Genomic DNA, 144179 nt, shown 5'->3' with positions numbered 1-144179 from the left:
AATAATTTTAAACTTTTGAATATTTATGAACCTTATAATTTCATATAATTTGATCGGGATAAAAAATTATAATAGGAACAATATATTATTCGATTTAATCTCAGGGGAAAAAAATTTTTTTAAATTATTTTCAAAAGGTCTTTTTTGGGTATAAAATTTTTTTTAAAAATTCTTAAGGGGCTCGAGCCACCCACCCCTCCCCTTCCCACCCTTAGTGACGGTAGTGGTTTTAAGTATAATATAAAAAATTATAATTCATTATGTTAAATTTCATTTGTTTGAATTTTTTTAAATAATATATACTGCTAGATGGTTAACGGTGCATATATGCACCAGTCAACTTTATGTGGTTACCTACTAAAATATTAATTATTTAAAAATTCAAAAATGATTGATAAATATTGATATATCTATAAAGAATATATACACACTAGTTTTCATCGAAATAATTTTATAATATGCTCGTGAGATCACTTAGAAAATTTTGCATTTTAGACCTCATAAATTCGCAAAGTTTGAGGGTTTCTTAGGGGCATAAAAAAATATTTTTTTCATATTTTTCTTTTCCAGTTTTGAAGTACAATGTCTGAACTATATAAAAATCTTTTTTATTATTTTTAAAAAAAAAACTACTATGTTAAAATAAGGTATATAGGAGGTGGTGCATATATGCACCGTTAACCAGTAACGGGTAATTTTAGGGGAGGTATTGGGGAGAATTATAGGGGAGGTATCGGGGGGAACTATAGGGGAGGTATCGGGGGGAACTATAAGGGAGGTTTTGGGGGGAACTATAGGGGAGGTATTGGGGAGAATTTTAGGGGAGGTATTGGAGAGAATTTTAGGAGTTGTCGCGACTTTGGGAGAAAGGAAGAAAGAAATGATACTGAAGAACAGAAAGAAATTCATGATCAAGGAAAGTTTGAAGCGGAGCTGGAGAGATTGGCAGATGGGAAAATAATGTTGCCAGAAGAAGAGACTAGAGAAGATGATGATTTGGAACAAGGAAATACTAAGGGAACATAGCCAACAAATGGAAATGGATGGAAAGGAAACGAGACGACGGGAAGAGAGGGAATTGCGGGATAGAGAGATAGAATTTGGTATGATCAAAGTACAAGAGGGAGTGAGAAACTTGATGAAAAATTACAAGGAGATTTTTGATGAGAAGTTGGGTTGTCTCCGAGATTATGAAGTGGATATCAAATTAAAGGAGGGATATGTGCCCAAGTTTTGTGCATTACGTCGGATACCGTTCGAATGGCGAAATGAAGTAGACAAGGAATTGGAGCAGTGGGTGCAGAAGGGCATTGTTTGTCCAGTGGAATATAGCGAATGGGCAACACCGTTAGTACCCGTGAAGAAGGCCAATGGAAAGCTTCGTTTATGCGCTGATTTTCGGGTCACGCTAAACCCGTGGGTTGTGGAGATAAAATATCCGTTACCTCGGATTGAAGAAATATTAGCTAATTTAAAGGGTAGCATATATTTTTCAAAGGTGGACTTTTCGAACGCTTACTTACAATTGAAGGTGAAACCCGAGGTACAAAAGCTATTAACGATCACGACTCCGAAGGGATTGTATGCCTTCTGTAGATTGCCGTTTGGACTTAGCGTGTCGGCTCCAATTTTTCAACGAACGATGGCGGCAGTTTTTCAAGGACTAGAGGGAGTATTTTACTACATGGATGACGTATTAGTGATGGGAAAGACTCCCGAGCAACACGAACGAAGATTGGAGGAGGTGTTCAAAAGGATCAAGGATAAAGGATTGCGGGCAAGCGTTGAAAAAAGTGTGTTGGGAGTATCAGAAATCGTATATTTGGGGCATAAAATCAATGGGAAAGAGGTCAGACCTTTAGACAAAAATATGGCAAATATAACAAGCATGTTGAAGCCTAATAATAAAGTGGAAGTACAAGCTTTCTTAGGAATGGTGAATTATTATCACCGTTTTGTGGAAGGCTTCGCGCAGATAGCGGCGCCGTTGTATAAATTGTTAAAGAAAGGAGAAAGATTTGAATGGAAGATTGAACAGGAGGAGGCTTTTGAGGAGTTGAAATTGAGGATTGGAAGGGAACCAGTACTAGTATGTTTTGATAACGATGTGCCAGTGATATTGGCCGTTGATGCTTCAAATAGGGGTGTGGGTGGAGCGCTATTACATTGTATAGACGAATTGGAGAGACCTATTTTATTTTTCTCAAGAATCTTTAGAGAGGCTGAGACAAGATATTCAGTGATCGAGCAAGAAGCGCTAGCGGTTATATTTGGATTGACTAAATGTCGGGAATACTTGATCGGACGTCGATTTGTCATATTTACGGATCACAAGCCCTTGGTTCATCTTTTCAGGAAGGACAACAAGGAGCTCATGTTGTCGCCTAGGTTGCAGCGATGGCTATTGCTGGTAGGCAGTTTCGACGTGCAAGTGAAATACCGACGAGGAAGAGAAAATTACTTACCGGATATTCTTTCTAGATGTGGAGCGGGAGAGGATTGCGAAACGAGTAGGTCGAAAGATATGGATGAAGAGGATGAGCACGGGTTGATTAGAGCGATAGTCGGAATATCTAAAGGAGGACCAGTTGCATGGGAACAACTCAAAAATGCTACTTTAAAAGATCGCGAGTTGACGAGAATCAAAGCGTGCATATTGGGTCGGAAGCAATGGCGAGATGGGGACAAGAAGTTCAAGCAAGTGGAGAAAGAGCTAACGATAGTGGACGAGTGTGTGGTACGAGGAAGTCGGGGAGTGGTGCCGTCCAGATTGCGGGAGGCAGTAAAGGCAATGATCCATGCTGGACATCAGGGTATGGAACGAATGAAACAATGGGGGCGGGAATACGTATGGTGGCCTGGCATGAATAAAGAAATCGAGAATATGGTGAGAAGTTGTGAAATGTGTAATTCATGGGCAAGTATGCCTCGAAAGGACAAGAAAGGTATTTGGCCTAGGGCTACTCAACCATGGGAAAGAGTACACTTAGACTTTTTCGACTTCGAAAATAAAATATATCTCCTCGTAGTGGACGCTTACTCAAAATGGGTAGAGTATCAAGAAGTAAAGGGGTTAACAACGCAAGTAGTAATTAAGACGTTAAAAGATCTTTGGGCAAAGTTTGGGGTAGCGGAAATAGTCGTGTCGGATGGAGGACCCGCTTTTATAAGTAAACAATTTAAGGTTTTTTGTACTGAAACTGGGGCGAGACACATTTTGGCACCTCCTTACCACCCAAGCTCGAATGGGCAGGCGGAAAGGATGGTGGCGGTGGTAAAGAGTTGGTTGAGGAAGTCGAAATATGGGGGTGGAGAGATTTGGATAGCGATTGCGTATTATAACAATAGTCGAAAGGGAGAGGAATTGTCCCCAGCAGAAAAGTTTTTGGGCCGTAGAACTCGTATTCAGTTGGATTTCTTAAGACCCAAACCGGCGCAGGAGGAAAATTCAATGGATAATCAGTGTGAATTTGTGAATGGTCAGACCGTATGGGCGAGAATTTTTGGAGGTACCCGAAAATGGGAGTCAGGAATAATTATACAGAACATGGGGCATAAAATGGTGAGAGTAAAATTCGTGGACGGAAAGGAAGGAGTTAGACACGTAGAACAGATACGGAAGAGAGTAGAGTCTGAAAGATTGAAATCTAGCCATGATGCGGCGAGGAGAGAGGGATAGATATCTTAGCAATTCTCGAGTTAAAGCACATAGAAAATAATAATACTAATAATGATAATTAACCCAAGATGATAATACCTCCGCAGTTCCGAGATTAAATCAAATTTAATAAAAAAAAAAAATCGATAATAATAATTAACCCAAGATGATAATACCTCAGCAATTCCGAGATTAAATCAAATTTAATAAAAAAAAAGAAAATCGATAATAATAATTAACCCAAGATGATAATACCTCAGCAATTCCGAGATTAAATCAAATTTAAAAAAAAAAGGGGGATCAATAATAATAATGGTAACCGGTGCTAATAATGTTGGAGGTTAAGGGGCTATATATATATATATATATATATATATATATAAAACTTTCGTGATTCTCGAGTTAAAGCACATAGAAAATAATAATACTAATAATTAACCCAAGATGATAATACCTCCGCAGTTCCGAGATTAAATCAAATTTAATTTAAAAAAAAAAAAATCGATAATGATAATTAACCCGAGATATTAATACCTCCACAATTACGGGATTACATCACATTTAATAGAAAATAAAATAAATATCAATGATATCAGTTAGTCAATGATTTCGTGATTCGGGGAATAAAGCGAGTATTTTTTTTAAAAAAAAAGGGGGAACTTAATTAGAGTGCCAATAAATGATGCACAAAAAGTTAAAAATGTTGGATATGTTAACCAAAGTAATAAATTAAAGTAAGGGATAATTTTGAGAGATGTCGGGATCGTAAATCAAAAGTTGGAAATAGAACTTGTATATAATTGGAGAATAGAATAAAAAGGAGTGACAATTGGACTAGGAAACAAATAAAAAGTGGTTCCAAGTTGGACTGAAACACGGAAAAAATTTCGGCAATGACAGTTGGAAGCGAGACACAAACAAGGAAGGTTCCAATAATTGGGCGTTAAAAGGGGAATTTTACAAATGCAAAATTAAAATTTTTTTTTGTATAATTGTTAATTTTGTTAAAGAAAATTTTCCTGTATTTATTCATTTTGACCCAAAAGAAAAGTGAGTGAAAACTGTTATTAATTTTTTTTTATATATTATACCTTTTCCTTAAAAAAGAATGTCGGGGAGGCATCGGTGCATATATTGGGAGAATTTAACCGTTAGGATAAGTATTTATCGAGGATATGTTAATGAGGATGGGCGACCGATCTCGCCTTTGAATTACCGAAGCATAATAGACCATTCGCCTCCAATACGCCGAAACAGTAGATCGCCCCCGGTCCAAAGGGGAGTGTCCGGAATAATAACGAACAATTTAGATCACTCCGAATTACCGGAGCCCCGGCACCTCAGCATGCGCTCGAGGAGGAGACGTTCTTGTTACTTGTGTGGTTCGCCTAGTCATTTGCGAATGCGGTGCCCCCGTGGGCCAAATCGTAGGCAAGACTTAAATGATAATAGGGAAACGACGAGCTACAGAAGCCGAAGCCCGGGAAGGAGCGACGCACGCCCAGTTAGGACCATTTTGCCGCCTTTGACGATAGAGGCAATGCCGCAACAAGATCCATCCATAACTGCGATAGGGCGACCGGTGGGGATTATTGAGCCGTTTCGAGAAGAAGCGCCGGAGGCGAGTCCCAGGGCCTATTAAGCTGAAGAGTGGCCGATGGTTGATTTGTCGGCCTCTGAGATTCAGGAATTGTTGGAGGATGTAATGGGACCAGAATAAATTTTACAAATTTTGTAATAATAAAACAATTGTTTTTTAAAATATCATTTTCCTTAATAGATTTTCGGGAAAAATACGATAAGATATTTTACATCATATATTTTTTTTTATTTATGTTAACATATGTAGAGAATAATAAATAATTACATTTTGATTTTATGTACAAAACCCCTTGTTTATCTTTGTTAAACAACAATTTTAAATTTTTTTGTATGTTCAAGGGTTTTCATTTAATGGGGGCGTGTTATAAATAGTTTTATTATTCTTTTTGTATGAGTCATGAAATATTTTTTTTTGTTTGAAATTTTATTTTTAATATTTTTTTTTTGTTTCGCGCAGTCATCTTGGACGTCATTATATAAATATTTTTTTGTTTGAAATTTTATTTTAATATTTTTTTTTTGTTTCGCGCAGTCATCTTGAACGTCATTATATAAATATTTTTAATATTTATTATGTAAAAAAAAAATAAATAATAATTTAATATTTATAAAAAAAATAATAATAATCTTATATAAACTAAAAAAAAAGTGGAAATTCATTATTATTATCAATTATATTTTTTTTTATATTTATTGTTTTAAAGAAAAATAAAACCAATTTATTCAAAAAAAAGGGGGTAAAAAAAAAATAAATATACTGTTAAGTTAAACATTTCTGTACGGTGAAATTTTGAAATGTTTATGATAAAATTACAAATCTTTTACCAATCAAATATTCACGGCATTTTGTCAAACCGAAAATCACGGCCAAGGCCTCCTGTTCAATCACAGAATATCTCGTTTCTACATCCCGAAAAACTCGCGAGAAAAACAGGATGGGTCTTTTCATACCATCAATTAAATGTAATAATGCTCCTCCAACACCCTTGTTAGATGCATCAACCGCTAATACGATTTCCAAATCATTGTTGATACATACTAAAATTGGCTCTTCCCCAATCTTTCCCTTTAAAATTTCAAATGCCTCTTGCTGTTCCAATTTCCACTCAAAATGAATACCCTTTTTTAATAACTCATACAACGGGGCAGCTACCTTCACAAATTCCTAAATAAAACGATGGTAGTAATTTACCATACCCAAAAAGGACTGCACCTCAGCCTTACTATTAGGCTGCTTCAAACTTAATATATTCTTCAAATTTTTTTGTAATGGCTTCACCTCAATCCCATTTATTTGATGGCCTAAATATTCTACCTCCATTACGCCCAAAATGCTTTTCTCCTTACTGGCTCTCAAGCCTTTATTATGAATTCTCTTAAAAACCTCCTCCAACCGTTGGTTATGCTGTTCAGGTGTCATCCCTGTAATTAGCACATCATCCATATAATAAAATAGGCCCTCTAGTCCTTGGAACACGGACGCCATGGTACGCTGAAAAATAGGGGCCGAAACACTCAACATAAATGGTAATCTACAAAAAGCGAATAACCCTTTAGGAGTCGTTATCGTCAATAATTTACGAATTTCCTCACTCAATTGCAGATAAGCCGACAAAAAATCAACCTTTGAAAAATATTTCGCCCCTTTTAAATGAGCCAAAATTTTCTCAATTCGAGGCAATGGATATTTAACCTCTTCTACCCACCTATTTAATGTTACTCTGAAATCAGCACAGAGCCTCAATTTACCATTTGATTTCTTAACCGGTACCAACGGGGTTGACCATACACCATATTCCACTGGAACAATAATACCATCCTTAACCCATTGATCCAACTCTTCGTCAATTTCCTTTTTCCATTCAAAAGGAACTCGTCGACACGCTAGGAAAATAGGTAAAAATCCCTCCTTTAATTTTACATCCACTTGATAATCATTAAGACAACCTAATTCTTCTTCAAAAATTATTTCATATTTCTTCATTAAAAGTACATCTTCCTGCATTTTATGTAATTCATTACACTCAATAGTAACCATTGGGTTCCCATTAATGCTAATATTGTCCTCAACCATTAATTCCGTGGAATTTACATACCTCTCAGAATTAAGGGCTAAATTCCCTTCTTCTACAGTTAAATCTGTCCCTTCCATTTCATAAACTTCTTCCCGAGTATTATTAGCAATATCTTTGTTTTTAGTCTCATTTAAGGCTGAACCATTAGGTATGGCAAAAATATTCCTATAATTATTGAAAGAACCTAACTTAACAATCCAATCCCACCCCATGATGGTTTCCACCTCTTTCTTCACTACCCACAAATCTAAGAAATGTGGTATCATGGAGAATTATTTCCAACTTAGTTTTTCCCAAAACTAAAATTTCAGACCCATCAAATTGTCTGACACACATAGATTCCTTTTCAAGTTTACCACCAGGCCAGTACTTATAATAATCTTTTCTAGACATTATTGAAATGCTAGACCCTGTGTCAAACAACATGTCAATGTCCCTCGAGTCAACTCTTACCGTAACTCTCGGACAAGGACAAGGTTCGAATGATCGCTCAGTCATTAAAATCTCATATGTTTTAATTGACTGATCAATATCTATCTCATTTGAAACATCAGTTTCATGAGAATTCACATTTGAACATAAATTCAACTCGAAATTTAGCGGTTCCTTAACAATATCACGGGGATATCTTTCCCATTCGAAAGTATTAACATCCTTCTTATCGGAATATTTAACAATACCCTTAGGATATTTCTCCCATCTAAAATTATTAGAGTCTTCATTATTTCTATTTTTATCATCAGGATGAAAAAAATTTCTGTTACCATCACGGCTTTTATGAGAATCATATCTCATTTCAGTATAGTTATTTAATTTATTACTATTTCTACCTCCCGATCTCCTACCTACTATATGATTACACTTGCAATCATATAGTCAATTTTGGGTACAATTTATGGCTACATGTCCCGGTTTGTTACACTTAAAACACAAACGGGATCTACCATAATTCGATTGTAGAACCTCAAATTTATTCGGGTTGATACCAGAAACTTTTCTAACATTAGAATTTTCTAATGTCGATTTCCTTAACGGAAAACCCTCATGAAAATTTTGTTCTTTGACCACACAGGTCTCTACCTTATGGCCCCTATACCCACAGTGGGTACATTTCAAATTCTCAAAGATTTTTCTACTCCCGGAAAAACCATTCTTTCCATCGGAGTTGTTTTTCCCATTTGACCCCGTCGGACAATATATTTGGCCTTTATTATCATTACTATTCGAAATAACCAACTTATTTATATCTTGATATATAATCTTAATTACTTCTTTTATTTCTTTCAATTCTCGGAGGATAAATACAGATCTCTCCACAATATCCAAACTATCATCGTTATTACATTCCAAAGTTTCTACCATTTCTGGTCTGCCGTTCTTGATTTCATTTAAAACCACATTTAAATTATTTTCCAAGACTGAAATTTTTTTCCAACAATCAGCCGACACTGGAGTGTCTCTTTTCCAATTACCATATACTTTGGTCACAACCAAAGTACATTTTCCAAATAAAAATTTCAAAATAATATAAATTAAATATATAATTACTATTAATCCTAATGTAATTAAATGATGGCCTATATCCAATTCATTAATGTTCTGATACAAGATTTTATAACCCATATTCTTAAAGATGGCAACTTTATTAATATAAGTAGGCTCAGAATACTTATCGAAATACACCACCATCGCATATTACAAATTTTTACTCTAAAATTACGTTATTACAGAAAATTATATTATTTTACAAAAATTGCGCGTTAATCGAACTAATCTAAAAAAATCTTTTTAAAACTATTTTTTTTTCTTAAAACCATTAATTAATTAAATTTCTAAAAAAATTTTAAACAACAAAACTGTGATTGCGTTGTGTCATGAGGAGAGATACAAAATGTAAAATAAAATATTGATTTTACCTTATAATAACGAATAACCCTGGTATCAAGAATATCCTGGTCACGGTCAACAACTGAAAAAATATTATCTACGAGAAAAAACAAAACCTTACTTGAAATCCACTGAAAAAAATTATCTACGAGAAAAAATAAAACTTTACTTGAAATCCCTTACTATACTCAAATTACAATTTAAGGGAATTAACTCAAGACGGTTATTTTGTAACAACACGATATTTTTATTCTAATATTTTATTAACATGATTTTTTAAATAATCAATTATTTATAATAAACGAATTATTTCAGACAATAATTTGAAAAATAAAAAAATTTCCATCAGTTTTTTACAAAAGAAATAATAATCCTTGGTAAAAAAAAATATTTTCAAAAGCCAAGTTGAAATGATTGACATTTCAAATATATAAAAAAATATATATATAATTTACGACAATATCATATCAGTAAATATTCAAATAAAGTAACCCATGATTGGAAAAAAAATATATAAATAATAATTTAAAGAACCAAAAAATCTTGCTATTGTTACAAATTTTAAATAACAATGTGAGAGAGAGACGGGGGAAAGATTGGTCATTTATTTTCTAAAATAATTTAAAAAATGTACAAAAAAACCAGGAAAAAAATTCCCATTCAAATAAAGGAAAATCGTTAATTTTAAAAAATTTTTTCTTGTCAAATTTTCTTAAATTTTTTTCTCATTTTTCTTCCCATTTTTCCTTTAAGTCATTTTAATCTTTATTTTTCTGATCTTTTCTCAATTTTTTTCTTCTCATTTTAATTTAATTTTTTTAGTATACCTAGTAATAATTAATTTTGATGAATAAATTTATAAGTGAGTGCTCATGGCATATTATATTGATATGGGTAGAAATTTTATGTCCCCAAAAAATTTTCTGCAATTATATATCAGTACTCCAAAAAAAAACACAAAATTTTACGAAAAAATATTCGAAATAATATGTCTAAATGTCAAGAGGATTTATTTGCTGATCCATTATATATATACATGCATTTCGAAAAGTTTGCTATGAGCGCGGTTAAAACTGTCATTGGTGATCAATATGTTAAATTATTTTATTTATTTTTTCAATTATGGGATCACATCATAATCAGAGGATGCTTTACCAATTGTGTGATAGTACCCATAGAAAAATACAAAAGATAGGTCTGGAAAGCCAATACAGAATCGATGAAGCCCTAAGCTTCTTTTGTGGCATGATGGACGGCTTAGCATTTGTTCATTTATGTGATATGGGCAATGCAATGGCATTCCTGAGATCGGTTACTCTTACCAATGGTAAAGAACTTCTTAAATATTTCGATAAAAATTACATCAATGGAGTCAAGGGAGGTCACAAGTAGCAATTCTCGTTCCTAGACACTTCGAATTGGGCCTCGACTTCCTCCAGAAACTTGGAACGTGAATGAGAGCACCCTATCCGATGAAGAACCCACAAATAATCAATGCGAAGGTTGGAATCATCGTTTTCATATCTGGTTGGGAATAAACGCCCATCAATATTGATTAAAAAAATGAAATGCGAGGGGCTGCCGATGAAACCAAACTTGAACGATGGCATGTAAGTAGTTGGATACCAAAACAAAATCGCAGATTTACAATACCCAGATTCGGTTAAAGAAATTTTGCGAGGAATACCGTGATGGGGTGCAACCAAATTAGATTTTATGAGAGCGATTTCCTCCTTTATTTGATGTCAACCATATAATTATTATTCTAAATTATTAAATTTGTATATATAATGATTTTTCAATAAAATAAACAGATCTTATTGCAAATTTTGTCAAATTAGTAACTTAATATAGTAATTAAGGATGGATATTGTATTAATACTATAGCAAATAATTTTTACGAAAATTAGTAATACATGGGTTATATTACTGGGGTATTTTTTTGTCCCAGTACTAATTTGAACATCAGCATTTTTTATGGAGGGTATACGAGTAATCTTTAAGTAATGAATTGGGGCCTAAAAAAATTTATTATTAAATTATATTTCTATAATATTTTTTTCTAAAATACTAATTTGCCTATACTTTATTAAATCTAAATAAAAATATACCGATATTATTAGGTCTTAAGTAAATTCGAAAAATAAATTTCGGGGTTTTTTTCCGGGGGTTTTTATTCCGGGGTTTTATTACCAAGGGTTTTTTTCCGGGATTCGATATTTTATTATATGAAATAAAAATAATATTGACATTATATGGGTACTGTGCCATGGCTATGTTTTTGCTTTTTAAAATTATTAAAAGAGGAAAAGATTTGTTTTTACTTTTAAAGAAAACGTGGTACGTCTGTTTAATTGCGAGAAAAATATTTTTTGAGGTAGAATTATGAAAATCGATTTTGAGAAAAAGGTTTAGTTAATCTCCCCCCCCCCCACTATTTATTCTTAAATACTTTATATAAATAATTACAAATTCAGTATCGTTTTGTAATATTTTTAAAAAGAAAATATACATGTTCTCATTTCTTAGGCGTGGCGATTAAGTGTGTGAACCCCGGGTCATTTCCCGAGGCTCGTGATCAGAGCTGGTTTAGTCAATTTTTAGACCTAAACCACTGGTCTGGGGGTTATACAATTAACCCATTAACAAAACTTAATCTTTTTTTTATTTAAATAGTTTTCAAATCAAGAAATTTATTTATACATGTAGATTTACAAATCAATCTCCTTACTTTCAAATTTAAATGGTTATGTAATTAAAAAGTGTGCTCTCCTCCTTGCCTAATAGGATAAACGGGCATAGGCTAAAAGTCAGCTTGTTTCAACAAAAAAGTTCAAAAATAACGATTATGACAATTGTCACTTTTCTAGGTACATCTTCATTGAAATTTTATTTTAACATCTTTACAATATATATATTTACCTATTTTCTATGAAATAAATTCAAAAAGGTTAAAAGATAACAATTATGACAATTGTCACTTTTCTATGGTACATCTTCACTGAAATTTTAACTTAACATGTTTATAATATATATTTATACCTATTTTCTTAGAAAAAATTCAAAAAAGTTCACAAATAACGATTATGACAATTGTCACCAATGTTGTTAAACGCTACTTTTAAAAGTAGCGCGCTATCGCTACCGCTATCGCTACCGCTATCGTTTTCAAATGAGTAGCGCTATTAGCTACTTTTACTACTTTTTATGCTATTTTGATTTTTTTTTAAAATATTTTTTACATAACTTTATTTCTACTAATAAAATATTGGTATAAAAACATGGCTATAATTTGTTACATATATATATATAAATTTATTTAATATTGCACTTTATAATAATAACATTTCAGTACTATCATCCCCAAATCTAGAGCGATGATCAGAAAGTATAAGCTTTGCCATACTAAATAATCGTTCAGCACTAGCACTTGAGCGCAACGCAGTATTAAATTTAATAAACACACTTTTTATATGAAAAAAATCATAAAAATATTTAAATGAGTATTTTTAGATTTAAAAAAAGCATCTAGAGATTCAATAATATTATTATTATTTATTTCAAAAAAATCGTCTATGGAAGGCCGCGGTTTCGATCTTGCTATAGTATTAGTATCGTGGTTAGGCATGACATTTTTTAGCGTTACCATCAGCCTATCAAGTTTCCCTTTAGATTCAGTCAAATTAATGTATGGCCAATTTAATTTGAAACTAGGATGAACGATAGCAGCTATTACATTTTCATCATCATACAGATCTGAAAATCTAATTTATATAAAGTATTAATTATAAAATAAGAAGAATACCTTTTTAATTTTCAAAATTTAAATTTATCTGAGATTTAGATTCATTTATAAAATAATAATAAAATAGCATTAAATTATGGTAAATAAAGATTTTAAAAATATAATTATTATACACAAGGTAATTAATAATATATTAATTTTGAATTTTATATTAATACTATATATTAATATAATAGATTTTGTTGTCTAAATTATGGCTAATCAAGCAATAAATCATTCATTTTATATAATTGTATAATAGAAAATAAAAATAAAGTTTTGACCTTTTCTCAATGTCTTTTAGCATAGACTATACCAGTGGTTGGCAAAATTTTCTTGCATCGAAACCGATATCCAGTAGTAATTTTTTCTTCAAGATTAAAGTATTTTTTGAATTTTGGGAAAGGAAATCTATATTTTTCTTATTTTCCAAAGAAATTTCGCTATCTACAACAATCTCACACATTTTTAATAACTAGATTTAGAATGCTAACTAGATTTATAATGTATATTTTTAAATATAAATTTCAAAATTAAATTAAATAAAAAGATTATAATTTTAGATTTAATGAAAAATATATTTTAATAATTTTTATATGTATTTATTATGTAAAATTGAAACTACTTTCTAAATTAGTAGCGAGCTACCGCTATCGCTATTTTCTAAAAAAAGTAGCCAGCTAAAGTTACCGTTACTACTTGTAGCGCGCTATTTTAACAATACTGCTTTTCTATGGTATATCTTCACTGAAATTTTAACCTAACATGTTTACAATATATATTTTTACCTATTTAATTTAAAAAAGTTCAAAAATAACGATTATAACAATTGTCACTTTTCTATAGTACATCTTCACTGAAATTTAAATTTAACATGGTTACAAAATATTTTTACCTATTTACTTTAAAATAACTCAAAAAACTTTAAAAATAACGATTATGAGTATGACAATTGTCACTTTTCTGATACATCCTAATTTAAATTTTATTAACATATATATTTTGCCCATTTGATTCCAAGAAATTAAGAAAAACAAAAATTCTTAAAAATAACGAATATGAGATTTGTGATTTTTCTATGGTTTATCTTCTCTGATATCTCAAGTAGTCGGAAGAACTAGACTAACTCCGACTATACAGTGATCAGGTTCGGTTAGGCTCAAAAAATTTATTTAGTCGACTAAATTAATCGATAAGCATGTAGACTAAATGGGTCGACTATGCTTAAATAGATCAACTTAGTCGACTAAATTAGTTGTTTTAGTCGACTATATTAGTCGTTTTAGTCGACTAAATTAGTTGTTTAGTCGTTTTAATCGACTAAATTAGTCGGTTTAGTCGACTACTAGACTAATTTAGTCGCTAAATTTTTAGTCGATTTTCATGACTACGTCTATTAGTCGTAGTCGAAAGAACTCGACTAATTAACAACAGCGCAGACAATTATTATATAAAAGCTTCAATCATATTTGGAAAGTTCGATATTAATTTGATCACTTTTAGAATAAAATTTATCATATATCGCTTCGTTGAGCGCGTTATTTATTTGTTTTATTTCGTATATAAATTTCTCTTAGATAGAATTAACAGTGTCTTTTATTTTTTTAAGAAGTTCATCGATCTTGAACTTTGAACTCTTATTTTTTATTTTATTTTAATAAAAATAAACTCAAGTTCATTGACCTTGTACTTTGGAAAAAAAAAATATTTATTTTATATATTTTTTTTTAAAATAAATTTAAGTTCATCGGCCTTGTATTTTGAACTGTTTTATTATGGTCTTTAAAGATTAAGAAGATGTTTATTTCGTTAAATTTTATTATATTTTTTATTTATATTTATTTGTATTATATATTATTTTCTTTTTAACAATGACCTGTGTGACGATTTATAAAAAAAATATCCTGGTGGCCATGACATTGCCTTAAATATTAACTAACTTGATAAACTAAATTAATGACTAAAAGAATGATAATAAGAATATCATTAAAATAATAAATATATGTTTTATATATTTTTCTGATTTATTGAATTTAATTTTCCTTTTTTTAAGAAGTTAATTTAAATTTAATATTCTACATCTTTCTTTAAATTTATTATTTGGTTCCTAATTATAAGTAGTGTCGGATCTAGCTGCCACCATGCTAATATGATGGTAAAAATTAGAAAACGTTAAATAAAAATTTCTTTACTTTAAATTTACTTTTATAAAATATACTAACTAAAAATAACTAAAAAATTAAATATAAAAATATTGCAACCTATTTAATCTATAGAGACATGCTTAGTATCGCGAGAATCTAAGAAAGATCCTACCCTGGATGACCCAAAAAAATTTACCATTCAATTTAGATATGTTAATATGCTCTTCATGCTGATAAAAATTAGCAAACATTCCTTATACTTCAATTGACAATGTAGATATTGATTCTTCCCCTCATATAATTAATCAAGAGGCTATTGATAACATTAATATATCCCTACAATCAATAGGGAAATCTCTCATTAAAAGAAAACGCTTATATGAAAAGAAATATTCGAAGAAAAAAATATCTAGAGTAAAATAAAGTTTTAACAACTAAGATTATATCATTATCTTCATCAAATGATGAAAAATTTGATGAAATTCTAGATACCTTAAAAATTAAAAAAATTATATGTATATTTATTAGTGGAAATTTGTTACATTATTAAGTGTCTAATGGGCATTTTCCCATTCTGCCCCTTAGTTTAATTAGTAAATTTAATAGAAATTCAAATTTTTTTGTATAAAAAGTGAAAATAACGGCTCAAATTGGCGCCAATATTTATTGTATTTTAATAGCTCTTTAGAGATTTTTTTACCTAATAATATTTGTTTTACTATTTATAGTTTTTGAGATATAAGCATTTTAAATATTTTGCAGATTCCAAAGTGGCTCTTTTTTGCACCTTTGAGCCCCTATATCTCGGGAATTAGGTGTGCTAGCGAGCTAAAATAAACGACTTTCTCATTTTCTTAACTATCTAAATAATTCCAAAAATTTTTAACTTAAAAGGGGTCGGCCGAATCGTGATCAATTTGAAGTGGAATGGCCCGATATCTTCTCCTGGGATGACTTTACAGTCTATTACATCTTTTAATCTTCTGCTAGAGATTAGCATGTAATCACTTCATCATTTCTTTCTCCATATCCAAAACAACCTTGATGCCTTTTGTAGCTGAGTCTTGAGTTTCCCACATGCGCATTTAAGTCACCACCTATTAGGGCTAGGTCATCCTTAGGGATTTCCATTATAGAGCTTCATCAAGGATAGCTCTAAAGTCATCTTTTTGCTCTTCTTTGCAACCCGTTTGAGGAGCATATACTGAAAGAATGTGTAGTATTGATTGACCAATGCAGAGTTTTATCTTCATTAGTCTATTAGAGATCCTGTTGACTTCTTCTATTGAGGAGGTTAGATCTAGACTGAGGATAATGCCGACACCGTTTCTATTGCTAAGAATTCCATTATAGTACAATTTATACCCATCTCCAATTATTAAAGTCTTCTGACCTTTCCATTTCGTCTCTTACATGCACGCTATATCAACTTTTCTCTTATTCAACATTGATGCAAATTCTCTCGTCTTACCTTTTAGTGTCCCATTTTTAAACTTGCTAACCTTGTCTTATTTGCTTTGACCTATATTTTACTTTTCACAGGATGGAGGTCTTCACCCTGCGCGTCGCTTGGAGGGAACGCCCTAGCTTTCATACTATTTTTGTTTTTTCCTTCATTTGTTTATTGGACAAGTATCCTTAGCAGCCGGCTGTCCAGGCCTGTCGGTGACCGGGGTGTCATCTTTAAGCTCTGAAATTTATCTTACCATATGTCTTTACACATCAGTCATCGAAGAAAACCCTGAAAATTTTTATGTTCCTTACCAGGATTGAACCTGGGACCTTCTGTTTCCAAGCCTACATCCTAACCCACTAGGCCAGCCCAGCGATTGAAGTCATTAATATGTAAAAATTATTCAATCAATTTACCAGTCCTAACCAAGTGTTATAAGCTATTAGACTGCCTTCATCGAATTTTGAATGGTGATTCAAAAATAAATTACACCTAAGCGAAATAAGGGATTTCTCTATTTCAAAATATTTTGAATCTTGTGATTTTACGATCTTTAGATATTTTTTTATCTTTTAAGTAAAATATTATTTCAAAATTTAATAGGATATCTAATATTGAGACACAGTGCCAAACGTTTCATACATTAATTCTATTGTATAAGCCAATATGTAATGTTTAACTTAGGTTAGTGCTACAGCATATATAATTATTTTTCCCTTAATTACTCAGAATTAAAACTACTTATAGTAATTTTTACCGAATTCCCAAAAGATAATTATGCTAAGTAAAAATTTTAACTTTCTCAGAATTGAATTTCTTAGAAAATATAATATATTGCTGAGAAATATTTACTATTTTTTTATTTAAGTGTATAAGCATGTTTATTTGTGTTTTCAAATTAATCATTATTCTGTGTCTTAATAATAAGATAATTCTGAGAAAATTTAAAAAAAATTACTTAGCAAAATCTTCTATGATTTATAAAAATAAGAGAAAATCAGCAAATATTCTTAGCTTTTACTATTTTTTACCATGAGTGGAAAAATTTCTAAGCATTTCAATCAAACTTACTTTTAGTGACATAAAGCACATTTTTAAAATTTATGTTGGAGGGGGGGTGTAAATTTATTGGGGTAAAAACCTTAACCAAATATCCCCTCCATATTTACAACAGACCCCAGAAAGATAATGGTTAATTTATTTTTTATCATATCTGATAAAGGTTATATGCTTATTTAATAGACAATACATAACAACATAACAAAAGGTCCATAAAACATTTCGCATTTATGATTTAAAGAACTTTTGTGAGTAAATTAATATTCAAGTTGTTTTCCTTTAAATAAATGCATTCGCGATATATTTATTGTTTCGCAGTAATGCGCTTGCAATAATGACTTCGCGCAAAATATTTGCGGTAAAAAATCGATGTAAATTCGCGATAAAGGTTTTGCTTTGCTATAATGGGTTCGCTATAAAAGTTTGGCTAAAATAATGCGCTCAATTCGCGATTAAGGTTTCGCGGAAATAAATTTCGATAATGGTTTGGTGATATCAATGACATATAATACCTATACTGACAATTCATTCATAAAAAGCATGTATAAATTGAAATCAGCTGGAGACGCCATTAACGCCATGTTGATTACCACGATGATAATTTGTCTTACAACCAAATATTAATATTCTTAATATAAGTAATGCTATGGTTATATTTATAATAATTGTTTTCCCATAGTAATAAACTGGGCCAGGCTGGACAAGTAATACATAAAAAATTTTGGGTATGGCTGGCCAATTATATAAAAATATATGAGATGGGTCAGACAGAGGGATAAAAAATTTGGAACAAGTTTTCATAATATTTATATAAGCATTTTATAATTATATTGGATTTCTTTATAATAAAAAAAAAATAGTAGTATAAAATTATTATTCAATTTAAACAGATTATTTGAAAATTTCACTTCTAACCCCTCTACCTTATTTTATTAGAATATATCTAAAAAGTTAAAAATATATTTATTTATTTTATATTTATACTTATTTTCTTATAAAATAAATGTTAAATAAAAAAATAAATATATAAATAGCTTATTATTATATGATATGATGAATGAAGTTTGGAATTATAATTATCAATAAAAGTAAGATTTTATTCTATATTTTTATATAATTTCATATAATTTTATTCCCTATTTTATATAAAATTATAAACTTGGATGACAATTTGATAAAGGCCATTCCACTTCAAGTCGATCAAAAAATGCACTTCGGCAGATCCCTTTTAAAATTGTTAAAATTCTCTGGAATTATTTAGATAGGTAAATAAATATTTTAGCTCGTAGCATACCTGGTTCTCGAGATATAGAGGTCAAAGGTGCAAAAAAGAGGCACTATGTAATCTGTAAAATTTCTAAAATGCAAAAACTATTTATGGTAAAAATAAATATAATATATCATATTGTAGGTAAAATAAATCTCTAAAGGGCTATCCAAAAATAAATTGGCACCAATTTGAGTCTTTAATTTCCGGTTTTTTTTTGCTTTTTATTTAGACACCTTTTATAAATATAAATACGATGTCAAAACCTTGGCGACGCTATCGACTCTTCAGAAATATACATTTTTACCAAAATTGAAGAAAAAGATAGATGGCACTAATGGTTGAAAAATATTATTCTTAAGGAAAATGAAAATATTGACACTTTTATAAAAAATGTGATATAATTTTCCAGTTCTGCACCCCTCCCCCTTTGATACTATAGCGAATGACTTATTAGCTTGATAATGTATAACAGCTACAGTAAAAACTAAAATTTTATTGAGCATATTATCGAATATATTTTACTAGTATATTATTTTACAAAATAAACTGTTTAAAACGATCTCTCTTTCTGCGTAATATTTTTAACTTCTCCGTTCAATTCAACCCGTCTACAGCTTATTACCAATAACATTCGAGATTTGGAGAGTGATAAAACATATATTATAGGTGCAGATCAATTAAAATTTTATTCTATATCACAAATGGACGTACCAAATATTAAAATGTTGCAACCCATTTAATCTACAAAGACATGCTTATTATCGCAAGAATCTAAGAAAGATTCTACCATGGATGATCCAAAAAATTTACCATTCAATTTATATATGTTAATATGCTCTTCATGCTGACAAAAATTAGCAAGCATTCCTTATATTTCAGACAATGTAGATATTAATTCTCCCCTCATATAATTAATCAAGAGGCTATTGATAACATTAATATATCCCTACAATCAATAGGGGAATATCCCATTTAGTGTTGCGTAATCGGCTAAAAACTATGCCTAAGCCTAATAAGGCTAAGCCTAAAAATCGGCTAAAACTGAAAATCGGCTAAGCCTAATTAGGTTAAGCCTAAAAATCGGCTAAGCCTATATAAATCTGCTAAAATTAAATTAGTCAAAATTCTGCATCGATGCTTAGTATTAATTATTATTTATTTATTTTAGTAAAATAATTTATTTTATTTATATTTAATGTAAATATTTTATTATTATCAACAAATAAACATGATATGATTTAATATTTTTTATTTATATTATTATATTTTGAAATGAAAATAAATTTATTTATTTGATGTTATTTTAATAAAAAAAATAATATGCTGCTATATTGTAAAATTGTAATATTCTTTTTAATATAATTTATTAGTGATTTTCACAATCTTCTTTATAAATACATCTTTTATTGAGGAATTATATTGTAAATTTTATTAGATAAATAAACAATCTTTTAGGTGAAATCTTTTATAATTTTTTTATCATTTTTTTAAAATTACCTATTTTTTATTAAATGGTGGATTTAATGAAACTTTTTTGATGATTTTATATGATCTTTTTAAGGATAATATTTTAATGTGACAATTGTCATAATCGTTATTTTATAAGTTTTTTGAATTTTTTTGAAGAAAATAGGTTAAAATAAGTATTAATAACATGTGTAAATATAAATTTAGTGAAGATGTACCAATGAAAAGTGACATTTGTCATAATCGTTATTTTTAAAGTTATATGAATTTTTTTGAAGAAAATATGTTAAAATAAGTATTGATAACATGTTTAAATAAAATTTAGTGAAGATGTACCATAGAAAATTGACATTGTCATAATGGTTATTTTTAAAGTTTTTTGAATTTTTTGACGAAAATATGTTAAAATAAGTATTAATAACATATGTAAACATAAATTTAGTGAAGACAATGAAAAGTGACAATTGTCATAATCGTTATTTTATAAGTTTTTTGAATTTTTTTGAAGAAAATAGGTTAAAATAAGTATTAAAAACATGTTTAAATAAAAATTTAGTGAAGATGTACCATAGAAAAGTGACAATTGTCATAATCGTTATTTTATAAGTTTTTTGAATTTTTTTGAAGAAAATATGTTAAAATAAGTATTGATAACATGTTTAAATAAAATTTAGTGAAGATGTACCATAGAAAATTGACATTGTCATAATGGTTATTTTTAAAGTTTTTTGAATTTTTTGACGAAAATATGTTAAAATAATATTAATAACATATGTAAACATAAATTTAGTGAAGACAATGAAAAGTGACAATTGTCATAATCGTTATTTTTAAAATTTTTTTGACGAAAATATGTTAAAATAAGTATTAATAACATGTGTAAATATAAATTTAGTGAAGATGTACCAATGAAAAGTGACAATTGTCATAATCGTTATTCTTAAAGTTTTTTGAATTTTTTTGACGAAAATATTTTAAAATAAGTATATATAACATGTTTAAATAAAAATTTAGTGAAGATGATAAGCGACAATTGTCATAATCATTATTTTTTAAGTTTTTTTATTTTTGTTGACGAAAATATATTAAATGAGTAATAATAACATTTTTAAATAAAAATTTAGTGAAGATGTACTATAGAAAAGTGACAATTGTCATAATCGTTATTTTTAAAATTTCTTTGATATAAATGGGTAAAAATATAGATTGTAAAATTAAAATTGCCTGAGTATATGCCATAGAAAAACATATGGTAATAATAGATTCTTCCCCAAAAACAGGAGCAAATTGGCATTTTATTACATTTGTTCATCGTGTCAGAAATTAATATGCAAAATTTATATCATAATATCTAATCCTAAGTTAGAAATTATTATTTTTTTACCAATTTTCACCAGACAATCTTGTTTAAAATTTGGGTAAACTTTTTTTCTATTTTAAAATCAATATCGATGCAAGTTAACTATTTTCGTCAAAAAAAATCAAAAAACTTTAAAAATAACGATTATGACAATTGTCGCTTATCTAGAGTACATCTTCACTAAATTTTTATTTAAACATGTTATCAATACTTATTTTAAAATATCTTTGTCTGTAAAATTCAAAAAACTTTAAAAATAACGATTATGACAATTGTCACTTTTCATTGGTACATCTTCACTAAATTTATATTTACACATGTTATTAATACTTATTTTAACAAATTTTCGTCAAAAAAATTCAAAAAACTTTAAAATTAACTATTATGACAATTGTCACTTTTCTTTGGTACATCTTCACTAAATTTATATTTACACATGTTATTAATACTTATTTTAACAAATTTTCGTCAAAAAAATTCAAAAAACTTTAAAATTAATCATTATGACAATTGTCACTTTTCATTGGTACATCTTCACTAAATTTATATTTACACATGTTATTAATACTTATTTTAACATATTTTCGTCAAAAAAATTCAAAAAACTTTAAAAATAACGATTATGACAATTGTCACTTTTCTATGGTACATCTTTACTAAATTTATATTTACACATGTTATTAATACTTATTTTAACAAATTTTCGTCAAAAAAATTCAACTTATAAAAGAACGATTATGACAATTGTCACATTAAAATATTATCCTTAAAAAGATCATCTAAAATAACATCAAAAAAGTTTCATAAAATCCACCTCATTTGATAATAAATAGATAATTTTAAAAAAATGATAAAAGATTTCACCTAAAAGATTGTTTATTTATCTAATAAAATTTACAATATAATTCCTCAATAAAAGATGTATTTACAAAGAAGATTGTGAAAATCACTAATAAATTATATTATAAAGAATATTACATTTTTACAATATAGCAGCATATTATTTTTTTTATTAAAAAAACATCAAATAAATAAATTTATTTTCATTTCAAAATATAATAATATAAATAAAAAATATTAAATCATATCATGTTTATTTGTTGATAATAATAAAATATTTACATTAAATATAAATAAAATAAATTATTTTACTAAAATAAATAAATAATAATTAATGCTAAGCATCGATGCAGAATTTTGACTAATTTATTTTAGCCAATTTTTAGGCTTAGCCCATTTTCAGGCTTAGCCAATTTTTAGGCTTAGCCAATTTTTAGGCTTAACCGATTTTTAGGCTTAGCCTAATTAGGTTTAGCCGATCCGATTTTTAGGCTATACCTAATTAGGCTTAGCCGATTTTTCCACCTAAAATATCGGCTAAGCCGTTTTTAGTCGGCTAAAATTAGCCGACTACGCAACACTAATCCCATTAAAAGAAAACTTACGTGAAAAGAAATATTCAACGAAAAAAATATCTAGAGTAAAAAAAGTTTTAAGGCCTAAAATTATACCATTATCTTCATCAAATCAAGAAAAATTAGTTGAAATTCTAGATAACTTAAAAATCAATGCTGTCGACAAATAAATATAGATTATTAACATTTTACCATTAAATTTGGACAGTAAGAAAAATTGCAAAAGAATTTAATATTTCATATCATAGCGTTAAAATCAAAAGGTTTAGAAAAGGGTTTTTTTTTAACACCGAATCCTAAACACGGCAAGACAATAAATGCCGCCACCTTTGCTGTTGTCAAAACTTTTTATAGCAATGATGAATATAGTCAATCGATGCCTGGGAAAAGGGATTTTGTTTCTATAATAAAACATGATGAAAAGATTCAAGTCCTAAAATGATTAATTTATTAATTTACGAGAGCCATATCTTAAATTAAAATATATTCATTCAAATATTAAAATTGGACTAACTAAATTTTGTTTCAAATATATTTTAAATTATATAATATGATTTTATCTATATTTCTATATATTAATTAAAATGAATATTAAAATAATTATATTAAAGATATTTCTTATTGGAAATTTGTTACATTATTAAGTGTCTAGTGAGCATCTGCCCACACTGCCCCTCAGTTTAATTAGTATATTTAATATAAAAAAAATTTTTAGTATAAAAAGTGGAAATATCCGGTTATAGGTAAGTTAGCAGCAAAATTTTAACAACAATCCGTAATTTCATAAAGAGCCGGAGTCGATAGAGTCGCTAAGGTTTTGACATCGTATATATATTTATAAAAGGTGTCTAAATAAAAAGCAAAAAAAAAAATTCGAAAACAAACTCCCTTTTTTGCTTAAAAATACAGGTAAAGCAATATAGGTAAACCGGGTAAAGACTCAAATTGGTGCCAATATTTTTTTTTTGACAGCCCTTTAGAGATTTTTTTTTACCTACAATGATATATTAAATACTTTTTTACCATAAATAGTTTTGGATTGGAGATATAAGCATTTTAAATATTTTATAGATTCCAAAGTGGCTCTATTTTGCACCTTTGAGCCTCTATATCTCGGGAACGAGGTGTGCTAGCAAGCTAAAATAAATGGCTTTCTCATTTATTTACCTATCTAAATAATCCCAGAAATTTTTAACAATTTTAAAAGGGGTCGGCCGAATCGTGATCGATTTGACGTGGAATGGCCTTAAAATTTTTATGGCAGCCAAGAAATTTTTTGATATTTTAAAATTTAGAGTTAATATTCTGATTTAGTATAAATATTATAATAAGTGATTTATTTCTATTTTAAGAGCTATTTAACTAATACTAAATTTATAACTAATATAATTAATTATCAATAATTGGGTCTGACTTATTATATTTGGGCCAGGCCTTTGGCAAAAATTGTTCTTGCAATATTTTTTAGAAAATTTTGGGTTGGGCCAAGAATTAAATAAATCTGATGATGACACATTTTTTTAGTTCCATATTTCATAAGTAAATAAAACTCTTAATTTTTTAAGTTTTTATAAAGTTAAATGTAATTTATATGGAACCCAAATAATTGTGCCAGTTGTCTGATTTGTTTGGATATTCTTATATGGAATCTTCAGTTTAGATATATCATTGCATAAAGTAAATAATTAGATTGCCAATAAACTTGAATAAAAATTGCTGATATTGCTTACCTGCATATTATAAGCAAAGAGCTTAAACTTATTTTAGAAGTTATAACTATATTATTATAATTAATGTAAATATTAATAATTTAGAAAATAAAAATAAATGCTTTCGATAAAATAAAATGTTTGATTAATAAAATTGTATCAGTAGCAAATTAAATATAAAATAACAATTAATAATGGACTCATGATATTAAGAATTAACCAATGATATATTCATTGGAATTAACTATGGGAAAACAATTATTATAAATATAACCATATATTTGGTAGTAAGACAAATTATCATCGTGGTAATCAACATGGTGTTAATGGCGTCTCCAGCTGATTTTAATTGATAATGAAATTGGCAGTCTAGAGTCTAGGTATATTGGGTGATATTGTCTTCGCTTAAATGTTTCGCGGAGGTTTCACTTACACTATAAAATTCTTCGCGGCAAACGACATTCGCGATAAAGTTTTCTGAATTGACCTGATACGATTCTATATGCCTATGCATATAGTTGAATTAAGAAAACATTTTTTAAACCAAAATAATTCAAAAGATTATACAGCTCATTTATCAAAAGTACATTCTGTAGCTTGGAATTGCCGGGGAGACAAATTAGCCTCTGGATCATTAGATAAAACAGCTTGTGTTTATGCATTAGATAAAGATAAGCTAGTAAATTACTCAAGATTTAAAAATATATAACTATGGTAAAAGATCAAAGAACTTTCTCTCAAAGGTCATGCGGATACTGTCGATCAGTTATGTTGGCACCCAATTAATCCTTACCAGTTAGTTACTGCAAGTGGTGATAAAACAGTTAGATTATGGGATATAAAATCGTCAAAAAGCTATGCAAATATTCCAACAAAAGGTCTGACCTTACGTATATAATAAATATTTAATTTAATTAAAGGTGAAAATATTAATGTTTGCTGGTCACCAGATGGTAATACAATTGCTGTAGGTAGCAAAGATGATTTAGTAACATTTATAGATGTTAAAAAACAGTCAATTATTGCAGAGGAACAATTTAAATTTGAAGTCAATGAAATTTCCTGGAATAATGAGAATGACTTATTTTTCCTTACGACTGGTCAAGGAAACATTTCAATTTTGAAGTAATAATTATGTTGAATAAAAGTAAATTTTAATTAGTTATCCAGATCTTAAAATTCAACAAGTGATATATGCACACCCATCAAATTGTATTTGTATAAAATTTGACCCTACTGGAAGATATTTTGCCATTGGAAGCACAGATGCCTTGATAAGCATATGGCACTCTCAAGAACTCATATGCTTAAATGTGATAGCCAGGTAAAAAAAAATATGCTATTTGTAGTTATGAATAGAATATTATAAATTATATTTATGATTAATGGTAAAAATGATATAACCTTCTTTTGAATATATATATATATTGAGATACAATAGTTTCACTGCTAATGATGATTCCCCTATTATTTTAGTTTAATATTAAAATAAATAAAAATTATAGGCATGACTAAAATACGTGCCACCCTATCAAAGAAGCTTAATTTAAATTATATTAATGTAGAATCATATTTAGCTTCATAAGATGAGTTAGAAAATGTTTTTTTGATTTAAAAAAAATGGCAACATAGTAAAATTTTTAAAAAAATTTAGTCAAAAAAGAAGAAATTAAGTGTTTTTCCAAAATCTCAATAAGTTATAAATAATTTATAAACTTAGTATTAACATTTTTTTGATTCCTTTTAATAATTTATATTAGATTCTGCATTCATTTTTTATATATTAACCTTCTTTGATAGGGGGCACATAGTTTAGTCATGTAAAAAAATAATTTTTAAAAAATTTTACTATGTTGCCATTTTTTTTAAATAAAAAAAAACATTTTCTAACTCATCTTATGAAGCTAAATACGATTCTGTAATAATATAATTTAAATTAAGCTTCTTTGATAGGGGGCATATTTTAGTCATGCCCAAAATTATTTATTTCTTTTATATTTTATTTTACAAATTTATTTTCTTAATTCAATGGAAATTGATTTATATTACACATAACTAACTCTAAAATATACACACAGGACTGTCCTAATCCACAAATTTTATACCTATATATATATATATCTAAAAACATATCTTATATTTATATTGATTTTTTTAAATATTTTCAAAAAAACCAACTAACTTTTACAAATAATTAAGTTTATATTGTTATTTTTATTCTCCAAAAAATCTCATTTAAAATATTTATAATGTTTATGGGTGAATGTAGTGCAGAATTTTAAAAACATACTTATGGATTTTGATACAGATACATTGTCTAAAAATGGATCTAGATAATATAGATACAATTTTTATTATATTTAAGTAATGCATAATGCTTAATTTAGTATTCTATTGTTAAAATTCAAATTTCAAAGTGAGCTAAAAAATTTATTGAGCTGATATCACATCTATATACAAATATATAATTATGATTATAAATAATTGTTACATTTTAATAACAATTCCAAATTTTTATCATTAAGGCATCAGGACATTCCATGACAAACCGATCAAAAAAGGGTCATTTTCATAGACATCTTTTCAAATAGAATTAAACTTTGCATGATAATTATTTGATTTTTTTAAGCTCTAACTCAATGAGTTCCGAAGATATGGAGGGCTAAAGCTATGTCCTTCCTAATCTGGAAAAATTGTTTAAAATAAATATTATTCAAATTGATAAAGACCTATATTTGGTATCAATTAGGTATATCTTGAATCCCTTTCTTAAAAATAATTACTTTTTTTAAAAAAAATCTGAAGTTTTTTTTATTTCCAGAAAAGGTAAAGGAATTTTTTATGTACCTGAGCATCACATTTTCTAAAAATTGGTGTATATATATATATATATTTATTAAATCATTATAAATTTATATTGAAAAAATTAGGTTGGAATAACCATTATTTTTTGTTATTTAATTTTTTATTGATAAAAAAGGAAGTCCTTATGTGCTAAAATAATATATATTATTTTTTAAAATATGATTAAATTATTTAATTTTTAAAGAATATCATTATTTAAACATTGATTTCAACATTTGTTGTGGTTTTTAAAACGTCTGTGGATGCAAGTATATAAGTAGGCCTTATTGACAGAAGAATATAATAGTGGTCTGCATTGGGTGGGTTTTTGGACCATAAGCCCGCCCACCCAATGTTTTAACAAAATTTAACCCACCCAGCCTGCCCATAGTTTTCAAAAAAATATACCCGCTCACCTGCACATTAGTCTAAAATTTTATTATGGTCATTCTTTCAATTTTTTAAGCATCTAATAAAAAAAATTAACATTACACTTCTACAAGTTTTTAAGAAATTACTATAAGCATAAAATATTCAATTATATAATATAAATATAAAATTTTTATTATATGGAATTAATAATGCAAAAAAAAATAATGAATCGACATTTTCCAGATTCAAACATGTTCCTCTTTGTTCTGAAAACCTTCCAGCAATGCAAAATCCTCGTTCAGAAGAAGCACTAGTTGCAGGAATTGCCAATATTTTTCTTGCTATCTTGATAGCTTTGGCAAATTTCTTTTTTGTTTCCACCAAAGTAGGTTTAAATATACAAAAAAGTTTATTTATTTTAGGCTGCATCCAAAATCTTAAAAATATAAATAAATAATTTTTGAAGAAAAAAATAACGTAAAAATAAAATAGTGTCCAATTTCATTTTTCGATATTAATAAAAATGAATTCGAATAAAAATTTATATTTGTGAAATTTTTATAAAAAATAGGTAAGTACAATTTTTAATGCTGTTAATTTTTATAAATTTACTAACCCAAACGATTATAGCCATTTATATTAATATAATTTTATGGAAGGCATAAGAGTGCATAGGAACCTCTGGTGCAAAAATGACCTAAAATTTAGAGATTCTATAGAAAATTTGGGAATAGGAAGAACATATAACTTAATTTATGATCAAGTGATAAATAAATTTTTAGCTGTAAAGGCTAAATTTAATAAATTATATTCTCTCACCCAACAAATATCTGTTAAATAAGAAATTATTTGCTGGGGTGGCCTAGTCGGTTTATGATGTATGGAGCAGAAGGTCCCAGGTTTAATCCTGGTAAGGAACATAAAAAGTTTCAGTTTTTCTTTGATGACAGATGTGTGAGGACATATGCTAGGATAAATTTCTGAGCTGGGAAATCCACCCCGGTCACCGACAGGCTTGAACAGCTGGGTGCTAGGATAAATCCAACAAACCAAAAATGAAAGATGACCAGCTGACCTTGCGGGCCATTTAAGGATGATAGATGGAACCGATAAGAATACTCCAGTAGGATATCTCTCAATAGAATACTCCAGGGATATCTGTCGGTATTGATACTTCGGTGTGAGATCAAGTTACAGTGATGGCGATACTCTGGCAGAAGATCCAAATGAAATATAGATAAGGAACTCCACTGGGAGATATCAGAGATAAAAAGAGATAGATAGCATGAATAATAAAGTAGAGAGAATATTGAAAGGACTTACCACCAGAAAAAGGTGAAAACTTAAGAGAAAAAAAAATGTTATAATTTATTTAAAAGGTGCTAGAAAATAAGGATGTACTATATGTTGAACACTATATATATATGTTTAAAAGAAAATATTGATGATATTACCAAATATTCTGAGTCAAGTTTTAAATTGATACAAACAAATGTAAAATATCAAGACAAAAATATAAAATAGTTTTTTATTTTAGGAATCTGAAAATTGACATTTGGGAACAGTATTATTTTATATTTATATATGAAATTAATATATTTTGATAGGCTGCATCATATCTTAATGAAATTGCTAACCCACTTAATGATATAAATATTTAGCAAAATATATCTATTGATTCTTTTGATGATACTATAATTTCTGTACATTATATTACTATTATTTGATATTTATTATTGAATAATAGCTAGATCAAGATAATGCCAACAAAGAAAATGAAAACTCTATTCTTATTCCTACATTTAAAAGATATTATATTATTTCTATTACATTATTATATAACTATATAATAATTTATATATATTTTATGGAAAAATTATCCTTTAAAATAAAAGTTATTATTGGTTTTCTAACTGTTTATATTAAATATTGATGCAATTATTTACAACATATGTATTTATTAAATATATAAATAAAATTTAAATATAACCATTATCAAATAATAGGTTCATAAAAAGTTTAATAAAAAATTTATATATAAAATTAATTACTGCCTTGCCCTCAAGTGCTAGTGTTGAGAGATTATTTAGTAAGGCAAAACTTATACTTTCTGATCGTAGCTCTAGACATGGGGATGATAGTATAGAAATGATTTTATTATTAAAATGCAAAAAAAAAAAATGAATATTACCATAAATAGTTATTTTTATTACATTAATTATAGTCTTTTTACATAAATTTTTTTATAATCAAAACTAACTATATTTAAATATTTATAAATGATGATTTTATGTATCTATGCAATTACATTATTAGCAAAAATTAAAATAAATTTATTTCTAAGTTTTTTTATAAAAGTAGCCAAAACTACTATTAAAAAATAGTAGCTAATAGCGCGCTTTGATGGATAGCGGTAGCTAGCTACTTTTTTGACAAATAGCGATTGCAGTAGCACGCTACTTTTTTGACAGATAGCGGTAGCGCGCTACTTTTAAAAGTAGTGTTTAACAATTCTGATTATAACCCCTTAGTTAGATTATATATCTTATTTTTTTTATTCATAACTGTTAACTAGCAATATATCTAACAAATAAAATATTAATATAATTGACATAGCCACGTAGAGATTTTTAGCTGCTCAAGGCAAAAATAATTTGACAGCTTTTAAAAACCCCCACGCTTTAAAAAAATTCAAAAAACGAACTTCGGCATTTTCAGAATGAATAAATATGAAATAGGTAATACTTATAACCTGTGCGTCAAGCTCTCAATCGGCGACGGCATTTTTTTAATTTTTTTATCGGCGAACCGAATAGCCGCTATCTAATAAATTGGCAGCGGTATCGGGGGCTCTCATATTTTAATTTTTTAAAAATAAATTTAATTTATAATTTAATATATTACATTTTTTTATAATTTATTTGGACACTCTTAATTTTAACATTGTTAATATAGTAATCTTACACTATTTCCTTTCCCACCTTTATAAAAATTTATGTATTTAATTCTTAGGCTGTGTCCTAGGTCTGTTTATTACTTAATAGCCGGAGTAACGGCTAAATATCCAAAAAAGTAAGAAAATAAAATTTTGATCATTCCACTCATTTAATTTTCTAAATAACGATTGTGCATATGAGTCTAATTTATATTTGTATGAGCAAACATGCAAATATACCTTAGAGGAATAGCCAGTCTTTCTTGATTGCATATTGTATAGTTGCATAAATGATGCAATCGTATAGAATATAATTAAAGATTGTATTCATCCTCATATCTTTATAGAATTGTGTCATCATTTAATAATTCCTTAAATGAATTTTGAAACCATTCCTTATCATGGCGATTGAAATATATTTCATTTATTTGAAATCTTGTAAATCAGCAGAGGCTGCTAGAGCATAGTTATATAGCGGTAACTGTTCCATTAAAATTATTTCTTCTATTTTAAGTTATAAAAAATGCACACTAAAGTTAGAGAAATTGAGAGTATTCTTTATTATTATAAATATATATTGAATTACAGATAAAGCAGACGATAAAATTACATATAGTAATTTTTTTATAAAATTATATCTCTAACAAATTAGCAGCATTACAAGATATTATTATTTAAATATATATTGCTTACTCATGTATTCGCGTAAAATATATTTATTTTTAAAAATATTTTGTTTAATATTTGTCATATTTATAAATAGTCGCCTGATTTTATATATCACGTGTGGAACTCGTGATTTCTTGCCCCAAAAAAGTATAAAAGGGGCGAGATTTTATAATTATATTAACTTTTTGTTTTTTATGGTATTTTTATAGATGTATATTTTGTTGGCTAATAAAATTTGCACTTGAAAATTCATTACTTTTAGTTTTATAAAACAGCTTTGTACTGTGTTTCTAGCACTCCATGGAAATGATATGATTCGCTATCATTTCTTACAACTTCCACTATACCCAGAAATGCTAAACAATATCAGATAATAATGAGAATATAAGACCTGTAAAAAGGGTTAGGGTAAAAAGATCCTTTGGAAAAATATATAAAATGTTGGAGATCGAAAATTTTTTTTTATGATGTTGTATTTGCAGCATTGAAATTTTATTTATCAAGCAAGTAAAAAGATTCAGCAGATGCTGAGAATCTTTTGCAGGCTATTAAGCCACAATTCTTAAATCAATTCAATATGATTATTTTTTATTTAATTGTACATATGATTTTAGCAAAATGCTACAAAAAATATTTCGATTTAAGAGAGGTTATGAATAGGGCAATGGATATTCTTGAAATATTAACAAATATCAGAGAATGTGAATGAAAAATTTTATGAAATGTATGAGAAAGTAAAGGTGATAGCTAATATGTTTGGGATTGAAATTTTTAAACTTAGAATAGTTTCTCAATCGCTCAAATATTTATGCATCTACGATTGTTATTTATTAAATAAACATTTTTATTCCCCTTTATTGATACATTTTTATTCCAAAGGAAAGATTTATTAGTCATCATTTTATTTTAAAAGCTTTTATTTTCTTTTACCGGTTGATTAAACTGTTGATTACACTTGAAACACGAGAGGATATTAAGAAAATCTCATAGTTTTACGTTGATGATAAGTTACTTTGTGATGTCGGATTTTGGTATAAAAATCTTGACGGAATAGAGTATTCTTTGTAACTAAAAAAATGCTCTGCAGGCCCTTTTGTGTAATTGCACTTTAGATTCCTTGCTTAAAATCAAAACATTATTATTTTAGCTACTTTACTAATTAGTACCACTAATGAAAAGTCTTTTTAAACTTTAAAAAGGAGCGTTTTTCATGTTCAGTTATAATAATACCTAGTGCTGTTGCACAACGGGTCTCTTTAGCTGCTTTAGCTAAACTAGATAAATTTTATCATTATATATATTGACAATGATTGATCCGCTATTTAAAATATCAACATCAAGACACTTAAGATACTTTCACCCTCATTATTTAAATCTAACAGAAGAATATAATATATAAAATAAATAATGATTATAATTTAGATGAACATTAAAATGAAACGCAAAATAAATCCAAGAGTGATTTTTTTTTGAGAAAATAACTTAGAAATAAGCAGGCATATTGACGAAGGCAACATTTCTAAGGATACAAATTTACTACACTGGTGAAAATTACATAAAAAGAAATATACCAATATTATCGAAAATTGCCAGATTATCTCACAACTCCAGCTTTATCAACTAGCTCGGAAAGAATGTTTACAGAAAAGATATTATGTTATAACGGATCAACGTTCATTGGCGTACGCAGCTGGGGGGGGGGATCAGGGGGACAAATCCCTCCCCCCCCTCAAAGCCAAAAAATGCAGATGCCGGATTATATTTTTCAAAAATATTATTGTTAATATTAATTTATATTTGTTATTTATTCCTATCTCATATATATATATAATTACATTTATTTATCACATTCATCTACTAAGTTATTTTATCAATTAATTTCGATTTCAAGTTTTCCTTGACGTAATTTACCTATTATTTTCCAATTTTAGTGGCGTAATATTTATCTAAATTTCTAGTCAAATAATAATTATCTCTGAAACTCCTTGTCCAACATGGAGAAATAAATTGCAAGCTTGCCCAACTAGATCGAGTCTCCGCCATCAAGATAATATATTTTATGGAGTTAGAAGAGCCGATTATTAATGTTATTACTGAAATATCACAAGGGCTTGAAAGAAATATTTCCTCAGAAACAAGAAAATTATTGGATTCAATACTTATTCCAAATTTTTTTTCTCATTAGAATGTATTATTTAATTATACAACTATTTTATGTAATACTTTTCAAAAACATAACATTGACTTGATTAAGAAGATGAGAATAGTAGAGAGCATTTTATTAGAACTCAAGGAAATTAGAGCTAATGTTGATGAAGAATTTCATATTTTATATGTTATTGTTGAGTCAAAAGCAGAGCTATACGTGTTTAATATTTGCCCCCCTCGACTTGCAGCAAGCAAGCTCATCGTCAAAACATTAATATAGGATCAGTAGAAGAGTATTATAAAACAAATGTCCCCTTTACCAACCTTTTTCATATGGTGATAGAAAAAAATATAAATATTTGTTAGATTTTTATCATGAAGATGTTAAAATATCTTATGATGCCTTATTAGGTGAATAACTAGGATTAAAAGATTAACTATGGTTGAAACAGTCCCAAAAAATGCTATGGATGCTTTGCATTATTTCAAACACATTTTAGATTATACTCCTAATATTAAAATGGTTATATATATTAGCAGCTCTTTAGTAAACTAATGAAAGAATATTCTCTTTTTTAAGAAGAATAACAGAGCCTTGCAGACCATTTGCAAAACACGGTCCAGATTTTTTTTTTAAATTTTTTCCGATCCGGGTTTTTTTTTAAAAAAATTTAGGCCCGGCCCGGCTTTTTTTCAGGCCAGGCCCTAATTTTTTAAACTATATGTATTTTTTATTTTTATAGCAAATAATGGCGATTTCAAATATTTGGTTATAAAATATACAGCTCGGCCCGGATATTTTTTCTAAAAAAATTTTCAAGCCGCCAGGGTGTTTTTTTTTAAAAAAATTACGGGCCCGGCCCGGGTATATTTAGAAAAATTAAAAAACGATCCGGCTCGGAGGCCAGGCCTGCAAGTCTGTGAAAAACATACTTATGAAATACAATATCTGAAAGATTGAATGATTTGGATCTTTTGAATATTCATAGGCATTTAACGCCAAGCAAGGATAGATAATTGAAAAATTAGCTCAAAACATACAAAATACAATTATTCCTAAGAAACATTTTGTGTATTATTTAAATTTTTTATACCTTATATATTTTAAAAGCTTTAAAAATTCAAATTTCAATTTTTAGTCATTTAAGTGATTCATATCGTGGGTTATATTCACTTTATATTTTATAATTCACATTTATTTTATAGTTTTTCAATGCCGGTTTATATATATAATTTTTTTAATTCACATTAGTTTAAAATTGTGTATTAGAAAAGTTATTAGTCCCAATAAATTTATGCTTAGTATTTTTAATTAACAATAATATTTCTTAAAAAATTTTATTATCCCCCCCCCAAACCAAATTCCTGCGTACGCGCCTGTCAACGTTGATCACTAGATGAATATACTATCCAAGTTTGCCTATGTCTAAAAAGTTTGGATCTGCATTACGGTTCTTAAATAACTATAATAATTTTTCCTTTATTAAAGTTCTGTCAATCTTTTGCAAGTAGACAGTGTGATAAGTTTAGTATTAGAGCCTAGAATAAAAGAGATAGAAAATTAAACCATAATATAAATTCTAATTCCTTTATTAAACTCTATTAATTATAAATTAACATAAGAGGAAAAAGTAAAATAATATAGAAACAGATTAAAAAAATTAATAAATTTATAAGCGAAATATAAAAAGTCAATAACTCTAATTGTTAAACTTTTAAAGTATGAAATATCTACAATTATCACGTGTTTTCATCTTATTTGCATAGTCTGAGACTTAAATAATTAAGTAATCATTTTAATAAAACATTATTTTTGTTTGAATATTATCACAATTTGAATAATAAATATTTTTGTAACCCTTCCACTTAAGTTAGACCCACCATTATGCTAATGTTCTTTGGATTTCGACTTTACTGATCTTTTTTTCTTCTAAATCTATTATTAATCTTTAATGTCTTCTAATTTCTATCTACGACTGTCCCTTGTCTATATTTTCAGTTTCTAACGACCGTTCTTGAAATCTTGAATAATATATTCTGTTGCTTGTCAACCCCTGGTAAACGATTAGCTCTTTATCTCTGTAGGCGACTGATGAACTCAATTAACGCATGCTTTCAACGATTCACTATGGCTAGTTACCAATTATTGATACTAGTCTTTCTTTACAATCTTTGTTTCTACTAAAGCCCATTTTAAATCCTCTTGATAAATTATTCTAGCCTTTGCTTGTTTCTAACCTTCTCTTAATAACTCTATATCGCGGTAATTGACTATAACAGGTAATGTATTACGATTACTTGTAAACTTTATCTATGAATTCTATTCTCTTTTTCAATTATAGTCCGCCTTAAATTCTTTTGATAAATTATCCTAATCTTTACTTGTTTCTAACGGTTTCTGATAACTAATGATTAGCACATTATCTGGTAAACGATTGACGATAATTTATCTGCGATAAGATTGTTTCCACGAATTCTTGTCCCGATGATCGTCAACTTCCGTATCTTAGACTAAAGTTTCAGTAAACAATTGGCGATATTGGTAAGCGATTAACGATTGCAGGACGAACGTCTCTAACATTTGTTCTATCTAGTCTCTTGTTTCCAACGTTTTCTTGTTGATTAGTTCATTTCATCTAATTCCTGTAACCGTATAGAGATCTTTTAGACTTTCGGGTCTTCTACGACAGTTTGCATCTGCCGATATATCGACTTTGTCTTAAGGTCTCTTTATTCTCACTTGATCTTTGTCTCAGGTAATCGCATCTAATCTACTTCTACCTAAAATAATCTATTTAACCCTTTATCACTTTTTCTTACATTTATTCTCAAATTTATAATACACTGTCCAATATACCAATAAAATATATAATAAGTCCATTTCGTCTTAATGTATAAGGTTCGCCTCTAATCTTTCTTCCTTACATAATCTATTAAATTGCCTAACTTCTCTCTTAATTCCTTAAATATTTACTCACTTTTTCTCTAAATTAAATCTTAAAATTATAACACATAATAAAAAATATTCTAAATAATCTATATAATTATATCAAATTCTATCAGCCCTTTACCCTCAATGAAGCCCACACCCATCTCTTCATTGAGCCACATGCAGGTAGTTGTCCTTTATCTATCAATCCACATCCTTTGTCAACCATTTCTAATGCTGAATTTAAATCTAAAATTCTCATGAATATCTAGAATCTAAAAAAAATATTAGTTCTAAATTTTTACCCACAAAATTTTGTCTTCTTGTGGTATTACGCATTTATTTCGTATTACTTAATAAATCTTTGTACATGCCTGTTCTTTAAAGAAAAATAAAATATCTATTTCTTTTCTTGTCCATTATGCGGTTCACGCCCATTATTCGAAAACTGGAATAAATATCTTTTTTTATTCTTCTTTTTCGTTCACTCTCTTTGAAAACCAATTAACTTTTATATTCTCATACGTCTCGCACCCATTGTTAAAAACAACTCATTCACGTTTATCCTCAATTCTCAACACCCAACAATTATGATTCTTATAACTACAGACTTGTTAAAAAACAAATCAATTATGTTTATCATTAATTTTCAGCATACCAATTTATGATTCTCATAACTTTCTCAGACTTTTTAAAAAACAAATCAATTATGTCGATCATTAACACTTAAAATTATGATTCCATAATTATCACTTGTTCATCAACAAATCGATTATGTTTACCATCAATTAAAATAATTTATCAATTATATTTCTAACGCACTTTTTATTTCACAATTATATATCACTATTTTACACTCAATTCTTCTCTTTTAAAACTTCTTAAATTCTCCTACTTTTTTTTCCATTTTACACTCATAGTCTTATTCTATAAATATCAAAAAAAAAAAAATTTTTCTTTTCCGAGTATTTCTTATCCATATTATCATTATCCAACAAAAAATAATTTCTTCATTCTGAACGATATTTTCTTATATCCAAAACCCCATTAAAACAATTAAAAATAGACTTCATCATTTCTTCTTTAGTATTTCCTTAATTTCCTCTTGTTTTTATTTTTACTATTATTAGAATAACGTTGCTTATTGACCTCAAATCTTATTAATGATTTAAAATAAAAATTCGATCTCTAATTGAGCTCTGCGGCATAAATATTCTAATGATGAAAGCCATTGAAGATTTTTGGTTAATCAACAACCTATTACTAAATATATCAACTTATGCGTATCTTATTCACATATCAGATCCTTGAAGCTGTTTTATCTCTCGCAGCCCTTAAAATAAAATTTAAACGTAAATCTTCAATAAGGATTTAATTACAACATTCGTCATACTCTCTAATCTTATTCACCGAATTTTTTAAGTTATCATATATTTTAAGCAAACTATTTGTTTAATTTTAATCTTAACATATTTTCAATTATAAAATATTTTTACAAATAAATTTATTTAATCGCAATTTATGTTCCCTTTTCTTTGACATAGTTATCTATAGTGATCAATTATTTAATAACTTATAATATAAAATCTAAAACATCTTATTAATTATATTCAGTTAAATTCAATTGGTTTCTAGTTTACCAGTAACTTCTAAATATAAAATTCATAAATTATCACCTTAAATATAACACAAACTTCTTTATATCTTATCTACTATGAATGCTACCTTTATAATTCTTAGTTTTTCATTTTAGATCATTATATTCCTACACAATTTTGTATCATAATCTTATCAATATTTACAAAAATTAGTTCGAAATTTAAATGAACTACCGTAAAATATTATTTTTTTCAACCTACTTTTTAAAAATACTTCTAAATCTCTTTCGTATCCAAATTTAATTTTAAACGATAAATTTTCTTTTTGTTTTTCCAATATTTTAAATTTTAATTTAATTCTTGAAATGTTTTTATTACAAACTATTTTTCTTACTTCTTTATTTTTTCGAATTTTTGCCTTAGAATGCAGTTTGACAACAATTCTTGTTCCCATGTAACCATTGCCTGGAATTAGACTGAATGTTAAGTTGCCCAAAACACATTCACACTCCAGCACTACTGTGTTGGGGTATTAGAGCCTAGAATAAAATAGAAAGAAGATTAAACCATAATATAAATTCTAATTCCTTTATTAAACTCTATTAATTATAAATTAACATAAGAGGAAAAAGTAAAATAATATAGAAAAAGATTAAAAAAATTAATAAATTTATAAGCGAAATATAAAAAGTCAATAACTCTAATTGTTAAACTTTTAAAGTATGAAATATCTCCAATTATCACTCGTTTTCATCTTATTTGCATAGTCTAAGACTTAAATAATAGAGTAATAATTTTAATTAATGGTGTACCGATACCACTTTTTGGAGACCGATCCGATATCAGATCTAATTTTGTATTCTGTAAAGATACCAATGGTTTTAATTTGTAATATACTTTTTATTAGTATTACATCTATAATTTAATTATACCATAACTTATGTCTATTATAATGTTCAGTATCATTTCTATTGCAATTCTAAAAGTATATAAAATATTTTTATTGTTAAATCACTTTTACATAATAAGTAATCTAATAACATTAATCTATATACATAATAAGTAATAAACAAATATATTATGAAATTTGAAATAAATATTTAAAATAATATTTAACATTAATATATCGAAGATTTCTTTTTAGAAATGCCAAAATTTCCAATTTATCAGAGGTCAGCCTGCGGCGATTGTTACTGTCAATATCACCAGCTTCATTGTAGATTCTGAAGAGATTATCGCACACTTTTATAAATATATTAGCGCAAAAAAATAACAATATGGGAGGATGTTTATTAATTATTATTATTATTAAAAAAATAAACATAAAAATGTATTTCGATTTTAGATATAACTTTTTTTTAAAAGTTATAACATTTTATTTTTGTTAAAAACGCCATTTTATATCGGATCTGAAAATTTTATACTAATGGCCGATAACCGATATTTTAAAATGGATTAAATATCGGCCCGATCTGGTAAAAAAATATCGGTACATCCCTTATTTTAATAAAACATTATTTTTGTTTGAATATTATCACAATTTGAACAATAAATTTTTTTGTAACTGAATATTACAATAGACAGTTATATATTTTTATAGTCTTTATTTTGCTATATTTTTATGTTATTAAAAAATTTTAAATTAATATTTGTGTTTAAAATTTTTTAATTATTTTTTAATTAAATCAAAATTCATCTTCACTTCATATCACCTTTTCAGAATTTTGAATCCTAGTTTAAGAAAAGAATCGGTAGTTGTTAAAAATCGAAGCCCTGTTAAAGTAATGTTTCGTCGTATTCTTATGTTTAATAAATACAATATGGACTGTTCCCCTGAAGTACATCGGATTATATTTTTTGTTTATAATTACAAATTTAGTGATCTATGAGTAGATCTTATATTACTGAATCTCAGTACCGTATCTTATTTTTCCTATTTTTTTAGGTTAGAATGGCCAATTAGAAGTGTTAGTTTTAGTTATGATGGAAAAATTTTAGCTAGCGCTTCGGAAGATCTTATTATTGATTTGGCCAATGTTCCCACAGGTATATTTAATCATAATTTTAATATTTTTATAATATTATTAAGGTGAAAAACTTGGGGAAGTAAAATGCCGAGCCTCTACCTTTACTATAGCATGGCACCCTTCAAAATATATATTGGCATATGCATGTGATGACAAGGATAAATCAGATAAAGATGCTGGTACTGTAAAATTATATGGGGTGCCAAATGAAATTGTTGATACATTACCTAATTAACTATGTATTTTTTTGTTCGATAATTGAGGGAAAACATATTATGTAAATTATATAGTAAAAAATTGAAGATGTTTTTAAGGAAAAAATATTTTTAAAAAAATGTAAATATGCCTTTATTATTACGTATAATGCTTGTATTATTACGTAATGCTTATATTATTACGTAGAATGGTTAATTATATAATAAATATAAATTTTTATTATAAACAATATAAATTTTAAATAGTATTTTTAAAAATCGCGAGGATTTATTTTTTATTTATTAAATAGTAAACTTATATTATCGTCAGTAGGTTACCCAGGCTAATGAATTTGGGTAAAGCCACCTTTATGGGGAGAGTAAAAGCGCATTTAATTGGAGTTCATAATGGGTAAGGTTGTTATGAGTGAAACGGTTAAAATGCTCCGTTTGATTAAAGCTGTAAAAGGATAATTTTTAAATATTCATATAAAAAGATATTTTTGGGCAAAAAGGAACATTACTAAATAGTTTATTTGGAATAAAATTTTAAAAATTGTGAAGGGGAAGAATAATTAAAATTAACGATTTCCTAAAATGAGCACACTCAAAATGTGTTACTTTTGATAAAAAAAATTTACATTCCCATATTGTATTGTTTAGTTTATACTTAAAAATGATGAATGAATGTCAAAATTGCGACATTTTGCTCGACGTTATGCTCAATTTTATTTTAACCATTTTAGCCTGAGGCATTTTACCTTAAGAATGGAATAAAATGGCACTAATAAATTATAGATAGAACGCTTTTTTTTATTATGTCTATGAAATTTTGTTTGGTTTTTGTTTCAAAATTTGATAGTAAAAATGTAAAATAAAAAACTTTGTCTCTCCTAATTGTATTTATAAACTAATTTCTAATATGAAATAAGAGATAAGAGATAGATTTATTATGAAATACCAGGGATCTAAACCGAAACGAATATCGGTTCAGGTTCGGATAAAAATAACGGTTCAAGGTTCAGGTTCGGTTTTTAAATAATAAAAATATCGGTTCGGTTCGAACTTCTAAAAACCGGTTTGAACACTTTTGTATTTAAACCTACATTCAAATTATGTATAGGGAAGAATATATTTATTTATTTAATAATTAAAATAAAAAACACATACATAAAACCTTTTATTAATTGCACATTAAAAAATAATATTTAATTTATAAATATAACAAATAAATATAAATGATTAATTTTAATATGAACAGTTACTTAAAAATTTTTTATTAAGCCGCACAATTAATATATTTTCAAAATTATGACCGACACTTATCAATCAAATGTGATTGATGATAATCTTTAAAACAATTCGAATATTAAAATTTTTGCAATATACTACTAATAACTTACACATTATTTTATAAGCATAAAATTATGAGACTCGAACCGGTTCAGAGGCATTTTAACGGTTCGGTTCAGGTTCGGCTAGAAATTTTTTTAGCGGTTTAGATTCGATAAAATACCGGTTTTTAGCGGTTTAATGGTTCGGTTTAGATCCCTGTGAAATGTCTATGTTAAGTTCTAGGATAGTTTTGATGCAAAAATTAGATACCTAAACATCATTTAAAATAATATTATAATAGATATACAGCTTATTTTATGTTCAAAATGGAGAAAAAAAATATGATTGCAATGGCTATCCTTATGCAATATAAATAGACTAAGAAAATTTATGATGAAATGCCCCACTAAAATAAGTACTTTTAAATTATATTAAGTTAATAAAATAATTTTCTTAATGTAAGTAGAGCCCCTGCAAAGTGATCTTTTCCCGGCCCCAGCCCATATTTTAATAAATTTAGTGCCCAAGCACAAATTTTAATAAATTTAGTGCCCAAGCACAAATTTTTTGTTCCAGCTCGACCCGAGCCCGACTAATAAAAATGAAATTTTTTACTCTGTTTATTATATAAGTTGGAATTTTTTCCATGCTTCAGATTTTTCATTTGTAATTTCTTTGATATGAAATAGAGTTCCAATTTTTTAAGAAATTATTTTAAAATTTGGATCCATTCTTTAAATAATATTATAAATATAAAAAATTGAATAAATCTATGATAAAACAAAAATTATCAAATGAAAATATTTCATAACTGTTATAACAGATTTATTCTAAATTTTATGTTGCCTAAGAATATATATATTTTATTTAACCCGATAGAATATGCTGCATCTAAGTCTAAGTAATACGTTTATATAAAAATCCAGGAAATTGTTAATTTAGGAAATAATTATGCAAATTAATAATTGAAATGTCAGATGAAATTCTAATATTTAATCCTCGGGTTAGGGTTAGCTCTAAATGTAAGTTATCCAAAAAATAATATAATAAATTTAAAGTTTGGGGTATGTTTAAAAGGAAGGGAAAAATTATCTGCTGATCGTAGGTTTTCACCTTGAAACATCGAAAACAATCAGTTGCATTTTTTGACTATCGCACTCTGATCTAATATCCACAGTATGAAGAAATTTAAATTCTTGTCAACCCTGTGAATAAATTTAAAGTCAATATGCAATTATATTTTTGATAACTTGTCGATCGCATCACATCTTCTAGTTTGTAGAAAGTTAATCATGGTTTTACATCGACAACAAATCTCCATCATAGACGAGGAGCCGAACCCAATTTTTTCATAAAATAAAAACTTGGTTAATACAAATTAAATAATTTCATCTTTATATTTGTTTACAATTAAATTAAAAATATTATAAATTACTTATTTATAGAAATGGTCATTAAATCATTGCATTATAAAATATATAAAACTTTTCCTTTTATAACAATTTTAAATCATCATTTGAATAATATAATAACAAAATAAAATTAAGAGTTAAAAAATTAACATAGTTGTTAAAAGATACTTTTCAATGGATCTAGATACGATATAGATGTATCGTCTAAAAATGTATACAGGTATAATTCTTTATATACTAATATGCAGGGTTCGAACGGATAATCTTATTATGAGAGCACAAAATTAGTGTTGTTAAAAAGTCGAGTTCTTACGACTTGCGAGTCGTAGTCGTAAGAAACGGCTCCGACTCAAGCCGAATGAGCCGACTCACTTAGTCGGCTCGCTTATTCGGCTCGTTGGGTCTGCTCAATTTTTTTGTTTTTTTTATAAAATCTGGTAAATTGCTAAATTTTGGGAAAATGATTAATGTGAACAAAATTATAATAAGAATATGTTGTTTAAGTTTTTCGTATTTTTTTGGCATAAATGGGTTAAAATAAGTATTGCTAAGGCTAACATGTTTAAATAAAATTTTAGTGAAGATGTACCATATATAAGTGACAATTGTCATAATCGTTGTTTTTAAAGTATTTCAAATTTTTTTGACGTAAATGGACTAAAATAAGCATTGCTAACATGTTTAAATAAAATTTAAGTGAAGATGACCCTAGATAAGTGACAATTGTACGTCATAATAAGCTCAATTGCCCTTTATCGCTATATGAAACAGCAGAGCTACGCTTGGACTCCCATCTAATTGGGTTAAGAAATTTGGGGGTAGCCTATGAAATGAGCCCATCCACAATTTTTTGGCAGGCTGCAGTTACCTGTGCGCGCAAGAGGCGAAACCACTTGCTTGAACGCCTACGGGAGATAAGAAGAGAGAGAAAAGCCCGTACCCGATTAAGTAAAATGTATATTATAGGGAGATGTATTGGTAAATTTTAAGTTTATGGTCTATATTGAATTTGTTTATTAACTCAACTTTGCTTTTTGTAAAATATTGAGATATAATGTTCATAGAATCTGTAAATAAATATGATTAAAATAAAATAATATTTACCGTTCTTCCATTTCAAATTTTCCACCGGATGAACCAAACCCAAAAATCTAAAGTGACAATCATAATCGTTGTTTTTAAAGTTTTCCGAATTTTTTTGACGTAAATAAGCTAAAATAAGCATTATTAACATGTTTAAATAAAATTTTAGTGAAGATGTACCACAGATAAGTGACAATTGTCATAATCGTTGTTTTTAAAGTTTTTCGAATTTTTTTGACGTAAATAGGCTAAAATAAGCATTGCTAACATGTTTAAATAAAATTTTAGTGAAGAAGTACCACAGATAAGTGACAATTGTCATTATCGTTGTTTTTAAAGTTTTTCGATTTTTATTGACGTAAATGGGCTAAAATAAGCATTGCTAACATGTTTAAATAAAATTTTAGTGAAGATGTACCACAGATAAGTGACAATTGTCACAATCGTTTTTAAAGTTTTTCGATTTTTTTTGACGTAAATGGGCTAAAATAAGCATTGCTAACATGTTTAAATAAAATTTTAGTGAAGATGTACTCTAGATACGGTGTTTTTTAAATATCTATTTAATGTATAATATAAATTTGAAATCTAATGGGGCGAAAACAAGGAATCGAACCCGAACCTTGAGGAAAAAACCCGCTAACCAAACCTGGGTAAAAATTTTGCCGGGTTCGCATCCCTGGGCGATAATGTTTTTGCCGCAAAGATTTAATGTCATTTGATTCTATAAACAATAAAGGAATAACTGATTTTCTAAAGTTTTAAAATTTAAATAAAATGATTATTAAAAAATTAATTGTCTAAGAAATATAAGATAATTATTTCTCGTCAGAATAGAAAATACATAAATGTAAATTGGAGACAGGAAATAGTTGAAAAAATGAATTAAACCATATAAACAATGTGTTAGAAAAGAGCGCCCAAAAAGATCATAAAAAAATGTAATTCATTGTTTTATAAATTAAATTCATTAAAAATTTCGTGTCACCGTCGCCGACAATTTAGTAGGCGGTGGCAAAATCCACACGCAGCAGAACGCCGATGAAAAAATTATAAATCGCCGAGGTAGATGCGACATCGGCGCACAGGTCTAGATATTATATTAGAAGTAGATTCATCTAATGAAGGTATAGATAGGAAAAGCCGTTTAAATTAAAATTAGTTATTTTAATCAGTTGTTAAAGTAGCGGGCTATCTTTTTAGTAGTGGTAGGTATTAGCATAAAAAATACTACCACTGATAATTTATATTAAAATAAAGGATATTAATATAATAGAAAATCCTACTTTTATGTATATTATATTATGCAATTTCATTATAAGCAAAAAATAAAACAAATTTATTTCTAAATTTTTTATATAAAAAGTAACCTAAAATAAAAAAAATTAATTTTATTTAGTCTGTCTTCCCTATTGTTTTAAATAATTAAAATTTTCTAATGCGTTTTAAAAATAAGAATTTAAAAATGATTATATTTTATTAATTTAAATATCGTTTGGTATTACAGTTAAGGTAAACCAAACGATTAATTTATAATTTAGCTATTGCAATTATATTGTCTGCCAAAAACATTAAATATAATTTTAAAAAATAATTATCAAAAATGAGAAGAAAAAATAGATAAATGCTCAAAAAAAAAAGATTAAAAATGACGAGATTGAAAAGGTTAAAAATGTATGTAAAAGATTAAAATGAATAAATCATAAAAAGAATATTGTATCTCTATGTATGATGAAAAAAAACGTAAATTGTTAAAAGACCTAAATTTATTAGTGTTGTTAAACGGCTTGTTTTGAGCCGATTTTTAAAAACGGCTAATTCTATATTTCATGCAGAAAAATATTACGCAAGCCTGAAGATTTTGCTCATAGAAGGAACATAGGTCTAGGCATATATTATCGAAATCTTGAGACTTAGACAATATTTTTCTAGCTAAAATATTGAGTTAGCCGTTTTAAAAAAATCAACTCAAAATGAGCCGTTTATCAACACTAAAATTTATTAATTGAAGAAAAATAAATTTAGAGAAGATATAGTAAGAAAAATAAAAGTAAAGAAAATCGCAAAAAGTTAGAAATAAATTGAGAAAAGATACAGTAAGAAAAAAAACGAAAAGAAATAGCAAAAATTTAGAAATAAATTAAAAAGGAATAACTAAAATAAATAAAAGAAAAATTGATAAAAAATTACGATTTTCTTTTTTGAACGGGAAACCCTGTATCTAGAGTATATCTTCACTAAAATTTTATTTAAACATGTTAGCTATGCTTATTTTAAACCATTTAGGTCAAAAAAATTCGAAAAACTTTAAAAAACAACGATTATGACAATTGTCATTTATCTAGGGTACATCTTCACTTAAATTTTATTTAAACATGTTAGCAATGCTTATTTTAGCTCATTTACGTCAAAAAAAATCGAAAAACTTTAAAAACAACGATTATGACAATTGTCACTTATCTGTGGTATTCACTAAAATTTTATTAAACATGTTAGCAATGCTTATTTTAGCCCATTTACGTCAAAAAAATTCGAAAAACTTTAAAAACAACGATTATGATAATTGTCACTTATCTAGGGTACATCTTCACTTAAATTTTATTTAAACATGTTAGCAATGCTTATTTTAGCCCATTTACGTCAAAAAAATTTGAAAAACTTTAAAAACAACGATTATGACAATTGTCACTTATCTGTGGTATTCACTAAAATTTTATTTAAACATGTTAGCAATGCTTATTTTAGCCCATTTACGTCAAAAATTTGAAAAACTTTAAAAACAACGATTATGACAATTGTCACTTATCTAGGGGGTGCATCTTCACTTAAATTTTATTTAAACATGTTAGCAATGCTTATTTTAGCCCATTTACGTCAAAAAAAATTGAAAAACTTTAAAAACAACGATTATGACAATTGTCACTTATCTGTGGTATTCACTAAAATTTTATTTAAACATGTTAGCAATGCTTATTTTAGCCCATTTACGTCAAAAAAATTCGAAAAACTTCAAAAACAACAATTATGACAATTGTCACTTATCTAGGGTACATCTTCACTTAAATTTTATTTAAACATGTTAGCAATGCTTATTTTAGCCCATTTACATCAAAAAAAATCGAAAAACTTTAAAAACAACGATTATGACAATTGTCACTTATCTGTGGTATTCACTAAAATTTTATTAAACATGTTAGCAATGCTTATTTTAGCCCATTTACGTCAAAAAAATTCGAAAAACTTTAAAAACAACGATTATGACAATTGTTACTTTTCTAGGGTACATCTTCACTGAAGTTTTATTTAGACATGTTAGCAGTACTTATTTTAGCCTATTTAAGTCAAAAAAATTTAAAAAACTTTAAAAATAACTATTATGACAATTGTCATTTATCTAGGGTACATCTACATTAAATTTTACCTGTTAAAGAAACATATTTTTGCCCATTAGCGTCACAAAAAAATCTTATATGTTCAAAAATACCTACCTATTATGATAATTATCATTTTTCGGGAACATCTTCATTGATTATAATATAATATCTTTACAATATAAATTATATTATAACCCTTTTGTGTCCAAAAATTTCAAAAATATTAAAAAATAACGCATATGACAATTGTCGCATTAAAAAAAAGTTTGACATAAATATTAATAAAAAAATAATTTAGAAAAACCACCTCTTTTAATATACTTAAAATATAGATATATTTATAAAAAAAATTATTTAGAAAAAGAAAAACCAGCTCTTTTATATATTTTTAAAATATAGATATATTTATAAAAAAATTATTTAGAAAAACCACCTCTTATAATAAAATAAACTTAAAATATAGATATATTTATAAAAATAATATAAAAAAACTATAGAAGATTTGACCTAAAAGATTATTTATTTATGATAAAATTAACAAAAGTATTTCTTAAAAAAGATTTAAAAATTTATAAAAAAATCAACAAAATATGTTTCAAAAATATTTTTGTATTTCAAAAATTATTTTTTGCTTAAAATTTTTAGCTCGAAAATATGAATTTTTTTTTATTTAAAAAAATCAAATAAATAAATCCATTTTTATTATAAGATCAAAACATATTTGAAATAAAATTTAAAAAAATTTTTTGTTTGATAATAATAAAATATTAACATTAAATATAAATAAAATAAATTATTTCACTAAAAATAAATAAATAAAATTCTACAGTATTATTTAAAATATCTCAATAACATAAAAATAAATTTTGGCTCTAAATTTAAATTAAACTCAAGCTAACCTCTGAGTCAACGAAGTGAGCCGACTAAGCGAGCCGACTAAGTGAGCCGACTAAGTGAGCCGACTAAGCAAGCCGACTATGCGAGCCGACTAAGCGAGTCGTTTTATCGACTAGAAACTAGGCTCGAGTCGTAGCTAAGTCGACTCGGCTTAGCCGTTTAACAACACTACACAAAATACGCAAACATTTTTATATTTTGTTTTAATTAAATTCGAACATAAAAAAATAGTTTAAAATAATGTCAATATTCTATTTTTATTGTTCTTTCAAACAAATTCTCATAAAATAAGCGTTTATTTATTAAAAAAATTTTTTACATAATTTATAATCCATTAAAAGTCAGTGGAACTATAAAATATTTTAAATAAATTTGTTTACATAAAATAATTTTGATTGGTATTGCTTTTAATAATTAATGGGCGTCATGGCTAAGCAAGGATTTATATATTCCTTTACATAATATAAATATCCTTATTTGAACTGATTTCTATAGATTTAAAAGAAAAATAAATAAAATATTTAATGAATATATATATTTATTATAAGTTTGAATAGTTTATATTTTAATATTTTTTTAATATATATATTTATTTAAATTATATGCTAATGATATAAAAAAAATGAATTTTGCATAATTATATATAAAATAAAAAATGATTAAATAAAAGTATATCAAAATATATCTTATAAAGTATCTAAGATTATATACGGATACCTTTAAAATAGTATCTATACTGATACCGATACTTTCCATAAAGGTATATATAAATACCGATACCACATTTTTTTATCTAGATACTTAAACAGCCCTGATAAACAAAAAATTCGGTAAGGTTAAAAAGGTATCTTTTTTATAAATATTCTTTTGTAATTTATTTAGATTTTATATATACAATATGTCTTATTCTCGGTGCAATTTGATGATGTAATTGTTAATTGTAGTATTATACATAATTTACAGAGTTGCTAAGTAGCGGTGCTACAGGAGTTAGCTCCTGGAACGCCGCTACACTTTTTCAAAAACACCTAGAGCGGGCGCAAGTCCCTTTTAGGGCTGGAGTGGAGGAACGCCGCTCAACCGCTCTTATAAATTAAATTATTTTTTAAATATTAATAAATCTTTATTTGTTAATTAATATGAAATTTTATTTAAATTTATGTAATATTAAATTGAACCGAGCTCTATATGGTTTTTCATCTATCAGTTAAAATATTATAAATCAAGTTTTTCTTTCTTTTATTTTGAAAATTTCTTGAAAAATCTTGTAAATCATATTAATATTCATTTTATATGATAAAAAATAGTTTTTGAAATTATGGATCCAGACATCATAGAAGAAGAAATTTAACTAAAAAATAGATTATTTCTTTAAATAACGATATTGCAGATTTTCACATGTTTATAATGATAAAATATCATTTCGGCTATATCCAACCTCCATTCAAATTAAATTGAGGTATGGATAAAAAATGCCCAAAATGTGAAACTAAAATACAAATTAATAAACTTTAAAAAAAAAAAATTCCTGATGCAAAAAATACCTACTAGTTCACGGGAACCCTGAAATGATTAGAAAGATTTTTTGTTTCCATAAAATTGATGATCAGGAACATAATATATTGGACAAATATTTTTTAAATATGATATCAAAATTACTATTTTTGATAAATTTCCTGAATTAAAAAATATTTTTATAAAACAATATCCCACTTCCCTCTAGTGCGCCTGTTTGAGTTCCTGTTAGTATTGCTAAACAGGTTTTAGGAGAGAGTCGTGGATGTTTCTTATAGATTCAAATTTAGAAAAATTTATTACTTTTAAACGCTAATAAAAGATTATAAATATTTTGATATATCATTTAATATAAATAAAACTTTTTAATAAAAAATATGATTTTGTTTCGTGTACTTTCTAAAAAAATGAAAATCAAAGGAGCGACTATGGAGTGGCACTCCATTACTTGGAACGAGAGCTAACTTTTTTTAAAATAATTTGGTAACGGGAGCTAGCTCCAGCTACTTTTAAAAAAGAGCGTTAATGACAATTTATAATACACGAAAATTTGTGAATCTTCATCTATAAAGCACCATTGGCTTTGCTTTAGTGGCCACTGATCCTATCGACTTGTGCACATCTTTACTCGCGTTTCGTTTTATGTCATTAATTTTTGATGTGATCATCCCTATTTATATTGGAGAGGACAAAATAATCATTTCATAAGAAACCCCATGTTAGGAATTCACCCCTCTTCCCAAAGGAACATGATAGAACCATCAGATCGTTTACCATCGGAATTGTAGGGACGTGGACTCGAGAGTTGACTAGATGCCAGCAGATTTCAAAGCCCTGGATATAGTATTGCATTTTGAATGTCTTAATGAACATACTTCTACAACGCTTGCAATGCAAAGAGTGATGGCCTTTGGAGTTGACCGATGATTCACAGAGAATACAATGTATCACCAGAGTTGGGTAGTACCGTGAATACTTGTATCTAAGATACAAGATCCTTTTGTATCTTTTACTTAGTATCTTTTTGATATTTTTAATAAGATTCTAGTATCTGTATCTAAGATCCTTTATTCTGAATAAAATCTTTTTCACTTTTTTGACAAAAGATGCAGATTCAGATTCTTTTTAATATTTATGTTTAAAATTTTACATATTACAGCATATATCATATTTTCTTGGGAAAATTTTGATTAATTTCCTATTTTTTTTTCACCATATTTTAAATATATTGACAACCAAAATTAGCTGGAAAATTTACAACTCATATTAAGATAAAAAGATATAAAATAACAACACCAAAGCGATATAAGCTTAGATTATATTTTATATATAAACTAGTAGATATCCCCTTAAAAATGACAGGGAATGAGAATTTTATTCGTTCTTTTATGATAGATGTTACCTTTTATTTAAAAATTATATACAATTTATATTCTTTTTATCCCAAAAAACACGTGAATTCGTAATAAGATAAACTGGGAAAGCTCGGACAAACTACTTATTAGAGAATCATGACAAAATCTGGTCTGTGCTAATATTTTTATAAGAAATAACAAATCTTACCATGTTTTAATGGAGATAACCCCAAAAATTAAGTTATGGATTAAAATTGCGTCCACTGCAACAATTCTAACAAAATTGATTTTTTATAATGCTGAATGATTAATGTTTGCATCATTATTTGTTATCCCTGAGTAAAAATAAATATTTCTTATACTTTTTTGTACTATGATCAATTAAAATTATATCTAGAAAATAAATTGTTGTGTATTATATTGGTTTATTTTTTTTTTCAAATTAGTGTATGTCTTGCCTTCCGAAATTATTTATCAAAGAATTTGAAAAGGGCTATAAAGTAACAAAAAATTCTATATATTAAAATTACAAAAATGTCATTCAATATTAATGAAACTTAATTGCAATTTATTTATATATTTTTTAAGAAAATTATTTTTCTCGTCAATCCATATAAATTTAAGCTAATTTTTTTTAAAATGATGAGGATTAATTATTATTTTGTATATTTGTTAAAATCTAGAGCAAATCCTTTTAGACATTTTAATTTTTAATGAAAAAGCGACAAATTAAATCTGGGCGGTCGTCTGAAGTCTGATGAGGAAATAATTCATGCATAATTTCACCCCGTTTAGAGTTAGGTGAATGTAGTTATCTAAAAAAGAATCATTTAATAAATAATAATGCATTGAACCTTAAGAGGAGTCAATATTAGGTTAAACTTTCTAAAAATAGTGGGAATATCATCAGTAGCTAAAATAGATGTAATCTAAAATATAAAAAAGTATAAAAATATATAGATTACTAACTTTATTTTGCATTGTTATTAGATTTTGTTGGGCTTCACAATCCCTGGAACCAGTGGCGTAGCTACGGGGGGGGGGGGGGGGGGGGGGTTCGGGTTTGGACTCCTCCTAGAGCAAATTTTTTTTCGATTATACGTTCAAAAGACTTAAAAGTGACTTTATATCAAATAACTACCATTAATATTTATATTTTTCTGGTTTTGATGTTTGTGGAAGGATATTATATTACTATTGAAATTATTCTGGGTAGTATTATTATAAAGTCATTGAAAATAATTTACTAAATTATAATAACATATTATTCATGCATTTATTTATTATATATTGTCGAAGATGTGGTTATGATTTTTAAGATAAACCCGGCCGAAGGCAGGGCAAAGGGCCGAAGGCCCGTTAAAGGGGGTCTGGGGGCGAAGTCCCCAGGATTTTATATGTATGGACCCCCTCTAAGAATAATTCCTTGCTACGCCACTACCTGGAACGTTTACTTTATGACGGATAAATCAGCATCTGTACAATCATTAAGAAAGGTTAAGACAGGGCTTGTTATCTAAAATAAAAACAAAAGAATAATTTAAAAAATATTAATGCATTGAACCTGAGGAAGTCATTAGGTTAGTTGGAATATCATCAGAAACTAAAATAGATGTATTCTAAAATGTACGAAAGTATAGGCATTTTTAGTATATAGGTGACTAACTTTAGTTTATATTGTTGGTAGATTTTGTTGGGTATCACGTCATATGACCTATTAGAATTGAATTTACTTGACTATGAGTTGAATTTAGAATGAATAATTTGAAGAAAATATTTATTTTTTCAGACCAGCCTTCGGCCGGAGGCACTGTGGCCTGAGGAAGGAAAATAAAAGAGAAAATTAGGGAAATTAAAAGGTAAAGAGAAAGAAAAGGGAAGAGGGGAAAGGGAAATGAAATGATGAGAAAGGGGAAGATAAGAAGAGAAATTAAAAGGGAAAGGAAAGAAATGACAAAGAAAAAGGAATATGGAAAAAAAAGGGAAGTGGAAAGGGAAAGAAAAGGGGAAAAGAAAACGGTTTAAAAAAGGGGATAGGAAAAGAAAAGAAAGAGGGAAATGGAAAGAAAAGAGGAAAACGAAAGGATAAGAAAAAGAAAAGAGGGATAAGAAAAAGGGAAAGGAGAAACGTAAAGATAAAGGGAAAGAAATATGTAGAGGAAAAGTGGAAAGGGAAAGTAAAAAAGGAAAGTAATAAGAGTGTATTTAAGAGAGGAAAAGATTTTAAAAAAAAGGAATATAGAAAAGAAATTTAAAAAGGGAAGAGGGGAAAGGGAATAGGGTAAAAAAGAAAATGGTAAAGATAGGGGGGGGGGGAGAAAAAGAGAAAAGAATAAAGAATAAAGAGAAAGGAGAAGGAAAAGAAAAAGGGAAAGAACAGGGAATAGAAAAAGGTAGATGGGAGAAAAAATGCAGAGAAAGGTAAAATAAAAGGAATATATAGAAAAGAAAAGAAAAGAAAAGAAAAGAAAAGAAAAGAAAAGAAAAGAAAAGAAAAGAAAAGAAAAGAAAAGAAAAGAAAAGAAAAGAAAAGAAAAGAAAAGAAAAGAAAAGAAAAGAAAAGAAAAGAAAAGAAAAGAAAAGAAAAGAAAAGAAAAGAAAAGAAAAGAAAAGAAAAGAAAAGAAAAGAAAAGAAAAGAAAAGAAAAGAAAAGAAAAGAAAAGAAAAGAAAAGAAAAGAAAAGAAAAGAAAAGAAAAGAAAAGAAAAGAAAAGAAAAGAAAAGAAAAGAAAAGAAAAGAAAAGAAAAGAAAAGAAAAGAAAAGAAAAGAAAAGAAAAGAAAAGAAAAGAAAAGAAAAGAAAAGAAAAGAAAAGAAAAGAAAAGAAAAGAAAAGAAAAGAAAAGAAAAGAAAAGAAAAGAAAAGAAAAGAAAAGAAAAGAAAAGAAAAGAAAAGAAAAGAAAAGAAAAGAAAAGAAAAAGAAAAGAAAAGAAAAGAAAAGAAAAGAAAAGAAAAGAAAAGAAAAGAAAAGAAAAGAAAAGAAAAGAAAAGGGAAAGAAAAGAGATAGTAAAAAAAAGGTAAAAGGAAAGAAAAAGGTAGAAGAGCAAAAAGGGAAAGGTGAAGGAAAAGCAAAAGAAAGGAATGAAAAGCGAAGAAAATCGAAGAAAAAGGGAAAGAAAATGGGTGAGAAGAGATAAAAGGAAATGGGGTGAGATAAAAGGAAAGGAAACGGGATAATGGAAAGTGAAATAAAAAATAGAGAAAAAGGGAAAGTGAGATTTAAAAAAAGGAAAAGGGAAAGGAAAATGGGTAAGGAGAAAAGAAAGAGCAAGGAAAAGAAAGAGGGAGAGGGAAAAAAATAGAAAGAAATAGATAAAGGATAAGAAAGGGAAGGGAAAATGGGAAAGGAGAAAGGAAAGAAAATCTGGAAAAGAGAAGGGAAAGAAAAGGATAAAGAGAAAAAAAAATGGGAAATGAGAAAGAAAAAAAATCTGGAAAGGAGCAGTGAGAGGAAAAGGGGAAAGCAAAAGGTTAAGGAAAAGAACAGGGGAATAATGAAAAGAAAGGGGGGGGGGGTCAGGTAGAATTGTTAAAAAGTATGATTTGGGTCGATTTACAAAAATGACCCTATCAAGATTTTAGCCAAAATAATATATAAGACTGAAGATTTTGCTCGTATATGGCAGAAATGTTTGGACCTATATTTTTCCAAATCTCGAGGCTTATATAATAATATTTAGGCTTATATAATATTATTTTGTATAAAATTTTAATAGGGTCATTTTTCTAAATCGAGCCAAATCAGCATCTTAACCCTATAAGATTTGTAAGGTTAAGAAAAAGGGGAGAAAAATAAAAGTGAAAGGGAAAAGAAATAAAAAAACCAAAAGGAAAGAATAAATAGAATTTATTTTTATTAAAATAAAACCTATAGAGGAGTCAATAAGTGCATTTCTATAGTAATAGAGGTGCTAGTCTTAATACCTTTTAGAGAGCATATCCATAGTCTGGTATAACTATCATGAGATCGAGGTCATAATAAATGATATGTTTAAATAAATATATAAATTAAAATATATTATCAATAAAATATAAATATTAGTAACATAAATAAATGCTAATTCATTATTTATTTTATATAAAATATTTTTATTATACATATCTTGATTATTAATTAAAAAATAAATATTATTCTTGTATTTACCTTATTCTATCATCTATATATATATTTTTTAACTATATTTAAAAGAGGGGCTGAGTTTTAAATAATCATAAGTAATTATGAGTAGCAGGTATTAAAACTGATATCCTTTTATTTTAGATTTCTTTTCCATGATATAAAATGTTTTTAAGATAAATCTAAAATAGTGATAATTATTTTCTATAAAATCTAAGAAAAATCATTTACCTTTTTATCGAAATTTCATATTTTTTATCAACGGAAGGTAACAGGCTAAAAAATATACTAAAAAATAAATAAATACGTACCGATAACATGACGCGATGACATGACGTTACGAATGACATAGAGAGGATATCGGAAAATTATAATATAGATGTAACTCGATAGAATATAATTACCAATTATAAATATTTTTTAATTTGTGGGATGATTAACACTCATAATAGTTAATAAGAAGGTAGTGAAATTTAATTTATGGAAATAAGTTCCTCTGAATCCCCAATCTTAAAATTTTAGTTGGAAATTTTTTTAAAATAAAAGTTAAAAAAATACAACTAAAGTATTTTTAGAATATTTGATGTAATGATACGAGTTTTATTTTTATAAAAATCGTTTATTTATTTTAAATAAATAATTTAATTTTATACAATATATTAAAATTTTACATTTTTTTAAACTAAAAAAATCTGCTTTATATAACAAAATATATCAAAATTTATATAAAAAAAATCAATCTATCAATTTATAAAAAAATCAATCTATCAATTTATAAAAAAATCAATTTATATCAACATAAAAAAAAACAATTTAAAGGTTAGTAATCGGTCATATTGACATTCCACCCTTTAAAAAAATGATCTCCACTCAGGTTTTTCTTACATGTGAATCTTATCGTCACTTCAGTCATGTTTCTCAATTGCTCCATTAGTCATTTGTTCGTATATCTTTAGATAGTTTGTTTGACCATCTGATTATCGTTTGTTGAATCGATTATCGAACATCATGAAACATCGTTGGTTGAACATCATTGTTGAAACGTCGTTAGTTGAATGTTGATTTGCTGTTTGTATTGATCATCCCATTTCTCTTTCAAAATTTTATATATATTTTTTTACAAAATTTTATTTATTCATAACAATCATTTTCTATGTCGTATGTCATATTCTAGCTTTTGAACTTGACTTTGAATTTTCGAATCTTGAACTTGTTCACTTCTTCCACCTCTAAAATTTTTTTCTCCTTTGTAGAATTTTCATTTGATATTTTGTTGTTGTTTAGCCTCAGTCATATCTTTTCATTAATTTTTGCTTGTTATCCTTATCATCTAATCATTCGTTTGAACATCATCTTCACACTAGCTTGTTCATCTCGTTATTTATTATCATTTTTATCAGTGTTTGTAAATATATATTATGATCAATATATCTCAAATAAAATAATTTTGGAATAATTGAAATGATAATGGAATAAATAATTTATCAGAATCATTCATAAGAATAAGAATCATAATAGAATATTTGGAATTGTTATTTTATATAATAATAAATTTATTTATTTATTATTTAATTATTTTTATTTTTAAATTTTACTCCTTTATTTTTCAATTTAAACACTTTTTTTACGGTATGACTAAATACTGAATTGCTAAATTGCTAAAATGAATTGCTAAAAAGCAATTAATCATAATCAATCAAAATTTTATTATGTATATTTTATTTAATGAAGATTTTTAAAACTTTTTTTAAAATATACTTAAATTATTTTTTTATTAAATGAATACTAATTAAATATCATATATTATATAATTTTATTTTGAGTTAATATTATTATAAAAGAAATATTTTCATAGCTTATTAAAACATAAATAAATTTTTTTCAATTTTAAAAATTAACAAATATATATCCGTAAGTGGGCGTTATATGCGTAAATATGTAAATATCATTTTAGAAAACCGGAATGATGATTGGATAGCGCTTTTTTTATATTTGGGTATATATACATATGAAAAACCTAAAAATAAAAAAAAAAATTTAGGTTTCTTTGATGTTTAATCTATGAGTAGGTTTAGAATAGTAAAATAATGGAAATTTTCTAAGGTAAATATTGCTGGCGTTATTTATCAAAATCTCTTAATTTTTGTTTTATATGTGTATATTTACGTGCTAAGCATTATCCTAAAAAATTTTTTGAAAATAATTTGATTTGACCGATTGCCGAGCTTAAAACCGACCATTTACTAAATATTCGATTGACCAAATTTACTAGTAATACAATTTGAAAAAGTTGATTTTCGTTTTATATATCTATAAATACGTGTAAAACATAATCCCAAAAAATATTTTTAAAATATCGCTATTTGGCGGATAACCGACTCGTAGCCCACCCAATGACTAAATAATGAATTGCTGGCGTTTTAAATCAAAATATCTTAATTTTTGTTTTATATGTGTATATTTACGTGCTAAGCATTATCCTAAAAAATTTTTTGAAAATAATTTGATTTGACCGATTGCCGAGCTTAAAACCGACCATTTACTAAATATTCGATTCACCAAATTTACTAGTAATACAATTTGAAAAAGTTGATTTTCGTTTTATATATCTATAAATACGTGTAAAACATAATCCCAAAAAATATTTTTAAAATATCGCTATTTGGCGGATAACCGACTCGTAGCCCACCCAATGACTAAATAATGAATTGCTGGCGTTTTAAATCAAAATATCTTAATTTTTGTTTTATATGTGTATATTTACGTGCTAAGCATTATCCTAAAAAATTTTTTGAAAATAATTTGATTTGACCGATTGCCGAGCTTAAAACCGACCATTTACTAAATATTCGATTGACCAAATTTACTAGTAATACAATTTGAAAAATGTTGATTTTCGTTTTATGTATCTATAAATACGTATAAAACATAATCCCAAAAAATATTTTTAAAATATCGCTATTTGGCGGATAACCGACTCGTAGCACACCCAATGACTAAATAATGAATTGCTGGCTTTTAAATCAAAATATCTTAATTTTTGTTTTATATGTGTATATTTACGTGCTAAGCATTATCCTAAAAAATTTTTTGAAAATAATTTGATTTGACCGATTGCCGAGCTTAAAACCGACCATTTACTAAATATTCGATTGACCAAATTTACTAGTAATACAATTTGAAAAATGTTGATTTTCGTTTTATATATCTATAAATACGTGTAAAACATAATCCCAAAAAATATTTTTAAAATATCGCTATTTGGCGGATAACCGACTCGTAGCCCACCCAATGACTAAATAATGAATTGCTGGCGTTTTAAATCAAAATATCTTAATTTTTGTTTTATATGTGTATATTTACGTGCTAAGCATTATCCTAAAAAATTTTTTGAAAATAATTTGATTTGACCGATTGCCGAGCTTAAAACCGACCATTTACTAAATATTCGATTGACCAAATTTACTAGTAATACAATTTGAAAAATGTTGATTTTCGTTTTATGTATCTATAAATACGTATAAAACATAATCCCAAAAAATATTTTTAAAATATCGCTATTTGGCGGATAACCGACTCGTAGCCCACCCAATGACTAAATAATGAATTGCTGGCGTTTTAAATCAAAATATCTTAATTTTTGTTTTATATGTGTATATTTACGTGCTAAGCATTATCCTAAAAAATTTTTGAAAATAATTTGATTTGACCGATTGCCGAGCTTAAAACCGACCATTTACTAAATATTCGATTGACCAAATTTACTAGTAATACAATTTGAAAAATGTTGATTTTCGTTTTATATATCTATAAATACGTGTAAAACATAATCCCAAAAAATATTTTTAAAATATCGCTATTTGGCGGATAACCGACTCGTAGCCCACCCAATGACTAAATAATGAATTGCTGGCGTTTTAAATCAAAATATCTTAATTTTTGTTTTATATGTGTATATTTACGTGCTAAGCATTATCCTAAAAAATTTTTTGAAAATAATTTGATTTGACCGATTGCCGAGCTTAAAACCGACCATTTACTAAATATTCGATTGACCAAATTTACTAGTAATACAATTTGAAAAATGTTGATTTTCGTTTTATGTATCTATAAATACGTATAAAACATAATCCCAAAAAATATTTTTAAAATATCGCTATTTGGCGGATAACCGACTCGTAGCCCACCCAATGACTAAATAATGAATTGCTAGCGTTTTAAATCAAAATATCTTAATTTTTGTTTTATATGTGTATATTTACGTGCTAAGCATTATCCTAAAAAATTTTTTGAAAATAATTTGATTTGACCGATTGCCGAGCTTAAAACCGACCATTTACTAAATATTCGATTGACCAAATTTACTAGTAATACAATTTGAAAAATGTTGATTTTCGTTTTATGTATCTATAAATACGTATAAAACATAATCCCAAAAAATATTTTTAAAATATCGCTATTTGGCGGATAACCGACTCGTAGCACACCCAATGACTAAATAATGAATTGCTGGCTTTTAAATCAAAATATCTTAATTTTTGTTTTATATGTGTATATTTACGTGCTAAGCATTATCCTAAAAAATTTTTTGAAAATAATTTGATTTGACCGATTGCCGAGCTTAAAACCGACCATTTACTAAATATTCGATTGACCAAATTTACTAGTAATACAATTTGAAAAATGTTGATTTTCGTTTTATATATCTATAAATACGTGTAAAACATAATCCCAAAAAATATTTTTAAAATATCGCTATTTGGCGGATAACCGACTCGTAGCCCACCCAATGACTAAATAATGAATTGCTGGCGTTTTAAATCAAAATATCTTAATTTTTGTTTTATATGTGTATATTTACGTGCTAAGCATTATCCTAAAAATTTTTTGAAAATAATTTGATTTGACCGATTGCCGAGCTTAAAACCGACCATTTACTAAATATTCGATTGACCAAATTTACTAGTAATACAATTTGAAAAATGTTGATTTTCGTTTTATGTATCTATAAATACGTATAAAACATAATCCCAAAAAATATTTTTAAAATATCGCTATTTGGCGGATAACCGACTCGTAGCCCACCCAATGACTAAATAATGAATTGCTGGCGTTTTAAATCAAAATATCTTAATTTTTGTTTTATATGTGTATATTTACGTGCTAAGCATTATCCTAAAAAATTTTTGAAAATAATTTGATTTGACCGATTGCCGAGCTTAAAACCGACCATTTACTAAATATTCGATTGACCAAATTTACTAATAATACAATTTGAAAAATGTTGATTTTCGTTTTATGTATCTATAAATACGTATAAAACATAATCCCAAAAAATATTTTTAAAATATCGCTATTTGGCGGGTCGTACTCTTTTTCATATATATATCAAATAAATCTTTTAATTTTACAATAAATTTTTGTATCAGACAGACTGCTTCATCCTAATCATTAAATACTCCATCATATAATCAACTTTATCAATCCCCTTTTTTTTTGATTTTATCCAAAAAATTATGTTTACTGATATTTTTTTTATTCGCATCGCGCATAGGTATTAAATTTGTTTTTGATTTTTATTCATATCGTATACATTACAATATTATATTTAATTTCTTATTCATAATTTCTATTTTGTTAATTTTTTTTGAATTATATGAGGAAATGATGATATCAAATATAGATTAAGATAGTAGAAAATATCTGATCCTCATTTAATTATATATATTTATGCGCCTTTGTTTTTATTACAATTAATGAATCAAATGTATTTTAGTTTAACAATAATTTAATAAAATTATCTTTTATTTTTTGAATGCTTTTGATGATATAGAATAGAGAAAAATTAAAATATTTTCATTTTTCATCCTTTTAAGAATTTCGAGAGCCATATCATGCTTTTCCTTTAACCTATAATAAAATTTTAAAATATATTATTAAATATATATTTTACCAAAATAAAAACTTTGAGAACTGATCAGACATTTTAATAACAAAAATATGATTTATAATTATAAAACAATTTTAAATTTTAACGGCTATTATTTAAAAGTATTTATTTATTTGTTTATTATTTTTTATATACTTCTCTCAAATTTTTTTATTTTCAAAATAATGCCAAATATTTTTAAAATATTCTGGAAAATATAATAATTTCGAATATAAATAATAAAGGAAAATAAAAAAATATTAGAAAGAATATAATCATGGGGAGGGGGTTTAAACGCCCCTTTTTTGAATCTCAATTGCTTATCTCTTAGATAATTAAAATTATCTGAAATATTTGCACATACACAATTTTAGAGAGTATTATAGATTTTATTTATTATATAAAAATAAAAATACTTTAGCATATAGTATTGCATAAATTTTAAGTGTTAATACAAAAATTATATAAATGTTATAACTAAGAATTTATAGTAAATTTGGTCAATCGAATATTTAGTAAATGGTCGGTTTTAAGCTCGGCAATCGGTCAAATCAAATTATTTTCAAAAAATTTTTTAGGATAATGCTTATCACGTAAATATACACATATAAAACAAAAATTAAGATATTTTGATTTAAAACGGCAGCAATTCATTATTTAGTCATTGGGTGGGCTACGAGTCGGTTATCCGCCAAATAACGATATTTTAAAAATATTTTTTGGGATTATGTTTTACACGTATTTATAGATATATAAAACGAAAATCAACATTTTTCAAATTGTATTACTAGTAAATTTGGTCAATCGAATATTTAGTAAATTGTCGGTTTTAAGCTCGGCAATCGGTCAAATCAAAATATTTTCAAAAAATTTTTTAGGATAATGCTTAGCACGTAAATATACACATATAAAACAAAAATTAAGAAATTTTGATTTAAAACGCCAGCAATTCATTATTTAGTCATTGGGTGGGCTACGAGTCGGTTATCCGCCAAATAGCGATATTTTAAAAATATTTTTTGGGATTATGTTTTATACGTATTTATAGATACATAAAACGAAAATCAACATTTTTCAAATTGTATTACTAGTAAATTTGGTCAATCGAATATTTAGTAAATGGTCGGTTTTAAGCTCGGCAATCGGTCAAATCAAATTATTTTCAAAAAATTTTTTAGGATAATGCTTAGCACGTAAATATACACATATAAAATAAAAATTAAGATATTTTGATTTAAAACGCCAGCAATTCATTATTTAGTCATTGGGTGGGCTACGAGTCGGTTATCCGCCAAATAGCGATATTTTAAAAATATTTTTTGGGATTATGTTTTACACGTATTTATAGATATATAAAACGAAAATCAACATTTTTCAAATTGTATTACTAGTAAATTTGGTCAATCGAATATTTAGTGAATGGTCGGTTTTAAGCTCGGCAATCGGTCAAATCAAATTATTTTCAAAAAATTTTTTAGGATAATGCTTAGCACGTAAATATACACATATAAAACAAAAATTAAGAGATTTTGATAAATAACGCCAGCAATATTTACCTTAGAAAATTCCCATTATTTTTTAGGTTTTTCATATGTATATATACCCAAATATAAAAAAAGCGCTATCCAATCATCATTCCGGTTTCCTAAAATGATACTTACATATTTACGCATATAACGCCCACTTACGGATATATATTTGTTAATTTTTAAAATTGAAAAAAATTTATTTATGTTTTAATTAGCTATGAAAATATTTCTTTTATAATAATATTAACTCAAAATAAAATTATATATTATATGATATTTAATTAGTATCCTTCATTTAATAAAAAAAAATTTAAGTATATTTTCAAAAAAGTTTTAAAAATTATTATTAAATATAATATACATAATAAAATTTTGATTGATTATGATTAATTGCTTTTTAGCAATTCATTTTAGTAATTCAGTATTTAGTCATACCCCTTTTTTTATATCATAATTTCTTTTTAACTTGTTCTTTATAACAAAATTTCTCTTTCTCCTTCCATTTTCAACATACGATCTCCATATCGTACTCCTAATCTCTTTTTCAACATATTTAATCACCTTTGTTTTAATTTTCTTTTCCAAAGTTTTTTTAAATTTTTTAATAATTATAAAATTTTTTATTTTATTATTTTCTTCAATTTTTATTTCATTATTGTTTTTAATAACTCTCTTCTATATTTACAGTGTTTACTTTATTTGTATATCGTGATTGATTATTGTCGTTGTTATGATATTTACAATTGCATACTTGATTTGTTCCTCGATTTCCAATATTATGATTATCGTTATATCTTTGAATGCATCTTGAATCGTTATAATGTCTGTTATATCTGTAATTATAATCATTATTAAATCTATTATTATTATAGTCATTTTTATTATAACTAGCTCTATTATCAAATCTCGAAGAATTATTGTACGATCCTGGATAGTTTGCTCTGACGTTGTTGTAATAATTCGCGTTATAATTCTGATATCTAGGGTTGTAATTATTTCCTTGATATCTGGGGTTATAACTATTTCCTTGATAAATATTTCTTTGAAATTCATGGCCTCTTGTTGTCCATCGTTGTCTGTTATCATAATTAGATTGTAAATTTTGTCGTTCCTGGTCTCCATATCTCATCAATTGTTTATTTTCTTCTGTTTTCCTGCCTCTTTGCCTTTCTACATGTTTCACGGTTGTATCATCTTCTGTTTTTTCGTTTAAATAAATATATTCAACTTTAGCAATTATATTTTCTTTCAATTCTAACTCTTCAAAATCATCTCTTAAAGTAAGAACTTCTTCTAATGTAATATTTTCTTTTAACGTAATTTTCTGCCTAATATTTTTGCTGATTGACGAAATTTTTACTTTTTCAATAACTCTACTATCACTTAGCAAACATTCATTTTTTAAAATGCATAATCTACTTACCCAATCGATGTAACTTTCGTTTTTACCTTGTACAGCTGCGTTGGGTGTAATAACCTGAATTTTTCAATCAATATCGATGGATTGATGAAGTCGGTAGGTGAACATATCGATTTAAGCTTGATATATACCTCATCTGGTAGTCTTCTTGTAAAGAAACCTGCTTTTTCGATGTCCGTGATCTGAGTGTCCTTGAAGATATCTTCGAATCTACTCAAAAAAAGATCGCCATTGCCTGCGTATATTGGAAATTCAATATTTATATTAACATTATTATTGGGAATCTGTTTCATATTTATTATTTATTTACGATTTCCTCGAATATGTAGCGGAGCTGCTACCATAAAGTATTTTTAGAATATTTATTGTAATGATACGAGTTTTATTTTTATAAAAATCGTTTATTTATTTTAAATAAATAATTTAATTTTATACAATATATTTTAAAATTTTACATTTTTTTAAACTAAAAAAATCAGCTTTATATAACAAAATATATAAAAATTTATATAAAAAAAATCAATCTATCAATTTATAAAAAAATCAATTTATAGCAATCTAAAAAAAAACAATTTAAAGGTTAGTATTAATCGTCATATTAAAAACAACGTACAGGATGAATGTAAGACTTGTATAAACAAAAAAATGACAGTGTTAAACATATAAAGTATATTATTTATATGTGGTAAAGGGACATAGGTTATCTTAAAAATTTTACAATATTGTTTACCTTTATTAAAAGCTGCCCAAGTTGGTATAAGCAAAAGATTTTAAGAAAATATTTTCCAATGATATAAATATAATGAGGCTTTTCTGACATCAATATAAAATCCATATTTTAAGAACTTATGGTTTGAGTCGTATGACAAAAAAAAATACCTTCAAACTATATTATTAATAGAAATTTTAAATGTAGTACAAAGAGTTTATAATCAAGCTTAAACTATTTAGGTTGGCAAGGAGAAGAACAAAATTAAGAAAGTGTTTTAAAATTTTTATTTAAAAAATTATTTCACATGCAATATATTTTCATGCTTATATAGTTTTTAAAAATCAATTTAAATAAAAATCTATTTAATAATTTATATAATCAAACTATTGAGTCAATATTATAAAATGAGTCCGTAAGGTTAATATAAAGAATAAAAAAATCCGTAAGGTTAATATTCAATCAGGATATCTCAATATTCTACCCTTTAAGAAATAAACTCCGCTTAAGTTCTTCTTGGACGTGAATCTTTTATGTTCAAAATATAATCTTGATATCGTGCGGGTAATGTTCTATTTGGACTAGGCCTCGTAACGTCGGCTGTACAATCTTTTTCTTGGTCAATAACATTTCTGCTTTTGTAAAATGTAACCGTTGATGAAGTGTTTGGTTCATGCATGAAATTTTGTCAGTGGTATAACTTTTTTTAAGTTGGTCAAAGTGCCTCCTTAATACACCATTTTTCGTGTGAATTTGATATAGCATGTTACTTTTTTTAATTATAACGCCTTCATCCCATTTATTTACTCCAAAACATTTATACCATATTTTACTCCAATATGCCATAGTTCTATTTTTTGGTAAAACTGTGAGCAAACTGTTGTCGTTATCTTTTTTATATTTTAACTTGGTGGGATACCAGTCGTACTGTTAGGCGTGTTTCTGTAGTTGAGCAAAAAGTTTTCAAGAGCCATATCTATATCTATATGGTTTTGCTCCATACACTTATTCATGTGTGTTTTGAAAGTTCTCACCATCCTTTCAACTTGCCCATTTGACTGTTAATGGTGGTCTGAAGTCTGAAAGTGGTCTCTACATAATTTTTTGAATAGTTGACTTGTAAAGTTTAGGCCATTATCAGAAACTATTTGTTCTGGAATACCATCAATTCTTTTATTGTGAATTCCTCGATTATTGATTTCACCGGCGTGATTATAGAAAACTTACTTTACGCATCTACTATAAGCAACCAGTATTTGTTAAAAAATGGCCCAGCATAGTCAAGGTGTATTCTTTCGAATGGCTTCGTCGTTAACATCCAAATATGCTGTGTGTTGATGGGATTATCGGCCCAAATGTTACATGATTTGAATTCCTTTATTTCGTTATTAATATCATTGTTAATTCCAGGCCTCCAAAAGTATTCTTTAGCTAATATGGTTTTGCTTCTAGCTAACTTGGCTATCAAATCGTTAATTCTAGGTATGGGGTATTTGAAATCTTCAAGCGCTGGGTTAACTGTGTCTTTAAGACTCCCTTTTTTTTAAAAAACTGGTGGGAGTGGACTTGTCTACCTGACGTCTTTTATCGGCTCGATGATCTTGTTTTCCAGCCAGGTATTTAATTTTTTAGTTATAATATCTATTCTAGAATAAGGTACCCTTCTCTGTGGTATAATTTTTGACTTAACATTTGACTTTAGTCATAATCTAACTTGAGTTTTAATGACAGGTTTATTATTTAATTTTGACTTGCAATTGGATATCAACTCCGCCAAATCGTCTTTATGATCCATATCAATCATACCTATGGATCTTTCAAATTATTAAAATGTTTTAACCATGTTCCTAGTAAAGGCATCTTGCTGCTGTTTACGACTAATGCATATAAAATTTGAGAATTCCCTTCGTATTCTACATTCACTTGCGTGCCTAGTATCGTCTTGCCGTACCTGATAACTGTATGTTGGACTTCGTAATGTTTTTTATGCCTATTTTCTCAATCATATACTAGGTAGAATTGTAAATCTCATGCCCGTATCTACTTGTAGTGAAGTTAAAACGTTATCAATTTTGATTTTCACCATATATGCATCATCTTTAATATTTTGAACTTCGTTTTCTACGTTATTTATATTATTTAATAAATTATAATCTTTATTATCGTTTGATATGATTTTGTCGTCTTCGATATCCTCTATATTAACTGTACTGATTTTATTTAAATAAGGCGCTTGATGTCTAGGATTAGGAGACATATAATTTTTTTTATCACGATCGTAAAATTGTTGATGCACGTTGGATCCATTATAACCTCTAAAATTTTAAAACGATTGTCTGTTGTGTCAAATCCGTTGTGGTTTTTGAAATCATTAAAAGGCTTGTAATTATTATTATATCCATAATTGTAATTATTAAATCTATTATTGTTATCTCTTGTGTCGTGATTATTGAAAGGAATATAAGGAGTTTCCCATCTATTTTGATCATGAAATCTATAATAGTTTCGTCTTGGAAAATGATAGTTATTTTGGTTGTTAAATCTTTGGTTGCCATATAATGGTCGAGTCTGCCATGGTTGTCTAAACTGATGTTTGTAATTATTATCATAAACTCAGTTGCTCTCAGTATATGGCATCATCTGGGTATTGTCATATCATATATTAGTTGGTTTTTGTCCGTAAACTTTCTTATCTTGTCTTACTCCCTCCAAATGTTTTAGATCAGAACAATCTTATGTAGTTTCAATCTCAGTTTCGTCTAACTCTTTGCCTATCTTTATAATGTCATCTAAAATGAGTAAATCTTTAATTCTGTATTTAATTTCCTTTATTTTTTCTAAAACCCTGTCGTATCCGATAAAGTTGCAATCCATATTGAGCTGACAAATAGGGGTAAGCCAATCTAAAAAACTTTCGCTCTCTTTTGAACCCTTGCATTGAATTCAATATTTTTATTGTTTCGAATCTTGGCAGGCTGTAATCTAAATTTGTTGATAAGTGTCGACGATTTCTTGAGATCGGATACAATGCATATTGATAGTAGTTTAAAATCTGGTAAATTATGTAGTAAGCTCGTGGCGTTTTCGTTATCTGTGCTTTTATTATTTTTAAAAATAAGTTCAATTTTAGTTAAATATGTATCAATGTTTCCTATATATTTAGGAAATTCGCATTTATATAATATAATATCATTAGAAACAGTGGGTTTTTTATCGTCCACCATATTTAATTAATTGTAAAAAAAAAAATTTCTTCTTGTTTTTTTTTAATATAATTTATTTATTTTATTTTTAGAAATGTGAAATAGTTAATATGAAATTCATCTTTATATTTTAATAAAATTTTAATTTATTAGAAATTTACAAAAATAGCCGCTGTTGTTTGGAAAATGGAAATGGTGGAAATCCACCTAATAATGAACGGAGTTTTTGGGTTGGGTCTACATGGACATTTTTACCATAAAGAAATCAATATTATCTGAGCCATTTTGCTTCTAATTTACCCAACCTTAATTTATACAGTGAAGCTTTGAAAACAGAAATCTAAGATATTATTGAATTTTGGTTGAAATATGATGTTGATGGTTTTCTCTTTCCTAATGCTGATATATGGTTTAAATATATCCCAACAACAACTTTAAATATATCATCAATGCCTAAAAATATTACCCTTGGACAATATAAAACCAATGGCTTGATTTCATTTATCAAAGATGTTATTGAAAAGGCTAACAAAAAGAAGAATTATGTTAGTTGAATCATACTTAGAAGACAGCACAATGATCTATGGCTTTAAAGCTGATGTAGTTGTTAACGAAGCCCTGACACAGATCAAGGGAAATTGTGATGCAATGTGTTGCTGATTATGTACAAAATGTCAGGAAACAAGTACCAGATAAGAAAGGGGCTTGGATGTTGGGAAATAAAGATGTCAGCAGAATAACATCCAAGATGTGGGAAGCCAAACTTATGTAAATGCACTGAATGCCTTACTTTTATTATTACCTGGTACATCCTTACCTTATTATGGAGATGAAATAGGTCTTGCTGACAACCCTCTATCATCCCTTCAACAATCCTATTACCCTTTATGCAAAATTCCTTTCAAAGGGGAATGTAGAGATATGTTTAGATCGCCCATGCTATGGAAACCTCATAATAATGCAGGCTTTTCCAATGTTTCCTCTCAATCTTGGACACCTGTCAGCCAAAATTTTGAAAGCAATAATGTTAAGACTTTAGAACAAACCAACAAATACATTCCAGTATTTTCCCAACTGATGGCGCTCAAAAACGGATCCATTCTGTGGTGGTCATTTTAAAATCATCTCTCAGAATCCTAATATTTTTGCTTTTGTGCGCAAATGCCATGATTACCCTAATTACATTACCCTCATCAATCTTGGAAAAGAGACAGCAACTTTTGTAAAAATCGAAATGTCACACAATTATCTGATAAAGCAGAAATTGTATTGGATTCCTTGAAATCGAAAACCTCTCTAACCCCACCAAAGGTTGTGAATTTATTGCAGCCCATGACACTTATGCCTGAACAGGTTATTGTGCTCAAACTTGAAGAATAAATAATATCCCAGCGCTGCCACCATGCTAAGGTTGGGGGAGAAGAAAAAAATTAAGAAAGTGTTTTAAAATTTTTATTTTATTTATTTAAAAAATTATTTCACTATAAATGCAATATATTTTCATGCTTATATAGATTTTAAAAATCAATTTATATAAAAAATCTATTTAATAATTTATATAATCAAACTATTAAGTTAATAATATAAAATGAGTCCGAAGGTTAATATAAAGAATAAAAAAAATCAATCCTAAAGGTTAATATTGAGTTAATAGATAGCGAAAAAAATATTTAATAAAATCAATCAGGACATATCAACATAAACTATAACACCAATAGATTTAACATCTAATAAAGAAAATGATGAGAATTTTTCTATTGGGGAAACAAATGTTGCTGAGTTTACAATTAATATTGAACTAGAGGTTTTAAATTATATTAAAAAAAGTCGAAATACATTATAAATGCTTAATTAATATCCTACCATTAATGTAATGTTTTTAAAATATAATCTGCAATACATTCATCTCCATTTAAAAGGTTATTTAGTTTTGGCACTGAATTCATTGGCTATAGTTTTTTTTTTAAATAAAGTTTTTTTAAAAATTTCAATAGTTTATAAAAAAAAATTGTATAAGATCAGGCGATATTAGGGAATTTGAATGAGAAAATTACAATTTTTGTAGAAAAATCAGACGTGTAATTATTGATGTTTTATTATGAATATGTAAGGAGAAAATTATATTTTTGTAAAAAGTCAGACATGTAAATTAATTGTTATTTATGATAATAATGGTTGAATTATTATATAACAATAAGAAATTATATTAATACACATTTTTTGTAATAATTTTAATTTTTTAAAAATTTTAAAGAAACAATTCTATATATTTAATATTTTATATAATTAAATTAATTTCTTAATTTAAATAATTTCTAAATTTAAATAATTTCTAAATTTAATTAATTTCTCAATTTGACGCCACGAATTATAAAAGTGGTGCCTAATTGGTGAAATTATTTAAAAAAAGGAAACCTTAAATTTTCAGTCTAATGTAGGATAATCGGTTCTATTTAAAAAAAAAAAGGTAAAAAAGCAATTTATTCATGATATATTTATATACTAGTGATAGTTTTCGTAATTTTTTTACATTCATTAGATTTTATTAGAATATTTAAACTATTTTTAATTAAATCTTTGTTAAGCACGTTATGAATAGAATTTAAAAATGATAAAATTTTAAAAACTATTATATCTCATTAATTTAGAACTTTAGCGTAAATAAAGAAATATTTTTAGTTAAATTTGCATCAACAATTTACTAAGGATATCAATAAAATGCCTACAAATTATTGTATCTCATATTTTCCCCAAGCCTATTTTAAATTTACTAAACGTTCTTTCACAATTAAATTGCGTAAATTATAAAGTTAAAAAATATTCATAAAAATAATCGAGATTATTATAATCAGTTGTGTGTAGATTTTGGGAAAAAAGTTTAAAATATCGTAAATTACATACCTTAATAATTTTGTTATTTTCCCATTTTTTAAATCTAACGAAGAGCTTCTGTTGGCAATACATTGTGTGCCACTTAACATAATCCTTATTTTCTTTACTTTTGAAAGGAAATTTCCATGATTAAAATTTTTATTTTCAAATTTAATAGTGTTTTATTGTGGTCTGATCTTGTGTTGCATAATTGGCGAAAAACTATGCTAATTAAGCTTAGCAGCTAAAATAATTAAGCATTGGCTACTTTAAGGATTTCGGCTAATTATCCGTCAGCATTAGACAATTTATCTTTATATTTATTAAAATATTTATATTTATAATATAACCTTGAGGGTGATTAGCAGAAATCCTTATCCGATGTCTAATTTTTTTATTAATTAGTTTTGGCCGTGATTATTTTATCTATAAACTTGGCTGATTAGTTAAACAACTTTGACTTATTAAAACAAAAATTTTTATTATTCAAAGATTCTATTTTCTAAATGTGACTACTTGGAATTTTTATTTCCATCCATTTCTTATAGAGATTGTGACCTAAGATCAACTTATTACCTGCAATGTCTATAACATACCTCTCAAAGCATCTAATTGGAATTTTTGTCCATATTTGTTTTAAATATTGCCTTTACATTTAATGGAAAAATATTTCATCTTTAGGTTAACATATATTTTAATGATTTTAAATTATTTAATATTTCAATAACTGATTTATTTTTTTTAATGAAACTTATAAATCAAGGAATGGGAAAACCACAGATATGCATTTTTTAAATCATTTCAAAAAATTTCTGATAATTGGTGGATTGTTAATTGAAAGTACGATTTTAGGGCTTCATACATTTTAAAAAATGACATATGGAAATAAAAAATTCATCATATTTTTATAAGTTGTTTATAATCAAGCTCAATGAATTAAGAAAAAAGTACATGATAGAGATACATAGAAAAAAATATTAAGAATTTTTTTTAAGAGGATAAATTAAAGTAAAATTAAAATAGGTACAGTACATGTTTTTATGGATTTATCGTTATTTTTAAAAAATTTTATCCATTTCTTCAATGCTTTTAGACTATTTATTTTGGAGTATAGAATAAAAAAAAATATGGAGTATAATTATCTCCTCAAAGATATCAATATCGTTTCCCAATCTTTCTTTTGGAAACTATTTTTGTCGTACTTTTCCTGACATCATATATGTTTGTAAAATTCATAAATTTTTGTAAAAATAACAAATTACGATAATTCAAAATTTGCTAAAATTATTTGTCTTACAAACATTTTCCAAATTTGATATAAAAAATTTGTAATAGTTAAATATTTCAAAATATTTTTAGCAAAAAGATGGATGATTTAAGATCATTTTAGGAAATTAATATATACAAGTGACTTAAATTTTAAAATGGAATGACTGATCAACTTCCCCAGTTCTATCTTTTCCACTATCAATCCCCTAAAAAGTTTCAAATGGTATACCACTCATTTCTAATACCAAAAAATTTAAACTAAGTTCAAGTTAAAAAAAAAATATTAATAATAATTTATTCTAGAAACTAGGGCCTTGGAACATTTTTCTAATATCAAAAATATTTTATTAGGCACAAAACAAAGTTCGCAAAATTTTTCAAATTTTTAATTATCTCGTGGATTAAAATAGAATGATAGCGACAACTTATTATTAGACCCAAACTTACTATTGGGCTCAAAACATAAATATATATATTTTTTAATATTTCTAAATTTTAACGCAAGAATTATAAATAATAATGTCAATGGGAATCTCTATAAAATCAAAGGTTCTACTAAAAAAAATTTATAGTATAAATAACTTTTAACTAGTCTCATAACAACGTTATTAAAAATATTTATATTTTAATCTTCCTGGTGGATGAATCAGAATAGCAGTGTGGATTTAATACTATATGAACCTTACTCAAAACATAAATATATAATTTTATTTTTATATTTTACGCAGGAGTTAAATAATATTAGCACTAGAAATTTCGTGAATTCAAATGTTTTAGAACATCTTTATAGTACAAAAACATTTAACTAGGCTTAAAATAACTTTTTTAAAAAATTAAATAATTTATTTTTTCGTGAAAATTTATGAAAATTTATTTTTTCGCGTGAAAATTGATTTTTTCTCGTGGGGTAAAATATAATGGCAGTGTCAATTTATTACTTGAACCAAAGGTTTTTGAACATTTTTTAGTATCAAAAACCTTTAACTAAGCTTAAAACATAATTTTAAAAAATTTTCATAATTAATTTTTCCTCGTGTTGTAAAATAAAATGCTAGTGCCAATTTATTACTAGACCCAGAAGTTTTGAACATCTTACTGTAAAATTCTTAACTAGGCTTAAAACAAAATTTAAAAAAGATTTCATAATTTTTTTCTCGTTGGGTAAAATAAAATGGCAGTGCCAATTTATTACTAGAACCAAAAGTTCTTGAACATTTTTATATAGTATCATATACTTAAATCTAAGTTTAAGATAAACATTTTAAAAAAATTTATAAGATAAACATTTTAAAAAAATATATAATTTAGTTCCTCGTAGAGTAAAATATAGTGGAAGTGCCAATTAATTACTAGACCCAAAGGTTTTGGAACATCTTTCTAATATCACAATCATTTATAAAGGTTTAACAACGTCTTAAAAAAAATAAATTTTTTTCCTCGTGGGTAAAATATAACAGCAGTGCTAATTTATTACAAGTTCCAAAGGTTTAAGAACATCTTTCTAGTATCAAAAATCTTTAACTAGGTATTAAGATAAATTTTTAAAAAATTTTCACAATTTATTTTTTCCTAGTGGAGCAAAATATAATGGCAGTGCAAATTTATTACTAGATCCAAAAGTTTTGGAACATCTTCCTATTATCATAAACATTTAACTAAATTTAAAACAACGTCTTAAAAAAAATTCGAAAATTTTTTTCCTCGTGGAGTAAAGTATAACTACAGTGCCAATTTATTACAAGACCTAAAGGGAACATCTTTCTAGTATCTAAAACTTTTAACTAGGCTTAAGATATGTTTTTAAAAGATTTTCACAATCTATTTTTTTCTGGAGTAAAATATAATAGCAGTGCCAATTAATTACAAGACCCAAAGGTTTAAGAACATTTTTCTAGTATTAAAACCTTTTAACTAATCCTAAGGTAAATTTTTAAAAAAAATTCGCATTTATTGTTTCCTCGTGGAGTAAAATATAATAGCAATGCCAATTAATTACTAGACCCAAATGTTTTAAAAATCTTCTAATATCATAAATATTTAACTAGGTTTTAAAAAAAGTGTTTAAAAAATTTATATTTTTTTCCTCGTCGAGTTGAATATAATAGCAGTGCTAATTTATTATAGGACCCAAAGGTTTAAGAACATCTTTCTAGTATCAAAAACTTTTAACTAGGCTTAAGATAAATTTTAAAAAATTTAACAATTTATTTTTTCCTTGTGGACTAAAATATTAATTGCTAGATCCAAATGTTTTAAAACATCTTTCTAATATCACAAACATTTAACTAGGTTTATAACAACGTCTTAAATAAAATTCGTAATTTTTTTCCTCGTGGAGTAAAATATAACAGCAGTGCTAATTTATTACAAGACCCAAAGGTTTAAGAACATCGTTCTAGTATCAAAAACTTTTAACTAGGCTTAAGATAAATTTTTAAAAATTTTCACAATTTATTTTTTCCTTGTGGAGCAAAATAAAATGGCAGTGTCAATTAATTGCTAGACCTAAACGTTTTAGAACATCCTCCTAATATCATAAACATTTAACTAGGCTTAAAACAATTCCTCGTGGAGTAAAATATAACAGCAGTGCCAATTTATTACAAGACCAGGTTTAGGAACATCTTTCTAGTATCTAAAACTTTTAACTAGGTTTAAGATATATTTTTTAAAAAATTTCACAATTATTTTTTCCTCGTGGAGTAAAATATAATAGCAATGCCAATTTATTACTAGAACCAAAGATTTTTGAACATCTTTCTAATATCAAAAACATTGAACCTGGATTAATTCAAACTAGTTTAATTTTCTTTGTCGACCGAGTTAGCTAACCCAGTAGGTTGACCCAGCAAGCCAACCCAGCAGACTGACCTAGCATGCCAACCTAGCAGGCCAAAACATCAAGCCGACCCACCGAGGCGACCCGATAAGTCGGTTCGGGTCTGATCTATGGCCAAATAGGTCGGTTTTCGTTTAGGGTTGTTTCTTTCGGCTAAAACTCTGCTGGGTTTTGCACCAAACCGACCCGACCTAGCAATTTAACAACACTAACCCTCATTTCTCTTAAATTAAATGTACCCTAGAGGTCTGCATTGGTCGGGTTTCCTGCCCGCCCTCCCACGCCCGCCCATCTAAGTGGGCGGGCGGGTTAAAAAAATTAAAAATTTTTATTTTAATTAATAAAAAATTGTTCTTACGAACTTAAAAAATAAAAAGCCTTTTTCTGATATAACTTTTTATAAAATAAATCAACTTTTTTCTTCAATTAAAAAAGCTTTTCTACAAATAAAAACAAACTTTTTTCTATAAACAAATTAAAATCTCCTTTTATGGTAATGAAATAAAACTTTTTTCTTAGAATATATAATTTTTTAGATATTGAAAATTAAAATTTCCTTTTTTGGGAATAATGAAATTACTCCATTGTGTTATTTTATTTTAGTAATGATTGTTTATCTTTATATTGCCCTTTTTATTTTCATTTTTATTTTCTTATATAATATATAAATTTTATTTTTTAAACATAATTTTAACAAAATAATATTTTTTAATTTAATTTTAAAATATGAATAAAGAATTGATTGCTAAGAAAATAAAAAATAATATTTATAAATTAAAAAACAATGAAGTTAATAATAATAAACTTAAATCCTCTATATGGAAACAATTTAAAATTATTTTTGATGAAAATGACAAAAAGCTAGATTGGATTCGCTGCAATGATTGCGAGTCCATCTTTAAATATAATAGCAAAAGTGGCACCTCCTTCATCCTTCGGCATCAATGTTCATCTGCAAATTATGAAGATTTGATAGATAATAAAAAAATAACTGGATATTTTGAAAAAGACAATTCTCAATTAAACAAAACGATAAAATCTGGTCTAATAGCGAATTTTGTAGAATATTGCGCTAGAGACATTAGGTATTTTAATTTAATAAATTATTCTTTTATCTTTTTTAGGCCATTTCAAGCAGTTCAAGGACCTGGATTTATAAATATTTTACAAAGATTTGCCGACTTAGGGGCAACATATGGTAAATTGGATGTTAATAAGATCACCCCTTGTGCTACAACAGTTAGCCGCAACGTATCCAAAGTTACTGAGGATCTTAAGGAAATATTATTTCCTAAAATTGTAGAAATGATAAAAAAATTCCATTTGCTCATGTACGACTGATATGTGGTGTGAAGAATTTACCAAAACCGATTACATATCTTTATCAATCCATTATATACAAAATTCGAAATTAGAAAAAAAATTTCTTTTTATTTCAAAATTTCAAGATGAAAAAAAGACGGGAGAAAATATTCTTAAAGAATTATTAAAAAAATTTTTTTAAATTGGTGTTCCCCGAGAAAATTTTTCCAAGCTCATCTTTGTTACGGATCAAGGAGCAAATATTAAAAAAGCTTTGGAAGGGTTAATTTTTTATTAAATAAAATTTATTTATTAGGTAGATATTATAATAATTTCTGAGAGATTTTGTAAACACCTAAAGAAAAAACATTCATATTTAAAGAACTATATTTTCCTTTTATTTTTTCAAATATTAGCTTTAGTAGACTAAACTGTTCAGCACATATGCTGAACATAATACTTCGTAATACCTTCCAGTCAACTTTTATTTTAGAAAATGCTCCCGAGATTAATAATATTTTGGTAACTGCAAAATCCTTGACGACTTATTTCAAACAAAGTGGCAACGTAAAATATCTAAGCAAAACGTTACTACAAAATATTGATATAAGATGGAACACAAAGCATAATATGCTACAAAGCATTTATATAATGTATGATGAGATTTTTTTATTCTTACAATCTCGTGATATAACTGAAAAAATGGGATCTATGGGAAAGGAAGATTTAAAAACACTGATAGGTTATTTGGAACCATATAAAGATGCAATTAATGCTCTTGAGGGTGATTGCAGGCCTACACTACAGAACGTTCTTATATGGTATGGAAATTTATATTTTGGGATTTCTGCCCATTTTTTCTTTATTTATAAAAAAATTAGGTATAATCTTCTACATGAGCATAATGAAATAAATATGAATATAATGGAGAGAAAAACAAAATGCGAAAAAGAAATAGATATAATAAAGAAAAGAGCTAAAAATTTTATAATTGAAAAATTTTAAATTCATATGCTCCATAAAGTTTCAACATTTTTAATACCAAAGTTCCGACAAATGAGGATGTTGTCGTCGGAAGAAATTAATGAAGTAAAAAAAACATATTGAAAACTTGTTAGATTTGATTTGCATAGAAGAATTTAACATCGATGTAGATGAAGATTTGATTTTACCCATTTGCCCAAAAGCAAAGAGAATCCAATTAAAAGGTATTAATAAATTATAAATTCGTTTAGCTACTTATCAAATGTAATATTTGAAATAAATAGCATCCACATCAAAATTAAACGCCAACAGATGGGAGGATGAGGTTGTTACTGAGGATAGTACCGTACATAATGACATAACAAAATATTTAAATCTTAAAGTAACCATTTTTGATAAGTATAATTTAGCATAATTTTAAGATTCATATATTACAATTAATATAAATTTAAATTACTTTTATAAATTTATTATTATTGGTTCACTTTTATTTAAAGATTTCAATTGAGGAAGAGGATATACTTCAAAAGGTTGTCCTACTTTGGTGGAAACGACAAGAAAAAAATTTGCCAAAGCTATCAAGAATAGCAAAAAAAATATTAGCAATTCCTGCAACTAGTGCTACTTCTGAAAGAGGATTTAGCATTGCCGGAAGGTTTTTAGAACAAAGAAGAACGTGAATCCCGAAAATGTGGATTCATTATTATTTTTGCATTATAATTACTTATAATATTTATATTTTATAAATATTTTATTTGATAAAATAAATTATCCATAATTTAAATTGAAGATTTTTTAAGCTTAATATAGTAATTTCCTAAATTATAAAACTTATAGAGATGTAATGTTGAAACTATTTTCATTAGATGCTTAAAATAGCGGACTTGCGTAAAAAATTTTTTTATAAATAATGGGCGGGCGGGTAAAAACTTTCTGACTAATGGGTGGGCGGGCAAGAAATTTTAGACTAATAGGCGGGCGGGCGGGTAAAAATTTTTAGATTAATGAACGGGCGGGCGGGTATATTTTTTTTGAAAACTATGGGCGGGCGGGTTAAAATTTCTTTAAACATTGAATGGGCGGGCATATTATCCAAAAACCCGCCCAATGCAGACCTCTAATGTACCCTGCCCTGAAAGTAGGGTAAATTTCTGCCAAACAGTGGACGCATATCCACTGCACAGAAGATGCTCTATATATGGCTGTGGAGTTCCCACTTAATTTTGGGATGTCTCCTCAGTGTACGATACGATACGGTTTTGGTCCGCAATTAAGTAAGACTACTTCTTTTTTTTTACCGTAATATGGTTTATTTGAAAATAAAGAGCTGCAATTTAATGATATAATAATTGTAGATTATTGAATTATAAAGTAAAGCTACATTTCATTTTTTTTACTGTGGCTTAATTGAAAATAAAGAGCTGCAACATAATATTTATAAAAGCTTATAAATTGAAATAAACTTAAGATATTTGAGAATATAAACTTTAAGCTTGATGTTGAACCAATGACATGTCATTGTGTTGAACATATAAATTTTAAGTTTAAGCGAAATTTAGCGGTACCAACAAATTACCTAATTTTAACTAAAAAATAGTACGTTCTAACCGGGTGTAACTAAACTTAGAATTGACAGGTAAACTGCGAATGGACATGTAAACTGAGAATAGACAGGTATAATTTATTTATGGCTTATCAATTATATTTTAAAAATATAAATGATGTATATGTATTATGTAAATCAAATTTATCCAAAATTAAAATTATCGAAATAAATAAAATAGAATATGGAAGAAAGAGTAGTCCATAAATTTAAAATATGTATAGAACAGATATGTTATAATTAATAATCATAAATATATTTCCGTTAGATGGCGTAATAGACTAAAAATTAGTTTTCAATTAAAAAAAATATGAATTATAGGAGCATAATTCTTTACTTTGGATTAATTTATTTGGTACAAGCTAAATCATAAAATGAAAAGAATTTTAAGTTTCCATCATTATTTTTGGAGTTCTGATGTCAATTCTCAGTTTAATCAATTTTTTAGATTTTTGGGATTTTAAAAATATTTTATTTTTTGACTCATTTTGTGTAAACTTATTCATATAAACATAAAATGAAAAAAATTTTAAGTTTCCGTATTTTTTGAATTATGGTCAATTCTCAGTTTAATAAAAAAAATTTAGATTATTGGGATTTTAATAATATATGATTTTTTGACTCATTTTGTGTAAACTTACTCATTTAAACATAAAATGAAAAAAATTTTAAGTTTCCGACATTATTTTTTGAGTTAAGATGTCAATTCTCAGTTTAGTCAATTTTTTAGATTTTTGGGATTTTAAAAAAATTTAATTTATTGACTCATTTTGTATAAACTTACTTATATAAACATAAAATGAAAAAAATTTTAAGTTTCCTTCATTATTATTTGAGTTATGATGTCAATTCTCAGTTTAGTCAAAAATATTTAGATTTTTGGGATTTTTAAAATATTTTATTTTTTTGACTCATAAATAAATTCAATAATTTATAGTTGATATTGAATCGAAAAACTAGTTTACTTCAGTTAAAATTTAGGGGCTCTTAAAAGGGCCGTTGGGTAATCATTGGTCTAAAAGACCGTTGGGTTTTTATGTCATAAATAAGTCAAATAATCGTTTAAATAAAAGACTAAGGCTAACGAATTCTTGTTTCCAGCTTAAATGTTACCTATATCATATTCTAAACTTCTTATTCACTCATTTTTTTATTATTTTATATCTTGGGTAAATTAGGATATGAAGGATCGAACAATTCATTTTTTCTTCATACCTAAAATTGTTTTTGTATGAATCTGGTTCCGGTCAAATTTAATTATTAATTTAGCTTAGATTAAACGACTTACATAATTATGTTGCATACCTGTGGCAGATTTTTAAATAAATTTAGTTGATAAATTAAACGGAAGTAGGACTTCAAGTACAAATTTCAAAGTTTTAAAAAGATAATTATTTTTATAAAATTAGTTAATATGTAATGTATATTACATTACATAAAACGGTACTCGAAATATCTTATATAATTTTTTATTCACCATTGTAAAAATGTTGTTTACAGATATGGGAAATAAGTTATTATATTATTATAATTATTTATCTCACGAGAATATATATAAAGGTATAAAAACTATTGTTTATTCATATATTATATTCTCAATTTATAAGGTAAAAATTTTATTTATATTTTACTAATTTAATGCTAGGTTGGGTCGGGCGTTGGAAAATTTTTAAATTTATTAATTGCAGATCATGATATAATAGGCCCTCGAAATGTAAAACAAATAGCTAATGTTAAATATAATCTTTTAAGCAAAAATGAATTATGATACTTGTCTAATTTTGCTGATCAAGCTCTTGACATTTTAAAAAACATGTATAAATACCCATTGGTACAAAAGGTTGCTAATCTCTTATTTTATATTAAATATATATGCTCAAATAATAATCCTAGCATTATAAGTATAGATAAAATTTAATTTGGGAGAATTGTTTGTAACATGCATCGTTTTAAAACATAAATGCATAAAAACTCACCGTTTACACGATCATCCAATTTTCTTAGGACCTATATTTTTACACGGTAATTCGGATTACCAAACATTTAATAATCTCCCACCTTGAATCAATTTTTTAAAAAAATCGTATACCCTTAAAAATTTAATTTTTGGGAGTGACGGAGAATTTTATAAATTCAACACATCTTTTATATACTAAACACATTAAAGAAAATTTAATTCATTTTTTAACTAATAACGAAGGAGTTGAAATAAAAATTAGAAACATAATTATAAATTTTTATATCAATAAAGATGGAATAATATATTCATTAACCGATGAAATCTTTAAAAAAAATACTGATAATTTTAAAACAATTTTGCTTAAATAAAAATTATATAAAATTTGTAAAATATTTAGATAATCATTTAATAGATAAATTATATAATATGGTATATTTACCTTTTAAAAATAAATATTTTTAACACCCTACACCAACAATAATTGTGAAAGTATAAATCCATGTGTTAAAAACAAAATTTGATTGGAAAAAAACTTTTTTACATATAATGATAAATAAAATAAATGATAGTTTTAATCAGGGATGCGGACCCGATAAAATTTTAGCCCCGGGTTCGGTTCGGTTTAAGTAAAAAAATAAAAGGTGGGTTCGGGTTCGGTTTATGGAAATATTTTGGTTAGGGTTCACCATTTCGTATGAACATTTATGAAAAAAAGTAAAATGACCTAAAATGGCCACATATATATTTGAAGCGAGTATAATATTTGTATAATTTTAAAATGATGTAACAGATTAGACAAATAAATTAAAATATACTTTTTATTTTAAATAAAATTAAATATAAATATAAATTGCTAAATGGTAATTAATATAGATTATATACAATTAATATTATAATAATTGTATATAAAATATATGATCATATTTTATATTAATAATAGAAAAGAATATATTAAAAAATTTAATTAATTAAGATAATATATTATAAATTGCAGATAATTTACAATATTTTAGAAAACTCTTCTAGATCTATTAATATATAACAGACAGCACGATTATACTATAAATATATCTTTGAATCAGTGACGAAGCAAAATAAAAAAATGCTTTTTTTTATTATATTATTTTTCCTTACTTAATTAATGTTAAATATTTGTAATTATGTTATTGAAAATTTATTATGATTATCAGAGTTGTATAAAAAGTATATGCATCTATATACTATTTCAGAGGTATCTGTTTATAGATACTTTTTTTTGATATACTTTTATTTAACGCCTTTTTATCTAAAAAATAAAAATATTTAGATGCAAATTTTATGTTATATATATGAGCATATAATTTAAATAAATATATATTATAAAAATATTAAGACTAATATAATAAAAAAGTATATAAATAATATTAAAACTCATATATAGAAAAAGATATAAATATCATTTTTTTCCCCATTATCTATAGATATCAGTTCAAGATTCTGAAGGATATTCTTATCATGCAAAGGAATTTATAAATCCTTGCTTAGACATGACGCCTATTAATTATAAACAATACCCAGAGTTGGGCAGGTCATCCGGAAAAAGAATCTATACAGATACAGATTCTTTGTAAAAAAATGAATCTTAGATATAGATACTAATATCTTTTTCAAAATATCAAAAAGATACAATATAAAAGATACTTGTATCTTTTGCCTAATTAGAGTATCTTAAATACAAGATACTTCTAAATTATCCTTACCAATTAAATTAGAATAGTTTGTAAAATACAGTTTTTATTATTTATTTGTGAAGAACATAACATACATATAATAAGAATGAATATTTACAATAATTAATAAAATATTTAATGATGAGTTGATTATAATAATCAGGTATTTTAATATTAGTATTAGCCCATTCTTAGCATAGATGAAAGGAGACTAGTATTTTTAATGGGAGTTGAAATATTAATTTGCAAAAGAGTATTTAAAATAAATTCATTATTTTATAAGATAATCAAATTTTTCAAATATTTAATTGGACCTTTGCCGTTTTGGCGTACTTAACATTGTGCCAAAACTAAATAACCTTTCAATTGGAGCTGATGAAGGTATTGCAGTATTATATTTATAAAAAATTTCCTTAATGGAAGGATAATTATTAAGCATTTATAATGTATTTCGACTTTCTTTAATATAATTTAAAACCCCCAGTTCAATGTTATTTATATTATTGAACTCCGCAACCTTTGTTTTACCAAAAGAAAAATAATATGGATGTGATATTGATATCAAAAAGGCCTCATTATATTCAAATCTTAACTAGTATCTTATTAAAAATTTCAAAAAGATACTGAGTACAAGATAAAAATATTTTTGACTTCGATTGAAAAAAAGTTATTAAAAAATTTAAAATCTAGCAATAACTATTATAATTCTGTGTTTAATCATTTTACTCAAAAACAAAGACGAATTATACTTATTTATATATTTTAATCTTTTTATGGTTTGACTAAAAATAAAAATTCTATTGCTTCCATAGTAGTGAATTTGACGCTTCGTCACTGCTTTGAAACTATATAAATATTGAAGTTTATCATAAGTACTTTTGTGGGTTAATACATAAATTCTTTATCATAAAATTAAATTTTTTTATGCTAATATTTAAAGTTTTATCTTTAGGTAATATTAATTCAAAAATGTTTTTTCTGTAAATGTTTAATTAATCTATATACCTACTCTATTACCCAATATTGTTACATTAATATATAACCCATATTAAGATAGTTGATTTTCTTAACTATATCATATCTTTGTCATCTTTCCTAACTATTCAAATGTCTGACTTTTAAAACTTTTTCTAAAATTTAAGTGGCACGCTTTTACCTGGTCAGAAAATTAAATTATTCAAAAATGAACATAAAGTAGTAATAATATTTTTAGGGATTTATTTATTATTTATGTCATAGAAAATTTTAAATATATAATATACCAACAATATTAAAAATAATATATTTCCATTGCGATTATTATAATAAGATTACATATTAGTATTGCGCTATATAAATATGATTAAAAGATTGTATGGTAAATTATTAAAAATGGTTTAGTGCGTGTTAACTATATAAATAAAATATCAATGACGAAACAATATAAGGTATATGTAAAAAAAAATTTAATAACTATAAATTTTGAAAATGACGTATACCACCTCTGTCAAACCTGACTATAAATACTCAGATTAATAGTAATGTTATCCTTTATTGACAATATAAAACAATATAGTTAGACAATGGCAGAAAAATTAGAGTGATTTGATTTTTTTGAATATAAAAATTTTGATATTTTCTCCAAATATTCTATAGGGGTAAAAATACCTCCACAGTATAGTATTATATTTTCATTAATTTTATCATCTAATATACAGTATATTTTTTTTCTTTCCGTAACCTTTCTGCCATCATCTAATTGGAATAATTTCAAGTCCATATCTTGTTCTATAATTTTTATGGTGTCAATAAAGAGATAAATATTAGGGTGCGAATAAGGAATGTATTTTTTTAATGAGCGATGAAACCCTTCTACATGGTTATTCGTCCTCACGCCCCTAATATCAAATGTATTCCACATTTGATATTTAAATTTTGCATTAAGATTAATCCAAGTATTTTCAAAATAGTTTAAAAAATCATGTATTGAATTTATTTTAAAAACTTCAGATTGTCGCCTCAGATCGTTAATTAAATATTACACATCCCTTTCTAACAAAAAAGGAATGGCCATTATAATTCGAAAAAATTTTTTTAGTTCAATATTTTGTCTAAATAGTCGGGTTAGATGACTATCTTTAATACGCCTAATAACGTACTGACAGAAGTGGAAATAACAGCCCTTAACTATAATAGTGCGAAAAATTGCTTTAAGGGCTAAGTATACGCCAATTTCAAAATCAATAGTGGCAAAACGGGGGGAAAAAATAACCCTAAAGATAAACAATGATTTTTTAATAATAAAAACATATTTAAATAAGTATTTTTATATTTATCTGCTGGCAATAAAATGTATGCACAAATAATTAGAGTATGATTAATTAAAATAGAAATAGTATAAAATTGTTTAAATAATTTAGGAGGCATTAAATTTTTCAGCCAAACATAGGCGTGATAAAAGTTTATATGTTGTAAAAATAAATAATTTATTATCTTCACTATTAAAAAATAAAAACTTACCCCTACCCTTACAACTATTCTTTCTGCATTTATAATATAGGTCGCCGAAATCATAAACGTATAAATATTTGTTATAATATATCATGTTTTTGTTATTTTTGGATTTTATGAAACTATGATTGTTTTGAATGATAGCTATGTTTAAAAATGATATAAATATCTATAAGATACTATTTACTTGGACTAGTGGTACCTCCATTATAGGCATCTATTTCCTCCAAGACCACTCGGTTCATAACTTTGTTAAAAAATGGATAGCACAAATATATAATTAAAATTTACTTGGACTATTGATAATTCTGTTATGGGCATCTATGTCTTCCAAGACCTCTGGGTTCATAACTTAGTTAAAAAATGGATAGCACAAATATATAATTAAAATTTACTTGGACTATTGATAATTCTGTTATGGGCATCTATTTCTTCCAAGACCTCTGGGTTCATAACTTTGTTAAAAAATGGATAGTACAAATATATAATTAAAATTTACTTGGACTATTGATAATTCTGTTATGGGCATCTATTTCTTCCAAGACCTCTGGGTTCATAACTTTGTTAAAAAATGGATAGTACAAATATATAATTAAAATTTACTTGGACTATTGATAATTCTGTTATGGGCATCTATTTCTTCCAAGACCTCTGGGTTCATAACTTTGTTAAAAAATAGATAGCACAAATATATAATTGAAATTTACTTGGACTGTTTGTGATGTCAAAAACTTGTAGATTAAAAGCTTTAAAAAATTATTGTAAATATATATTTGATATTTTACTTTGGCATTCTGCAGTGCACACATTTGATGCTATAATATAAATACACATGATTCAGTAATTAAGTTTTTAATTTTTTATACTTGGTAAAAATAATGATATATTTGTCTGTGTAGAGGCATCCATTAATAGAGCATTGTCAGCTAAAATATATTTATATGAAATATTTAGCTATAAAAATCACTTTGTGTTGATATCGATATATATCTTTTCTTAGGGCAATCAGAGTCTGTGTAAAGAAATAAAAATTTGAGTATTTAAAATAATTTATAAATCACAATTATTTACCTTGAACAGGGAGGTTCACAGATGGACCTTGAAAGTAAGAGGTTAGACTTAGAGAATCATCTAAATTGGAATATTAATTGGATAATATGTGGTAAAATATTTATACCTAAAATTTGAGTATTTAAAATATATTATTAATCACAATTATTTACCTTGAACAGGGAGGTTCACAGATGGACTTTGAAAGTAAGAGGTTAGACTTAGAGAATCATCTAAATTGGAATATTAATAGGATAATATGTGGTAAAATATTTATACCTAAAATTTGAGTATTTAAAATATATTATTAATCACAATTATTTACCTTGAACAGGGAGGTTCACAGATGGACCTTGAGAACAAGAAGCTAGACTTAGAGAATCATCTAAATTGGAATATTAATTGAATAAAATATTTATAACTATTTACTTTGAATTGGCTTGCATGTTTCTAAATGTTTTACAGTGATGCTAAATTCAGTACCACAAATTTTAGCTCTTCCTCCACATTTTCTTCTACATGTATGATATATAGCATTCTTTCCATGTTTAAATCATATCCTCCATAAAATATGCACTCTTTGTTTTGCCTAGTTTTCTAAAAAATAATTATTATATGCAAATTAAATAATATATACTTTAATTTCTAATTTTCTTAGTGTTGATAATTGTTGCGATATATCTTTAACCTCTTTAATTTTCATAATTACTTCAAATACAATTTTGGAAATCTTCGAGATTTTTTTGGGAAACTTGGCAGTACGACAAAACGCCTAATTCATCCAATATTTTTGAACCCGGGTTTGGTTCCGGGTTCAGCTCGGGTTTACAAATTTTTGAATTGATATTAAAAAACTAGACATAAATTTGGTATAAATATAAATTGTCTATTTTATTTATACGAAAAATACATTTAAAAATACAAAACAGTCATATATCAATTTTAAAAATTTTATTTAGACGGATTAGCATAATATCTTCCAGGAGTTGTTCACTCATCCTCGATCTATGTGGTGAGAGAATGAATTTCAAATGTGAAAATGATCTTTCAACGCTGACCTATCAGATGTCTTTCTAAATTAGACAAATGATTACCAGACATTTTTAATTTGCAATATGAGCATACTGATTTATTTTCTATTGTATCAAGAGTAAAATGCTTCTCAAATATGACTTTATCTTTTATTTTAAATCTATATAATAATGAGGATCTTTTATTAAAGAGTTAAAGAGGATAAATTTTAAATAGCAATGATTTCATAGAATTAAAAAAAAGATATATAAATTTAATTTCAATTATAAAATACACTTCATTAATTTAACCTGAACAAAAAATAAATCAATATAATAATTTTTACTTTGACTTGTTCATTCCTTTAATTAGTAATCTTTGAGACTAAGTTAAAAATTAAATATAAATGGCGTGAATGAATTTAATTGCTTTAAATTTATATAACACTCCAATAGGAATCTTTGAAAATAAATTTTTAAAAAAATTAAAAAATGGTGTAAATGAATTAAGTTGTTAAAAATTTATTATCACTTCACTTAAAAGGTATTATGATAATATTATAAAATCTCAATTAAATTATTAATATTTGTATTTACAATTATACAAATATCTTAATATATGATTTTAAACAATACACTGAACCAGCTTGAAACCGGGTTCATAAAAACTCCTGGGTTCGGTTCGGGGTTGTAAAAATTTTATAAATGGGGTTCAGGTTCGGTTCGGGTTCAGATTTTTTATCAAAACCCGGGTTTACTCCTCCGGGTTCAGGTCTGGTTCAAATCCCTGGTTTTAATACAGGAGAAAGACTTCGAGAGAGCCATATGTGGGTTGGGCCTTATTATCTAACAAAGGCATTAGATATATCATCCATGCATCAGAGCTGGGCTGAGATGACAGGTGTTTAACATAAGGCAATTCTGTTGAAAATACTATAAGAAAATAGCAGGGTTTCGAACCGAACCGAACCGCCAAACAGGAATGAATCGTTGTGATTTTCTGAACCGTAACCTTAACCGTACCGTTATAAAGAAAATATAAAAAGAGCAAACCGAACCGTTAATAAATATTTTGAACCAGTTTAAACCGGTTCAAAACGGTTTTAAAAATAATTTATTTTAAATTACTAATCTAAATTTGAAATTTTACTTTTCCTTAGGGGAATTTTTTAAATTGGCGATATCTTTTCAGATAAAATATTTTTATATTATCAACATTATATAACAATTAATACCAAGTTTATTGTTTTTTTCTAAATTATCTGTTAATTAGATAAGATATCCTAAAATCACACATAATTATCCTTGGCTAAATTAACAAGTTTTTATATATAAGTTATTAATAAGCTTTTATAATAATACTTGCTAATAATTTAGGAAAAAATTAAATAAATCTACTATTAATAACTAACATCTAATAGAAATCAAGTACTTTTTACATTCATTTTTATATTATATGGTTTATTTTTTATCTCATTATAAAAACTTGGATCATAGAATTTAAATGTCATTAAATAAAATGGTAAGCAATATTTTAATGATATGATAATTTTTTATTTATAATTTTTTTTAAATTCAGAATTCTAATATTCATTTAAGTCATTATAAATTATTTATTATTAAAATAATATTTTTAACATTTGAAGAAAGAGAGATCGCCAGAAAACATCTTTGTAAAACTTGGAACTTGATACAAAGTCTAAATAATCAGAATATTGAAATTCTAAATACTATGCCTACGTGTTCGCATTCGAAAGATAATTTAGATGATGATTTTGAAAATTTATTAAATCGCATAAAAGTTTTAATAAGAATAATTCTCAGGGGATAGAAAATTATAATAAATGTATAGAAATAGAATATATAGGTCATTTGATAATATAGAGAGATTAGAAAAAGATACTAATCTTTTCAATTATTGGGAAAATGTAAAGAATAGTATGCCAGAACTTTATTAGCTATAACTGTGCTAGCAGTTCCAGCTACGCAGGTATCCGTAGACCGTAGAAAGAGCATTTTCTAGCCTTAAGTTTATACTCTCTGCACAGAGAACTAAATTATGAAATATTAGAAAATATTTTAGTTATCCGTTCTAATTCTCTTTTTGAATATAAATAGTATGCATTTTATTATATTTATGTGTTATTTTATTCATTATTGTATTTACGTATGTTTGTTTTTATCTTATTTATTTATGAAATAAAAAAAATTAATTTGTCTAATTTATATTTACTAAGTTTAATAAAAATATCTATTAGATTATCATGGTAAAATTAAATAAGAAGTTATAAATTAAAAAGGTTTTTCTCTAAAATTAATATATTCATGGTTTAATTTTTTTTAAATCAAATTTATAAAAACCAGAACAAACCGAAAAGAATCGTTATAAATTATAAACCTAACCGAACCGATATGAATTTATTTTAAAAAAACTGAAATGGAACAAAACCTTTATAAAATTTTAAACTAAAAACCGGAACAAACCGAACCGTTATGCCTAACGGTTCGAAACCCTGGAAAATAGTAATGGAAAACTAATTACCTCAACATGTGGTAGCTATAGTGAAATCATTAGGATCAAAAAAACCTAATTAAGCCAAAAGAGCCAAAGCGGAAAGAACGAAAACAATAAGGCCATAGATTTATTTGTTTTTATAAGAAATATATAATTTCCAACAATTAATACATACAATAATTAACTAAACTAGTAGAAAGCCCGTCAAAAATGACGGGGATGAGATTTTTATTCATTTTTTACGATAGATATCATGCCAGGTTCAAGCTCACAATATTAGGAAGCATCCAAGATCTTATAATTTTAAAATATTAGGAAGCATCCAAGATCTTAAAAAAGTTTATCAAGCCCAGCTCAACCCTTAATAATTTGTAAAAGATGTTCCCAAGTCAGGTGCAAGCTAATATTAATTTTGAGGTTCCAAGCTCAGTCCTACCCATTATAATTTTGAAAATTTTTTCCCGCCTCGGAGATAGTTAAATTTTTAATATCATTACATGAACGGGAAATATCTGATTTACCAATTAGTCTATATGGAAAAGAAAACATGTAAATTCCGTATTAAGGGAAACTGGGAAGGCCTGGGCAACCACTTATTAGAGAATCATGACAAATAAAATAAAAATAACCGACTCTTATACTTTTTTGTAATATGATCAATTAAAATTATATCTAAAAAATAAATTGTTGTTTATTATATAGGGTTGTTGTTGCTTTTCAGATAAATTTAATGTATGTCTTGCATTTCCGAAATTATTTGTCAAAGAATTTGATACTATTTAAATAACAAAAATGCCATTTAGCACTAATGAAACTTATATGCAAATTATTTATATATTTTTTAATATATTTTTTTTTATTGACATATAAATTTAGAATAATTTTTTTAAAAAATAATTAGGATTAATTATTATATATTTGATAAAATTAAGAGCAAATACTTGTTCTCATTTTTATTTTTGATGGAAAAAACGACAAAATAAATCTGGAAGGTTGTCTGGAAAGGAAATAATTAATGTACAATTTCATATCATTTAGGGTTGTAGATGAAAGTAATGACGGATTACCAAAGCAGTGTACAAAACACAATACGTCCTGATAGATGAGTCATATGCCTATGCCTTGGGATACTGGTAAAAGAAGAACGCAAAATGAGATATCAGTCAATGTCAGCATTGGTAGCCCCCTCTAAAATAGAATCATGAACGACAAAGTTAACTCAACCATAAAAAGTAGTAAGAATTGTTATAAAAAGCATGACAGTACTACTGCATATTTTTCCATTAATAAAGATGATGAAAATAAGTGAGGTTAGGACATGGCTTGTTATCTAAAATAAAAACAAAGGCATAATTAAAAAACATATTAATGTATTAAACCTGAAGAGGAGACAATATTAGATTAACCTCTCTAGAAATAGTGGGAATATCATCCACCAGAAGCTAAAATAGATGTATTCTAAAATGAAAAATATAAGCATTTTAAGTATATATAGATGAAAAACTTTATTTTACATTTGGTAGATTTTATTGGGCTTCACGTCATATGACCCAGTATAATTTTTTTGCTTGAATATGAGTTGAATTAAGAATTGAATGATATTTATTTTTTGATAAGCCCAGCCTTCTTTTGGAGTGTGTAGCCTGAGGTAGGGAAATAAGAGAAAATTAAATGGAAAGAAAATTGGGAAATTAAAAGGGAAAGGAAGATAAAAAATAGGGAAATTAAAAAGTGTAGATAGGAAAGGGAAATGATGAGAAAGGGGAAGATAATAAAAGAAATTAAAAGGGAAAGAAAGGAAAAGAGAATTTTAGTATTTTTTAAATTTTGATTTTTCCCGTATTATTTGAGACTGTTGTTAAAATAATGAATGTTAGTGAAATCTTTAGTAGGGATACATATGTTGTCGGCATAGCTTAGTCAGTCTACATTTTCTATGTTACTGAAAACTATTCTTTGAGTTAAAATATATATCTTTATAAAAATATTAACATAAGACTAACATTTAACATTAAAAAATCCCAATCTAGGTTCAAGCCTACAATATCTGGAAAAAATATTCAAGCATCCAAGATCTTAATAATTTGAAAAGATTTTCTCAAGCCCACCTCAATCCCTAATAATTTTGAAATTAAGTCTAGAGATATTAAATTTATAATTAATGAAGGGGAAAGCTCTGATTTACCAATTAGTCTACGGGTAAAATATATAAGACTAACATTTAACATTAAAAAGTCCCAATATAGGTTCAAGCCTACAATATTTGGGAAAAATTTCCAAGCATCCAAGATCTTAATAATTTAAAAAGATTTTCTCAAGCCCATTTCAATCCCTAATAATGTTTGAAAACCAAGCCAATATTAATTTTAAGAATATTTTTTAAGCCCAGTCCAACCCATAATAATTTTGAAAAAATTTTCCCAATCCTAGAGATATTAAATTTATTGAATTAACTCACATATGAATTTATATATAAAATATTAATAATTTGTAATATTTAGTAAATAATGTATTACTTTGACAATTGGTTTTAATATGGCCTCCTACAGTTGCACTAATTTAGAAAAAAATTATGTGAATTGGTAATAAGGGAAACTGTGAAAGCCTAAAGCATTTATTAGAGAATAATGACAAAATAAGGTCTGCCCTAATATGTGAAGGGAAATTCAGTTTAATTTAACACAATTTAATAGACTTATTCAAATATTTAAGATTTTCAAAACAGGGAAATGTGATTGAATAAGGCAAATTATATGAAGTAGTTGCTTGAAATTTTGTGATATTTAGTGATACTCAGTGGCCCCTACACTTTTTGAGCGAATGAAGCAGAATACCCCCATGAAAAGTACCCCCTTGAAAAGTATCCCCCCCCCTTCGAAAAAATGATAATTATGACACCCATAAATTTCAAAAATAATTTTTATTGCATCAATTTTTAATATATAATATAAATAAAATGCAAAAAATATATCTTTATAAATATTATTTTTAAATTAATAATTTAGATAAATTAGGGGAAGAGAAAGCGAAAGAATTTATAATTTCATCAGTATTTAAATGTTTAAATAAAATTTTTTCCATTGATAATATGGTTAAATTATTGAGAAAAGAATCTTTCATGGTACTGCGTAGTCTTGTTTTAATTAATTTAATTTTACTCATGACTCTTTTGGCAGTACATGAGGTTTTGGGAATGGTTAATAGATATTTATATAAAATTCTTAAATTAGGGAATGCAGAAAAATTTAAAAGTAAACGATAAGATAAAATAAATGAATAGTTTTTCCAATCTGAATCATAAGTCTCTGAATTATCATCATCATCAGAAGAAGCTAAATAATGTGTTGGTAAAAATATATTAAATAAATAAATTTACAATTCTCAGAATCTGACAAATCTTTAGATTCTTGAACCTCTAGGTCATGAGTAATAATTACATTCCCCATTTTGGCCATCTTATAAATATTTCTAAACTTCAACATTTCTTCGAAAATTTGACTTGAATTTAAATTGTAAAATTCACAGATATCCTCGATATCTTCTTTAATAATTGATTTTTCTGCCATTCCCTTTGGCGTAAAAAATGATGTTTGATGTAAATATTTCATGGAATCATCATTAAATCTTTCGTTAAACTGCATAATAATTAAATCGAGTGCAGCATAAAACACACCTATTTTAAAGCTAAAAAAAATTTCTATATTTAATGATGAAAGTATATATACCTCTCCTTTTTGGATTGTAATGTTTGAAGTCTAGAACTTTCAAAATCAAATCTAGATTTCTATCCTTCATAAAATCTTGCGCCTTTGAAAAAACATCCAAAAATTCAGTGTTATTATCTATTAGATTAAAAAATAATTAAGACAATAATTTATATTATACTTCTCAAATTAATCAAGCAATCTTTTGTCAATTAAATTTGATTTATTGCATACCCTATATCCTTCGAAAAATTTTGTACAAGCCAAACTTGTTATAAACAATATATTATCCAAAACACAAAGTGATAAGATAAAATCAAATTTTTTTTCTAAAGACTATAGCACTAGCCATAGTGGAAGTGGCAGGATCTTCAGAATCCTTTAAATTTGTTAAAGCTGCCCTCAAGGCATCATAAAGTTGAAAAAAATTTACAATAGTTTTATATGACGATAGCCAGCTTCTAAAAAAAAACATTTAAAATTTAAATAAATAAGGAACTATTACCGAGTGGTATTCTTGACGCGTAGAAATCGTTGCGATTTTTTCAGATCATTACACTGAAATTTTTTGAGTACCTCATATCTTTTTACACCATTAAAATAGACATAAATCTCATCTAGTATTCCTAGAACATTTCGAAGTTCTTTAATTGATTGGCATAATTGAACAACGATTAAATTTAATCGATGACAATAACACTAAATAAAAGCTGCCTTTGGCGCCTCTGCTCTAATCAAGGCTTGCACACCATTCATTCTTCCACTCATGTTTGAGGCGCCATCATAACTTTGCCCAACTAGTATTCAAGGGGTAAATTCATTGAGCCAAGTTTAGATATTATATTATGCTTTATATCGAGACCTGTGGTATTTCCCGTACAATATATGTCAATCAGTCTTTCAACAGGCTTCGGCGTCTCACTATTTTCAACATATCTTACTATCAAAGCTATTGCTTCTGATTTCGAAACATCGTATGTGCCATCAACTATGATTGAAAAGCACCTGTTAAATGTAATCTCATTTTGAATTTTTTTTATAACCATATTTTTCATGGTTTCAATGAGAATGTTTATGTTATTATATGATAATAGGTTTGAATATAATTTCGTTTTTAATCCCTTATTTTTTTTATCCTTTTTTCTTTCTTCAATTTGCTGTATATACATTTTTAGTATAGGTTCAGAATCTGTAATAAGCTTAATAAGGGCCATCATATTGCCTTCTTGTTGCCTGTTCGCCCAGAAGGCTTGGTTACGAGATATTAAATAATCTAAACATCTTATTATTTCTTATAATAGAACGGTTATTATCTACACATTCTTTCTGAGGTGTTATAAATTTTAATATCCAATTTTTATTATGAGAAAGCCTTCCATAATCGGCCATCATATGTGCCTGTGAAGATTCATGCAGAATAATATCACGATTAATAATTTGCCATTTATCTAGACCTTCACATGTCCATTTTGAATTTGCGTGTGGACCACCAAATAAGAGACATGTTAAGCAAAAAACCTTATACATTTTAATACTATAAGTAATCCAATTTCTAGGAATTTTGCTATTGTCAATATTGGTTAATATTTTTAAACATATTTTAAAATTGGAAAAATAATTTATGACAAGAAATTTCGGATAACAAATTTACTAAACATCGACCAAAATTTCCATCAATATATTAAATTAAATATTAAGTGGGGGGGGGGGGTCTTATTATTACATTTATAAATCAGAAATCACATGATCATGATGGATGTAAAAAAAAGTACCCCCACTCAAATTTACTGAAGCAGTTGCTTCGGACTCCCCCCCCCCGTTGTAGGGGCCCCTGGTGATACTTAGTGAAAGTAAGTGTTAAAGAGTAACCCAGTTTACATTGGTCATAATGTTTTTTGAACCACATATTCAGTTTAATTTAACATAATTTAATAGACTTATTCAAATATTTAAAATTTTCAAAACAGGGAAATGTGATTGAATAAGGCAATTTATATGAAGTAGTTGCTTGAAATTTTGTGATATTTAGTGATACTTAGTGAAAGTAAGTGTTAAAGAGTAACCCAGTTTACATTGGTCATAATGTTTTTGAACCCCATAAGATCAACTTGCATTCAAATTTCCTATTTTTAATTAACACTTTCTTGATTAAATTTACACAACGCTTTAACATAATTAAAGATTCTTATTCTTAATTTATAAAGTAGGTAAAACATTTAGTATAATTAACTTAATTTAATATTCTTATTTAATTATTTAAACTTCAGAAAACAAACAGATATAAGTGAATAAGGCAATTATAAGGATTAGTTGCCTTTTGTGATATTATAATGAAGAGTATAGAGTGAAAAGTGTAAGTGATATGTAAGTGTTAAAAGAGTATATATCTTTTCTTTTTAGAATTTAGCTTAATTTAATAATCTTACTTCTTCTAATATTTAACTTATGAAATCAGTTATTTTAAAAGATATTCCCATTTTAAGATTTACAATATACTTGTATGATCCATAGCCTTCAGCCTGTTTCACATGAAAATCCTAGAGTGCCCTTATTTAGAGAATTTTTTAAAATAACTGGCACTCCGATTTCAGGAATTCAAGGAAAATGATTAACTTGTTGAACCATCGTCCAAGCAGTATTATTTATAAATATCTATCCATTTTTGCAAAATCAAATGTGATAAAATGTTATTAACGAATATGGTTCCTGTTCTAAATCGCTAAAAGTAATACGCAAAAAATAATAAAAAATATAATCTATTTAAAAATAAATTAAGACTGTTGGTAGGATCATCTGTTTGTATAAAATAAATAAATAAAATCAACAAATAAAAATAATAAAAATAAATACCTACCGATGACATGACGTAGCGATGACATGACCTCACGATGACGTAATAAGGACATCGGAAAATTATAATATAGATAATTCTCCCTATATTTATAAAAAATAATTTATATATTTTTAACAATTATCTATCCTCCTGGCTTTTACAAATATGTAAGTTTAATTATGTGCAAGAAAGAACCTTCTTATCTTCTTATGAAACTTTATAATGAGTTTCCATTTATCTTAATTTTTCTTTATAAAATTATATTTAATAAGATTTGAGGAATATTGCTTTTTCTAATTGGTTTAAAGAATGTATTGTTATTTACTATCAAATCTTTATTTAACATTTATAACAAACATCTTTTTTAAGACATAAATATCCAACGGTCTATTTTAAGACTAATGAATACCCAACTGTATTTTTTAAGACCAACCAACGGACTTTTAAGGGCCCCTAAATTTTAATTGAAGTAAACTAGTTTTATAATTCATGTCATAACTCAAAAAATAATGACGGAAATTTAAAATTTTTTTCATTTTATGTTTATATGAGTAAATTTAAACAAAATGAGTCAAAAAAATAAAATATTTTTAAAATCCCAAAAATCTAAAATTTTTGACTAAACTAATTGACATCATAACTCAAAAAATAAGACGGAAATTAAAATTTTTTTTTCATTTTATGTTTATATGAGTAAGTTTACACAAAATGAGTCAATAAATAAAATATTTTTAAAATTCCAAAAATCTAAAGATTTTTGACTAAACTGAGAAGTGAGAATTGACATCATAACTCAAAAAATAATGATGGAAACTTAAAATTTTTTTCATTTTATGTTTATATAAGTAAGTTTATAACAAAATGAGTCAAAAAAATAAAATATTTTTAAAATTCCAAAAATCTAATTGACTAAACTGAGAATTGACATCATAACTCAAAAAATAATGACGGAAACTTAAATTTTTTTTCATTTTATGTTTATATAACTTGTACCAAATAAATTAATCCAAAGTAAAGAATTATGCTCCTATAATTCATATTTTTTTTTAATTAAAAACTTAATTTTTAATCGCCATCTAACGGAATATATTTATGATTTTTAAAATTTATTATGGTTGTTATATTTTCTATGTAACATATCTGTTCTATACATATTTTAAATTTATAAAGTACAATTTTATCTATTTACTATTTTATTTATTTAGATAAAATTAATTATGGATAAATTTGATTTACATAATAAAAACATTTTATCTTTTTAAAATAAATTTGATAGGCTATAAAATAAAAATAAATTTTACCTGTCAATTCTCAGTTTACGTCCATTCTTAGTTTAGTTACACCGTTCTAAATAAACTATCGGCAGGGGTGCCTTTGATCGTAAGACACTTCATCGTATTTTTCGTCCAACTCGTCCAATTCGTTCAAAATGGAGATTAATAATTTTGAAATGGTAAAATTTAATTTTTTACCATAATCTTACGTTAAATGTTAATAATTCTTTTGGAATGTTAATATTTCTTTTGGAATGGTAAAATTTAATATATATTATTCAAATATAGAATATTTAGCAGGTTTCAAATGGCAAAATATAATTGCTACAGCAAATTAAGAAGATTAATAGGTTTAAAATGGTAAAATTTAATATATATTATTATTCAAATATAGAATATTTAGCAGGTTTCAAATGGTAACAATACAACCTAGGATATAATTTATAATTAAGAAGATTAATAGGTTTAAAATGGTAAAATTTAATATATATTATTATTCAAATATAGAATATTTAGCAGGTTTCAAATGGTAACAATACAACCTAGGATATAATTTCTATAGCAAATAAAGAAGATTAATAGGTTTAAAATGGTAAAATTTAATATATATTATTATTCAAATATAGAATATTTAGCAGATTTCAAATGGTAACTAGCTCTTACACAATATGAAAAGAACAACCTAGGATATAATTTCTATAACAAATTAAGAAGATTAATAGGTTTAAAATGGTAAAATTTAATATATATTATTATTCAAATATAGAATATTTAGTAGATTTCAAATGGTAACAATTTATCTTAGCTCTTACACAATATCAAAAGAACAACCTAGGATATAATTTCTACAGCAAATTAAGAAGATTAATAGGTTTAAAATGGTAAAATTTAATATATATTATTATTCAAATATAGAATATTTAGCAGATTTCAAATGGTAACAATTTATCTTAGCTCTTACACAATATCAAAAGAACAACCTAGGATATAATTTCTATAGCAAATTAAGAAGATTAATAGGTTTAAAATGGTAAAATTTAATATATATTATTATTCAAATATAGAATATTTAGCAGATTTCAAATGGTAACAATTTATCTTAGCTCTTATACAATATCAAAAGAACAACCTAGGATACAATTTTTACAGCAAATTAAGAAGCTTATTTTATTATTCAAATTTATAATGTATATGACATATGTTAATTATTTCAAATGTATAAATCGAATACAAAAATATAAACAACTAATATTTATTTAGCATGTATAAAACAAATATAAATTATTTACAATAAAAATTATATATTATCAAATAAATTTGAATTATATATTAATTTAATATAAGCTGATGCTTTATCAGCAAATTCTAAGGGTTGACATGGAGTAAACATATTGCCTAAAATAAACTGTTTATAAAAATAAAATAATTGATGAAACTAGTTATAGTAGTTTGCTACAGAGAGTTGAGATGGGGCACATATATTGCCTAAAATTATATTGATTATAGAAATTTTAATTTGTGAAACTTGATATGGCATTAACAGGTTGCATGTTCTGTGTTACTAAGGGTTGACATGGAGTAAACATATTGCCTAAAAATAAATTGATTTAGTGATTTATTTATAAAAATATTTACCAATATGTGATTTACACTGTTCTATGGTATGATCCTGCATCTCTGTGAACCTACCTGATTGTAAAATACCCCGTCCTAAGCAACTCCTTTGTCTACACCTGTAATACGATGTGGCATTTATTACTCTATGGATGGTATATTCTAAATCATTAAAACATAAAATATCACGTCCTCTTTTGGATTTTTTATTAGTAATTTTGTTTTCTAAAATTAAAACTAAATTATTTATATATAATTAGATTGCTAACTTTGAATTATAGTGGGATTAATTCTTCTCTCAAGAAGAAGTTTGATATTGTTTGACACCGTTTTAATTTCCATTATTATGATTAAAATTAAAAATATGTTTACACTTTTGTATTTCCCGCACTTTAATGGACCAATCACAGAATTGGACGAAACTTTACGATGAAGTGTCCATACGATCTTAGGCACGGAAATCAAACTATCATACCCAGAAAATGGATGTGTCTGAAATAGTAGCATTTAATGTATATATATTTTACATGATTATCATCTATCAATATATTTTAAAAGCCTGATAAAGGAATAAAAAGGATTTTTAAAGATCTTTCAACCGTCAAAAGTGATAAAAATATGAAATTTGATTCCCAAAAAGATTTAAATAATATTAAACCTGAAGAAATAGCTAAATATCTAGAAAATTCTGACGATGTAGAAATCGATGTATTTGATGAAAATGCCTTGAAAAGACTAATATTATTATTTGAAAAAAGAATATATAAAAATCAAGAATTACGTATAAAATTTAATGATACCCCAGAAAAGTAATATTAATGTTTTACAATATCTTTAAAAAAAAACCTCTAGGTTCTTAGAATCAGAACTCAACTTACATAATGTTATCCAGCAAATGCATATTATCTCAACAACACCAAAATTATATTACATATTGGTAGAATTGAATTCAATTAATTCTATTATAAATTTATTATCTCATGAAAATTCTGACATATCAATAGCAATTTTATCATTGCTTCAAGAGATGACTGATTTAAGTGTGTCAGATGGAATATTGGAGGACTATGAGTCATTAGAATCATTTAATACCTTTATTGAAGCTATGGTTAGCTTTTTTTGTTAATTAGTTTAAATTATATTTAGTTAAATACACAAATTATTCAATGCATTGTGCAAAATATGGAAAGATTAGACGAATCTATAAAAGAGGAAAGTGCTGGTATATATAATTCATTAGGTGGGTATATATTATATAAATCACTGGATTATAAAAATTATCCTCATTTTTATTAATACTTTAAACATTACTATAATCAGAAATCTGCAAGTCTGGGTACATGAGCTTAGCAGTATTTTAATTTTTTTAAATTTTACTGGGCCAGGCCTAAAAAATTTTTTTTTTATAAATCACTGGATTATAAAAATTATCCTCATTTTAATTAATACTATATACATAAATAATAAGAAACCTTCAAGTCCTAAAATTTTTATCCATGAACTATTAAAGCTTACATATATGTAGACCTAACAAGCTCATGCTAAAGGGCTGCAATGTATGGGTTTCTGAATTGGGCAGTACCACAATTACTTGTTATCATTCAAGATCCATTTATATCTTATACTTCTTATAATAATAAAGTTACTTTATTTTCAAAAGAATCATCTTTTTTATTTTATTTTTTGTTTAAAAAATTTAAACCACAAATAACCTTGTTTGAATTCTTTAAGCATTACTAATCAAAAATGAAGTTGGAAAATTTATAATAAAGAGAAAAGAAATAAAGAATAGATGGAAAGGATATTTTCAGGAGCTTCTCAACTTTAATCCCCACATATTACATCTAGATGAACACCCTACATGTTAAGATGACATTCAACCAATAACAGAGTACAAAATAATAAATTGCTTCTAACACATGAAAAATTATAACGTAAGAAAGCCTTAAAATGCCAGGAGATGAAGGAATATAGCTCCTCACAAATTTATACAGCAAAATACTAATGAATGAAGAGATTCCTCAAAAATGGGGGCAGAGTTATTTAGTTCCTATCTTCAAAAATAAAGGGGGGTCCACATAATTTTCAAAATAAAGGGGCATTACAAAAAATAATAGAAAAAAGATCAATTAACATAATCGAAATAGGCTAGATTCAGTTTTGTTTCATGCTGGGAGGATCAACGACTGGCAAAATCTACACATTTAAACAAATGAGTGAAAATATAAGGAAATCAACAAAAAGCTCCATATGATCTTTCTTGATTTAGTGAAAGCTTTTGATAGAATCCCTAGGAAACCTATCTGATAGTTGCTACACCACAACAAGGTATGGAAAAATATATGAGAATAATACAAGACATGTTTATGAACTACACATTTTGACAATGATTCAAGGTTATCCATGATAGATGTCTTATCACAGGCTATCTTGGAAACTAGAGATCTTCAAAGCCTGGCTGTGAAATTTTTAAATAAATTAAAACAGGTAGGACCAAGCAAAATTTATAAAGGGCTGGACAAAGTAAGTTTTACATAAAAATTTCAGAACTGACTGGGCTTAGAAATCTGACTGTGCCAGGCAATTAGATAAAATAGTTTGGGTTGGGCTTACATTTTCTAATATATATATGATTTTTTTATAATGAAAAATAAATTAGTAAAATAAAAATAATATTCAATTCAAACAGATTATTTTAAAACTCATTTCTACCCCCCCCCCCCTTCATAATTTTTAATTAAAATATATCCAAAGAGTTAAAAAATCCTTTTATTTATATTATTTTTCTTTTCTAATAAATTAAAGTCTTAAATATAAAAACATAAATGATGGAGATAAATAGTCTTAGGCTTGTTAATCGATCCTTTTAAAAAGATCAAATCCCGATCATGATCTTTTGAAAAAAATAGGATCGAAATCCAGGATTGACCTTTTTTAAAAAAAAGGATCGCGATCACGATCCTTTTCTTATTTAAATTTCTGTTCAATGCAAAATTAACTAATATAAAAATTAATTAAATATGGTATAGATTTATTGTAATTGAATAATAGAATATAAGTATAACAATTAGAATACATATATATAATTATAATTAAAATTAGCCTTTAATAATAAAATTTTTTCTAAATTATTATTATTTAAACAACCACGTTTTTCATTAAGTATATGTTTAGCTTTACTAAACAAGCGCTCCACAGGAGTGCTTGATGGTAAAGATGTGTTATATTCAATAAATGTTTATTTAAAATTAACATAATTATTAAAAATATTCACAGAATCATTATTAGAATAAAAAAAATTATTTATGGAAAAAGCATTTTGTGATGAATTTTTCCCAAAAAAGGTATCGATTTCACCCATGCCTTCATTTGAAGGATCTGCATGTGGTTGACCCTGTATATTTTCTAAATGGGCAATTAACCTTTCTTTTAGCAACAAATTTTGTGGCAGATTAATAAAAAGCCAATTGAGCTTAAACTTTGGGTGAATTATTGATGCCAATATATTACTGTCATCATACAGTGAAGAAAATCTATATTAATAAATGATAATTTATTTATTATTAAATAAGTGTTCATTCATATAAATCAGGTATCTGCAAAAGTTAGCCCTTTCAAATTTTACAGTCAGGCCTGACTAATCATCTGTATAATATTGATTAAATTTAATGATTTTTAATGCCTATGATGATGGCTCATTAGAATTTTTATTAAAAGCTGTGAGAAAATATTTTCTTATATGAATAATACTGAGGTTTTTTAGGTATTTAAGAACTTATGAATTAATGGTTCAACACAAATTTATATTATTTACATGTGGTTAAAAGGGTCATATAGTTATCTTAAAAATTCAAGTTAAAATTGAACCCAAGATGATATGGGTAAAAGATTTTGAGAAAATATTTTCTTATGATATGAATAAAATGAGCTTTTTTAGTAGAATTTAAAAATTTATGAATAAAGGGTTCAACACAAATTTTGTTAAATATATTAAGTTTAGTATATTATTTATATGTGGTGTTTTAAATACTAAAAATTAATTTCAACTCCCATTAAAAATATTAGTCTCCCTTTCATATCAATGCTTAACACATCAATAAATATTTTATTAATTATTGTAAATAATTCAAGGTTCAAGATAGCTACGCTAGGTTTTCCTCATTGCCACCTAATTGGAACTAATTTAATTGGGGTGTAAAATTAAAAAAATGAGGAACCCTCTTTGTGGGCAAGCCACATGTATGTAGGCACAACATTTGGAAAAATGTTACTTACACCTCTATAGGATTATTAAAAAGGAGTGGGGCAGAAAAAGAGCATATACCCGAGAACTACAGTAATTTAATTACTTTAAGGGTGGGTGGTGGCTGATTTTAAGTTTTAATTCTTTAGTGTAAGTCTTAATGATTGCTATCAATATTGAGATTTAATGTTCATAGAATCTGTAAATAAAGATGATTAAATAATAAAAAAAATTTGCCTGATCAGTATGAAATATTATTTTTTATTGATGATTCATCCATACAATACAGTATTATCACTTACTTCCAAAATTTTTACACCGGATGAACCGTCCAAGATAATATTTCTTCCACCATTTTAACAAATTCTTTTTGCTCAACTATATAAAATGGATACATTCCGGCTATTTTGAAATATTAAATTCCGGAAAATATTTTATTTTCACATGTTTTTATGCGTAAATTGGAGGGAAAAAAAATCAGTTTAAAATTTTCACGGATAAAAAAAATCATTAAAAATATTATGAATCAATTGATAAATTGTTGAAAAAAATCTGGTGGAATGGTGGTTGATAAAATATATGATATAGATTGATATTTTTTTTAAAATAATTTTAATTTTAATTTCATTTTCAAAATTTTAATTTTATTTATTTCTTTTTAAGTAAAAAAATAATTTTTAAAAGGATCGGGATCGAATATTTAAAAAAATGATCTCGATCACCATCCACAATTTAAGGTCATGATCTTAAAAATTGACAAATTTAGGATCGAATCCAGGATCGGCGATCTTTTGATTCGATCCTTTAACAACTCTGAATAGTCTATTAGATGATATAAGGAATGAAGCGTGGAATGATAATTTTGTAATAAAAATAATTTTATCCTCTATTTTATATAAAATTAGAGGCTGGGAATGGGATCACCATTTCACAAAATTTTTATGGCAGCCCAGATATTTTTTGAATTTCAAGCTAATATTTTGATTAATACTATTATACTCATTTATATGTATTTTAAAAGAGTTTAACCAAAATACTAAATCTAATAACAGTTGTTAAAAGATACTTTTTAAATGGATCTAGATACAGATCATCTAAAACTAGATATAGATATATTGTCTAAAAAGTTATCTAGATACAGATATAATTTTTATTATACTTTTATATAAGGTTTGCATAAACCTAAATGGATTCTATTTTGAAAATTCATGAAATGAGCTAAAATATTTATTGACTCGATATAACATTTATCAAAATATAACTAAAATAATGATTTTTAGATTATTTGTCAAATCAATCACTTTTCGACCGACCCCTTTCGATTTCGATAAAAAATCGTAGGCTGGTTATATATGTTCCCATTAGATCACAAACAAAATTTTAGCGCATAGCAACTATATTAGCAGAGATAATCGGGGTTAAAGGTCCAAAAAACGTCTTTTTTTGCTTTTTACTGATGTTAAAATTAGTTTTTAATTTAAAACGAAATATGATCAAATATTGAATCTAATATCAATAGCTAAGTTAATAATTGATAATTATGGCAAAAACATCAAAATTATTTTTTTTTAAAATATGGGTCATCTTATGGTCAGTTGAAAATTTGAAATTAATATTTCGAAATGAATATGATCTCCAATTTTTAATTTTTTTACGAAATATTATCCGTTTACTATTTTTTTAATAATTTCTTTAACAATTAGGATGGCTAAATATTTATTTAAAAAAAATATTGCCATTTTTATACTTTAAAAAAATAGATGGCGCTATATATAATATTTTTATTATGTTAAAATTTGTTTTTTTGGTTGATTAAAAATATTTTAATTTATATATATCATATAAATTAATTAAATCTTACTTCATCTAAAGGAATACAAAGCCTGGTTAGCTTGTGAGATTTCTTCAGGAGATAATATATATGTTCGACCGGTGGGAGTAGAAAGATTGACCAGCGAAAGAATATGAGATTTAGGTAACACTAAAATATCATCTTTCAGGGGAAATTAAAATGAGGCTGAATGTCCACAAGGGTGTAAAAATCGGATTTTTACTTCTTCATTTGTATCATATTTATCGATTATATATCCTAACTAGTGTTGTTAAACGGCTCGATTTGAGCCGATTTTTAAAAACAACTAACTCAACATATGAGGCAGAAAAATAATGCCTAAGCGTCGAGATTTCGCCAATAGATGTTCAATCCTATATGCCATCTATGAGCAAATTCTTTAGGCTTGCATAATATTTTTCTGGATAAAATATTAAGTTAGCCGTTTTTAAAAATCGGCTCAAATTGAGCTGTTTAACAACACTAATCCTAACCACCATTTATCATCATATACACATGTTACATATCCATTAATATTTTTAAATATAATTTTTTCATTTAAAAACGAAACTTGTTTTATATTATATTTTTTAGAATTTGAATATATTTTGGTTTTTAGTCTATTTTGATCAATGGGAATAACCCAGTGAATTTTTAGGGTCCCATGTATGGGCAGCGCAGAATTAAATCTTTTACGAATGGCTAATTCCCCTTCGATATATTCTAGATTGGATATATATTCATTGAATTCCAATAATATTTTCTTTAGCATAATTATATAATTCTAATGGGGTTAGGATTTGATTATTATTTGGTCTTTGAGGACTAGCTTTGACATCTTATCTTTTGACAGTTCCTCCAATACCGTCACATGCATTTTTGCCGTGAGCAGTGGCAAAGAAATGCCATTCGGCAGGAATATTAAAATCGTATTTATGAAGGCATATGTTCAGAAAATTTTTGCGATTCTTGTATTGAGACGCGGCTCCATCTGAAAAATATATTATTTTTTCTGGTTTAGAATTAAATTTGGATAAAATAATAAAATTTATATTTTTTAATTCTTCTCCAGATTTATAATATGCTACAAATGGATGTATAGTAACCTGCACGTTGTTCCAATGAAATTCCTGAACTTCATCTTGTAAAATGAAGGAATAATTCTCTGAATAATCTAGAATTGTTAAAAATTCCCCATCTTTTAAATTTTCTTTGGAATTCTTCAAAAATAAACTTTGTTGTTTAGCTATAAACGAGTGACGCAGTAAAATTTGAACTTTTTCTAATAAATAATCGATGAAATCATCAACGGACTTTATAATAGTTTTAAGATTTGTTCTATCCACCGTGATCCATTGTTTAAACGTGACATATTCTATACGATTTCTCTGAAACAATTGGTATAATTATCCCCTAAGACATTCTATACCAGGGCATTGATCACAATTTGTTAAATAACATTTTGGCTGAGATGGATTGCAAATAATTTGCGCCAAAAGATAGTTTTAAGAATTTATACAGTAATCTTCTCCTGCTGTAATTTCAGCTATTACATTTGTCATTAATTTCACATTCTGATGAATAGCGCAGACACAAACAGTGTGTATGCCACTAGCTCCAACTAAAATACAGCTTTTTGGTCTAAGTTCGGCAAATTTAGAGAATCCAATTGATATATTTGGGTATTCTTCCTTAAACATCGTGAATATTTCTTTAAGATTATTTAATATAAGTCTTTTTTGAACTGGTTCTTTCTCGCCTTTAACAGATACACAATCTTTTATTTCAGGCATGAGTCGGCTTATTTCATCAGAACTATAAAAATCCTTGACAAGTTTAAATGTTTTTTTGTTTAGTGTCTTTCCTGCCTTATGTTTTGGGAATGAAAGAATTCCACTTTCTTTTACCATTTTAGATTTTCTTGCCATGTATGATGTTACGTTGAATTCCTTTTGAATTTTATTTACACTCCATCTTTGAGGCAAAATTGTAAGAATTTGATATTGTTAATTTTTTGATAATTTATCAAAGTTATCCTTTAATATAATAAGAATTTCCTCTTTCATTGAACTATCATTCTCGGAATCAGATATTTCTAAAACCTTACTCTTTATTGATTTTCAATCTTTTGAATTTTATTTTTAGGATATTTTTTCTCCATTAAACGTTTTCTTTTAATTGGTGATTCTCCAATATTGTGTAATGTTTCATTAATCGATTCAAAAGCATCCTGATTATGGGTTATTGGTTATATAAATTCTTTGGGAATGTGTGGACCAATTTTACTTAACTGGTATCGGCACGAATTACATATTTTTTGTTGAAGATATAAATCATTATTTATATTAAGCATCCATGGAAGAACTGATCTTAAATTTTTTTAAAAATTTTTATGTTTTGGTTTATTCAGTGGATTGCAACACTTTAGCTTATCTTTTAAAGGTTTCATTTAAAAAATTTATTTATTTTTAACTACAAGTAAAAATATAAAAAATTAGTTTTTTTTAAATTAGAAAAATGTTAAAGAAATGAATCGGTGTTTGTGAAAAAATATTAAAGAAATCAATTTGTATTTTTAGCAACTGTGATTTATCGATTAAATTCGCTAATTAATTTTGCTAATCAGTTTATTTTTAATAATTTTAAGAAAAGATAAAAACAGCTGACTTACTTTTATTAATTTTTTCAGTGTTAAACATATGCTCAAAATTCAAAGACTTTGATCAAAAATTTTATAGAGAATGCTCAAATTCATTTAATACCTAAAATTTTATAACTAGTTAGTTTTTTGTTATTTATATTGCTTAAAATTTTTTTAAAAATCTTTGAAATTTTCTGGTTAATGACAATTTCATAACATTCTTGGTCTTGATGGGTATGACTTAGTCTGGGGGGGGGAATGGGGGGTTGGCCGGGTAATTATGTGATTTTCGATTTTTCCCTTGATAATTTTCCTGCACTCCTTTAATCCTGCTTTCTTGTTCGCATGATAGTCGGATTTTTTAATTATTTTTAATTTACATTGAAATATTAAAAAAATTATTAAAATTTTTTATCCTGCTAATATCTCAGGGGAATAAGGTTTACAAAGTTATATAATCGAATTTTATGATATATTATACATTAAAATATTTTTAATCAATAAATAAATGAATTTTAACATATTAAAACTATTATATATAGCGCCATCTATTTTTTTAAATTATAAAAATAGCAATATTTTTTTAAATAAATATCCAGCCATGCTAATTGTTGAAGAAATTATTAAAAAAATAGTAAAAGGATAATATTTCTTAAAAAAATTTAAAATTGGAGATCATATTCATTTCGAAATATTAATTTCAAATTTTCAACTGACCATAAGATGACCCATATTTTAAAAAAAATTAATTTTGATGTTTTTGCCATAATTATCAATTATTAACTTAGCTATTGATATTAGATTCAATATTTGATCATATTTAGTTAAAAATTAAAAACTAATTATTTAACATCAGTAAAAGCAAAAAAAGACGTTTTTTGGACCTTTAACCCCGATTATCTCCGCTAATATAATTGCTAATGCGCTAAAATTTCGTTTATGATCTAATGGGAACATATATAACCAGTCTACCGCTTTTTATTGAAATTGAAAGGGGTCGGCCAAAAATCTTGATTTTTTTGCTCATTTGACATGGAATGACCCAATATAATATATATGATTAAATTATTATAGATAATTATTAGATTTTAGTAATAAAATATTTTTAAAATTTTTGTCATTCAGACACCCTCGTATATCATAAAGACACATTTAGCTGCATTAAAAAGTATTTCTATCAGGGTGCTTGAAAGGAGTGTTGTTATATTTTATGAATAACAATTTTATATCAGGATATTCTTTAAAAATATTAAATCTCCACATTCATTTTTGGAAAAATTATTTAAAATTTGTTGAGTATCAAAATTTAAAGCATTATTAACAATCACATATGCTGCTGTTGGTATACTTAAAAAAATCAGATATAAATTATATGTTTTTTCTCAAAGGTTATTTTTTTGCAATCAGTTGAAGACCTTGAGCTTTAATAACTGACATTAATTGCAAATTATTATATGTAGAGTTCCATCGGGTTATATTAAGATATATAAAATAACGGCTAATATTTTTTTAATAATCTCAGTTAAAATTGGAGATTTATTTTGTCTATACCGTATTTTTAACATTTAACTTATGTTGTACAATGTATCTAATGAGTAAAATATTAAATATAATTAAAATTATAGTTTCACCATCTGATATTGCTTAAACTGCATTGCTCTATTGGCATCCACAGTGGCAACAATATTCAATGTGACTGGCACAACATTGATGTAAGTAAACTATATGATTTTGATATTCCAAAATCCTTAGCTATAGTATAAAGACTTGATATTGGTACAACAGTTTTCTCATCTTCTAGACCATCCATGGATTCATTAGTATTTTCAATTGACTTGAAAACTCTATAATAGATAAGTAATCATATAATAAATATAAAAGCTTTGAAATTTTTTTTGGCATTGTCAGTAATGATCTTTGAGTTTTATTTTGAATGCAATAATCTTTTGCTATATCTTATAAATTCTTTCTATTTTTCATATGTATGACTACCAGTCATCATTTTACAAGCCAATGCTACATTTTTTCTTTCCAAACTTGTTGAATCTGTTTAGTGTGCAGTTCTAAAAATTAACATTCATTAAAACTGCTCAAATAATTTGTTCTTAATTAATTATTATACAAATTTAAATGTTAGCTATACTGGCGATAGGCACTCCAACAATCTGATGTTGTGCATATTAGCGATGGTTCTATTAAAAATTTTATTATTTCTTTCTTTTCATTTTCCCATCTTTGGGAAATTCTACCAACTACTCTGTCGGTAAATTATATTTTTTTGTGGAGCTAATGTTTTGATCATATTTAAAAATGAAGGATTTTCAACAATTGTAAATGACTGAATGCCAGCTATAATTGAAGAAGTTATTCTTCTCCGTTTTATGGCGATTTCCAGGTTTACCTGGGTAGGCCAGTTTTCCCTCTGATTTTTCTTTTTCATTTTTGACGGTCCTGAGCATCAATATTTGTAAGATTCATGTTTTTCATATTTGCCGTTGTCACATTTGTCCACATCATATTAACCCTTCCTCTAGGTCTTTATCCTCCTACTTCCATCAAGGTGCATCTAGTGTTGTTAAATGGCTCGTTTTGAGCCGATTTTTAAAAACGGCTAACTCAATATTTCGTCCAGAAAAATATTTTGCAAGCCTCAAGATTTTGCTCATAGAAGGAACAAAGGTCTAGGCATATATTATCGAAATCTCAAGACTTAGGCAATATTTTTCTGGCTAAAATATTGAGTTAGCCGTTTTAAAAAATCGGCTCAAAATGAGCCGTTTAACAACACTAGGTGCATCTCAGTCATCTTTTGTCATAAGTTCCACATGTCCAAACCATCAGTCTATTTCGTTGCATTACCCCAATCTTGCTCGCAATTCCTCTAGTTTTTCTCTCTCAGAGATACCCCACACATCCATCTAATCATCCTCATTTCTGTTCTTTTTAATTTGGCTTCGTGAGTCGCATTCATTGCCCATGTTTCGCTGCCATAAACTAAACAACTCCTCACACAGCATACATAAACTTTCCCCTTTAACTTCAGAGAGACTTTTTTATTTGTAAGAATAGACTACATCTCTCTTAACTTCTTCCAAGCCTGTCTGACCCTTGCAACAACAGCAGAATCTACACCACCATCTGTGTTTAGCTTATCACCCAAATAACAAAACTTATCTACTTTTCCTAAGGTTACTCATTGCCAATATCCAGACCACCATTTTCCACATTATCATTACTATGTACCCCTTTTATGCACGTTTTACAAATAAAGGTCATTCTTGCTAACATCAGACTTCTATTTTTCCCGCTACATCTATTATGTACCCATTTCTGGCATCTGGTGCATTGGATTATATTTCTAGCAACTCCTTCCCACATAAATCGGCCACTTACCGGATTCCTCTATCTTTAGATTTTCCCCACCAATCATCACCTTTGTCTTTGATGCATTCATTTTCAGGCCCTTTGCTTCCACAGTCATCTTCCATTTACTAATTTTATCCCTCAATTCTTCCTCACTGTTTGCCATTAATACAAGGTCATCTGCATATAATAACTCCCAGGAAGGTCCTTCACGCATTTCTCTAGCCACCACATCCATTACTAAGGTAAATAATGATGGACTCAGCATGGATCCCTGATAAAGTCCTACCTTCACCTCAAAGCTTTCGCTATCACCATAATCCGTCCATACTGCTCTTTGTGCTCCCACATACATTGCCATCACTTCAATAACCGACCATTTTTCCACACCTGATTTTCTCAAGGCCCATCTAGTAACCTAACGCCACACCCTGTCAAATGCTTTCTCCAAAACAAATGCATAATACAGTTTCTTTTTCTCATGATACTATATGTATTTGTCTCACCACAAAAATTGCATCTGTTGTGCCTTTCCCCGATGTAAAACCAAACTTATTTCATCATATTATTATCTCATTCATTTTCTTCGTCAAAAGTCCTTCCATATAGATTTTTCATGTGTTCTTAATACATCTACTATCAATCACCATTTTTCCTTCCATATTTTTCAAACATTTAACACCTACCACATCCTGCCTCTTTTTTGCCATCTGCCATTTAAACCACATTTCCTATTCCATTTCTTTAGCAAACTCCTGTCTTTTTTATTCTTGCGCCTTCGCTATGAATTTCTTAACATTTCTTTTCGCCATCTTGTAAATATCGTTATCACTATTTTCTTTACTATTATACCATTCTTTGATACACCTCCGTTTCTCATCTACAGCTTTTGCTACCTCCGGGTTCCACCACCTAGTCTCCTTATGTCTAGGCGGCCCATGCCTCCTCAGTTGTCATCACCAAGGATTTCTTCATGGCTTCCCACTTGTCATTTATCCAGATGCTTGTGTCACCTCAGCCTCCCTTATCGCCTATGTCATTGACTTCTAGCACTCTCCTTCTTCAATTTTCAAATCTTTAGCCTTAGCACAAACTTTCTTTTAGTGATCCTGGCGCCTTTAAAAGTAAGATCCCTTATAACTAGTCGATGCTGATTAATACATTTCTCTCCCGGTATCACTTTCACTTTTTTTACTATACATCTAACATCTCCTTAATAACAAATAATCCACTGCACTTTTTTTTACTACCCGACTTATAAGACACCAGTTTCTCTGATTCTTTCTTAAACATTGTATTACAGACAATCATATCCATAGCATCACTAAAATCCTCTCCTCTTCTAGATATCTCATGCCGTAACTGATTCCTCCATATACTCCTTCATAACCTTCACTACTCGCTCTTAACATGTCCATCAGATCACCAGCCAGGATAATCCCCTCTTCATTTGCCAATCTCGATGTCACCTCCCAATAGACTGTCTCAAAATATATCTTTCTCTTTTTCACTTCTTCTAACCTGAGGAACATATGCCGAGATAATATTATATAGCATTCTACCAAAACTCATCGTGATAACCATCACCTGGTTATCTAGCCTTCTCACTTCGACTTCTTTATCTACTAATTTCTCCTCAATTAATACCCCAACTCTAGCCTTACCATCATTACTTCCTTGTCAAAAGAATTTTAATTATCACTAGTCTTGCCAATTATTCTTGCGCCATTTCCTTTCCATCTGGTCTCCTGTATGCAGCACACATCCATATGCCTTTTATGCAATACATCGACCACTTCTCTAACTCTTCCCGTCATACTCCCGACATTCTATGTCGCGACCCTTACTTGATCCCCCGTAGACTGGTTTCTCCACTTATTAGGTCGTTTATGCCCGTCATAAGTTTCATTTTCATGAATCGTGGTTCCACCAGGTTTCCCATCCTTCTTTTTGTCGTAGGTGGATGAGGAGGCCCAATTGTACCCCGCCCATGCTTTGTGTAACCATAGGGAAATTTTGTAGCAAGGTTTTTACAATCGGATACCCTTCCTGACATCAACCCCTTCGTGGTTTTTACACCCTGTCGAGGAGACGGTGATCATATTCTAGACCCAGATCACAGGGAACCTTTTAGACCTCCATTAGTCCCCAAAAGACTTGCCACTTCCCTGCCACGATGAGGCTGAAGGTAGGATTTTGGGAGAGAATAGAAGAAGTTATTAAATTAACTAAAGGAGTTTGGGTTATAGTCTGAGGTTTCTTGGCAAAAAATATAAGTAGACGATGGATGAGCCTAGTCTAATATTTTTTAAAAAGATTTATTCTCCTTCCCCTTTTTTATTTTCATTAACAATGCTTGATGTTTTCTCTTAAAATTTTAAATTACAATTGTAAAACTTAATGCAAGTTGAGGAAATGCTAACATTAATTTTCATATTTTTTGGTAGACATGGCAAGCATTATCTGTTTTCTTTATTTTGAGATATTATTTTAAAATATGCTCTATATATTGGCCATGGAAAAACAAAGTCTGAACTTGTTGATGCTAGTGTTGTTAAACGGTGCGTTTTGAGGCGATTTTTGAAAACCGCTAACTCAATATTTCACCCAGCCTGAAGATTTTGTTTGTAGAAGAACAACGGTCTAGATAAATACTATCGAAATTTCGAGGCTTAGACAATATTTAACCGGCTAAAATATTGAGTTAGCCTTTTTTAAAATCGGCTCAAAACGAGTCGTTTAACAACACTGATTGATGATTTATTGATTATTACTTCTTCCTCTTCATCACTATTAATATTTATCTAAAATAATTTTTTAAAATTAGTAAAATAAATACAACCAATTTCAATGAAAATAAAAATGGCAGATATGAAATGGATTTTAATATCAAAATTTGTCTGATTTATTAATAAACTCAGACATAATATTTAATGAATATTTATATGTATATTTTTTTATATATAACTTTTAATATATATATAAATTATATTTATATATGAAATAAAATAAATTTTGCATTCAAGTATTTTTATTTTTAATATAAAAAAGCTTTAGATAAAAGTATATCAAAATGCATCTAAAAACAGATACAGATACATCTAAAATAGTTACAGATACTTGTTAAAAAATCTATCTAGATACAGATATCACATTTTTATATCTAGATACTTTAACAACTCTGATAAATAATATAGTTAATTAACAAGAAATTAAATAAGTTATTTAATATATAATCCATTAACAAATACAGTGCAGATATATCAAACACAATGATTTTAAAATGATTGTTATAGAAATAGATGGCCATCCACGAGATATAGAGAAAAAATTATATATGGATTTTAATTTTCTTCTCCATTTAATGGCGATTTCCAGGTTACCCATTGACCAGTTTTCCTTCTGATTTAAATATCATGAAATTTTGTAGCTAGGTTTTTACAATCGGGTGCCCTTCCTGATATCAACCCCGTTAGGTGGTTTTTACACCTCATCGTGGAGACGGTGATCCTATTCTAGACCCACACCACAGGGAACCTTTTAAACCTCTATTAGCCGCCAAAAGACATTACCACTCCCTTGCCACGATGAGACTGAAGGTAGGATTGGTTGGGGGGAAGGGCCGGGTAGATATGGATTAGATATTAAAAATCTGATGGCCCGAAAATTTGTGGAAAAAAATAGGGCTGTGGTGTACCTTTAGTAAATTTTAAACCATCAGGGACGGGTCTGACTTTTCATAAATTTTAAGCCAAATTTCGGGCAAATTTTTAGAAAATTTTAATCCTGGCTACAAGAAATTTTTTTTAAAAATTTGGGCCGGGTCAGACCCAAAATTTAACAAGCTGGGCAACTTAGGCAAAAATTTTTAAGGCTGGGTCTTGCAGACCTCAGTTGGTAGCAACCCGTGGAATGTGATAATACTATTTTATACACATTATAATATTGAATTCTTAAATTTCAGGGAGCAATGAAGAATTTAGAATATGTACAAGAATCAAAACTCTAAAGAATATTTTTAAGGTTCGATCATAGAGGCCTTATGGGGCCCATTTTATTAAAAATTTTGTTTAACTTGCCCGCCCTATATTAAAAAAAAATTTTTTGATGTGTTTTTACTTAAACTTATAAAATATGCACTATTATGAATTTAATAAATAGACGTCTGTTCTGCTCATTTCGCCCGAAAATTTCAAATTCACCCACCTAAATCCCCACCTACAATTTATTTAAGCTTATTGATAATTTTTTTGCATTTTGATTAAAACTTAAATCATTTAATATGCTAAAATTTATTTTATAAATATGAGTAACATATAAAAATTAATATAGTGCATGTTTCATGTATATAGGCCTGTATAATCTTTAGAAACGATAGGAATTTAAATATTTATTCTCCTTGCCTTTTTATTTGCAAAAGAGATTATGTTAATAGTATCAAACATTTCAATGAAGTTAAGATGAAATTATTTACCAGGTGTTCTTGTGCACTAGTTGTATAAGTATATAAACTATTATTAGAGGTGTTGGCTAGCTCATGTGTAATGGGAGGGGGGGGCGCAGAGTTAATAAAGATTTATTGACGGGATAGAAAGCCTGGGTTTATATAAAAAGTTAGGCGATAGTCAAACCGATCTTGTATAATTTTTTAAAAGGTTCATATAGGCTTTTATTTTATAAATGGCATGTAGATTTGATGGAAAACATTTCCATATTTTTTTAAAATTTATTTGCAAATAAAAAAATATTGTTTTCCATCATATCTGCATAAGTTAATTATATTTTGTAATTTGTATTCAATCCATTATGGACTAGTTATGTAAATGTTGTCTACTATATATTATATATATTACTGATAATTTATAATTATAAAAAGTATAGCCTATTTTTTGAAAAAAAGACGCATATAAGATTATTTCCTTTTATTTCTTAGTGCACAATTGAAATAAAGAAACTTATACAACATTTTACCAATATTTTAGTTTCTTCCTTAGTATCAAGGGCGCTAAAGCTAAAAAAATGATGAATTCTATGCATGTTTATATCTTGATCCTCGATATCAAATATACTTTTATATTGACATCTATACTAAAATCGGTTTCATTTCTTTTAAATTGTTAAAATCCTTTCTTAATTTTCTAATTCTATATAATCATCTTGGAAATTTTCTATTTAAATTGTACGTAAAAAAAATCTAAAACCATACATAGACACATTTCATTTTATAATCAAATTTCGACATAAGAAATTTGTTATAAATTAAATTAAAAAACGGCACTCTTCCCAAATACGCTATAATCTATATGGGATCGGCATTTGAACTTTTCTATTTTCAATGTAAAGGTGTACTTAGTTTTAAACAACAATCGCTCTCCGCCATTATAATCGTTTTCAATATTACTGTAACCTATCTATCTTATATTGGTATCACATTTTCACACAAATCTATTTAACTTATTATCAGGGTAAAAAGTTGATTTTTATAATAATATAATTATTTATATATTCCGTGTATTCAATTTTTTTATTATAAATGCTTTAGTGTTTATAAATTCTTCGTTTGACTATTTTAGTCGTCTTCATATTTTACTATTAACATTTTTTTAAAATGTTTATCAAATATATTGAAGAATAAACTAAGTTGTATATTATTTAAGCATTACATATTGGCCTAAACATTCTAAATAGTGCTTTCAAAAGTTTGGCAAACTTCATGATTAAGTCTGCATGTATGAAATTCCGAATCATATCAAATTTTGGAAAATATGTTACTTCTATATCTATTAGATAAATCGAAAAGAACAAATTATATCAATGAAGATGATAGAATCATAAAGGTTGTTAGGATAAAAAATTATTTAAATATTGTATACAACAAAAGAAAAGCACTCCTCAACAATTTTTCCACAAGCTCTTTCGCTGATTCGAGGGAATTCTGAAAGCCATTTTCTTAGACGTCTATGACCCTTCTTACTAAATTCACTTGCATTCAATACATCAAACCAAATAAAAAGATGTTTTAATTCTATAAGCAATGAAATTGCTTCTATATCGCAGATAATTAGTTTTTCCTGAATTATTTATTAGACCATTTGATATCTGTTGGCCTTTAAACTCTCCATTTTACACTGCCATCGCTTTTCAGATAACGAATTCAACGTAAAATTATTCACATGCTCCTAAAATTTATCATCGCTTAGTCGAAGCAGAAAAGAGAATATCCATTGCAGACTTCTTATTCATACCTCCTATAGATTTGCTCTATGATTCAACTATGTTGGAATTTTCAATACTTATTCTAGTTTTATTATTGTTGAATCTAGTGTTGTTAAACGGCTTGTTTTGAGCCGATTTTTAAAAACGGCTAACTCAATATTTTAGCCAGAAAAATATTGCCTAACATTAGAATTTATGACAATGCAAAAAGAATATTTTTAACATTAGGGTAGGAGTAGTTATCTTTACACATTTCCTTGCATAACACATTTTATATGACTTTAACAACTATGGCTATTAATATATATATATATATATGATATTTACAATGTTTTTTCTTTCATTTAATATTTATCCCACATTCATAGCTATTATCGAGAATCTTTCAGAAATATATCCAAATATATGTAAAGAAGGCAATCCTCAGGAAGAATTACTACTTTGGTTAATAAAAAGATTAAAAGTAGAATCGTTTTTTAAATATATTTTTTAATTCTTAATCATAGCTCAAACTTCCTTTTGATTCTAATAAATTGTATACCAGTGAAATACTTGCAATATTCCTTCAAAATCATGAAGGTAATATCAATTTTAAATATATTGAATAATTTTAATTTCCAGGGAATCGCTTGCATCTAGGAAATTTAGGTGGCATAGATGTATTGTTGCGCCAATTAGCTGTGAGATATATATCATATATGTAAATAATAATAAATGCTAATTTAGATATATAAAAAACATGACCCTGAAACTAGCGAAGAATATGAATTTCTTTTTAATTTATTTGATTGCTTAAGTTTATGCTTGCTAGATCCTCAGAATCAAGAAAATTTCTTAGAGGGTGAGGGACTGCAACTTATGAATTTGATGCTCAGGTTATTGCACTATTTATTTCCTTATTTAATTATATATAAAATAAAAATATCTCAAACATCAATCTATGAATTTTAAAGTTTATAAATTACCCAAATTTGATAATCTTTGAAGAATATTATCTAAAAAGGATTAATCGGTGAAGGCCATGGTTTAGGCTGTGTCCTAGGTCGGCTTAAGATAATTAATTACTTTTTAGTACAGGCTAAAGTATTTGAATGAGGACTTCCTAATTTACTTTTAAGACAAACAAGTTCGTCTTTTTTTAAAAAAGTATATTTAAAAGCCATAAAAAGTCAATTTTTTTATGTCTTAATTATTCACAATTTTTATTTTAGATCTAAATAAAGGGAAAATTGAATAGTCATAATGATAGAATAAATATGTTATTCTGATTATTAATATGAAATATATACAGTATATAAAATTTATCTTTGTTAAAAATTTAATTTCTATGTACAAAACCTAATTTTGTTTTTTTTAATATAAAAGTATATGCATTACCACATCCTGATATATTAATTCTATGATAAGTAGATTAACCACCAATCTCATTTGATTAACTTATAATATATGCAAATAAATATCTATTCTAATAGCTCACCTAGTCCACTGATGTTAATGTTTGTCTAGCAATCCGAGATTTAGGGTTAGAACCTATTTTTTTAAAATAAATTTTATTAAAATTTCTTTTCCTTGTGGGGTAATTCCATACCAAATCGATAACTTTTCGGCTCAACCTTTTTAATTTCGATAAAATTTTGTATACTGAGAGAATATCATTAGAAAGCATCGAATCCAAAATTTTAGCCTCCTAGTACTCATAGTTCCTGAGATATGAATGGTCAAAAGTGCCAAAAATGACGTTTTTTCGAAAAATGCGATTTTTTAAAATTGAGATAAGTTAAAAAATAATGATTTTAAAAATATAAGTTATATGTCAATTTATAACTATTAAGGACCTTTTATTGAATATTAAAAAATTTTTCAAAATAATATTGTTGCGGTTTTTATTTAAGTTATAAATTTTAAACATGAAAACTCCAAGTGTTAAATTTTTTTGAATTTAATATTTTCTTATTCTCTAACCTTATATCTATTCATAAAAAAATTTAAACTTGGGACAGCCATGGGTTTTTTAGTTATTGCGATTTAAAAAATCAAAAAATAAATATTATTTTCAAAAATAGATGGCGCTCCTTTATAAAATAACGCGTTTTGTTAAAATTATTATTTTTTTTAAACTTTTTTCCATTTTAAACATAAATAATAAGGTTTTCCAGCATTAATAATTTTAAATTTCGTAAAATTATTTTATTAATTTGTAAATATAATAGATAAATAAAAATTCATGAAAGATATTACTTAATTAATAAATTCGTCTGAAGATTGAGAAATAGTCTCCAGAGTTGTTCTATCTACCGAAACCCATTGTTTAAACGTAATAAGAGCTATATCATTTTTTATAAATAATTTTTCAATGCGTTCTTTTAAGAGTGTCGAGCCAGGACACTCGCTACAGTCACCAAAATAACAGGTTGGTAATGGGGGGTTGCAAATCATTCTGCCTATAACATCTCTATAAGTTGTTAATATATCCTCACCATTTTTAGTCAATGTTGCTAATTCACAGCCTAAAATCATTAGTTAATATTCTGGTGTATGCTACAAACGCATACACTATGTGTTCCGCTAGCCCCTGCCAATATGCAATTTTTTGGTCTTAAGCTTGCGAATTTCGAAAATCCAATTGTTATGCTTGAATTACTCTCCTTAAAATGACTATATAATTCTTTTAAATTATTAAGAACTAGCCTTTTTTGAGCGTTCACTCGTTCCCCCTTTTCAATGATAGATAAGCAATCTTTTTTTCCTGGTAATACCCTACTAACTTTATCACTGCAAAAAAAACTTTTAACAATATCAACTGTTTTGATTGAGATATTTTGCAGGCTTTCGATTTGGAGTTGAAAGAATCCCCTTTTCTTTTAAAATGATTTTGGAATTATATGCCATATGATATGTAGCGTTGAATTCCGTTTTTATTTTATTTGCACTACAATTAGGAGGCAGAATGGTCAGCAATTGATATTTTTTATTTTTAGATAAATTAGGATAATGTAATTTCATATTGTTGAGTATATCATTATTGTCTTTTGTGTCCGATTCTGGATTGTTAATTATTATATCTGAAAGAGCTTTTGATATTTTTGCTATCTTTTTTTTGGATAATTTTTTTCAGCTAGTTTTTTTTTCTTAATAGGAGATATTCCAATTTCGTTTAAGGTTTAATTGATTGTATCTATTGATGCGGATGCTGTGGGGATATTATTTACATATTCGCTATCAGAATTTATATTTTCAATATTTTTTTGTGATAAACGCTTACGACATTTATCACAAATATAGTGTTCCGCCTCAATGTTTGGAAATTGTGTCATCCACGTCGTAACTTTACGCAGGTTCTTTTTACAATAAAAGTGTTTAGATTCTTTAAAAGGATTTGCACATTTATATTTATACATAAATAATTTTAAGAAAAAATTAATATTGAAATATTTGTAAAATAAAAATTAATTAATATCAAGGCTGGTGCATGAAAACTTGTTATTATCTTTCAGAAATTAATTATATTTTCTTATATAGGAATTGTAACTATTTTTTTAGGAAATTAATCATTTATTATAAAAACTAATAATTTTTACAAGTTATCAATAAAGTAATAATAATAATAAGTAAGTCTATCAATTGATCTAAATAATATATTTTCATAATATTAATGCTGGAAAATCTTATTATTTATGTTTAAAATGGAGAAAAGTTTAAAAAAAATAATAATTTTAACAAAACGCGTTATTTTATAAATGAGCGCCATCTATTTTTGAAAATATTATATTTTTTTTGATTTTTTAAATTGCAATAACTAAAAAACCCATGGCTGTCCCAAGTTTAAATTTTTTTTATGAATAGATATAAGGTTAGAGAATAAGAAAATATTAAATTCAAAAAAATTTGGAAAGCGAAACACTTGGAGTTTTCATGTTTAAAATTTATAACTTAAATAAAAACCGCAACAATATTATTTTGAAAAAAATTTTAATATTCAATAAAAGACCCTTAATAGAGTTATAAATTGACATATAACTTATATTTTTAAAATCATTATTTTTTAACTTATCTCAATTTTAAAAAATCGCATTTTACGAAAAAACGTCATTTTTGGCACTTTTGACCATTGATATCTCAGGAACTATGAGTACTAGGAGGCTAAAATTTTGGATTCGATGCTTTCTAATGATATTCTCTTAGTATACAAAATTTTATCGAAATTAAAAAGGTCGAGCCGAAAAGTTATCGATTTGGTATGGAATTACCCTGTGAGTATATTAACATTCTTCACTTTGTAGAAATTTACAAAAACCAAATTTAGATTTGGTTCAGGTTTTTGATTTGGCGGAAAATGTATATGAACAGGTAAATACAATAAGAATGAATGTAAATGAATATTTTCATAATATTTATCTAGATGTTGAATCTAAAGCTAAATCTTATGATATAACACTAATTAAACCTCGCACCTAGGCAATTATTTGACTCAACTGAAAAATATTATAAAATATCCATTTCATCCTATTCTTAAATATTTTTTTATCGCAAATAAAAGTACGGTTTTTAGATAAAAAACAAGTCTAGCAGTCTTCTAATTTTGTTACCTAAAGACCCTTCTTCGTTTTCTGATGCCACTATTGGAAAAATTAAATATTCAGCCAAATTTTATTCCTATGATATTGATACTGAAATCAATTTAATCAGTGAATTCGAATTGAGCATGCTATTGATGCGCCCAATCGGTGTAAAGAAACCTTGGATCAAATTCTCAAATATTTTGAAGCTGTTTTATATTTTTGCATGTTTGCCTATTAAAACATGTACGAATGAAAGGACCTTCCAAATCTAGGCTAAATGGGTTAGCTCTGTTAAATATTCACAGAGATTTGGTTCCAACGACAAACGAAATTCTTGATGAATTGGAAAATTTCCCACGAAAATTAAAAATCACATTATAATTATAGTATTTAATAAATTTTTTGTATATTATTCTATTTGATAAGAAGTTATAAAAACTTGTTTAAATTATTTTCTAGTTAATATTTTATACAAACTACAATTAGTATTTTCAATAAAAAAATTTATTCTACTTATATTGTATGAGAATATAAACTGAGGCTAGTTTTTTTTATACAAATTTTATAAAAAAAATGACACATAACTATATTTCAATTTTACATTTAAAAAAAAATTTATTAATAATATACCTAATTTAAAATAATAAAAAATTGGACTATATTCTTCTTTAAATATCCATATAGTAAATAAAAGCTAAAAATATTAATATAATTAATTATTATTTAATTATGAATAATTTAATATAATAACTCAAACATATGACCCGGTCGAAGGTTAGGAAAAAGCTGGAGTAGGCCAGTTAAAAGGGGTTTGGACGGCAATGCCTCCCAAAAAGAATTTCCCCCCCCCCCTTATATAAAAATCCTTGATACGCCACTACTATTAGTACAACGCTATTTTATAGCAATTTACCAACACAATTCTAAACTAAAAGTAATTAATTTTCAATTGCAAATTTTATTAGCTAACAAAATATATATCTACAAAAAAACCATTAAATAAATAAAAAGTTGATATAATTATAAAATCTCGTCCCTTTTATGCTTTTTTGGGGCAAAGAAATCACGATTTCTATACATGGTATATAAAATCAGGCTACTATTTATAAATATGATAAAGATTAAAATAAATATATTTTACGCTACCTGAATAAGCATAAGCAATATAATTTTAAATAATATGTTGCTAATGCTAGCTAGATTTATTGGAAATATAATTTTGTAAAAAAAAATTACTATTTATAATTTTATCGCCTGCTTTATCTGTAATTTAATATATGTTGTATTCCATATCAAATCAACTGAAAATTCAACCCGACCCCCCTTCGATTTTTTTTAAAATTTGTATGATGGTAGTATATACACTAACTAGTAAAAATATAAAATTTTAATTCTCAACTCAGCTTACTTCATGAGATATGGCCATTTTAGAAACGCGAAAATTCCAAAATACACTATTTAATTTTAAATATCTCAAAAAGTAATTAAGCTAAAGACATGATTTTAATTTTATTAAATAGCTCTAGAATGGCTCTTTAATATAACATAAAATTTAATTTATTGAAAAAAAGTCTATTACCAAAAACCGGAAATGGCTATAAAATAAAAATTGCTCTTTTTTTCTTTTAAATTTTTTTTACAGATAGACATTATACTTGTAATTATTTGTACAAAATCCTAGATTGGGACGAGTACTGGGTCAATAGTTATTACACTTTAAATAAAGTAGTATGGCTTAAATCCTATATTATACCAAATATAGAGTAATTATTTTTTTAAAAAAGTGGGTAATAAATGTGAATAGCATTAAAACTAAAATCCTAAAAAATCTGATTATTTTGCATTTACTAAATGTTAAAAAACTCAAAACAACATTTACCAAATTGTATTGTATTATTTTAAATATAACGCAAAACGCCTTGATTTGGAGGCAGTATAAGGAATAAATAATAAGATTTTGTAAAAAGTAATAAAGTAACAACTATGATAATAAAAAGTGAGCTCAATAATCTCTTCACCCCAACCTAAAGATTATATTCGTCCCAAATTTCTTCTTAAATTCGAGATTTTTTGACCTGGCAACTGTGAGTGAATGATGAAGTTTATTTTTCATGCCAGATAATTAATTATTATTGGATCGTCAGAAATATATTTTCATTTTAATCTACTTAATAATTAATTAAAATAAAATAATTATATTTGGCACCATTTATGATTTATTACTGCGAAGGCGATATCATCAAACATTTAAGTTACGTGATTATATCTGATTGTCTTAAACACAACTCTTGTTCCTTTCATTTATTTCTAATAAAATTAATTCTATTCTTGAAAGAAAGATTTGATAAGATTTCAATAATATTTTATTTTTCTGATGGAGCTGTAACCCAGTATAAAAACAAAAAATAACTTTGTAAACCTCTACAATCATTATAATGATTTTGGGATCAAGGTAGAATGGCATTTTTTGCAACTGCACATGGCAAAACTCCTTGCGATAGTTTAGGGGGAATTACTAGAGGTTGGCGGCTAGAGCAAGCCTGCAACTTCCTCATGAAAATCATATAATAACTCCTATTGACTTATATAATTATACTAGAATCAATATCCCGGGAATTAATTATATATTTGTTAGCAAAGTATAATATTTAAGAATGGAAATCAATCTTGGAAATAGATTTCTAATGGCCAAACGAATTCCCGGGACACAAAAATATCATTCATTTATTCCAATGGAAGGAAAAATGAAAGTCAAATTTTATTCTAATTCATTAGATTATTTAATGTATGATATTATTTAATTAATATGTTTATTAGAATATTAATTTTCCATTAATTAGCTAAATAAAGTTATAAATGCTTTTACAATTATTTTCCTTCTAAAATAAAATAGCTAAACTTATGTGCTAAATATGACACAATGTCTACTAGTGATCTGCATAGGACCTAATTTTTCTAACACGGCGGCCAGAAAGATTTATAAAAAAATATATTCGACCCGATCCCAAATGAATTTTCTTTTTATTTGTTTCGTAAATTACTATATATTTGGTATAATATAGGATTTAAGCCATACTACTTATATTTAAAGTGTAATAACTTTTGGCCCAGTACTCGTCCCAATCTAGGATTTTGTACAAATATTAAGAAGTATAATGTCTATCTGTAAAAAAATTTTAAAAGAAAAAAAGAGCAATTTTTATTTTATAGCCATTTCCGGTTTTTGGTAATAGACTTTTTTTCAATAAAATAAATTTTATATCATAATAAAGAGCTATTCTAGAGCTATTTGATAAAATTTAAATCATGTCTTTAGCTTAATTACATTTTGAGATATTTAAAATTAAATATAGTGTATTTTGGAATTTCCGCCTTTCTAAAGATAGCCATATCTCATGAAGTAAGGCGATTTGAAAAAATTTTACATTTTTATTAGTTAGTGTATATACTACCAACATGCAAATTTTTAAAAAAATCGAAGGGGGTCGGGTTGAAAATCGACTTTTTTTGGTTGATTTAATATGGAATACAACATATATTTATTACTAACTGATAGCCCATCACGGACGGGGAATCAGACTCCTTTATTTGATGATGGATGAATTAGAAATTTTCCTATCTTATGAGGTGTTATTCAGAAATTTATATTTATTTAGATAAGGAATTATTCTAAAATTTTCCATTATTTTTATAAAATATGTTAAAGAAGTATATATTTAGTAATTTTTATTCAATTGTATTTGTAATTTATAATCTAAAATATATATTCTTGCTAGATGAGAATTTTGTGGGGTCTAAAAATTTTCCATATAAAATTGTTAATGAAATATATATTTAGTAATTTTAATTTATGTGCACTATCAAAAATCTTTTAAACAACTAAATTTTTATTCTATTGTATTTGTAATTTATAATCTAAAATATATATTCTTGCTAGATGAGAGTTTTGTGGGGTTTAAATCGAAAATAAGTTATTCAAAACTCTTATCTAGCAAAAATATATTAGATTTATAAATACAAATGAATAAAAATTTAGTTTAAAAGATTTTTGATAGTGCACATAAATTAAAATTACTAAATATATGGAAATATTTTAGAATAACCCCTTATTTAATTATAAATTTCTGATTCATCTATCATCAAATAAAGGAGAAAATTCCGATTCCCCGTCATTCTTGACGGGCTATCAGCTAGTATCTTATATTTTACGGGTTCTTGAAAATAAAATATATATAAATTTAAGGTAAGATCAAATAGGCTTTATTTTTTTTTTTGTTATTTATGCCAAAATGAAAATGGATTGATATTTCATATATAATGGCTTTCTTTATTTCCTTGTGTCCAACAATTTCTTGAATCCTGCAATTATCAGAAATTTTGTGCAAATGATTTAAATAAGGCATATTTGTGGTTTGCCCATTCCTTTAAGTTAAAATAAAGTCAGATGCTAAATGAAATAATTCAGTTATTGAAATTGGAAACCTTCATGGGCCTTGATTTATTCATCAGCCTCCAGCCCAGGCCAGCAGTAAGAATGATTTGCAGGCCCAGTCCATATTAAATAAAAATTTCAAACCCAAGCCCATCAGTTTCAAAAGTTTTGTTCAAGCCCATATCCAAAAATTTAATTTATTGTTTTAAATGAAAATAAACAATATTTAAGTTTATTTAGGCAATCACTTTGTTTGCAATACTGAAATTTATTATTATTTGAAGAAAAAAAATGTAAATATTTTTAAGCTATGCTAAATTTAAATGAAATTTTTTTAGGCTTTTTATCAAAAACCCTGTCTTGGCCCAGGCACGTTAGTAAATATTATGCTTGGCACACCATGGGCTGCAAGCCTCCCCATGAATAACTTTGATTGAAATGTTTAACCATTTTCAATCATTAAAATATTTTGTCACCTAAGTTAGAGGTTATTCTATCCTAATTTTTGTCAAAAATATTTTTTTTTGATATGTTGATTATTTAAGAATATATTAATCTATTTACATAAAAAAATCTTAGAATTTTAACTTATAAATAAATTATAGCTTCTATTAGATTATTCTATCTCCCTATTTTTTCTTATTGAAAAAATATATTATTCCATTGACAAAAAATAATCAATTCATCCAGCATGATTCTTTAAAACGTTTTCAAGTATTATGTAAATAGATCTAAGAGTTATTATAACGGATTGTATTGTTTTTTATAAAGATCCTGATATTAATTACTGTTCAAAAAATTATAAAGAATATTTTTTATTATTATTTTAAGAAAAATAATATTACCATAATTTTATTCATTCCATTAAAATATTATATTTAAATTTTTAAAATAAAATTATAATCTGTTGTCTTGTTTACAATATTAATTATTATTATACAATAATATTTTTGTATTTAAGGAGAAGTTGTTTGGAGAATAGAATAATATTTCTTAAAATATTAAAAAATAATATTTGTTATTCATTCTATCTTCAGTTTTAGAATAATAAGAAATATGTCATGGTATTTCATATAATTAAATGATGAGGAACTATTAAATTACAAATCCTTAAATTAAAAGAAAAATTAGGAAAGCATATCTAATAATCAAAATATTAAAAAAAGTGAAGATAGAATAATATAATTCTCAGGCGACGATTTATTAAGAGAAAGAAGAAAAAAATTCTATTAAAAGTAAAAGCAATATTTGAAACAAAATGTTGAAAATGGACAAAAAAATTAAATAGATGCAGTGAAAAATAATTTATTAAATGTAGACATAGAATTTTATATTTTGCTCTTTAGTCAGAACCTCTAGAATAATTGAATGTTTCTAATGGATAGAAATTAAAAATGTTCCCAAGTAGTCAAAAATAAAATCAGATAGTTGAATTTGCAAAATTTGCTCTTCACTAAAAATAGGTCTGATTTCGCTTTATATTCTAATCGTTCAAAATTTAGTTAACTGCTATTATAGCAAGCTTTATTTTTTTCTATATCAGCTCATAATGCCAACGTTGAAAGAATTTTTCCTTTAATCAATAGTTAAATGATAGGAATAGATTATCCGTGTCATTCTGCAAAGATTTCTATAATTTTTTAGAGAAAAAACCAAATATATTATAAAAATATGGTATAAAAATTATATTATTTGTGATGTGAGTTATATGAATTATATCTAATAAAGAAATAATTGGTTATTCATTATTTTAACAAATTTTTCATAAGTTTTCACCCTTGAGAATTTCATATAAAATCTATACATATCTCAAAAAATCATTTTAATGCTTTTAAGTTCATACCTCCTATCATAGATTTGTATCAAATATGGGGCGAAACCTTATTGTATCACAAAAACTCTGTGGTGGTCACCCCATTGCAATTGGCTATTTAGACGATTATTAGCAAAAATAATTGCCATAAGTTTAAATTAGGATTCAGTGTGAAGTCAAAATAGCATGCCATTCATATTATATTCTAAATCCTCTTCCTAACATGGATTTTATCAAAGTAGACTTTAAAAATGCTTTTAATAATAAATTTCGAGAACATTTCACTGTTTTACTCTTAAATTCATAGAGACATACTGTGACATTAAAACTCTCCTTTATTCAGCTTTCATGTCAGAGACTCTGATAAAAGGATCCAGCAGGGGAGAACATGTCCTCTCATATTTTACCTTGGTATTCGTGATCTCATCAAAAATAAAATAATTGAAGTTTAAATTTCTATAAAGCCAAAAGACTCATTCATAAATCCAAATTGCTCCAATGATAACAATTAGTGCAAAATAACAGACCCATTATATTTCATAGTAGTGATAACTCATAAAGTATGATGTTTTTAATTTAACGACTCCAAGGGTGTAACTAAACTGAGAATGATATAAATGCAAATATTTACTTATATAACCTTTTTAAAATATATAATGTACAAAATGCAAGTGGCTATGCTATATTTCTTGTTTGATAGATTTCTTTCTATTGATAATTTATCTAAATAAATTTTTTTAGATTTTATAGTTATGAAAAATGAATATTCAGCCTGCAGCCCAATATCTTAACGCCTTCTGATGAGGAATCTTGGGTTGAGGATATAAAAGATGATTTTCTTAGTATGAATTGATTATTTAAAAAAATAATATGACTAAAAGAATAAGTATAAAAAATTTAAGTTTGGTTGGGTCATTTTTGTAGCATTTGAAATGGTATCCAAGTGCAAATGTTTGAGTTTGGTATGATGATTACCATTGGACCGAATACGCTATAATCATTTTTATTGGACAAATTATCTTTAAAAAACACTATTGGCTAAATTTGATTGACGTTTTTTGAGGATTATTATAATAATACTCTCAATTTCTTCTTTACTCTCAGTGACATTATTTTTTATAACTTAAAATAGAAGAAATAATTTTCATGGAACCGTTAACGCTATATATCTATGCTCTCGGCCCTGCTGATTCACAAGATAGATTTCAAATAAATGAAATATATTTGAATCGCCATGATAAGGAATGGTTTCAAAATTCATTTAAGAAATTATTAAATGACACAATTCTATAAATATATAAGGATGAATATTCATCTTAATTTACATTATATACGATTGCATTATTTATACAACTATACTGTTAGGAGTTGAAAATTTATATGAACACGAATTGAAGATGCCAATTTCATTTATTAAATATAATCAAAATCTAAAATAACATAAATAAACTAAAACTTAAAAATATAAAATCAAAGTCAAACTAAAAATTATAAAAAAAAAGATTTTCCTTTCTTTTTCTTCTTGATATTACATTTTTTATCTCTATATTTATACTACTAAAATTTACATACCATCGATATTATTTTATATAATTGTCTTTAATTTTCTTATAATTTAACCTTTCTATTAACTTTACATTTTAAACATTTTATCTTTACAAAATTTATATTCAAATTTCTTTGAATTTATAATTAATTCAATACACGTATTCGACACCCCTTCCTTTAAATCGCTCAAATCCATTCTGAACTGCCCATACAGGATAACTTATTATACGTGATGACTGATTCTAGACATTGAGTTATCCCCATCTTTCGCGAAAGCATCTCTTTTGTTCCATAATGTCTACGATAAAGATCTCATATAACGATAACGCTCTTTTGTAATGATACTGACTCTTGTCATGATCCTAATGGTACCAATCTCTTGTAACAATAACCATTTCTTGTAATAAAGATCTCTTATACGATAGCGATTTCTTGTATCTTTTGATCCAAAATAAAAATCCGATCTCTAAACGAGCTCGATTGCGGCATGAATTTTTTATTGATGAAAGCCGTTTCTCGTCCTGAAGATTTGGTTAATCAACAACCTAATATTTTGCTAAATATTATCAATTTAAATAACAGTTAATCTTTAATAAAAATTGTAACGAATTTCTTTTAGCTAAACGATCACTTGTACGTATAACGATCTCTTGACGAATTCCTTCTAACTATAACGATCTCTTGTGACTAAAACGACTAATTCTATACTTTTTTGAACTACAACCATTTGCCTGGATATTGATAATTGTTTCATTGATCTCATTCTTTGTCTTAGTGTCGGTGGTCATTTCATACATCCCCTTCCCCCTTTATTTAGAAGGTATATTTTCATGTTTGCTCATATAAATATAATGATAATCGTTATTTAGAAAATTAAATGAGTGGCATGTTTAAAATCTTATTTTCTTCTTACTTTTTTGGATATTTATCCGATACTTTTAGGCCGGTTATATTAAGCCGACTTAGGACATAGCTTTAGGATTTTATTTAATTGCTAACCTATTGATTTTTAAAGATAGTTAAAATAAAATCTTTAACCTGCAAGCCAAGAAAACTTGAGCCAAGCCTTATTTTCAAATAATTATATAAAATGGCTTATTTAATATTCATATGCTACTTATTCTTCTAATTTCCCCATGAAACCAATTGCAAAATGATTCCATGATAAATCAACAAAAGGTAGATTTTCGGACTACACTTTTTAAAATGATTGAGACTTGTCATGATATTTATTTATTAGTTTTATTAATGTAACTAATTACCTATAAACAGTTACATTTTTAGAAAGGCTAGAATTTTAACCGTATATTGTTGTTTAATTAAATATTAACAAACTATCCACTTTTTTTCTAAAATATAACTTACCAACTTTTTTGAACTAATTTTTCAAGTTACTCAATTTACCTTATATAAAAAATCAACCAAGTAAAATGAACTAGTTACGTGATGATATTTGTGATTCCTAGCCAAAAATCATTTTATTTTACAACACTATTATTTATAATTTATATTTAATTAAAAAATTTAGCGCCCTAGCTCAACCAGAACCAAAAGGATATAAGCCTATAAAGTTGCAAATCGTGATAAATCTATTTTTCCAAAATTATTTTTGCTTTTTATAGCCCTTAAAATTCTAAAGAAATCAAAAAGTATTTTTGGTGTTTGACACTCATCAGTATTATTATTAAACGAATAATCGAATCTACTAAATCATGACCCACTCGGATCCCGAGTTATTGAGTCAATTTAATACCCATTTAGTCGACTAAACCGACTTTATGTATAATAAATAGTATTAAATAATTAACAATCATAATTAAAATCTTTTTCCATAAAAATAAATTGAACAAAACTAATTCATAAACAATGTGATTTTGAAATTATTATATTATTAGCGATAGTCAGTCATAGAATAACGGGGTCGGAAATTTTCTTTTTTATGCCTCAGAAATTTATCCTTATTTTGATGAGAGTTTATTAAAAAATTTCTTTATATGCACAATAAAAATATTTCAACCAATTACACTTTTGTATTTGTAATTTATTATCTTAAAAAATTCCCCTTGATAGGTGAGGTTTTGCTTAATTTATTTTCAAGAGAATGTGAATTTAATTAAATACCGATATCGTTGAATAAAAATATAGGGATTATTTTTAGGGTGATAAATATTCAACCTGATATAAGGTAGTCCGTGTGTAAATACGGGATTTGAAAGAAACGATAGAAAAGGATGAAAATTTTGATCTGACTTTACTAGTGCTTAGTATATATATATATATGTGGGAATAGAAGTTAAGGGTAATCCAAAAATTACGATATGGGAGGGGGGCATAAAATACCTTCGATATGTCCATGAATAAAACATTGGAATGGAAAGAAACTTTATACGATGATAATTAAAGTAAGAAAAATTAATTAAAGCAACATTTAAAATAAACACATCTTATATCATATTTAATCTAGCTAAATATTTTTTCTTTTATTGGTATTTAAGAAAAATAAATTTCTTTTATTTTTGTAATAATAATTTACTGGTAATTCCTAATTTATATACATATACTATTTTTTAACAATACTATACAATGAGATTTGTATCAATATTAGCCTTCTTAAATTATTTTAATGTTTCAAAAAAAATCGTCTCAATATTAAAAAATAATATCTTTCCCCTCCTCCGTAGAAAACCTGGCTACGCACCTGTTAAGCGCCCAAAATAATTTCCTTCACAAATTAATTTTTTTTAAACCGAAATAATTAATTGGGTATCTTAAAATAACTTCATATTTAAAATTTTAAGGGCTATACAGATTTTTGATTCTATCATAAAAACTTTTGTAATTAGATTCATGAAAATCACGATTTGCGCGATCCTTAAGGCATATATCTCTAAATCTGATTAACGCTCTATAATGTGAATTTTATTAAAATTTATAATATAATAAAGTATCATGCAAGGTTTCATTTATTTCAAATTGTATAAATTGATTTCACATGGAATCTCCCAAATGTAGGCCAGGCTAATATATATTTTTAAAATCCCAGCCTAATTTGAAAATGGAAAATTTTTAAATTTTGACCGCAAGGGTTAAAATTCTACCTTTACAGGTTTCTGATTACAATATTATATTATAAATTTTGAATAATATGCATAACCATAGGGAAAAAAAACAGTCACGTTGTGGAGCCATAAAAATTTTGAATCATGCACTAATGAAATCAAAAGTCATCGCTTGTTCTGAAAATGACGTCATTGAAAATGATATATCCAATCGATGTTGTAATAAGTTTGTTGAAATTTTGGGGCTGAGAACCATATTCCCTATTTTTATGAAAACTCCAAATCTAACAAAAAACAAAGTCGGTTTATCTAAATTTGAAACGGAGGAACATATTATATCAATAATTGCTTCACTTTCCAAAGGATGTACTGGACAGGCAAAGCAACGATTTTTAACTAAATTCATTGAAAACGATTTATCTAAAGTTTTTTTGAAAAAAAATTTGTAATGTTTAAATATAATATAGGTCGATCGTTTGGTTGAATTTCATTTTTCCTACCTAAGCAAAATTCTAAAATCGGATAATGAGTTAGAACTTCAGAAACAAGTAAATCATTTTTATATTACATTTACACTAAATACAAAAAACTTATCATATTAATTAGTGCAATAATTATAACATCAATTATAATGGCGTTTCGTTACTTACTTTAAAAAGTAACGAGTAACGCCTTAATTTTTTCGAAGTTTTTTCTTAAAAAATTAATATCGAATCACAAAGTATGTTAATCTATTGTCAATAGTATTTCTTCAGATTGAGATGCCCTAGCTTCAGCATGAAGCATTTTTTACACTAAAGAAAATTAAGAGCACTAAGTCTGCACTTATAGTGTAGATTGTGCCTTGATTCAAATATTGAACCTCAATGTCCAGCAACCCAAATCTAAAAAAACATATAAGGGTAAAAATATGAATTTATATTAAATTTTTGTAAAGATGATCTAATAAGTTTTATCTGAAAATAAAGATTATTCATTAAATATTTTTAATAAATTCCCCCAATATTTATTAAATATAATAGAATTTTTTGCACCAGCTCAACGATCAAAATTTTGAAGATCAATTGTAATTAAAAAATAAGATTACTACAAAAAGAGCTTATATTATTTTTTGTATAATAATATTTTTATTAAGAAAATTTACATAAAATATATAATTTAGTACTTATTACGTAACGAGTAACACGTTACTTTTTTAAATAACGAGTCGTTCCTTTTTTCAAGCGTAACGTTTACAGCACTAATATTTTGCTGAAAATACTATTTCCAAATGGCAGAAAATGATTGATGAAGGTGAAATCATTGACGAATCAATGGAAGAAGAATTTTACTTAAAAAGACTTGAAAATGGATTGTACACTCAACAAATGATTGATTATATTATGATTGAAATCAGCGCATCTGGTGATCCGTCGATAAAAGAAAGGATTATGCAGATTCTATTGTTGCGAAGAGGCTCAATAAAAACTATACGAGACATTATATTAGGTTTTATTTTTTTATTCATTGTATAAAGTCCAACGAATATTATCAGACCTTTATAAGGGGTTGATTGCTCTTAACTTTTGGAAAGAATTGATTATAATTACTAACAAATTTTTGTAACTAATACAATTATTAATTACCAAAAGCGTAACAGGCAATATCTTCGGGCTCTAACATTAATTAACGTCTAATTAATTTTTAGGTAAATGTTGTTTTCATTTTTATTTTTTTTATTGAATCATTTTGATTTTTGTTAACATTTTAATTATTAATTATTTGATATAATTATTAAAATAATGTTATGAAATACAAAATTTTATATCTTTATTTAAAATTTATAAATAAATTTTAAAACTTTTGACACCTACTGATTTTATTTATATAATGAAAATATCAGTTATATAAAATAATGGAAACTCTTACGAAATTTCCGTGTAAGGGTCCCTAGATTATCTCTGCTACGCCTATGCTAATTACTTTTTAAAATAAGTAATTGATTAATTACAAATAGCGCTGTTTTTTGTTAGTAATTGGTAGATAACTAATAACAATTAATTTTCTAAGTAGAATTTATTTGATAACTATCATGATAATTTAGAATTTTTCTATAACTCTTGCTATGGGAGATAAAATTTTGTATTTTAATATTCAACATCCTTAAAATTTGCATTGAATATTAATAATAACAATTTAATTATTAACTACTTATTTTTTGTAATGATAAATTTAAAAAAAAAAAATTTCCCAATCCTGTGAGAATTTATATTTTTATAATTCAATTTTATCAAAAAGATAGTTTGGAATGAGGGAACTTTATGAAAATTTCTTTTAGGTTAATATTTTTAAAGAATATCTGCCTTTACAATTTAAATCTGCCTTTACAATTTAAATTATTCATATGTTTTATATTTTTGTATAAATATTTTTAGAATATGCTGGTAACTTGGGAGAAAATGATAAAGATTTCTCACAAACCTATCAACAACACATATTATATTTAATTGATAAATTTTAACATAATTACATGATTGTAAAGGTTAATATTAATATAACAATAAATATAAATTATACGAGTAATTTTTTCCAAAATGCTTTTCATCTACGTTATTCAAAAGCAATGAGTACATTTTTATAATTAATCGATATATCGGCATTAACTGTTTACTCTATCGGTAAACAGCGGCGTGCAAAATTTCTTTACCTTGAAAAAATATTTTTAATAAAAATTCTGAAATGCTTGAAAAACAGGCTAAAAAGTATTTGAATGAGATCACCATAATTTGACTTGTTAGTACAAACAAGGTCGTCTTTTTTAAATAAGTATATACTTAAAAGCAATAAAAAGTCAAATTTTTTTGTATGTGTCTTAATTGTTCAAAATTTTTGTTTAAGATCTAAATAGAGGGAAAATTGAATAATAAATAGCATAATGATGGAAAAAAGATGTTATTCTGATTAGTAATATGAAATATATACAGTATATAATAAATGTTTTTGTAATAAATTTAATTTGTATCCACAAATACACCTAATTTTGTTTAATTTAATATAAAAGTGTATATACATTACCCCATCCTGATATAATAATTAGATTAGCAACCAATCTTATTTGATTAACCTATAATTAGACCTGTGCGCCGGCCGGCCGTTGGCCGGCCGCCGACCTTTTTTGGTTACGCCGAAAATGCCGCCGTTTAAGAAAATCACGCCGGTGCGCCACCGATTTTCATGTCGGCAGCGCACGGCAGGCGCAGAAATTTCTTTCATATTTAATACCTTTTTATTCTAATAATTATGTCAATCAGGATTTTGATGAATTTTTATTTTCTACTATTTTAAAATGATAATTATATTGGCTCATTATAGAATTCAATCAATCAAAAATCTAAAATTCCAAAAGTTACCATAATTTTACATATTTTTAAAATGGATGTATCTACATTTAATAATTCTATAAATAATTTTAGTATCCTAACTCTGGGGTATAAAAAATCCATAGTCTGGAAATTTTTTGCAAAAGAATTAGAAAAATTATTACTGCTCTAAGATATAAAACTGCAGAAGTTGAATTTGAATTCGAGTAATATCAAAGGAAATGTCTAAGTACAATAGATTTAACATCAGACATGTTAGATCTTGACAGCATTGATCCATACTACCCGTTTTCAAATTGGCAATTCCAATGATAATAATAACAATAATTCCAGATATATGAAAACCTTAAAATTAAATGTCCCAAGCCCAACACGTTGCCATAGTATATTAATTATGTTAGAAAGCATATCTGGATTAAATAAGGATTTAATTAATAATGTTTTGAAAAGAATTGGGAAGCACTTTCCCAAATTATGAATCTGATCTGGTAGAAGAACTATTAGCAACGATTTCCGGCTTGTAATTTGTAAGTAATATTATATAAGTATATTCTTTTATTTTTGATTTAAAATTAACTATGTATTGGCTTCTCTTTTAGAAAAAATTGACAATTGTGTAAAAGTATTTAATAGAGCAAAATTGCTCAGCTTCAGTATTTATAATAAAACATCTTAAACTTGTAGAGAATGATGATAATCAGGTAGTAAATATAGCTAATGAAGATGAATTATTAAATTCAAGTTATTTGACAAAATTGGCAAATAAACATTCAACAAATATAAATTTTCCAAGTTAGGTGACTTAGAACAAGAATGCCACAGTTTTCTTGGAAAACGACATTCACAAGATTGGACGTTCTAATTGGAGAGAAAAGAAGAGTGAACTTCCCAATCTTTCCAGTCTCGACAAAAAAATTCTATGCATTCTGGCGACTAGCACACTCAGTGAAAGAGTTTTCTCTACCGCTGGATTGACGTTAAATTCAAGGAGATCATCATTATGTCCCGAAAATTTAAATAAAATAATTTTTATACAAGATATTATAAAATTACGAAATCGATTTTGGATATAATAAGTTTTCTATTAAATGAATATTAAAAAATATGCCGAGATATCTGTAGAATAGTGTATATTTATTTGTTTTTTTTTTAAAAATTAATAAGCAATTGAAAAAATTTATGTTATAAAAATTTATAACTGCACCGATTTACGCCGATTTTATTGACGGCGGCTAAAAATTGGCGCGCCGCCAGCCATCGATGATTTTTGAAAATTGCGCCGGCCGCCGATAGTTTCGCCGGGGCACAGGTCTACCTATAATATATACAATCTAATACCTCACCTAGTCCAGTACTGTTAATGTATTTCTAGCAATCCGAGGTTTAAGATTCATATCTTGCAAGGTGAAATTTTTTCACTGTTTTTAAAGAATGCATTTGATACAAAATTTTATAATAATACAGTAACTGTATAATTTTTAAAAATATAATTAGTGTTGATAATGATAGTTAGATTTATTGGAGATAAAAATACTATTATTAGTTACTTTCGAATTTGATAAAGAGTGGCATTTTTTTAAATGTAACGTCCAAATTAACTAGTTACATTACAAGTTACTGATTAAATTACTAAGTTATTTTTTAAAATTTTTTATCACTTTTCAAGTTATTAAATTTTAAAACTCGAAAAATCATGCATATGCACTTAAAAATAAAAGAAATAGTAAAAATTTCTGAGCGATATATTATATTTTCTATGAAATTCAATTCTGAAAAAATTAAAATTTTTACTTAGCAAAATCATCTTTTGGGAATTTAGTAAAAATTACTTTAAGAAATTTTAATTCTGATAATTAAGGGGAAAAAATATTATATGCTATAGCAACCTACATGTACTGTAATTAAGCGGCTTAAGCTTCATAATTATTGCTTGAAAAAGTTTAGCAAATTTCATGCTTAAGGCTGCGTCTCAATATTAGATAAATCAGATTTTATCAAATTTTTGAACTAATAAAAAAGATCGTAAAATCATAGATTCAAATTATTTTGAATTAGGGAAATCCCTTATTTCACTTAGATGTAATTTATTTTTGAATCGCCATTAAAAGTTCAATGAAGGTAATCTAATAGCTTATAACTCTTGGTAGTGACTGGTAAAATTGATTGATGAATTTATAAATATTGAGAACTTCGGACAATAAATATTAGCGCATTCCAGATATCAATTATGCCAATAAGTAGGCAGCTAATGAATTCATTGATTAATTATTAATAAAGCCTGAGTTCCTTTCTTGCGATTTTTGTAAAATAAGACTTCGAGGAAAAGTGTTGGATAACAAAATAAATTTATTCCAGTAATAAATTATATAAACCAAATAGTTCATTAATCATTATATAAATTCATTAAAAGAAAATTAATAACCATCATTGAATCAATCTTACAGAGTTGTTAAAGTAGCCCGCTATTTTTTTTGGTAGCTATAGCTAATAGCGGCTACTTTTTTTGTAATTATTTAATTTTTTAGCTCGCTACTTAGCTACTTTCAAAAAAGTATAATGAAGGTAAGTATAAACATGAAAATTTAAATATAATATCATAATGAATTATAATTTTTATTATTTAATTTTGAAATTGAAATATATTTTCAATTTGTAATTTATATTTCATTTGTATTATAAACCTAAATCACGTGTTAATAATTTAGAATGTCATCGCCTATGTATATCCAAATCGTTGAAAGTGATTCAGACAATGATATTAATGAAATGGAGGGAAGAAAATGTTCATAATAGCTATAATACAAATTTCTTATTCCCTAGATTTGAAAAATTTAAATTAACATAAAAACCAAAACTGGCTTCAAATTTATTTTTTAAAATGTAAAAAAAATATTTCCTCAAATCAATCCAGTTATAACCTCAAGAAGCACCTAAAGGTAAATTGTCATTTTTTCATTCTAATAGTATTTATTTATAAGACTGTTCATGCCAATAGCTTTAAGGAAATGGAGAAACATCTAAATAATTTTATATAGGCGACTCTACATCCAAAAAGACTAATTCTTCAAACCGAATTAATTAATAATACAAATGCCAATATTTCTCAGAAATTGGCTGATAAAGTTATTGTGTATTTTATAATTGTTACAATTCAGCCAAATGCCTTTGGTTGAAAATCCATCATTTACCATGATGATTAAAACTATCCCCTGGTACAACAATTTTATGTTACCAGACACTAATGAATTAGCAGATAACTTTAAAGTGATGAAAGATGCTCTAATAGTAGAGTTATCAGAGATATCATATATATGTACCACGGCAGATAGTTGGACACATAACATTAGGTAAAAACTTATAAAATGAAACAAATTACCATAAATATTTATTTTTATTAAATAAATTATTTTATAATCAAAACTAACTATATTTTAATATTTATAAATGTTGATTTTTATATATTTACTATACAATAACAATATAAGCAAAAAATAAAAATTTGTTTCTAAATTTTATTTTATAAAAATTAGCTTAAAAAATAGCTAATAGCTCGCTACTTTTTTTGACAAATAGCGGTAGCGCGCTACTTTTAAATGTAGCGATTAACAACTCTGCAATCTTGTACTCATTTTTTAAAAATATTATTCAATATATTTCAAAATAAAATAGTCATTATTAGCGATTATCACGATATCTACCTCGCGATATTAAATTCGCTACAATATCTTAGCGAAATAGATTTCGCTGTTATTAATGTTGATTCGCGATAAAGGCTTTGCTTTACTATTTCACGATAGGAGTTTCGCTAAATTGACATGAACCCACTTTTCTAATATCCTTTCTCTTTTTGCGATCCTGGGTTTCACCACTGGTTAAATCTACCACTTCATCCAGATTAAGATAATCTTGATTAATCATCCTTTAATATGGACCAGTGTATGCATGACAGAAAATTTATTGGCGAGAAACCCCACACAAAAATGTATACCTATTATAGGTTGCAAATTGACGGGTTTTAACCTGAACGCCCGCTTGCCTATTGCTTTTAAAAATTTTAACTCGCTTACCCGCCCATAGATTATTTTTTGAATTCATCCGCCCTCCCATTTATCTAAAAAATTTGTTTAAATGAATTTATTTATTAATTAGCTTGTTTCTTTATTTCAATGTGTTTTTACTTAAACTTGTAAAATATGCATTGTTACTGTAATATTTTCAAAAAAAAGTAGCGCGCTATTAGCTACTTTTTACGTTACATTAGAATTTTTTAAATATTTTTAATCTCTATTTCCACAAAAGAAAATTTTGGTATAAAAATTCTATAATTTCAAATATGTATAATTATTAATTTTTTATTGCATTTCAATAATAACATTTCTATACTGTCATCCACAAGTCTAGATCTAGATCAGAAAATATAAGCTTTGCCGTACTAAATAATCGTTCAACACTAGTACTTGAGGGCAATGCAGTTTTAAATTGATACATATTATGTATATAGAAAAATCATCAGATATTCATTAGAGTATTATTAGCTTTATAAAATGCGTCTAGAGGATTTTCATTAATATTATTAGATTTAAAATATGCGTCTATAGTATTTTCTATAGTATAATTTGTTTCAAATGTATCATCTATAGTAAGTAGCGTTTTGATCTGGCTAGGGTATCCTGGTTTGGTATTATATTATTTAACGTTAACATTAGTATTATTCTATCAAGTTGCTCTTTGAATTCAGTCAAACAAATATATGGCCCTGAAACTAGGGTAAACAATAGCAGCTATGTTTAAGATCCTGACCCGATATAAACCGTTTAATTAATATTTTTAAGATTCATTCTAAAAAAGAATCGAGTATATCTTCTCATAATATTTACCCCTTCTTATTTTCTCCTAATTTAATGTGATCATGATGACGGATCACAATAACCCCGGTTATTAACAAAATTTCACTTAATTTCGAACCTCTTTACTACTACCCGACCCTTTCCCATTTCTTTCCCCGATTATCAAACAATCTGGCCCAAACCTTCTGGCCCACTGAAAATTTTACTCCCACTGAGGGAATAATTTTCCCTTTTGGTTTCAATAAATCTAAAGGACCACGTGCTCGCCTACCTAAAAATAACTCTACAGACGTAACCCCCTCTCGATTGCGAGAATTAAGGTAATATAATTGCATGTAAGCCTCATTCTTAGGATTACCAGCCTTCCTAATCCAATTTTTAACAATTGCTACCATCCTCTCAGCTTGTCCATTCGAGCTGGGATGATATGGCGGCGTAAGAATATGCTGGATCTGTGACTCAGCACAAAAATGTTTGAACTCATCACTGACGAAGGCGGGACCCCCATCAGACACTATCGTGTCAGGAAAACCGAATAGGAGATATATTTCCCTTAATTTTTTGATAACTACTTAAGTAGTGTAACCATGCACTTCTGTATATTCTATCCACTTAAAAAATGAATCTACCACTAAAAAATATGATTTTTTTATCAAGGTCAAAGAAATGAATGTGGATACGTTCCCAAGGTTTCTTTGATTTAGGTCAAACTTGCCCTACTTCTTTACGGGGCATAGGGACACAGGTATTACAAGGAATGCATTTCCTGGTAATCCGTTCAATATCATTGCCCATACCTGGCCACCATACATATTCCCGAGCCCAAGATTTCATCTTGTCCCGACCTTGATATCCGGCATGCAATAAATTCATGATTTTACTCCGTAATTTATAAGGAATTACAGCCCTGTTTCCCCTCATAATACAATCATCAACAATAGAGAATTCTTTTTGTATTTTTTTATATGAATCATGTTTGTTTTTCCAAGGTTTTTCTCCCTTTAAACTCAATTTAATCTGACTTAAATCTTTGTCGTTCACAGTATTTGTTTTCAGATCCTCCCAATTGGTAGGACCTCCTTTTAAAATATATGACAGAGTATGCACTAAGGCCTTCTCCCTATCAATACTTATCTTATCACTTATTTTAGGATCTGCACAGCCTAACCTATACAAAATATCAGGCTAACAATTCTCTTTGCCTCGACGATATCTAATCTCTACGTTAAAACTGCCCACTAATAATAACCAACGCTGCAACCGGGGAGATAACATTAACTCCCTATTATCCTTTCTGAATAAGTGGATTAACGGTTTGTGGTCGGTAAAATTACAAATGTTTTACCAATCAAATATTCACGGCATTTTGTCAAACCGAAAATCACGGCCAAGGTCTCCTCACAGAATATCTCGTTTCTACATCCCGAAAAACTCGCGTGAAAAACAGGATGGGTCTTTCCACACCATCAATTAAATGTAATAAGGCTCCTCCAACACCTTTGTTAGATGCATCATCAGCTAATATGATTTCTAAATCATTGTTGAAACATACTAAAATTGGCTCTTCCCCAATCTTTCCCTTTAAAATTTTAAACGCCTCTTGTTGTTCCAATTTCCAATCAAAATGAACACCTTTTTTTAATAACTCATACAACGGGGCAGCTACCTTCGCACAATCCTCGATAAAACGATGTTAGTAATTTACCATACCCAAAAAGGACTGCACATCAGCCTTACTATTGGGCTGCTTCAAATTTAATATATTCTTCAAATTTTTTTTAATGGCTTCACTTCAATCCCATTTATTTGATGGCCTAAATATTCTACCTCCGTTATCCCAAAATGCTTTTCTCCGCCTTACGAATTCTCTTAAAAACTTCCTCCAAACGTTGGTTATGGTGTTCAGGCGTCATCCCTGTAATCAGCACATCATCCATATAATAAAATACCCTTTCTAGCTTGGAAAACGGGCGCCATGGTACGTTGAAAAATAGGGGGCGGACACGCTCAATCCAAATGGTAATCTACAAAAAGCGAATAACCCTTTAGGAGTCGTTATCGTCAATAATTTACGAATTTCCTCCCTCAAATGTAATTGTATATAGGCTGACGAAAAATCAACTTTCGAAAAATATTTTGCCCCCTTTAAATGAGCCAAAATTCCTCAATTCGAGGCAACGGATATTTAACCTCTGCTACCCACCGATTTAATGTTACTCTGAAATCAGTACAGAGCCTCAATTTACCATTTGATTTCTTAACCGGTACCAACGGGATGTTAATATTAATTATTTAAAAAAATTTATAATATAATTCTTAAATAATATCTATGACCAGTTGAAACATACCATGTTTGGACTGGCTTCACAGAGACTCATCTAGATCAAAGACCTCTGATTCAATTTATATTTTTATGATTAAGGATTGGGCTACACATTGATATTAAATTTGCTTGATATATTACCTTCAAATGTTTACCCAAGTTGAAGCTAATAGTCTTGTTTGTGATAAAACTTTCTTGCACATCTTACAACAAATTTATACCCTGTGTTAATTTTTTTCATCGAGATTAAATTATTTTTCAAATTTAGGAAAAGGAAATCCATATTATCATTTTCCAGGGAAATTACTTTGTCGATATGATCTATACCAAAATTATCTTCAATATTAATCTCTATGTTGATATTTAAACATTTTAATTATTTTGAAAACTATACATATCAGAGACCTGCAGACCTCCGGGTTTAGGGTATTTTAATTTTTTT

General features: G+C 26.7%; 5 protein-coding genes and 1 long non-coding RNA gene across 23 annotated transcripts; 3 read left to right on the top strand and 3 right to left on the bottom strand.

The window, feature by feature from the left end:
• The first annotated feature begins 25240 nt into the window (after positions 1-25240).
• LOC135926129 (THO complex subunit 3-like) lies at positions 25241-40782 on the top strand. Its single transcript, XM_065461827.1, has 6 exons — positions 25241-25562; positions 25605-25761; positions 25804-26008; positions 26046-26207; positions 40324-40424; positions 40468-40782. The coding sequence occupies exons 1-6, from the start codon at positions 25386-25388 to the stop codon at positions 40638-40640; spliced, it is 975 nt and encodes a 324-aa protein (XP_065317899.1). The 5' UTR covers positions 25241-25385; the 3' UTR covers positions 40641-40782.
• Positions 40783-43220: 2438 nt separating this feature from the next.
• LOC135926137 (uncharacterized) lies at positions 43221-81340 on the bottom strand. 12 transcript variants are annotated; one of them, XM_065461848.1, is made up of 8 exons: positions 81321-81338; positions 70340-70425; positions 68118-68364; positions 64568-64799; positions 64033-64341; positions 63839-63977; positions 56572-57059; positions 43221-43249 (listed from the first exon to the last, which is right to left on the bottom strand). In XM_065461848.1, exons 2-5 carry the CDS (start codon positions 70376-70378, stop codon positions 64335-64337), a joined length of 525 nt encoding a protein of 174 aa, XP_065317920.1. In that variant the 5' UTR covers positions 70379-70425; positions 81321-81338; the 3' UTR covers positions 43221-43249; positions 56572-57059; positions 63839-63977; positions 64033-64334. The 12 variants fall into 12 exon arrangements, 7 of the variants coding, with proteins under 7 accessions (XP_065317920.1, XP_065317919.1, XP_065317922.1 ...); XM_065461847.1 differs by lacking the exon at positions 43221-43249 and adding an exon at positions 55431-55525; XM_065461850.1 differs by lacking the exons at positions 43221-43249; positions 56572-57059 and adding an exon at positions 55507-55525.
• Positions 81341-84344: 3004 nt separating this feature from the next.
• On the bottom strand, positions 84345-87660 carry LOC135925865 (uncharacterized). 5 transcript variants are annotated; one of them, XM_065461402.1, is made up of 15 exons: positions 87191-87660; positions 86983-87150; positions 86879-86938; positions 86727-86786; positions 86575-86680; positions 86471-86515; positions 86370-86429; positions 86289-86318; positions 86211-86249; positions 86107-86166; positions 86003-86062; positions 85899-85958; positions 85795-85854; positions 85691-85750; positions 84345-85647 (listed from the first exon to the last, which is right to left on the bottom strand). In XM_065461402.1, exons 7-15 carry the CDS (start codon positions 86410-86412, stop codon positions 85409-85411), a joined length of 651 nt encoding a protein of 216 aa, XP_065317474.1. In that variant the 5' UTR covers positions 86413-86429; positions 86471-86515; positions 86575-86680; positions 86727-86786; positions 86879-86938; positions 86983-87150; positions 87191-87660; the 3' UTR covers positions 84345-85408. The 5 variants fall into 5 exon arrangements, with proteins under 5 accessions (XP_065317474.1, XP_065317472.1, XP_065317475.1 ...); XM_065461400.1 differs by having other exon boundaries at positions 86575-86634; XM_065461403.1 differs by lacking the exon at positions 85899-85958 and having other exon boundaries at positions 86575-86634.
• A 10421-nt stretch (positions 87661-98081) lies between these two features.
• LOC135925632 (uncharacterized) lies at positions 98082-98362 on the top strand. Its single transcript, XR_010571691.1, has 3 exons — positions 98082-98146; positions 98187-98249; positions 98293-98362. It is a non-coding gene; the product is annotated as an uncharacterized LOC135925632 (long non-coding RNA).
• An 860-nt stretch (positions 98363-99222) lies between these two features.
• On the bottom strand, positions 99223-99943 carry LOC135925798 (uncharacterized). Of its 3 annotated transcripts, none has more exons than XM_065461290.1 (5): positions 99773-99855; positions 99525-99665; positions 99415-99480; positions 99326-99374; positions 99223-99284 (listed from the first exon to the last, which is right to left on the bottom strand). In XM_065461290.1, coding segments are annotated over exons 1-5 (330 nt in total). In that variant the 5' UTR covers positions 99846-99855; the 3' UTR covers positions 99223-99283. The 3 variants fall into 3 exon arrangements, 2 of the variants coding, with proteins under 2 accessions (XP_065317362.1, XP_065317361.1); XR_010571731.1 differs by lacking the exon at positions 99773-99855 and adding an exon at positions 99876-99943 and having other exon boundaries at positions 99224-99284; XM_065461289.1 differs by having other exon boundaries at positions 99224-99284; positions 99525-99728; positions 99773-99876.
• On the top strand, positions 99880-135787 carry LOC135925797 (beta-catenin-like protein 1). The gene is made up of 12 exons (XM_065461288.1): positions 99880-100015; positions 100062-100312; positions 100356-100611; positions 100650-100743; positions 118166-118260; positions 118304-118376; positions 118419-118477; positions 118524-118672; positions 133309-133633; positions 133676-133756; positions 134486-134696; positions 135623-135787. Exons 1-12 carry the CDS (start codon positions 99986-99988, stop codon positions 135706-135708), a joined length of 1710 nt encoding a protein of 569 aa, XP_065317360.1. The 5' UTR covers positions 99880-99985; the 3' UTR covers positions 135709-135787.
• Positions 135788-144179: the final 8392 nt, after the last annotated feature.

Source organism: Gordionus sp. m RMFG-2023, chromosome 3 (genome assembly GCF_954871325.1).
Source record: "Gordionus sp. m RMFG-2023 chromosome 3, tfGorSpeb1-WG-v2, whole genome shotgun sequence".
Lineage (NCBI taxonomy): Eukaryota > Metazoa > Nematomorpha > Gordioida > Chordodea > Parachordodidae > Gordionus > Gordionus sp. m RMFG-2023.
This window is presented reverse-complemented; position numbering and strand designations above follow the sequence as displayed.

Excerpts from the sequence above, each read along its gene's own strand:
- LOC135925798 (XM_065461289.1), bottom strand. The coding sequence starts at position 99,845 with ATGGAAATTAAAACGGTGTCAAACAATATCAAACTTCTTCTTGAGAGA. Across the intron at positions 99,729-99,772 it reads TAATCCCACTATAATTCAAA|AAAACAAAATTACTAATAAA; the intron begins GTTAGCAATCTA and ends TTTTAATTTTAG. Across the intron at positions 99,481-99,524 it reads ACAGTGTAAATCACATATTG|GCAATATGTTTACTCCATGT; the intron begins GTAAATATTTTT and ends ATTTATTTTTAG.
- LOC135925797 (XM_065461288.1), top strand. The coding sequence starts at position 99,986 with ATGGATGTGTCTGAAATAGTAGCATTTAAT. Across the intron at positions 100,313-100,355 it reads TTTAATGATACCCCAGAAAA|GTTCTTAGAATCAGAACTCA; the intron begins GTAATATTAATG and ends AAAAACCTCTAG. Across the intron at positions 134,697-135,622 it reads TATACGAGACATTATATTAG|AATATGCTGGTAACTTGGGA; the intron begins GTTTTATTTTTT and ends AAATATTTTTAG.
- LOC135926137 (XM_065461848.1), bottom strand. The coding sequence starts at position 70,378 with ATGTATTGCAGATTATATTTTAAAAACATTACATTAATG. Across the intron at positions 68,365-70,339 it reads TTAAAAACATTACATTAATG|ATAACGAAAACGCCACGAGC; the intron begins GTAGGATATTAA and ends ATAAAAGCACAG. Across the intron at positions 64,800-68,117 it reads ACTTTATCGGATACGACAGG|GCAATGGCGATCTTTTTTTG; the intron begins GTTTTAGAAAAA and ends CAATATACGCAG.
- LOC135926129 (XM_065461827.1), top strand. The coding sequence starts at position 25,386 with ATGCCTATGCATATAGTTGAATTAAGAAAACATTTTTTAAACCAAAAT. Across the intron at positions 25,563-25,604 it reads CATTAGATAAAGATAAGCTA|ATCAAAGAACTTTCTCTCAA; the intron begins GTAAATTACTCA and ends CTATGGTAAAAG. Across the intron at positions 26,208-40,323 it reads TGCTTAAATGTGATAGCCAG|GTTAGAATGGCCAATTAGAA; the intron begins GTAAAAAAAAAT and ends CTATTTTTTTAG.
- LOC135925865 (XM_065461402.1), bottom strand. The coding sequence starts at position 86,412 with ATGGATGCCTCTACACAGACAAATATATCATTATTTTTACCAA. Across the intron at positions 86,319-86,369 it reads TATATCATTATTTTTACCAA|CATCAAATGTGTGCACTGCA; the intron begins GTATAAAAAATT and ends TTTATATTATAG. Across the intron at positions 85,855-85,898 it reads CAGAATTATCAATAGTCCAA|TTATGAACCCAGAGGTCTTG; the intron begins GTAAATTTTAAT and ends TTTTTAACTAAG.